General features: G+C 37.9%; 2 pseudogenes; one reads left to right on the plus strand and one right to left on the minus strand.

Moving 5' to 3' along the window:
* The first annotated feature begins 12,257 nt into the window (after positions 1-12,257).
* LOC136150205 (RNA-binding protein with serine-rich domain 1-like) lies at positions 12,258-87,344 on the plus strand (annotated as a pseudogene).
* A 44,566-nt stretch (positions 87,345-131,910) lies between these two features.
* Positions 131,911-133,509, minus strand: LOC136149147 (hsp90 co-chaperone Cdc37 pseudogene; annotated as a pseudogene).
* Positions 133,510-144,179: the final 10,670 nt, after the last annotated feature.

The raw sequence follows: 144,179 nt of genomic DNA on the forward strand, positions 1-144,179 counted from the left end.
ACTGTCAAATTCAGATTTAAGTTGAAGAAAGTGGGAAAAACCAGTAGACCATTCAGGTATGACCTAAATCAAATCCCTTATACAGTGAAAGTGAGAAATAGATTTAAGGGACTTGATCTGATAGACAGAGTCCCTGATGAGTTATGGATGGAGGTTCATGACATTGCACAGGAGAGAGGGATCAAGACCATCCCCATGGAAAAGAAGTAGATAAAAGCAGTTATCATTCCAATCCCAAAGAAAGGCAATGCCAAAGAATGTTCAAACTAACACAAATTGCACTCATCTCACACAATAGCAAAGAAATGCTCAAAATCCTCCAAGTCAGGCTTCAACAATATGTGATCCATGAACTTCCAGATTTTCAAGCTGGATTTAGAAAAGGCAGAGGAACTAGAGATCAAATTGCCAACATCCACTGGATCATTGAAAAAACAAGAGAGTTACAGAAAAACATCTGCTTCGGCTTATTGACTATACCAAAGTCTTGACTGTATGGATCACAACAAACTGTGGAAAATTCTTCAAGAGATGGTAATACCAGACCACTTGACCTGCCTCTTGAGAAACCTATATGAAGGTTTGGAAAGAACAGTTAGAACTGGACATGGAACAGCAGACTGGTTCTAACTAGGAAAAGGAGTATGTCAAGACTATATATTGTTACTCTGCTTGTTTAACTTATATGCAGAGTACATCATGAGAAATGCTGGGCTGGATGAAGCACAAACTGGAATCAAGATTGCTGGGAGAAATATCAATAACCTCAGATATGCTGATGACACCACCCTTATGGCAGAGAGTGAAGAGGAACTAAAAAGCCTCTTAATGAAAGTGAAGGAGGAGAGTGAAAAAGTTAGTTTAAAGCTCAACATTCAGAAAACTAAGATCATGGCATCTGGTCCCATCACTTCATGGGAAATCGATGGGGAAACTGTGGAAACAGTGGCTGACTTTATTTTGGGGTGCTCCATAATCACTGCAGATGATGACTGTAACCATGAAATTAAAGGACACTTACTCCTTGGAAGGAAAGTTATGACCAACCTAGATAGCATATTAAAAAGCAGAGGCATTACTTTGCCCACAAAGGTCCATCTAGTCAAGGCTCTGGTTTTTCCAGTGATCATGTATGGATGTGAGAGTTGGACTGTGAAGAAATTTGAGCACCGAAAAATTGATGCTTTTGAACTGTGGTGTTGGAGAAGATTCTTGAGAGTCCCTTGGACTGCAAGGAGATCCAACCAGTACATCATAAAGGGCAGGGAGGCCTGGCGTGCTGTGATTCATGGGGTCGCAAAGAGTTGGACACAACTGACTGAGCAACTGAACTGAACTGAACATAAGAGCACAATCGTCAAATAACAGTTTAACCCAAGAATATTTTGGTGTCCAGGTGCATCTTTCTAAAGCATATATTATGCTAAGATCTCACCTTCAAGGATTTTTATTCAAAGTTACATGTAACAAGTATTATTTTAGCATCAATGAGCCATTAATGACTAATATAATTCCTTATAATTTCTCTCTCAGAAAGAGAGGGATAGCCATTTTCTAGAAGGAAGATTTCTTTTATCATAACTCTCTTAAGACTTCAAATTGCATCAAGGTACTCAACTGGGATATAGTTTTGTATGAATCATTTCAGTACATTTAGGTTTGGATCTACCTCTCCTGTCTCATTTCATGCAAAGATGGGCACAATAAAGGGCAGAAAGGGATAGACCTAACAGCTGCTGCTCCTAAGTCACTTCAGTGGTGTCTAACTCTGTGTGACACCCATAGATGGCAGCCCACCAGGCTCTCCAGTCCCTAGGATCTCCAGGCAAGAACACTGGAATGGGTTGTCATTTCCTTTTCCAATATGTGAAATGAAAAGTGAAAGTGAAGTCACTCAGTCGTGTCCGACTCAGCCTACCATTCTCCTCTGTCTATGGAACCTTCCAGGCAAGAGTATTTGAGTGGGGTGCCATTGCCTTCTCTGAGACCTAACAGAAGCAGAAGATATTAAGAAGAGGTGACAAGAATACACAGAAGAACTATACAAAAAAGATCTTCATGACCCAGAAGACGGTAATGATGTGATCACTCACCTAGATACAGACATCCTGGAATGCAAAGTCAAGTGGACTTTAGAAAGCAGCATTATGAGCAAAGCTAGTGGATGTGATGGAATTCCAGTTGAGTTATTTCAAATCCTAAAAGATGATGCTGTGAAAATGCTGCAGTCAATATGCCAGCAAATTTGGAAAACTCATCAGTGGCCATGGAACTGGAAAAGGTGTTTTCATTCCAGTCCCAAGGAAGGGCAGTGCCAAGGAATGTTCAAGCTACTGCAAAACTGCACTCATTTCAGAAGCTAGAAAAGTAATGCTCAAGTAATTCTCCAAGCCAGGCATCAACAATATGTGGACCATGAACTTCGAGATGTTTAAGGCAGATTTAGAGAAGGCAGAGGAACCAGAGATCAAATTGCCAACATCTGTTGGATCATCGAAAAAGCAAGAGAATTCCAGGGGAAAAAAAAAAATCTACTTATGCTGTATTGATTACACCAAAGCCTTTGACTGTGTAGATCACAATAAACTAAGGAAAATTCTTCAAGAGATAGGAATACCAGAGTACCTTACCTGCCTCCTGAGAAACCTGTATGCATGTCAAAAAGCAGCAGTTAGAACTGGACATGGAACAGACTGGCTCCAAATAGGGAAAGTAGTATGTCAAGGTTGTATATTGTCACTCTGATTGTTTAACTTATATGCAGAGTACATCATGAGAAATGCTGAGCTGCATGAAGCACAAGCTGGAATCAAGATTGTCGGGGAAATATCAATAACCTCAGATACACAGATGACACCACCCTTATGGCAGAAAATGAAGAAAAACTAAAGAGCCTCTTGATGAAACTGAAAGAGGAGAGTGAAAAAGTTGACTTAAAGCTCAACATTCAAAAAACAATGATCATGGCATCTAGACCCATCAGTTCATGGCAAGTCAATGGGGAAACAATGGAAACAGTGTTAGACTTTATTTTGGGGGGGCTCCAAAATCACTGAAGATGGTGACTGCAGTCATGAAATTAAAAGGCGCTTATTCTTGGATGAAAAGCTATGACCAACCTAGACAACATATTCAAAAGCAGAAATATTACTTTGATGACAAAAGGCCATCTCATTTTTTCCAGTCATCATTTTTTTTTCCTGTAGTCATGTATGAATGTGAGAGTTGGACTATAAAGAAAGCTTAGCATCAAAGAATTGATGCTTTTGAACTATGGTGTTGGAGTAAACTCTTGAGCATCCCTTGTACTGCAAGGAGATCAAACCAGTCTATCCTAAAGGAATTCAGTCCTGAATATTTATTGGAAGGCCTGGTGCTGAAGCTGAAACTCCCATGCTTTGGCCACCTGATGTGAAGAACTGACTAATTGGAAAAGACCCTGATGCTTGGAAAGCTTGAAGGCAGGAGGAGAAGGGGACAACTGTGGATGAGATGTTTGGATGGCATCACTGACTCAATGGACATGTGTGGGCAGGCTCTGGGAGTTGGTGGTGGACAGGGAGGCCTGGAATGCTGCAGTCCATGGGTTTGCAAAGAGTCAAACATGACTGAATGACTGAACTGAATTGAACTCCTATCTCAAGTTTAAACATACTATTCACAGAACATTCAGGAGTTTAAATATCATTTCATAAACCATAATCTCTTCATCTTTCTACTGATCATAACATATTTCTGCCCTGGTCACCTTCTCGTGTAAGTGAGCATCACCATCAATGCCACCTATGGCTCTCAGAAGTTGATGGCATATATTGACTCTATAGTTTATATATTAAAATTATAAAACTCTATGGAAAGTATATACCAGGCTCAGTTTTCAAAGAATATTCTAATGCATGGTATTAATTCTCACATCTAGTTTCAAAGTCAAATTTTCCTGAATTCTTTTGTTTTTTAATTTTATTTATTTTTATTTTAAATTAATTTATTTATTTTAATCAGAGTCTAATTACTTTGCAATATTGTTGTGGTTTTTGCCATACATTGACGTGAATCAGCCAACTTTCTGGAGGTTTTTTGTTGTTTTTTGTTTGTTTGTTTGTTTTCCCAAGTATTTTCAGTCCATAGTTAGTAGAACCCACAGATATATGGAACTGACAGCATTTAATTACTATGAGATTTTGGTCTGTTCATCTATACTCATACTTGTGCTTTTTTTTTTTCTTTTTTTGTCTTGGCTAAAAGCATGCCTAGGAGCTAGAAGCGAACCAGAATGAACCTCTGTTGTCCCTGCCTTCAGAAGTTCATACCTAAATTGCAAGCTTCTTTGGCACAAAATTCTTATGAAAGAAAAGAGCCATTCAAGACAAACATATAGCTTGAAAAATAAAGAATCACAGAAATATAAGATATTGTACAAGTGCTTTGAGCAGAGATGATGTAGGATTCATGCCACAAGATTCTGTAATATAAAGGGCAGTTTTCTAAACATCAGAGAGCCAAGCTTTGCATGAGAAATCCAGAGGAAGAAAAATAAGAACCCATGAGATAGAGAGAGAGATGTCAAGGTATTTATGTGAGTATTTCTGCCAGAGAAAGTAGGAACATAGAGAAACAAAGATCTAAATATTGATTTTCTTTTGAAGGCTGTTTGAGTACGAGAGATAAAGACTTATTCATATTCTTCCTGAGAAAACTGTTTCTTTTAAAAAGTATTGCCCAATGATTCTCCTGGAATTGATAACTGAAAGGATCTTTCTTCCCCCAAAAAGAATGGCAAACTTCTGGTAGTTAGTGACAAGTGGATGTTAACTTTTTTTTTTTTAATGTAATGGTAAAATAAATAAGTTTAGATGAGACTGTTGATAAACGTTGAAGCCATTATTACAGTTCTTAGAATAAACTTGGAAATATGTCTTCACTCTACTGAGTTGCTTACAATAAAAGTATTTTTGTTGTTTTTGTTGAGTCACTAAGTCATGTCCAACTCTTTGTGACCCCGTGGACTGCAACACACTAGGCTCCCCTGGCCTTCACTACCTCCCAGAGAGTATCAAATTCATGTTCACTGAGTTGGTGATGCTATCTAAACAGCTCATCCTCTGCCTCACTTTTATATATTTGCCTTCAATCTTTGCCAGCATCAAGGCCTTTTCCACTGAGTCAACCCTTCATATCAGAGGGCCAAATTATTAGAACTTCAACTTCAGCACCAGTGCTTCCAATGAATATTCAAGGTTGATTTCCTTTGGAATTGAGTGGTCTGATCTCCTTGCTGTCCAAGGGAATCTCAAGAGTCTTCTCCAGCACCACAGTTTGAAAGAATCAGTTCTGTGGAGCCCAGCCTTCTTTATGATTGAACTCTCACATCCTACATGACAACTGGAAAAAACTAACTTTGACTATACAGACCTTTGTCAGCAGTGATGTCACCACTTTTTAATATTCTGTCTAGGTTTGTCTTAGCTTTCCTTCAATGGAGAAAGCATCTTTCAATTTCATGGCTGCAGCTACCATCTGCAATGATTTTGGAGTCCAAGAAGAGAAAATCTGTCACTGCTTCCACTTTTCCCACTTCTATTTGCCATGAAGTGATGGGACTAAATGCCATAATCTTCAGTTTTTGAATACTGAGTTTCAAGCCAGCTTTTTCACGCTCTTCTTTTGCCCTCATCAAGACATTCTTTAGTTTCTCCTCACTTTGTGCCACTAGAGTGGTATCATGTGGATCTGAGGTTGTTGATGTTTCTATTAGCAATGTTGATTCTAGTCTGTGATTCATCCAGCCTGACATTTTCCATGATGTACTCTGCATTTAAGTTAAATTAGCAGTGACAATATACAGACTTATCATACTCCTGTGTGATCCACACAGTCAAAGGCTTTAGTGTAGTCAATGAAACAGAAGTAGATGTTTTTCTGGATTTCCCTTGCTTTCTCTATGATCCGATGAATGTTGACACTTTGATCCCTTGTTCTTCTTCCTTTTCTAAATCCAGCTTGTACATGTTGGAAGTTCTCAATTCACGGATTTCTAAAGCGTAGCTTGAAGAATTTTAGACATAACATAACTAGCATGTGAAATGAGTAAGGTTGTACAGTAGTCTGAACGTTCTTTGGCATTGTCATTCTTTTGGTTTGGAGTGAAAACTGACCTTTCCTATTCCTGTGGCCACTGTTGAGTTTCCCAAATTTATTGATGTATTGAGTGCAGCACTTTAAATCCATCATCTTTTAGGACTTGAAATAGCTCAGCTGTAATTCAGACACATTCACTAGCTTTGTTTGTAATGACACTTCCTAAGGACCACTTGACTTCACACTCCAGGATGTCTGACTCTAAGTGAGTGCCCACACCATCCTGATTATCTGGGTCATTAAGGCTTTTTTTTTTTTTTTTTTTTTTTTTTTAGATTTCTGTGTTTTCTTGTCACCTCTTCTTAGTCTCTTTTGTTTTTCTAAGTTCTTTACCATTTCTTTCTTTTATTGTGCCCATAAATATACTAAATATTCTGTAAATATCTCCAGTTTTCTTGAAGAGGTCTCTAGTCTTTCCCATTGCATTATTTTCCTCTTTATTTGCATTGTTGATTCAAGAAGACCTTCTTGTCTCTTCTTGCTATTCTCTGGAACTTTGTAGTGAGTTGGGCATAATCTTTTCCTTTCTCCCTTGCCTTTTACTTCTCTTCTTTCCTCAGCTACTTATAAAACCTCCTGAGACAACCACTTCGCCTTCTTGTACTTCTTTTTCTTTGGGGTGGCTTTGTTCACTTCCTTTTGTACAGTGTTATGAACCTCTCTCCATAGTTCTTCAGGAACTCTGCCTACCAGATCTAAACCCTTGAATCAAAAAGAAAAAAAATAAACCCTTGAATCTATTGGTCACCTCCACTGTATAAGCATAAGGGAGTTGACTTAGATCATATCTGAATGGTCTAGTGACTTTCTCTACTTTCTTCAACTTAATCCTGAATTTTTCAGTAAGGAGTTCATGATTTGAGCCACAGTCAGCTGCAGGTCTTCTTTTACTGGCTGAATAAAGTTTCTCCATCTTCAACTGCAGAGAATACAATCAATGTGATTTCAGTGTTGACCATCTGGTTATGTTCACGGGTAGAGCCATCTCTTGTGTTGTTGGCACAGGGTGTTTGCTATGACCAGTGTAAGTGAAAGCCGCTCAGTTGTGTCTGACTCTTTGCGACCCCTTGGACTGTAGCTCACCAGGCTTGTCCAGTCATGGGATTCTCCAGGAAAGAATACTGGAGTGGTTTGCAATTTTCTTCTTCAGGGGATCTTTCCAACCAAGGGATCAAAATCCTGTCTCCTAAATTGCAGGCAGATTGTTTACCATCTGAACCACTAGGGACCTCAGTGTGGCTTATACAATGAAAGTATAACCAATGCATGACTCATAAAATAAAAGTATCAATGTTTCCAAATGATTTATTTATTTTTAGAGGCTTAAAGACATTAATTCTAATCACAAATAATTGAGTATGATGAACCAACACTAAAGCAATCTTCTGTAGAGCTTGCATTCCAACTGTGGACTGGCACCTGGTACCAAGGAAAGTTCTTCTAGAAAAGTGAGGGAGCAGGCCAAGTGCAAAAAGCAACAGTCTCTGAAATTCCAGGTCTAGAGAAAGGTAATATGTGGGGCCAGATCAACCCCTATAGCCAGTGATGGTCTTTGATGATCATCCTCATGTTTAGCTTGGTTTTGTGAACCCAGGAAATGAAGTTAGTTCCAAATTTAGCATCCCAAATCTGAATATATAACAGACTCCTGACAGGTTCTCATAACCCTCTCTTTTCCATTTGACAATCAGTCTTTATCTACACAGCATTTCTTAATGTAGAATTCATGGTTCTTGGTGTATGGCTTTCAAGTTATAAAGAGTTTGAAAATTTAGCAAGTTTTCTTTTGATGAATTCTGATGATGGCTCAAGAGGTTAACATTTTTCCTTTTAAGAGAGTTAAAGCTTAGTCAGTCCAGGACCCTTTAAGAAGGAGGTGAAGATTCTAATTCATGTTTTCCTTAAGTCTTGTGGAATGATGTATCTTGCCCCAGAACTGGCCTTTCTTTAGGAGATAATAATCAAACAGCATACTCACGGAACTGTTTTTCTTAGGCTCTATGTTAACAATTATCATTGTAACAAAACTTGCCTGGGACCCTGTTTCTCAGCAACAATATATCTCATCCAGAAACACAATGCCCATAGCACATTCCTTCTGGCTAATCTTGTACTGAAGTTATCTCAAGATGTATGCTTTGAAAAAGGATCTAATGGAACTTGTACAGCCTTGAAGTGTTGTGTTTTTCTTTTTTCTTTTTTTTTAATCTATTCTCAGCAGCCAGCTGAAAAGTACATAATGCCCTACTTCAACTAATGAGGTGGATACTCTCCTGTCCCTTCCAGTGCCTTTCTCGGGAGGCTTTCTCTATCCTTTCCACCCTAATAAAACGTTGTTACACAAAGCTCTGAGTGACTGAGACTGTCTGTTGGGTCCCAGAGTGAAATTTTCTCCTTCAGAGACAACGAATGCCTGCACTGTTCACGGTAAGCTATCACTTTCTGAGGTTTCATTTTAATGTTTTGGCTACTCCCGTCCTCTAACCCAATTCATCCAGTGTCAACTTAACCTATTTTTAACCATCTGGGGGAAATTTCGAGGTCCTTCAGACTTTATGAATTTTCTTTCACAAGATAATTTGTGAAGATTCCATGTATTTGAGGAAGTCACATTGTATCTGTGGTCCTCTGTCTTCTCATTGGACATCTATGTTCTTCTGCAATTTCACACTCAAATGATAGACTTTTAAAATAACTAGAACACCTTTAAATTGAGCCCTACAATAATATTTATCACACTCACTAACATTCTGATAGCTTTCTGGAGTGGAAAAGAAAATTGTAAAATTAATATGGTAGCTTTCTGCTCATGAAAGAGGTGTTCTTCTTATAAAGTCATTGTTGGGCTCTTAATCATCCAGGAGAGTGGTTTGTGCAGCATTATGATCTTCATTATTTATGTGTGTGTGTGTGTTCATACACGCATGTATGCTCAGTTGCTCAGTTGTATACGATTCTTTGTGACTCTGTGGACTGTAGCCTTCTGGACTCTTCTGTCCATAGGGCTTTCCAGGCAAGAATACTGGAGGGAGGTTGTCATTTCCTCCTCCAGGAGATCTTACTGGTTCAGGGATTGAACCCATGTCTCCTATGTCTCCTGCATTGGCAGGCAGATTCTTTACCACTGAGCCACTTGGGAAGCCCTTATTTGCATGTAGCTTGGTATAAAAAATATTACTGATATAAACTAACAATCAGAAATTTGCAAATGAGAATGAGAAAAATAAAGTGGGGTATCACATGTCAAAGACCAAATTAGGAGAAAAGGTATTAGATTACCATGAACTCCAGGTGAAGTCAACTCTACTACACAAAGGTGTCCTCCGAAGCTAATTAAGACCCAAAAAATGATGGAGACCAGCAAAGTGAAGGGCAAGAGTTGCTTTTGTAACTGTTTGCTAGAATAGAGTTAGAATTTCACATTTCTCTGTGTTTCCTTCACAAAGTGTTTAAAGAAACCTTGTCTCTGTAACATAAGTTGGCTAAGAATATTAGATAGTTGAATTTTAGACTCTCAGAATTAAAGAATATTTAATAAGTTTTCTATGTAGTGAGAAAGAGTGATATATATATATATATATATTATTTTGACCTGTCATTCATTTTAATTTGACAAAGTCACTCAATACACAACTCAGATAATGCTGAAATGTCGATATATAGCCCTATACCCCTATTCAGACAACTCCTTAATGTGCATTTCATCCATTCTCTACGTTTCCATAAGAAAAATCATTCAATTTACTAAAGTGATGACAACTCATAGAAGCTCCAGTCTTTCTACAAGTGAGAAAAGTATTGCCTTTTTTATTACCCAGTGATTATTGCAATACCTCTGGGGCGAGTAGTAAATTCCCCTTCACAAAGCTAATATTAGTGTATTTCAGAGGTAAGAGGCATAATGATTAAGAGATAAGGATGCTATATTTCAAAGTAAACTCTCAAAGCCCTTTTTGAAAGACTTTAAGTAAAATGAAACTCTGAAAAGGCCTAGTTTTTTATAACTCAATAAACAGTCACCTGTCATCCCCATTAAAGTTATCCTTTACAGAGGATATAATGAGTGGTAAAAGGAGCATTTTTCAGAATTCTCTACTTAAACTTTTAAGTTCCTCCAAAGCCAGTTCACTGCAAAATCGTCTCCAAAGCAAAGGGTACAAGAAAAGCCATATCACTGGTTAATGCTTACATAAAAGTAAGCAACATTAATACTAGCTTGTATTGCATTTTAAAATGCATGAAAAATTAGACAATTTTTCCCATTTGATATTGACAAAAACCCTGGGAACAAACCTAGTGTTCTTACTATCTTCTATAGTTAAATACTGAGTCAAAGAGATTGGATTGACAATAGGTTGTATACTAACTAAGCATTGAATTCTGTTTGCAACAGTTTCTGGTACTGATGGGTATCCCTTGACCTGGAACAATATTTCAGTATGACCTAAAACACAACTTCAAGCAACAAACATTTCTTCATTTACCTTACAAAATATTTTTGAAACTACACTGCCTTTCAAATGTTATATTTTTACCTAAAAGTTTCTATCATATGATCAAATAACTGCATAGTATACAGTATCTAGCATATTATAAATATTAGCATTTTAAAATAAGAGTTTTTTTTTTTTTTTTTTTTCTTTTTCCCCCCGTATTTTCAATATATTCAAAGGGACGTAAATACCATTTAGGATCTGACACATGGCTTTGTCCACTTGCATATAACACAAAATGGGTTTTCTTTAGTATTAAAATATTTTATATCATTTTGGAAGAGTGGACAAAATGACAGAGTAGGAAGACCCTGAGCTCACATCACGGACACACCAAAATTATATCTATTTACTGAGTAGCTGTTTTGCTGAAAGTTTTAACTTTAATCTCAGTTTCAAAGAATTTGTTAACAAAAAAACCACTTGTTATATAAAAATAGGTAATATAAATACTTATTAGAGAATCATCTAGCTTACTTTCAGTACACTAACATTAAAGGAAAAGAGAAATAGAATAAACAGAGGATACATCACCACATTGGGTTTTAGCCAACATCCAGACTTAATCAGCATTGGGAAGTCCATGTCACAGTACATTTGGAGTCCCAATTGGAAAAAGATCCCAGACACCATTTCCTCTCTGTGGGTGAGACCTTGAAGATTACATTCCGAGATTCCCACTTATAATCCCAGATGCATCTGGTTTCATCATCAATCTGTGACTAAATTGCAGCTCTGGTTTCATGTTAAAGCTGTTGGCTTTGTCATGTAAAACTTGGAATGTTGCTAAGCCTGGGGCTTGGCTGCCTAGGCTCCCTCCAGGAGCTCAACAATCTCAAGATTCCTCCTCCATTTTATCTATGGTGCTGCAAGTCTTACACTCACAGAAGACAATTACTCAGTCATTTCTAGGTCGAGTGAAGGTTTCATTGATAGACCACTCAGTGTGCTGTTATTGGACTATCCCCTGTGAATAGCAAGTCTCCAGACCATTCCTATCTTACTAGCCTCTTGGTCCTGGAAAATATACCCTCTTGTTGCTTCTTCCCATACCTAGAGTTGCATTATTACAATCAATGATCTCATATGGAATTATATATATATATATATATATATATATATATATCATCGTTTTATCGGTGGCTCAGTGACAAACTTGGTAATGTAAAAGACAACAACTTTCTAAAAAGGCAACATAGAAAATAATACAGCTAGCAGTTATTAGTAAGGTCACAAGCAAGAATTTAAGTCAAGGATTTTCATTAGGCATAGTCCAATATATCCCAGGTCATATGACTTAGTTAAATGAGTATAGACAGGTGTTAATCTCCTGGTGCGGTTAATCTTCTCCTGTGGGTGTAGGAGGGCTAAGAGGAGCTACTCCAAGTTCAAGGTCAAGAGGGGCGGCCATGCGGAGATAGCCCTCGTCCAAGGTAAGGAGCAGCGGCTGGCTTTGCTGGAACAGCCGTGAAGTGATATCCCACATCCAAGGTAAGAGAAACCTAAGTAAGACGGTAGGTGTTGTGAGAGGGCATCAGAGGGCAGACACGCTAAAACCATAATCACAGAAAACTAGCCAGTCTGATCACAGGATCACAGTCGTGTCTAACTCAATGAAAATAAGCCATGCCGTGGGGGGCCACCCAAGACGGTCAGGTCATGGTGGAGAGGTCTGACAGAATGTGATCCACTGGAGAAGGGAAAGGCAAACCACTTTAGTATTCTTGCCTTGAGAACCCCATGAACAGTATGAAAAGACAAAATGATAGGATACTGTAAGAAGAACTCCAGAGGTCGGTAGGTGCCCAGTGTGCTACTGGAGATCAGTGGAGAAATAACTCCAGAAAGAATGAAGGGATGGAGCCAAAGCAAAAACAATATCCGGTGGTGGATGTGACTGGTGATAGAAGCAAGGTCTGATGCTGTGAAGAGCAATATTGCATAGGAACCTGGAATGTTAGGTCCATGAATCAAGACAAATTGGAAGTGGTCAAACAGAAGATGGCTAGAGTGAATGTCGACATTCTAGGAATCAGCAAACTAAGATGGACTGGAATGGGTGAATTTAACTCAGATGACCATTATATCTACTACTGTGGGTAGGAATTCCTTAGAAGAAAAGGAGAAGCCATCATGGTCAACAGAAGAGTTCGAAATGCAGTACTTGGATGCAATCTCAAAAATGACAGAATGATCTCTGTTCATTTCCAAGGCAAACCATTCAATATCACAGTAATCCAAGCCTATGCCCCAACCAATAACGCTGAAGAAGTTGAAGTCAAACGGTTGTTTGAAGACCAACAAGACCTTTTAGAACTAACACACGAAAAAGATGTTCTTTTCATTATAGGGAACTGGAATGCAAAAGGAGGAAGTCAAGAAACACCTGGAGTAACAGGCAAATTTGGCCTTGAAGTACAGAATAAAGCAAGGCAAAGGTAATAGAGTTTTGCCAAGAGAACGCACTGGTCATAGCAAATACCCTCTTCGAACAACAGAAGACTTTACACATGGACATCACCAGATGGTCAGTACCAAAATCAGATTGATTATATTCGTTGCAGCTAAAGATGGAGAAGTTCTATACTGTCAGCGAAAGTAAGACCGGGAGCAGACTGTGGCTCAGATCATGAACTCCTTATTGCAAAATTCAGACTTAATTGAAGAAAGTAGGGAAAACTGCTAGACCTTTCAGGTATGACCTAAATCAAATCCCTTTTGACTGTATAGTGAAAGTGAGAAATAGATTTAAGGGACTAGATCTGATAGACAGAGTGCCTGATGAACTATGGACGGAGGTTTGTGAAATTGTATAGGAGACAGAGACCAAGATCCCCATGGAAAAGAAATGGAAAAAAGCAAAATTGCTGCCTGAGGAGGCCTTCTAAATAGCTGTGAAAAGAAGAGAAGAGAAAAGCAAAGGAGAAAGGGAAAGATATTCCCATTTGAATGCAGACTTCCAAAGAATAGCAAGGAGAGATAAGAAGCCTTCCTCAGAAATCAATGCAAAGAAATAGAGGAAAATAACAGAATGGGAAAGATTAGAGATCTCTTCAAGAAAATTAGAGATATCAAGGGAACATTTCATGCAAGGATGGACTTGATAAAGAACAGTACTGGTATGGACCTAATAGAAGCAGAAGAAATCAAGAAGAGGTGGCAGGAATACACAGAAGAACTGTACAAAAAAGATCTTCATGACCCAGATAACCACCATGGTGTGATCACTCACCTAGAGCCAGACATCCTGGAATGTGAAGTCAAGTGGGCCTTAGAAAGCGTCACTATGAACAAAGCTAGTGGATGTGATGAAAGTCAAGTTGAGCTATTTCAAATCCTGAAAGATGATGCTGTGAAAGTGTTTCACTTAGTATGCCAGCAAATTTGGAAAACTCAGCAGTGGCCACAGGACTGGAAAAGATCAGTTTTCATTCCAGTCCTAAAGAAAAGCAATCCCAAAGAATGCTCAAACTACCACACAATTAGAATCATCTCACACGCTAGTAAAGTAATGCTCAAAATTCTCCAAGCCAGGCTTCAGCAATACATGAATTGTGAACTTCCAGATGTTCAAGCAGGTTTTAGAAAATGCAGAGGAACCAGAGATCAAATTGCCAACATCCACTGGATCATTGAAAAAACAAGAGTGTTCCAGAAAAACATCTAGTTCTGTTATTTGACTACGCCAAAGCCTTTGACTGTGTGGATCACAATAAACTCTTGAAAATTCTGAAAGAGATGAGAATATGAGACCACCTTACCTGACTCTTGAGAAACCTATACGCAAGTCAGGAAACAACAACTAGAACTGGACATGGAAAAACAGACTTGTTCCAAATAGGAAAAGGAGTATGTCAAGGCTGTATATTGTCACCCTGCTTATTTAATTATATGCAGAGTATTTCATGAGAAATGCTGGGCTGGAAGAAGCACAAGCAGGAATCAAGATTGCCGGAGAAATATCAATAACCTCAGATATGCAGATGACACCACCCTTATGGCATAATGTGAAAAGGAATTAAAAAGCCTCTTGATGAAAGTAAAAGAGGAGAATGAAAAAGTTGGCTTAAAGCTCAACACTCAGAAAACTAAGATCATTGCATCTGGTCCCATCACTTCATGGAAAATAGATGGGGAAACAGTGGAAGCAATGTCAGACTTTATTTTTGGGGGATCCAAAATCACTGTAGGTGGTGATTGCAGCCATGAAATTAAAAGACACTTACTCCTTGGAAGGAAATTTATGACCAACCTAGATAGCATATTAAAAATAAGAGACACTACTTTGCCAACAAAGGTCCGTCTGGTCAAGGCTCTGGTTTTTCCAGTGATCATGTATGGATGTGAGAGTTGGACTGTGAAGAAAGCTGAGCACCGAATAAATGATGCTTTTGAACTGTAGTGTTGGAGAACTCTCTCTCTCTCTCTCTCTCTCTCTCTCTCTCTCTCTCTCTTTCTGCCCGTCCCCCCTCCTTCCATTTATTTTTTTTTAGTTGGAGGCTAATTACTTTACAAACTGTAGTGGTTTTTGCCATACATTGACATGAATCAGCCATGGATTTACATGTGTTCCCCATCCCGATCCCCCCTCCAGCCTCCCTCTCCATCCCATCCCTTTGGGTCTTCCCAGTGCACTAGCCCTGAGTACTTGTCTCATGCATCCAACCTGGAATGGTGATCTGTTTCACCCTTGATAGTATACTTGTTTCAATGCTGTTCTCTCAGAACATCCCACCCTCGCCTTCTTGTACAGAGTCTAAAAGTCTGTTCTGTACATCCGTGTCTCTTTTTCTGTTTTGCATATAGGGTTATCATTACCAGCTTTTTAAATTCCATATATATGCGTTAGTATACTGTATTGGTCTTTATCTTTCTGGCTTACTTCACTCTGTATAATGGGCTCCAGTTTTATCATCTCATTAGAACTGATTCAAATGAATTGTTTTTAATGGCTGAGTAATATCCCATGGTGTATATGTACCACAGCTTCATTATCCATTCGTCTCCTGATGGGCATCTAGGTTGCTTCCATGTCCTGGCTATTACAAACAGTGCTGCAATGAACATTGGGGTACACGTGTCTCTTCCAGATCTGGTTTCCTTGGTGTGTATGCCCAGGAGTGGGATTGCTGTGTCATATGGCAGTTCTACTTCCAGTTTTTTAAGGAATCTCCACACTGTTCTCCATAGTGACTGTACTAGTTTGCATTCTCACCAACAGTGTAAGAGGGTTCCCTTTTCTCCACACCCTCTCCAGCATTTATTGCTTCTAGACTTTTGGATAGTAGCCATCCTGACTGGCGTGTAATGGTACCTCATTGAGGTTTTCATTTGCATTTCTCTGATAAAGAGTGATGTTGAGCATCTTTTCATGTGTTTGTTAGCCATCTGTATGTCTTCTTTAGAGAAATGTCTGTTTAGATCTTTGGACTATTTTTTGATTAGGTCATTTATTTTTCTGGAATTGAGCTGCAGGAGTTACGTGTATATTTTTGAGATTAATCCTTTGTCTGTTTCTTCATTTGCTTTTTTTTTCTCCCATTCTGAAAGCTATCTTTTCACCTTGCTTATAGTTTCCTTTGTTATGCAAAACCTTTTAAGTTTCATTAGGTCCCATTTGTTTAGTTTTGCTTTTATTTCCAATATTCTGGGAGATGGGTCATAGAGGATCTTGCTGTGATTTATGTCAGAGAGTGTTTTGCCTATGTTCTCCTCTAGGAGTTTTATAGATTCTGGTCTTACATTTAGATCTTGAATCCATTTTGAGTTTATTTTTGTGTATGCTGTTAGAAAGTGTTCTAGTTTCATTCTTTTACAAGTGGTTGACCAGTTTTCCCAGCACCACTTGTTAAAGAGGTTCTTTTTTCCATTGTATGTTTTTTTCTCCTTTGTCAAAGATAAGGTGTCCATGAGAAAACTCTTGAGAGCCCCTTGGGCTACAAGGAGATCCAACCAGTTCTTCCTAAATGCTATCAGTCCTGTGTGTTCATTGGAAGGACTGATGCTGAAGCTTAAGCTCCAATACTTTGGGCACCTCATGGGAAAAGTTGACTCATTGGAAAAGACCCTGATGCTGGGAGGGATTGGGGGTAGGAGGAGAAGGGGACGACAGAGGACCAGATGGCTGGATGGCATCACTGACTCGACGGACATGAGTTTGAGTAAACTCCATGGGTTGGTGATGGATAGCAAGGCCTGGCGTGCTGCGATTCATGGAGTCGCAAATAATCGGACATGACCGAGCAACTGAACTGAACTGAATCTCCTGGTTGTACATCATGGAGCATTTGATGTTTATCTAAAGATTGACTACTGATAGAAGCTTTAGAAGGATAGTTAGACTGCCCTTTTAACAACTTAATTAAAATCTTAACAGTACAATGTAACAAAAGGAACTATCTCAGAAGTGAGTAAGAAAACTAGAATGTAATGTTCAGTGAAATATAAACATTTTCCGTTGAGAGGGCATTAACCTTGAAGCCAGGGAAGGCAGGACAAAATGAAACCTCAAATAAAAATAAGGTTTGTCAAGGATCCAGGAAAAGCCAAGGAGCCATCTTCAGTATCCCATAGCCCTGGCTGCTTGATTTACAACTGTTGCTTACCCATTTTAAATTCTCCAATTTAGGAGTATATGATTGACATGTTTTAAGTATATCAGGATAGCAATAGTTTGACAATGAGGGGTTAATTTTGTAGAAGCAAAAGGAGTTTTATATACATGTACCATAATCTTTATAGATCATTGTGAAATAATAGTTATTTACTTTACCAAATTAACAAAAGATTTAAAAACAAATATAGACAAGAAAGACAAATTCACAATCTGTTGTCAGAAACAGCATTCTAAGAAAACTATAAGACTTTCCTGATAGCTCAGTTGGTAAAGAATCTGCCTGCAATGCGGGAGACCTGGATTTGATCCTTGGGTTGGGAAGATGCCCTGGAGAAGGGAAAGGCTGCCCATTGCAGTATTCTGGCCTGGAGAATTACATTGACTATATAGTCCAAGGGGTCGCAGAGAGTCGGACATGACTGAGAGACTTTCATTTTCAAGAAAACTCTGTTCTCTTAACAGAGAGAGAAAACCAAATTCCAGTCTGGTACCAGCTTACTGTTCATAATCAAATTTGTTTATTTGATTAATCTTAGTCTTTTCAAAAAATCTTGAAGAACTAGCAGCATTTTAGCATCATCAGAGTGAAACCATAACAAGTCATGTTTAAAATCTGAATATATTGCAATTGACAAAGCAACCTGGTCATTGCTGTGATATATAACACTTATTAAAGCCCATATTAATGATGGGCTTCCCTGATCAGTCAGTTGGTAAAGAATCCGCCTGCAATGCAGGAGACTCCAGTTCCATTCCTGGGTTGGGGAGATACACTGGGGAAGGGACAGGCTACCCACTCCAGTATTCTTGGGTTTCCTTTGAGGCTCAGCTGGTAAAGAACTGCCTGCAATGTGGAAGAACTGGGTTCGATCCCTGGGTTGGGAAGATCTCTTGGAGAAGGGAATGGCTACCCAGGGTTTATAACAATCAGTCAGATAGGAATATATAGGTCATTGTGAAACAGCAATTATTCAATTAGCTAAAGTTAACAAAAGATTTCAAAGGTAAATATAGAAAATAGCACTTCAGAGATAAAGAAATTTAAAATACATTAGCAAATGCAGTTCAGCATCTCAAGAAAACTTGTGTTACACACAAAACTCTTTTCTTGGGATCCACTTTCTATAAAACCTCTCTCTCTTTTTAAGTTCACTTTTCACATTTAGAAACAGCCACCCGTAAGTCAGACCTACTTTCTTTTTTTTCCTAATAAAATGTGATTTCATTTCTCATACTTTTTTTTTTCTTTTTCACTGAAAACACACATCCTATTTTCACTAAGTAACCATAAATTGTCCTTTATATTAGTATTCTATAGATCTGGGAACATAAATACTAGTGATAGTTTCTAAAAATATTTGCTTTCTTATAGAGAACTTCTCAAGATGACACCAAACATATTCATTAGTAGCCCCAATTTTCTTTAGTTTCCCTGTAAGAGGAAGTTGGTGTTCAATAATTAACATTTCAAAATCTTATTTTATTTGAAAATGACCTAGCTATTCAACAAACTTTCATGACTTAGTTTAGCGCAACCCTAGAAATTCAAGTTACCCCAATCTGGAGAGACTATTTTAGACGGACAATTCTAAAGTATTGTTAATACTTTATTAATGTAAACTCTATTAAACTATTCTTAATAGAGTTTATCTAAAAGCCCTTGTCTCACATATTTTCCCTTTAAAAAAAAAGTTTCTTTACTCGATTTACTTTCCTTTTTGACAAATGTAGCTTACATTAAAGCTAGGCACAATGAAAGTGTTACACATTGTGGATGATTCAAGACATATCTTAATTAGATTAACAAGCATTAATATTGGATATTTAATATTGAATATGTACCAGTTCACGTGAACCTGAAATTCATTTAGGTTAATTTCTCTTGTAACAGATAAATCCAGACAGAGACTAACAGAGATCTCATTGTTTTCCACTTGAAATTTAAAATGTCTCTTTGACTCTTTTCTCTCTCTCTCTCTTTTTAAATTTTTCTTGGCTTGAAATTCTAATTTGCCTGAGGTCTCAGGCAAATTTCAAGGACATGGCAAAGGTTGTGTGCTGTGCTAAATCACTTCAATCATCTCCAACTCTTTGCAATCCCATGGAGCCCACCAGGCTCCTCTGTCCCTGATATCCTTCAGGGGATCTTCCCAATCCAGGGATCAACCAAGATCTCCCACATTGCAGGTGGATTCTTTACCATCTGAGCCACCAGGGATGTCCTGGCAAAGGTTAACTTCAAGCTTTTTCCTAGGCAGGACTTTTTAACAGTCTCTTCAGCCCATGGGATTCTCCAGGCAAGAATACTGGAGAATCCTAGGCAAGAATACTGGAGTGGGTAGCCTTTCCCTTCTCCAGGACATCTTGCCAACCCATGGATTGAACCTTGGTGTCCTGCAATGTAGGCAGATTCTTTACCAGCTGAGCCATAAGTGAAGCTTAAAAAGTGAAGATTTGATCAACTAAAATATAATTTTGGCATTATAACATGGATAATCATCCTCACAAATTGCTTAATTATTTTTCCAATTGTAACTTCTCTTCAGACAATTTTAAGTTAAATTCATGTACCTTATGGTAGACAGAGAGGAGGATCCAGCACAATTCTTAACCTTTCTCAACCAGTGCAAGTCACAAACATCTAATAACGTCTAAAGGTTTGGCCTGCTTTAATTTAAGGTTCCAATTCTCACACAATTCAGTGAATACATTCCATTAATTAGCTAACATGCAGTAAAGGTGAATCTTCCCACCTGGGAATAAAAACTTCATCAACTTTAATCTCTTTTTTCTTAAAGAGTGGTGTTTTAACTCACAACCCTGCTCGCACTGCCAATTAATATTTTGCCAAAAGGTTTCGCTTTCACCTGAGGTTCAAAGGATTTGTTAACAAAATAAGCAACTCATTATATACAAATAAATAATACAAATATTTATTAGAGAATTATCTAGCTTACTTTCAAAATGCTAACATTAAAAGAAAAGAGAAATAGAGCAGAGGATACATCACCAAATTGGATTTTAAACAACACCCAGACTTAATCAGCGCTGGGAATTCCCATATCACAGCACATATGAAGTCCCAACTGGGAAAAGGTCCCAGGCACCATATCCTCTCTGTAGGTGAGACTTTGAAGATTGCAGTTTGGGATTCCTGTTTACAATCTCAGGACACAAACTGATTTCATCATCAATCTGTGACCAAATTGCAGCTCCGGGTTTCATGTTAAATCTGTTGACTTTGTCATGTAAAACTTGGAATGTTGTTAAGCCTGGGGCTTGGCTGCCTAGGCCCCCTCCAGGGGCTCAACAATCTCAAGATCCCTCCCCCATCTTATCTATGGTGCTGCAAGTCTTACACTCACAGAAGACAATGTTTCAGTCAACTCACCATCAGTGTCCAGGCAGGTTAGAAGCAAGGTCAGAGGCCTACTCTGCTTTGTCTCTGAAGCCTGAACAAGACTATCTATTTAATTTCCCTGGCAGTAACTATTGGTGAGAATGACCTGAAGACTATCAGAAAAGATTTCCACAAGTAAAGATAAAAAGAAGGAATCACAACAGTATAGGTAGAAGTAGCAGAGGTGTGATACAGTCAAAACCCACACCTCCAAGCAGACAACTGACAATGTGGAGAATAATCAGTTGCAGAGGTACTTTCCAAGGATCTAGAGGCCAGTCTATGGGGTTTCCAATCTCAGAGGTCCCACATTGAGAATAAGAGCCCCATAACATATGACTTTGAAGCCACACTTGCTGTATACAAGAGGGCTGGGTGACTGTAAATAGAGACTCTGCTGTTAATGGGTGCACACAAAATGTCACATGATTTGTTTCCCAGTACTGAGACAGTAATTTAAAAGGAGTCTGGGTCAGACCCATTTACTAATCTTGGAAAGCCTCCTGGAGAGGCAGGAGGTAACTTGGACCTCTACTGGTAATGTAGAAACTTGGTGATAGCTCATTTTGGTGAATTCATTCTACTACAAGGACACCAGTGTCCTTCACAAAAACAATTTTGGAACTCTCTCTATAGCCTGCTAGTGTGAATTGAAGACTTCCCTGCCCACCACTGAACCAGCATATGCCCTGCAATGCCCTATGACCTGATGCCACCTGTCCTAGTTTCCTCCCTCCAAATAGACCAGACTCCTTGGACCATATGGCCAGCCATGTCAGAACCTCACCCTGTCCAACAGCAGGCCAGCAGCCTCTCTACAAAGCAGGATCTGGCAGTCAACTGTAACCAAGGATCAACCCCACCTATCACTATGCCCACAACAGGGCCACAACAGAAGGGTCCATGCAGACCACATGAGGGACACTCCTAGAGGATGTAGCTCTGGTGACAAGAGGGAAATTTACTACTGGGGTCAAATCCCAGAGGGGAATTTACTGATGGTCCCAAGGATATAGTTCTGTTCTACACCTTTTTCCATTCCTCTTGAACCAGCAGGCTATCCATGACATCATGAAGATGATAGCCAGGTATGACAGAGATAAAAGCCCCTTGACAATGATCAAGCATGAACAGGAAAAGGCTACATGTGAACATCAATGGGAAGAAAATGTATACTATATTTTGGGAAGAAATATATATATACTATGTAATATATATATGCTGCTCTTAAGTTTATTATTATATTCTCCAAAGTAGACATAGTGGTATGAAATAGCTTCAAGAAATGTAACTCATGTCAAGGAAAATTCAAGACTCAAGATGGTGTTTTTAGTCTGTTCTTGCTGCTATAACAGAATACCATAGACTAGATGGCTTATAACAGTTCTGGGGGCTTGGAAGTCCAAGGTCAAGGCATTAGTAATGTCTGGTAGAGACCCACTTCCTAATTCAGATATAGTTTTCACCTCACTATAACTTTGGGCTTCCCTTGTGGCTCAGCTGGTAAAGAATCTGCCTGCAATGTGGGAGACCTGTGTTCTATCCCTGGGTTGGGAAGATCCCCTGAAGAAGGGAAAGGCTACCCATTCCAGTATTCTGGCCTGGAGGATTCCATGGACTGTATAGTCCATGGTGTCACAGAGTCTGACAAAACTGAACGACTTTCACTTTCACTGTAATTTCACATGATGGACGGAACAAGTGATCTTTCTGGGGTCTTTTTTTAAAGGACAAAATTCCATTTATGAGGGATCCATGTTCATGACCTAGTCTCCTCTCAAATGCCCCAACTCCAGGTATAATCAAATTGAGGATTGTTTCAAAGTATGAATTTTGGGGGAACACTAACATTCAGTCCAGTAGATGGGACACAAGGGAGGGTATTTCATTTCTGAAAATGAGATATTAATGCCAGGGCATATTGGAACTTCAGTAGCAGAGGAAACTGACCAAGCAAAATAGTCAGACCCTAATTTTGTCATCAGTGCGAGGGATGTCATCAGTGCAAGGTCAGAGAACACAAATCAATTTTGACTCATATACCTACTCTGATTGACTTGAAATAGTGATATCATAAATTTCTGATTTTAGATAGATTCTGGGGTAATATTTGGGTGAAGTGCAAATATCATCATCATCATCACTTACTTGTTGAATGTCACATTCATAAGTGATTATCCCACCAATGCGAACTGGAGAGCCCTGAGGGAACTCAAGAAGGAGAAAACTACTCTCCAGCTAACATCTATTAGACTGTAGCCACTCCCTATAGTGAGCCCTGAGGAAAGGAAATTCAGGAAGTGAAAACACAGGATACTGGCCCTGGATGGCTGAGGTGCATATCCAAGGAATAATTTCAGTGAGCCCAGACACTTACATCTTCCCATACATAGAAAAACACTAGATTCCTTAACCCAAGTTACTAGTTTCCTCTAATTAACCATAACTTTTGATGTTCAGACTACCTGCCATTTACTGCAAAAATTCCATATAACCTGACTCTTCTCCCCACCTCCTCAGAGCCATTCTCTCAGGGTTACTTGAGATGCTATTTCCAGGGCCTGAAGTTCTAAAAATTTTTGCCAAATAGAATATAGATCTCAACTTTTAGGTGTATTTTTTTCAGTAGACAGTTATGATGTCTGGACAAAGGATCTAGATCACTTTCCTCTCCTCCACTTGAACTATACAAGGATTTGAAGCCTTGATATCAGCAGAGACTTCTTTTGCCCATCTGCCTCAGGGAGTCCAGACAAACTGAAATCAGTGAAGCAAAAGTAGATATTTTCTGGAATTCTCTTGCTTTTTCTATGATCCAGTGGATGTTGGCAATCTGATTTCTGGATTCAATGCCTTCTCTAAATCCAGTTGGTACATCTAGAAGTTCTTGATTCACATACTGTTGAAGCCTAGCATGGAGGATTTTGAGCATTACCTTGGTAGTATGTGAAATGAGTGTTATTGTGTGGTAGTTTGAAAATTCTTTGGCATTGCCCTTCTTTGGGACTGGAATGAAAACTAACCTGTTCCAGTCCTGTGGACAATGCTAATTTTCCAAATTTGCTGGCATAGTGAGTGCAGCACTTCAATAGCATCATCTTTTAGGATTTGAAATAGCTCAGCTGAAATTCCTTCACCGCCACTAGTTTTGTTTGTAGTGATGCTTCCTAAGGCCCACTTGACTTTGCAGTCCTGGATATGTTGCTTTAGCTGCTTAATCACACCATTGTGATTATTTGGGTCATGAAGATCATTTTTGTGTGGTTCTTCTGTGTGTTCTTGCCACCTCTTCTTAATATCTTCTGCTTCTGTTAGGTTCATACAATTTCTATTCTTTATTTTGCCCATTTTTGCATGAAATGTTCCTTTGGTATGTCTAATTTTCTTGAAGATAGCTCTAGTCTTTCCCATTCTATTATTTCCCTCTATTTCTTTGCATTTTTTATTTAGGAAGGCTTTCCTTACTATTCTTTGAAACTCTGCATTCAGAAGGGTATATCTCTCCTTGGTCTGAATTCACACAAAATGCGCTAGTTATAGTGGCTGACCAACTTTTCAAAACCATTAAAAAGAAAGAAGAGAAGGAAGAGCAAGAAGGTGGCAGAGGAGTATGATGGGGAGATTACCAGTCTCCCCACAAATATATTGAAAACTCATCAAGATATCGAATAATTTCTACAAGGCAACCTCTACAACATCAGACCTCAGGCCTCCAAGAGGTAAGCAAAGCTCCATGGAATGAGGTAGAACAAAAGATAAAGGCAATAAACAAACAAAAAAAGACACAGAACTTCTGGATGGGAGCTTTTGTCCTGAAGGAGGGAGGTAGTCGTGAAGAGGAAAAATTTCCACGCACTGGGAAACCCCCTCAAAGGCGGGACAAAGGGGAAGCTCCAGAACCTCAGAGAGCCATACAAAAGCAGGGGCCCAGAAGGCAAAATACAGAAAAGGCTGTGCTTTTCAGCTGATAAGCAGCTCACAAGCCTTAGCCCCAACCAGAGGATGGGGGTAGGAATCCAAGAGAAGCACACACAAGCCTCCACAGATCAGAGGGCAGACCTAAGGAACTGAGGGAAGCACACCCAAGACTCCACCTAGCAATGTTTAGCCTGCAGCACCAAGGGGCAGAAGCTCCAGCAAAGATCCCAGAGAGAGGTAAGGGGTTGGCTGAAGTGAGGATGTGCTGAGGAAATAGACTGGGTGGAACACAGCTGTGTTCCAACACGGCTGTGGAAATAGACGTGTTTATCACTACCAAAGCCAAAGGGGCTGTCCAAAGTCATACTGAATTTAGACACAAAAATCCTACTACTGGACACTGAACTGCCCTTCAGGGAGACAGGATTCAGCTCCAATGACCAAAACATAGGCCCAAGTCCCTCCCTCCAACGCCCCCACTCCACCCCCCGGCCAAACAGGAAACTGTCACAGGACACTAATCCAACCCACCCATGGGGGCAGACTTCACAACTAAGAAGAAATAGGACCTTGAGAACTGGATTCTTTTTTTTTTTTTCCTTTAAATCACACTTTTTATTCTCGCCATATATACTTTCTACGTTTATGTTGGCTTTTGCAATGCTGTGGATTTTTCCTATTTTTTCTTTTTAAAAAATTATTCCCTTTTTTTTTTTTTAAGACTTCCCCCTCACCTTTTTTTGTTGTTATTTTTTTTATTTTGTTTTTAATTTTTTTAAGACTTCCCCTTCGCCTTTTTTTGTTGTTGTTTTTTTTTTTTTTTTTTTTTTTTGCTTTTAATTTTTTTTGAGGACTTCCCCCTCGCCTTTTTTTTGTTGTTGTTGTTGTTTTTAATTTTGTTTTTAAATTTTGTTCTGTTTGACTGTTTTCCTTACTGTTATTATCCAACTCTCAGTTCAGTTCAGTTTAGTCACTCTGTCGTGTCCAACTCTGTGTGACCCCACAAACCACAGTACGCCAGTTCTCCGTGTCCATCACCAACTCTTGGAGTCCACCCAAACCCATGTTCATTGAGGTGGTGATGCCATCCAACCATCTCAACCCCTGTTGTTGCCTTCTCCTACTGCCCTCAATCTTTCCCAGCATCAGGGTCTTTTCAAATGAGTCAAATCTTATCCAGTGGCCAAAGTATTGGGGTTTCAGCTTCAGGATCAGTCCTTCTAATGAACACCCAGGACTGATCTCCTTTAGGATGGATTGGTTGGATTTCCTTGCTATCCAAGGGACTCTCAAGAGTCTTCTCCAAACTCACAGTTCAAAAGCATCAATTCTTTGGCACTTAGCCTTCTTTATAGTCCAAATCTCACATCCATACATGACCACTGGCAAAACCACAGCCTTCACTAGATGAATATTTGTTAGCAAAGCAATGTCTCTGTTTTTTAATATGTTATCTAGGTTAGTCATAACTTTCCTTCCACGGAGTAAGTGTCTTTTAATTTCATGGCTGCAATCACCATCTGCAGTGATTTTGGAGCCCAGAAAAGTAAAGTCAGCCATTGTGTCCACTGTTTCCCCATCTATTTGCCATGAAGTGATGGGACTGGATGCCATGATCTTAATTTTTTGAATGTTGAGCTTTAAGTCAACTTTTTCACTCTCCTCTTTCACTTTCATCCAGAGGCTCTTTAGTTCATCTTCACTTTCTGCCATAAGGGTGGTGTCATCTGTATATCTGAGGTTATTGATATTTCTCCCAGCAATCTTGATTCCAGCTTGTACTTCTTCCAGCCCAGCGTTTCTCATGATGTACTCTGCATATAATTTAAATAAGCAGGGTGACAATATACAGCCTTGACATACTCCTTTTCCTATTTGGAACCAGTCTCTTGTTCCATGTCCAGTTCTAACTGTTGCTTCCTGACCTGCATACAGGTTTCTCAAGAGGCAAGTGAGGTGGTCTGGTATTCCCATCTCTTTCAGAATCTTCCACAGTTTATTGTGATCCATACAGGCAAAGGCTTTGACATAGTCAAAGGAGAAAAGGAAAGATATTCCCATTTGAACACAGACTTCCAAAGAATAGCAAGGAGAGATAAAAAAGCTGTCCTCAGTGATCAATGCAAAGAAATAGAAGAAAAGAAGAATGGGAAAGGCTAGAGACCACTTCAAGAAAATTAGAGATACCAAGAGAACATTAGACACACAGATGGGCTCAATAAAGGACATAAATGGTATGGATCTAACAGAAGCAGAAGATATTGAGAAGAGGTGGCAAGAATACACAGAACTGTACAAAAAAGATCTTCATGACCCAGATAATCACCATGGTATGATCACTCACCTAGAGCCAGACATCCTGGAATGTGAAGTCAAGTGGGCCTTAGGAAACATCACTGTGAACAAAGCTAGTGGAGGTGATGGAAATTCCAGTTGAGCTATTTCAAATCCTGGAAGATGATGCTGTGAAAGTGCTGTACTCAATATGACAGCAAATTTGGAAAACTCAGCAGTGGCCATGGGACTGCAATTTTCATTGCAATCCCAAAGAAAGGCAACCCCAAAGAATGCTCAAACTACCACACAGTTGCACTCATCCCACACACTAGTAATGCTCAAAATTCTCCAAGCCAGGTTTCAGCAATATGTGAACCGTGAACTTCCAGATTTTCAAGCTGGTTTTAGAAAAGGGAGAAGGACCAGAGATCAAATTACCAATATCCACTGGATCATCAAAAAAGCAAGAGAGTTCCAGTAAAACATCTATTTCCAGCTCTAACTATTCCTTAATACATATAATTTTTTTCACATATGTCTATTTCCCTTTGCTTTTTTTTTAATTTTTTTTTTGTTTTAAACTTTTCTTCCACCCCTTTTTTTCTTTTTTCTTTCTCTTTTCTCTCTCTCTCTCTCTTTTCCCTTTGCTCTTTCTTTTTTCACTATTTATGTTAATTTATTATGTTTTCTTTGCTATATTCCCCAGTTGACACTCTGCTCTGGCTCAATTTTCCAGTATGAGTTTTAGTTAGCTCTGTTTTTAATTGGCCAATTAATTTTGGTTTCCTTTCCTCACAAAGTCAATCTAATACTTCCTTTCTTTTTTTCTTTTTTTAAAGAATATTTTGCTTACATTTCTGTGTCTGTCTGTGTGTCCTATTATTTTTGTAATTATCTGCCTTATCTTGTATTTACAGTTCCTCCAATTTCATCTTTTACTTCTTGTTATGTTTTGCTTTTTGTCTTGGTGTGTTTATTTTAATCCCCTTAATCCCATAAGAAACAGATTATGAATTCTCAGTCCCCTTTCCAGGGACTAGACCTGATCCAATGAAATGGGATAACTGAGTCCAGGATACAAGACTGCCAGAGAACTCCTAACCTCAGGGGGTATCAATGACTGGTAACTTCCAGGAAGACCTACACCTAGTCACAAAGCCTGGTATCACCCAGCTGTTGACAGCATCTAGTGCAGAACACCTCACCCAAACAACAATCAAGACAAAAGCACAAAAATAATCATCAACTGACAGGATTTCCACAGACACTCCAAAATATACCTCTTCACGCAACTCTGTCCATTAGAGGAAAAACAAACAAAAACAAAAACTCACCTCCTCCCTCTACAATGCAGGCCCAAGTCACAGCTAACAAGAAGTCAACACAAACCACTAAACCTACCCTTCCCACCAAGGGCAAAAATCAAAAGGAAGAAGGAATATGATGCTAAAGCCTTGGAAAAGCAGACCTCAAGTGGAATAAGTCAAAGGAAAAAAAAAAAAAAAAAGACAGAGAAATATAGCACAAATGAAGGATCAAGGTAGAACCTCACAATACCAAATAAACAAAGAGGAAATAGGCAAGCTACCTGAAAAAGAATTCAGAATAGATAAAGTAAAGATGTGCCAAAGCCTTGAGAGTAGAATGGAGAAATGCAGGAATAAATTACCATAATTAGTACAATTAACAAGGGCATAGAATAAATAAAGAACAAACAAACAGAGATGAATAACACAATTACTGAAATTAAAAATACTCTAGAAGGAACCATTAGTATAATAACTGAGGCAGAAGATGGATAAGTGAGCTGTAAGATGGAATAGTGGAAGTAACTGCTGAAGAGTAGAATAAAGGAGAAAGAATTAAAAGAATTGAGGATAGCCTCAGAGATCTTGGGCTTCCCTCCTAGCTCAGTGGATAAGCAAACCACCTGCAGTGCAGAAGACCCAGGTTTGATTTCTGGGTTTGGAAGGTCCCCTGGAGAAGGTAATGATAACTCACTCCAATATTCTTACCTGGAGAATCCCATGGACAGAGGAGCCTGGTTGGCTACCGTCCTTGGGGGTCACAAGAGTCAGACACAACTTAGTGACTAAATTATTCTGAGACCTCTGAGACTATATTAAATGAACCAGTATTTGAGTAATAGAAGTCCCTAAGAAAGAAAAAGAAAGGAACTGAGAAAATTTTTGAAGTGATTACAATCGAAAACTTTCCCAACATGGAAAAGGAAATAATCAGTCAAGTCGAAGAAACACAGAGAGTCCCATACAGGATAAACCCAAAGAGAAACACATCAAGACATATTCTAAACAAGCTAACAGATTTTAAACACAAAGAGAGAATATTAAAAGCAGCAAGGGAAAAACAAAATAGAATGGGTAATAAAAAGATTCCTAGAAACCAATGACAACAAAAACATGACTACCCAAAACCTATGAGATGCAGCAAAAACAGTTCGAACAGGGAGGTTTTCATAATAAAATCCTACCTCAAGAAACAAGCAAACAAACAACAACAACAACAACAAAACTTGAAATAGGCAACCTAACTCCACACCTAAAGCAGCTGGAAAAAGATGAAGAACAAGAACAAAAATCATAGTTAGTAGAAGGAAAGAAATCATAAAGATCAGAGCAGAAATAATTGAAAAAGAAATGAAAGGAATAGTAGTAAAAATTAATAAAACTAAAAGCTGATTCTTTGAGAAGATAAACAAAATTGACAAGCAAATAGCCAGACTCATCAAGAAAGAAAGGTAGGAAAATCAAATCAATGAAATTAGGAATGAAAAAGGAGATGTTACAACAGAGAGTGAAGAAATACAAAGAGATTTTTGTATACAAAAAATAAGAGATTATTATCAGCAACTATAAGCTAATAAAATGTTCAACCTAGAGGAAATGGACATGTTCTTAGAAAAGTTCAGCCTTCCAAGACTGAATCAGGAAGAAACAGAAATTATGAGCAAGCCAATGATAAACACTGAAACAAAAACTCTGATTAAAAGAAAAACTCCCCAAAACAAAAGCCCAGGGCCAGATGGATCACAAGTGAATTCTAGCAAGCATTTAGAGAAGAGCTAATGACCATTCTTCTGAAACTCTTCCAAAAAATTGCAGAGGAAAGAACACTTCCAAGCTCATTCTGTGAGACCTCAATTACCCTGACACCCAAACCAGACAAAGACAACACAAAAAATGAAAATTACTGGCCAATATCACTGATGAATATACATGCAAAAATTTGCACCAAAATTCTAGCAAACAGAATTCAGCAACACATTAAAAAGATCAAACATCATGACCAAGGTGATAACGTCTAGGTTATTACAGAGCACTAATATGAGTTCCCTGAGTCATATAGCAAATTTCCATTGACTATCTATTTACATATGTTAGTGTATATGTTTCTATGATACTGTCTCCATTCATCTCACCCTCTCTCTCCTCTCCCCACCAGCTTTGTACATAAATCTGTTCTTGTCTACTTCTCCATTGTTGCTCAGTGAATAGGTACATCAATACAATCTTTCTAGATTCCACATATAGGTTTTAATATATGATATTTGTTTTTCTCTTTCTAACTTACTTCACTCTATATAAGAGGCTCTAGGTTCATCTGCCTCATTAGAACTGATTCAAATACATTCCTTCTTATGGCTGAGTCGTATTCCCTTGTATATAAGTACCATAACTCCTTTATCCATTCAACTGTGGATGCACATCTAGGTTGTTTCCATGTCCTAGCTTTTGTAAATCATTCTCGAATAAACATTGGGGTACATGTGTCTCTCAGTTTTGGTTTCTTCATGGTATATGCCTTGAAGTGGTATTGCTGGATCATATGGTGGTTTTATTCCTAGTTTTAAGAAATCTCCATATTATCTTCCATAATGAATGCATCAGTTTACATTCCCACCAGCTCTGTAAGAAGGTCCCCTTTTCTCCACACCCTCTCCAGCACTTGTCTGTAGATTTTTGATGATGGTCATTTTGACTGATGTGAGATGTTATCACATTGTACTTTTGGCTTGCATTTCTCTAATAATGGGTGGTGTTGAGTATCTCTTAGTGTTTACTAGCCATCCATATGTCTTCTTTGGAGAAATGTCTGTTTAGGTCATTTGCCCACATTTCATTTATTTATTTATTTATTTATTTTATGGTATTGAGATATATGAGTTGCTTTTATATTTTGCAGATTTAACCTTTGTCAGTTGTTTGATTGTTATTATTTTCTCTCATTCTGAGGGTTGTCTTTTCACCTTGTTTATAGTTTCCTTTGCTATGCAAAAGCTTTTGAGTTTAATTAGAGCCCACTTAATTTACTTTTGTTTTTATTTCCATTAGTCTAGAAGATGAGCCATAAAGAATCTTGCTATGATTTTTGTCACACAGTATTCTGCCTATTTTCTTCTAAGAGTTTTATAGTTTCTGGTCTTACATTTAGGTCTTTAATCAATTTTGAGTTTGTCTTCATGTATCATGTAGGGAAAAGTTTGAATTTCATTCTTTTACTTGTAGTTTTCCAGTTCTTCTAGTACCACTTCTTAAAGAGAATAATTTTCCCCATTGTATATTCTTTTCAGCTCTGTCAAAGATAAGGTGCTCATAGGTATGTCAGTTTATCTCTGGACTTTCTATCTTATTCCATTGTTCTATACCTCTGTTTTTGTGCCAGTACCATACTGTCTTGATGAGTATAGCTTTGTAGTATATATAGTCTGAAATCAGGCAACATGATTCCCCCAGTCCCATTCTTCTTACTCAACGTTGCATCAGCTACTCAGGGACTTTTGTTTTTCTATACAAATTCTGAAATTTTTTGTTCTAATTTTGTGGAAAGTGCTGTTGGTAATTTGATCGGGACAGCACAGAGTCGGACACAACTCAAGCGACTTAGCAGCAGCAGCAGCAGCAGCACTGAATCTATAGATTATGTTTGGTAGTATGGTCATTTTCAGAATATTGATTCTCCCAATCCAAGAGCATGGAATATCCCTCCATTTGTTTATGTTGTCTTTGATTTCTTTCATCAGGGTCTTATTGTTATCTGTATACAGCTCTAATGTCTTATTAGATAGGTTTATTCCTTGGGTGTTTTATTCTTTTTTATTGCAATGGTAAATGGAATTGATTCCTTAATTTCTCTTTCTCATTGTTAGTATATAGGAATGCAAGTGATTCCTGTGTATTGATTTTGTATCCTTCTGTGACTTTGCTAAATTCACTAATTAGCTCCACTAATTTTCTGGTACTATCTTTAAGATTTTCTATGTATGCATCAACTCATCTGCAAATATTGAAAGTTTTACTTCTTCCTTTCTGTTCTGGATTTCTTTTCTTTTTCTTCTCTGATTGCTCTAGCTAAGAATTTCAAAACGATGCTGTATAATAATGACAAAAGTATTTTTCTTGTTCCTGATCTTAAAGGGAATGCTTTCAATTTTTCATCCCTGAGAATGTTTGCTGTAGGTTTCTTGTACATGGCCTTTATTGTGTTAATGTAAGTTCTTTCTATGCCCATTTCTTGAGTTTTTGTTTTTGTTTTTTTTTTTTTAATCATAAAGGGGTGCTAAATTTTGTTGAAAACTTTTTCTACATGTATTAAAATCATCATATGGTTTTTATCTTTCAATTTGTTAGTATGGTTTTATTCTGATGTTTTTGCAAAAATGCTTCCTCTTTAAGATTTATAGAAAGGATTTTGGATAAAATCTAATTTCTGACTTTTTGACCATAAACCTGAACTGGGTGAGAAATTAAAGGATTATAAAGGGAAAATCTGATGGTGATAGCTTAAGGTGAATGATATAGGATTTGTGATCTCTGAAGAAGATTTAGTTTTGGGACCAGGGACCTGCCTTGATCACTCAAGAGCTTTTGTGTAGCAGTTTTATTAAAGTATAAAAATGTGTTATATAACGCATATATATGGAATTTTAAAAGATGGTAATGATAACCCTATATGCAAAACAGAAAAAGAGAGACAGATGTACAGAACAGACTTTTGGACTCTGTGGGAGAAGACGAGGGTGGGATGTTCTGAAAGAATAGCATTGAAACAAGTATACTATCAAGGGTGAAACAGATCACCATCCTAGGTTGGATGCATGAGACAAATGCTCAAGGCTGGTGCACTGGGAAGACCCAGAGGGATGGGATGGAGAGGGAGGTGGAAGGGGGGAACAGGATAGAGAAGAAATGTAAATCCATGTCTAGTTCATGTCAATGTATGGCAAAACCCACTACAAAATTGTAAATTAATTAGCCTCCAACTAATAAAAATAAATGAAAAAAAAAAAGTATAAAAATGGTCAGAGAAAGCTTCTGACAAAGACATCAGAAGGGGGACAGAGAGTACCACTCTTGCTAGTCTTAGCAAGGAAGCTATATAGTTTTTCAATTGGTTGTGACAGTTAATCAGAAGAAGGTCTCAAAGTTGTAAATATCTTACCAGGCACACTCCCACAATGTACATTTTAAGATAACAGGAATAAAACTAACAATAGAAAGACCTTACCAGACACACTCTCACAGTTTGCATTTTAAAATGAGATGAGTAGTCAGAAGGTTCTCAAGGAGAAACCTGTCTTCAAACAGGATACATTTTTTTTATATAATCCTTAGTACAGAATTTAAGGAAAAACATATCCTTAAGCAACATGAGTTGTTTTGTTGTGCAATCAACCACTCTGGGCTTACAGGAAAAAAAAAAAAAAATCATCCTTGTCTCCTCCTTGAGAACCCCAGACCCCTATCTCCTCCTTGGGGACCCTGGACTTCTTATTAACCTACTTAAGAATTGCCTAATTTCAATGGCTTCACAGAGATTAACAAAAGGACTGAATCAACTTGTGAATATGCTCATAAATTTTATGGTTTTTGTCTGAAAAAATTATTGGTTTGAATCTGTGTTTTATAGGTGTAAGGAAAACTTATCCTGAAATTAATTACATTTGTGTTACTCACGTAGTAATGACTCTTTATGATCCCATGAGCTGTAGCCAACCCAACTCCTCTGTCCATGGGATTTCCCAGGCAAGAATACTGAGATGAGTTGCCATAACCTCCTCCAGGGGATCTTCTCAACCCAGGAATTGAACCCAGGTCTCCTGCATTGCAGGTGGATTCTTTACTATCTGAGGCACCAGGGAAGCAGTAATTTAGTGAATTATATTTTTGTAAGCAGAATTGAAGCACTTATCTTTTTTCTCTGCCTGCTCCCTCCAGAAGTTGCAAATTTCTGGTTGAGTTAAACTGAAAGGAAATTGATGCTTGGATTGCTCCCCACATCTAAAGGCCCCTACAATGGACTTGTCTAGAGAGAGGGCCGCAGACCTCAAAATCACGTTAAAATGATGCTCAAACAAAGGAAACTACACCTACACTAGTACGAGAAAAGAAGATGACATCAGAAGTAGAAAGCTTACCAAAAATGCTGGTCCTGATTTGTATGATCAGTTATAATATTTTATTGACTTTTTAGACCTTTGCATATAAATAAAATGTTTTTCTATCACAGACGTGATCCTATGCTGGTTTTAAAAATCAATCCAATTGTTGGGTTGTGGCCAATTACCTATGTCTAGTATTTCTAGATTCTGCACTCCCAGGCTCTAATTGAATGGCATTTAAAAAAAAAAAAAAAAAAAAACTTGGAAGAAAGTTCGGTCTATTTCAGGCTACTCTTAAAATTATTAAATGGGATCCTCTCACCTGGCCAATTAATAATGCTTCTTCTGACCATGACCATAATGTAAATTTTCAACTAAATTACTCAAGCTCAATCAGAGCAACAAGTAAAAATTCAGCCAAGGAATAAAACCTCCCAGAATAATGAGATGGATTTATGTGATTAACATCAGGCTGTGGTCATTTAAGATTTTAGGCCCCCTTTATCTTGGGAGCAGATATATGTACTAAGGGTAGCCAGCCTAGTAACACTATAAAATTGGACTGGGAGTCATATGAACAGTGCCAATACATAATTTCCTGAAAAATAAAGATTGGTACAGAATAAGAGTAAATCAGAAGACCTGAGAAGGTAGTGGGCAGCACCAAATGGAAATTCTTGGCTTAATTATTTCTTATGATTTTAATAATATTGCTAACTATGTTAATTTGTATTTTGCCTGTTCTATTGGATTACTGCTTCTTGTTTGTAACAAATGTGTGACTGAAACTCCAATGAAGATAATAATGACTAGGCAACTTGAAGTAGGTGATCAAATATATAGTACTGTATGTGATCAAAGATTACAATAATATAACTCTAGATATAGGAATATGCAACAAAAGGGAATTTTTCTTGAACCATAACAATTTAAGTAAAACAGGTTAGTTCAGAGCCTTTTGATTACTGTCAATAAGACCTATTCCGGTAACAGCACATTGAGTGGTTAGCCTGTGAAATCTTCGAGAGAGCTGGAAATGAGCCTTCCAAGCCATTTGGGATGAAGTGAGCATGAAATGTCTCCAAAAATATTGCAGAATTTATGACCATGAGCGGGCTTCCCTGTCAATCACAAGTTGGCACTTGCCAAGAGTGTGTGCTTGCCATCTAATTCTACAAGGATTTAATCATGTGCTGCTGCAGCTATTGACTTCTAACACTCCTCTAAAGGTGTGCTGGGGAAATGAGAGGGGAAATTAGGCATACTGTGTTCCTGGGAACCTGGCAGGACAGGTTTTCAGATAGTTAGATGTATGTACTCAGGAGATGATTTTATGAACCCAATTCTTGTATCTCTTCATATCTAGTAAAATACTAAAATCCTTCAAGGTGATGATTGTTTCTCATGACTAGCAGAAACTTCATGAGACCAGAAGAAACTTTCTACAATAAAATATGTGCTTGATTGCATGTAATCCCCCTTCACCAAAATCACATATATACTGTCTTTTCCCTCCACACCCCACCCCACCCGCCCCGCCATGTATTTGAAGGTGTTTCTGAGACCTATCTAACTTGCTGTCTTCAGGGTTGCAGTCCTCATATTGCCCGAAATTAAATTTAACGCACAATGTTCACATTCGGCATTTTTCTTATTTGACAGAAATAACATTCAAGGGCTAATAAAAAATAATAATGATTTTTCTTTGGGCTTATTTTGTGAACAGAGAAACAAGGGCTTTGCTGAATAACTTATACAAACCTTCAATGGCATGATACAATAAACTCTAAAATTCTAGAATATGAAACTCATATAGCAAATCTCAGTTTAGTTAAAACCATGAAACTGAAAAAATCTTTTGGTATCTTTTAGGTGACAGATATGTCTTCTGGGGAACTAAAAGCAACTGTCTTTCTCTCTCAAACCTCTACAACCCAGAATGTAAATACAGACCACAAGAATCTGAGATGGATCATAATTAGCTCAATCAGGTAAGACCTGAAAACAAGGGAAAAAATGTCAAAGTGGCAGTTTTAAAATTCAAACCTCTGAGAATGTTCACTTAACCAAACTGTACAGGTAATAAGCTTTAGTAATCTGGAAAAAAAAAAAAAAAAAACAACTTTAATGTAGTCCAACAGACCACCTAACCTGGCTCCTGAGAAACTTGTATGCAGGTCAAGAAGCAACACTTAGAAATGTACATGGAACAACGGACTGGTTCCAAACCAAGAAAGGAGTTCGTTAAGGCTGTATATTGTCACCCTGCTTATTTAAATTATATGCAGAGTACATCATGAGAAATACTGGACAAGGTGAAGCAGAAGCTGGAATCAAGATTGCCAGAAGAAATATCAATAACCTCAGATATACAGATGACGCCACCCTTACTGCAGAAAGCGAAGAAGAACTAAAGAGCCTCTTGATGAAAGTGAAAGAGGAGAGTGAAAAACTTGGTTTAAAACTCAACATTCAGAAAACTAAGATCATGGCATCCGGTCCCATCACTTCTTGGGAAATAGATGGGGAAACAGTGACAGACTATTTTGGGGGGCTCCAAAATCACTGAAGCTGGTGACTGCAGCCATGAAATTAAAAGAGGCTTACTCCTTGGAAGAAAAATTATGACCAACCTAGACAGCATATTAAAAAGCAGAGACATTACTTTGTCAACAAATGCCCATCTAGTCAAGGTTATGGTTTTTCCAGTAGTCATGTATGGATGTGAGAGTTGGACTACAAAGAAAGCTGAGTGCTGAAGTATTGATGTTTTTGAACTGTGGCATTGGAGAAGGCTCTTGAGAGTCCCTTGGACTACAAGGAGATCCAACCAGTCCATCCTAAAGGAAATCAGTCCTGAATATTCATTGGAAGGATTAATGTTGAAGCTGAAACTCCAATACTTTGGCCACTTGCTGTGAAGAGCTGACTCATTTGGGAAGACCCTGATGCTGGGAAAGGTTGAAGGTGGGAGGAGAAAAGTATGACAGAGGATGAGATGGTTGGAAGGCATCACCAACTCAATGGACATGAGTTTCAGTAAACTCCGGGAGTCGATGATGGACAGGGAGGCCTGGTGTGCTGCAGTCCACAGGACCCCAAAGAGTTGGACACAACTGAATGACTGAACTGAACTGAACTGAAGTTTATATTGTAGTATCTGATGCATAACTAAGTTTCTTTTTCAGTGAAGACATGAAATCTCTAATTTTGCCTATTTATGTCTGTATGCACTTTATACATTTAAGTTATATCTACCTATAGAAAGCATAATCAAAACTGAATCTATAAAGAGCTTTTTTTTTCAGCACTGACATTTAAAGAAATGAAGCTCAGAATAACTTTCAGTTTCTTATGGACTAAGAAATGTTCTCTGTTAAGTTGATACCTGGTATTAATGTTAGTTTGTTGATCTAGTTAATATTAACATCTTTAAAGTCATCCAAATTAAGTAAAATATTTTATTGTACCTAGGTTTAATAAATTGTTGTCATTTAGTAGTTAAGTCCTGTCCAAGATTTTGCAATCCCAGAAATTGCAGAATGCCAGGCTTCCATGCCCTTCACTATCTCCAGGACTTTGAACAAACTCATGTCCATTGAACTAGGAATGCTATTCAATCATCTCATCCTCTGTTGCATGCTTCTCTTGCCCTCAACCTTTCCCAGGATCAGGTTCTCTTCCAGTGAGTCAGCTCTTTCATCAGGTGGCCAAATTTGGAACTTCAGCTTCAGCAGTAGTACTTCCAATGAATAGTAGGCATTGATTTCTTCTAGGATTGAGTGATTTAATCTCCTTGCTATCCAAGGGACTCTGAAGCACTTTCTCCAGCACCACAGCTAGAAAGCCTCAGTTCTTTGGTTCTCTGCCTTCTTTATAGTCCAAATCTCACATCTGTACATCACTACTGGAAAAACCAGAGCTTTGACTATACAGAGCTTTGTCGGCAAAGTGATGTCAGCTTTTAATAAGCTGTCTAGGTTTGTCAGTTTTTCTTCCATGAAGCAACTGTCTTTTAATTTTGTGGCTGCAGACACCATATGCAGTGATTTTGAAAGCTTAGAAAATAAAATTTGTCACTGCTTCCTTCTTCCTCTTCTATTTGCCAGGAAGTGGTGAGATCAGATGCCAAGATTTTAGTTTTTTGAATGCTGCATTTTAAGCCAGCTTTTTCACTTTCCTCTTTCACCCTTATCAAAAAAGTTTTTTAGCTGTTCTTGATCTTCTACCATTAGAGTGGTATCATCTGCCTATATGATGTTGTTGATATTTCTCCCATCAAACTTGATTCCAGCTTGTGATTGATCCAGCCTGACACTTTCCATGATGTACTCTGGATATACATTAAATAAGCAAGATGACAATATGCAGGCTTGACTTCCTCCAAAGTTTGAAGCAGTCCATTTTTCCATGTTCGGTTCTAGCTGTTGCTTCTTGTCCTGTGCACAGGTATCTCAAGAGATAGGTTATGTGGCCTAGTACTTGCATTTCTTTTTAAGAATTTTCCACATTTTCTTGAGATTCACATAGTCAAAGACTTTAATGTAGTCAATGAATCAGAAGTAGATTTTTTCGAAATTCTTTGTTTTTAACATGATCCAACAGATGATGACAATTTGATTTATTGTTCCTGTGCCTTTTCTAAATCCAGTTTCTAAATCCATTTGGAAGTTCTTGGTTCATGTGTTATTTAAACCTTGCTTGAATGATTTTGGGTGTTACTTCGCTAGCATGTGAAATGAGAGAAATTGTGCAGTAGTTTGAACAATTTTAGCATTGCCTTTCTTTGGGACTGGCATGAAAACTGACCTTTTTAGACATTATTATATCCTTTGCAAGCAAAACAAAACAAAACAAACAAAAATACTTAATAAGATGAAACTTTAAAGTAAATGTAATAGAGATAAGAATTCTAAGATAAGCCCTTTAAAATAACTATATTTTAGAAATTTTCACTTAAAATAATCTTTAGAGATAGTTGACAGCTTATTAAAGTTCTAGTGTTGTGATAATTCAAGTGATGAAATTTTATTGAATAAACAGATAATTTCCAAAAAGAATAAGATACTAAGACTTCAATTACTAAACAGAGAAAGTAAAAGTAGATCTCTTCAAGAAAATAGACCTGCTTCAAGAAATAGAAGATATTAAGAAGAGTTGGCAAGAATATACAGAACTATGACAAAAAGATCTTAATGACCTGGGAAACCACAATGATGTGATCACCCACCTAGAGCCAAACATCTTGGAGTACAAAGTCAAGTGGGCTTTAGGAAGCATTGCTATTAACAAAGTTGGTGGAAGTGATGGAAGTCTAGCTGAGGTATTTCAAATCCTAAAAGATGATGCTTTTAAAGTGTTGCCCTCAATATGCCAGCAAACTTGAAAACTCAGAAGTGTCCACAGAGCTAGAAAAGGTCAGTTTTCAATCCAGTCCCAAAAAAGGGCATTGCCAAAGAGTGATCAAACTACCACACAATTGCACTAATTTCACATGCTACCAAAGTAATGCTCAAAATCCTCCAAGCTAGGTTTTACCAATACATGATCTGAGAACTCCCAGATGTACAGATGGATTTAGAAAAGGCAGAGGAACAAGATATCAAGTTACCAACATACGTTGGATCATAGAAAAAGCAAGAGAATTCCAGAAAAATATTTTCTTCTACTTTACTGATTACACTAAAGCCTTTTGTTGTGTAGATAACAACAAACTGGGAATTTTTTTTTTTTTTTTTTTTAAGAGATGGGAATACCAGACCACTTACCTGCCCCCTGGAAAAACTGTATCCACTTCAAGAAGCAACAGTTAGATTCAGACATGGAAAAGTGGACTGATTCCAAACTGGGAAAGGTATATTGTCACCCTATTTATTTAACTTATATGCAGAGTACATCATGAGAAATGCTGGACTGTATGAAGCACACGCTGAAGTCAAGATTGCTGGGAGAAATATGTATAACTTCAGGTATGCAGATGACACAACTCTTATCGCAGAAAGTGAAGAGGAACTAAAGATCCACTTGATGAAGGTGAAAGAGGAGAGTGAAAGAGCTTGCTTAAAATTCAACAATGAAAAAATGAAGATCATGGCAGTAGGATGGGGAAAGAAGGGAAACAGTGACAGGATTTATTTTCTTGGTCTCCAAAATAACTGCTGATGTTGACTGTTGCCACAAAATTAAAGGACGCTTGTTCCTTGAAGGAAAACAGAGATATTGCTTTGCCAACAAAGGTCCCTATAGTAAAAAAAAATATGGCTTTTCTACTAGTCTTCATCAATGTGAGAGTTGTACCATAAAGAAGGCTGAGAGCTGAAGAATTGATGCTTTTGAACTGGAGTGTTGGAGATAACTCTTGAGAGTCCCTTAGACTGCAAGGACATCAAACCAGTCAATCTGAAAGGAAATCAATCCTGAATATTCATTGGAGGGAATGACATTGAAGCTGAAGCTCCAATAATTTGGCCACCTGATGTGAAGAACTGAGTCAGAAAAGACCTTGATGCCTGAAAAGACTGAAGACAGGATAGGGGACGACAGTGGGTGACATGGTTGGATGGCATCACTGACTCGATGGGCGTGAGTTTGAGTAAGCTCCAGGAGTTGGTGATGGACAGGGAAATCAAGTGTGCTGCAGTCCACGGGGTTGCAAAGTTTTGGACATGACTGAGTGACTGAACTGAACTGAATGGAAAAGACACTTGATACTTGCTTCTCAGCTTTCACTATAAGTTTAGGCTCTTAAGACTCAAGATTCTAATATAAATGCATAATTAAAACTAATTGAATAACAAACATTTCAGTGTACATTAAAAATAGAATACATGTTTTCAAAACAGAATTTATTAGGAATGAAATTACATTTTCTTGAGGAAAAACAAAAACTACCTATGAGTTGGTTGGTTTTATTTAGATGGGAAATGAGAGACAGGCTGATCTGGATACAGATGAGAGCTTGTGGAAAAGAATAAAAAGTAAATACAATTTTCTGCTTAGTCAAAGTTAACTAAATATAGATTGATGTTAATTAGCTCAATGGATTTTGTTAAGTAAGCTAATGCAAACCAAAATTTAATTTGTATTTCTGGTAAATTTCTCCTTTTTGATCACAGATTTTGTGAGTTTTTGTGCCCTTAAGTAGTGATTTCTTTCTTCCTTTTTCTTCTTTTTTTTTAGTGTTTTATGACATGTTTAAGTGAATCTGTAATTTTTCAGTGAACTATGATCATGTTGTGCTTGATATTTGGGAAGTTTCCTTAAAAAAATATCAAAAATTTTTTAAAACGCATCTCAGAGAACAATATTAAACTGCTTATTTGGTATTTTAAAATCAGAAACCTTATTAAGTGATTGGAGATGAACTTTGGGTTATAATGTATTGATAAATGTCATTAATATAGATATTCAAAAATTTGTTTGAATCTCTAACTCTGATATGCTATCAATCATAATTGTAGTTATGATCCTAAAATGTTATATGTCACAAAAATATCAAAGTTTTCTGCTAATTCCTTTGTTACTAAAATATTTTACCATGCTATGCTAAGGTTTTTCCTTTAGAGATAACCAAAATTTTACATTGCTTTGACAAAATGAACATTTTTAAGAAGACTCATAAAAAGTACTCTTAAAAAAATGTAAATTTCTGATAGACTTTAAGTAATACCTCTGAAGTGTGTAACAAATGGAAGTTTGTTCCAAATTCTAATGGAAAATCTGATTACTTCATGCAGATCAGCAGAAATCAATTATATGGAACTGAATTAACTGATAAATATGATTTGTAACTTTATGACTTTGGAAAATATACTAGCTTGAATCTTTGTTTTCCAGTAATCCTTTTCTCTAATGCTGTGACCTACAACAAAGTGGTAAAATATACCTTTGTAGACAAAGATAAAACAATTTATCTTTTTCTCTCTACTTGAATCTGCCAAAATTTGGCTTCTCCAGCTGGCTCTCATGTAGGTTTGATGTTTTATTACAACTGAATTATGACGAGTTATACTAATCAATGTTTTTTTTTTCTGTTTCCTAATTGCTTATGTTTTGTATTGCTGCTACTGTATAATTTTGTCAATGCTACTATTAATAGCTGCATAACTTATAAACTTATTTTCTCTTGCAGTACCCAGTGTGTAACCAGGCCTCTAACAAAAGTAATGGTGACTAGGTAGCTTGTAGCAGTTGATCAGATAGATAGTTCTGTATGTGATCAATGATTACATTAGTGCAACTCTAAATACAGGAAGTTACAACAAGTGAAAACCCTTTATGGATCATAATAGATTAGTAAGTTAGGAACCAGAGAATCTTTTAACTTACCAACAAGTCCTGATCTGGAAATTAGCACCTGTAGTGTCATACCAACAGGAATTTTAGCCTCATCTGGGATGATCCTTTCAGTGCTGTGGGACAAAAATTGGTCATAAACTGTCTCCTAGATATTGGTCGAATTTCCCACCAAGAGGAGAAACCAAGAAATGGAATATTTCCTGTCATATCAGTAAAGGAGGGTGTAACACTCATCAATGATTGCAGCCCTCCAATGTGAGCCAGTGAACCTTGAGTGGACTCAGAAAAAGAATACCTGCCATCCACCAGCCATCAGACTGTAGCCATTCCCTATGGTGATCCCTGAGGAAGGGAAACGCAGGATGTGAAGATACTGTAAAATGGCCCTAGATAGCCAAGATGCATATCAAAAGAATGATTTCAGGGGTCCTAGACTCTTGCATCTTCCCATACAAAGAAAAGCACTAAATTCCTTAGCTTAGGATATCTGGTTTTCTTTAATTAACTGTACTCTTTTGGACATCGCTGGTGGTCTGGTGATTAAGAATCTGCCTTCCAATGCAGGGGACATGGGTTTGATCCCTGGTTGGGGAACTAAGATCCCATATGCTGTAGAACAATTAAGACCAATTCAGTCAAACAATTAAAAGTAAAACTAAAATAAAAATTTTTAAATATGTTAAAAATAATCATTTGATGTTCAAAACACCTGCTTTTTGTTGCAAAATTTCTATTAAATGTGGCTCCTACCACCACCGCCTCAAAGTGACTCTCTCAAGGTTACTTGTGATGCTGTCTCCCTGGCTTGAAGTCCTAAAAATTTCCACCAAATGAACAAAACTCTCAACTGTTAGGTTGTGTGTGTTTTTCAGTTGACACAGAGGAAGGTAATCAAAATGAGAACACAGGAGATTTTTTTTTTTTTTTTTTGAGTGAAGCAATAATAAGAAAAATGCAAGAGAAAAAAAGTGAATAAAACACAGAAAAATAATTTACAAGTTAAAGATTTCAAAAGACTAAAAGTAACAAGTACTCAAAAATAATAAGAATGCTAACAGGTCTTGGAGGAAAATTGATGAGAACCATGATAATTTGAATAAGGTAATAAGAACTACAAAATGTACCAAAGAACAACTTAGAGCTGAAGAATATGATAAGTGAAAAAAAAACAAAAACAAACAAACAAACAAAACTAGAGTTAGCTGCAGGCTAAGTGGTATAGAAGAGTGCATAAATATTTTGAAAGAGATAATAATGGAAATTACCAAATCAGAACAGCAAGGGGAAAAAAAAGTTTTTCAAAATAAGAGAAGTTTAAGTACCCTTTGGGAAAGCATTAAGTATATTAACATTCTCATTTTAGAGTTTGGAGGAGAAGAGGGATGAGTCAAAAATAAATTTAATAAAATTATTTTTGAAACATCCTGAAGCTGAGGAGAAATACAGTATTTTTAGATACAGGAGGTACTCTCAAGCAAGATGATCTCAAAGAGACACACACCAAGACATAACATAATTAAAATTGCAAAAACTAAAGATAAAGAGAAAAACAAAGACTGCCATGCAAATGAACCACATAAAGTTATTAGTTAACTTTGACAGAAGTTTTGAAGTCCAAAAAGGAGTGGCATAATATATTTCAAGTACTGAAAGGGATAAATTTACAATCTACCCAACAAGGTTATCATTCGGAATTGAAAGAAAGTTTTAAAAAAGCAATAATAACAACTCAGACAAAGATTAAGTGAATTAATCTCTTCTAAATCAAATTTACAAAACATGTAAGACTCTTGTTAAAGTGGAAATGAAAAGATTAAAATAAGAAATAAGAATTTAAAGGAAAGGGGAAAATCCCACTAGTAAAGGCAAATATATAGTAAAAGCTGTGGATCAATGACTTAAGTTAGTACAAAGATGAAAAGACTAAAATAAACAGTAAGAGATAAACATCAAAATAAAAAAATGCAACAACAAAATTGCAAAATGTATCTCTATCAGATTACCAATGACATTTTCACAGAACTAGGGGAAAAATTGCAATTTGTGTTAGAACACAAAGAACACAATCTTAAGAAAGAAAAACAGAGCTGGAGAAATCAATCTTCCTGACTTGTGACTAAACTATGAAGTTACAGCCATCAATAAGTTATGGTACTGACACAGAAAGAGAAACATAAATCAATATAACAAGACAGCCCAGAGATTAACCCATGCACCTATAGGCACCTTATCTTTGACAAAGGAGGCAAGAATATACAATGAAGAAAAGACAGCCTTTTCAGTAAGTGGTGATAAGAAAACTGGACAGCTACATGTAAAAGAATGAAATTAGAACACTTTCTGACACCACACTTAAAAACTAAACTCAAAATGGATTTAGGACCTACATATAAAGTCAGGAACTATAAAACTCATAGAGGGAAACATGGGCAGGATACTTTTTGACATAAATCCCTACATGTTTCTCTTTGATTCACCTCCCAGGGTAATAGAAATAGTAACAACAATGACAACAAAAATGGAACCTAATATGGGAGAAGACATAAACAAAGTGAAGAGACATCTCTCACAATGAAAGAAAATAATTTCAAATTAAGCAACTGACAAATGATTAATCTCCAAAATGTACAAGCAACACATGCAGCCCAATATCTGAAAAACAAACAGCCTAATCAAAAAAAAGAAAAGAAAAGACCTAAATGAACATTTCTCAAAAGATGAAATATAAATAGCCAACAAATACCTGAAAAGATGATAAACATTGATAATTATTACAGAAATGCAAATTATAACTACAATGAGATATCACCTCACACTGTTCAGAACAGCAGCCACCAAAAGAACGTACTAACAATAAATGCTGGAAAGGATGTGGAGAAAAGGGAACTCTATTGCACCATTGGTGGGAATATAAAGTAGTATGGCCATTATAAAAAAACAGTGTAGAGGTTTATTTTAGGTATAGGAATAAATGTAACATATGATCTACCAATTCTACTACTGGGCCTACATCCAGAGGAAATCATAGTTCAAAAAACACATGTGACCCAATGTTCATTACAACACAGTTTACAATAGTCTGGACATGGAAGCAACATTGATGTCCATTATCTGATGAATGGATAAAGAAGTTGCGTTGTGATACATATATTCAATGGAATATTATTCAGCCCTAAAAAAGAACAAAACTGAGTCAGGTTCAGTTAGGTGGGTAAATCTAGTGTCTATTTTAGAGAGTGAAGTAAGTCACAAAGAGAAAAACAAGTATCAAGTATTAATGGGTATATATGGAATCTAGAAAAATGGTACTGATGAACATATTTGTAGGGTAGAAATATAGACACAGGCATAGAGAGCAAACTTGTGGTCAGCGGGGAAAAGTGAGGATGGGATGAACTGAGAGGGTAGCATTGAGTTTTCCACAGCTTGTTATGATCCACACTGTCAAAGGCATTAGTGTAGTCAATGAAACAGAGGTAGATGTTTTTACTGGAAATCCATTGCTTCCTTTATGATCCAGCAAATGTTGGCAATTTGATCTCTCATTCTGCTGTCTTTTCTAAAACAAAATTGTACATCTTGGTGTTTTTGGTTCACATAATGCTGAAGCCTAGCTAGGATGATTTTGAGCATATCCTTACTAGCATGGGAGATGAGTGAAATTGTATGGTGGTTTGAATAATCTTTGGCACTGCCCTTCTTGGAAATTGAGATGAGGATTGACATTCCCTGTCCTGTGGCCACTGATGGGTTTTCCAAATTTGCTGACACATTGAGTGCAGCTCTTTAATAGCATCATCTTTAAGGATTTTACATAGATCTGCTGGAATTCCATCAGTTCTACTGGTTTTATTGGCAGCACTGCTTCCTAAGGCCCACTTGATTTCACATTCCAGAATGCTTAGCTCTGAGTGAAAGATGACACCATCTTGGTTATCTGGGTCATTAAGACCATTTTCATACAGTTCTGTGTATTCTTTCCATCTCTACTTCATGTATTCTGCTTCTATTATATGTGTACAATTTCTGTCCTTTATTGTGCCCTTCTTTGAATGAAATATTCCTTTGACATTTCCAATTTTCTTGAAGAGATCTATCAGTTCAGTTCAGTCACTCAATAGTGTCCAACTCTTTGCAACCCCATGAACCACAGCACACCAGGCCTCCCTGTCCATCAACAACACCCAGACTCCACCCAAACCCATGCCTATTGAGTCGGTGATGCCATCCACCCACCTCATCATCTGTCATCCCCTTCTCCTCCTGCCCTCAATCTTTCCCAGCATCACAGTCTTTTTAAATGAGTCAGCTCTTCGCATCAGGTGTCCAAAGTATTAGAGTTTCAGCTTCAGCACCAGTCCTTCCAATGAACACCCAGGACTGATCTTTAAGATGGACTGGTTGGATCTCCTTGCAGTCCAAGGGACTCTCAAGAGTCTTCTCTTACACCACAGATCAACGGTATCAACTCTTTGGTGCTGTTTTCTTAAAAACCATAGATTTAACTAGATGGACCTTTGTTGGCAAAGTAATATCTCTGCTTTTTAATATGCTGTCTAAGTTGGTCATAGATTTTCTTCTAAGGAACAAGCATCTTTTAATTTCAAGGCTGCAGTCACCCTCTGAAGTGACTTTGGAGCTCCCAAAAATAAAGTCTGCCACGGTTTCCATAGTTTCCCCAACTATTTGCCATGAAGTGATGGGACCGGATGCCATGACCTTAGGTTTCTGAATGTTGAGTTTTAAGCCAATGTTCACACTCTCCTCTTTCACTTCCATCAGGAAGCCCTTTAGCACTTCTTCGCTTTCTGTCATAAGGGTGTGGTCATCTGTGTATCTGAGGTTATTGATATTTCTCCCAGCAATCTTGATTCCAGTTTGTGTTTCATCCAGTCAAGCATTTCTCATGATGTACCCTGCATGTAAGTTAAAGAAGCAGGGATGTACTCCTCTCCTGATTTGGAACCAGCCTGTTGTTCATGTCCAATTCTAACTGTTGCTTCTTGACATGCATACAGATGTTTCAAGAGGCAGGTCAGGTAGTTTGGTAATCCCATCTCTATAAGCATTTTCCACATGTTGTGATCAACTCAGTCAAAGGATTTTGCAGTCAATAACAAAAATATAGATTTTTGTCTGGAACTCTCTTCTTTTGTGATTATCCAATGGATGGTAGCAATTTTATCTCTGGTTCCTCTACCTTTTCTAAATCCAATTTGAACATCCAGAATTTCACAGTTCACATTCTGTTGAAACCTGACTTGGAGAATTTTGAATATTATTTTGCTAGTGTATGAGATGAGTGCAATTGTGCAGTAACTTGTACATTCTTTGGCATTGTGTTTCTTTGGAATTGGAATGAAAACTGACTTTTTCTGTCCTGTGGCCACTGCGGAGTTTTCCAGATTTGCTGACATATTAAGTGCAGCACTTTCAAGTCATCATCTTTTAGGATTTGAGATAGCTCAACTGGAATTCCATGACCTCCACTAACGTTTTCTGTAGTGATGCTTCCAAAGAACCATTTCACTTTGTATTTCAGAATGTCTGGCTCTAGGTGGGCAATCACACCATTGTGATTAGCTGGGTCATGAAGATCTTTTTTGTATAGTTCTTCTGTGTGTTCTTGCCACCTCTTCTTTGTATCCCATACTTCTGTTAGGTCTAAACCATTTGAGCCCTTTATTGCGCCCATCTTTGCATGAAATGTTCCTTTGGTATCTCTTATTTTCTTGAAAGGATCTCTAGTCTTTCCTTTTCTATCATTTTGCTCTATTTCTTTGCACTGATCACTGAGGAAGGCTTTCTTATCTCTCCTTGTTATCTTTTCGAACTCTGCATTTGAAGGATTCTATCTTTCCTTTTCTCTTTTGCCTTTAGCTTACCTTCTTGTTTTCCTGTATATCTTTGCATTTCTCATTGAAGGAGACCTTTTCTTTCTCAGTATTCTCTGGAACTCTGCCTTTAGTTTGCTATGTCTTTCCCTTGCTCCCTTGCTTTTCACTTCTTTTCTTTCCTCAGCTGTTTTTAAAGCCTCCTCAAACAACTACTTTCCCTTCTTGCATTTTTCCCCTCTTTGGGATGGTTTTGTTTGCTGCCTCCTGTACAAAATTATGGACCTCTGTCCATAGTTCTCCACGCACTGTTTATTAGATCTAATCCCTTAAAGGTATTCATCACCACTGCTGTGTATTCTTAAGAGATTTAAGTCATACCTCACTCGCCTAATTGTTGTCCCTGCTTTCTTTAGTTTAACCTGAATTTTGCTATGATGAGATGATGATCTGAGCCACCGTTAGCTTCAGGTCTTGTTTCATCCATTTGTATACAGCTTCCCCATTTTTGGCTACAAAGATACAATCAGTTTTTGTGTATATTGAATACTGATTTCAGTATTGACCATTTGGTAATGTCCATGTGTAGAGTCATCTCTTGTATTATTGAAAAAGTGCATTTGCTATGAACAGCGCATTCTCTTGGCAGAATTCTGTTAGCCTTTGCTGTGCTTCATTTTGTACTCCAACGCCAAACTTGACAGTTACAATAGGCATTTCTTAACTTCCTACTTTTGTACCCCAACCCCCTATGATGAATAGGACACCTTTATTTTTGGTGTTACTTCTAGTCTCCTAGGTCTTAATACAGTTGATCAACTTCAGTTTCTTTGACATTGGTGGTTGTGACATAGACTTGGTTTACTATAATGTTGAATTCTTGCCTTGGAAACAAACTGAGATTATTTTGTTGTTTAATGTGGCACCCAAATACTGCATTTCAGACACCTTGTTGATTATGAGGACTATTCCATTTCTTCTATGGTGTTCTTGTCCACAGTAATAGACATAATCTTCATCTGAATTAAATTCACCCATTCTCTTCCACTTTAGCTCACTGATTTCTAGGATGTCAGTTTTACTCTTGCCATCTCCTGCTTGACCACATCCAAGTTACCTTGATTCATGGACCTAACATTCCATGTTCCTATCAATACTGCTCTTTACTTCGTTGAATTTTATTTTCATCACTGGACACATTCAGAACAGAGCTTCATTGCTGCTTTTATCCAGACACTTTATTTTTTCTGGCACTATTAGTAGTTGTCCTCTGCTCTTCCCCAGTAGCATATTGGACACCTTCTGACTTGGGGGTTCATTTTTCAGTGTCATATATTTTTGCATTTTTACACAGTCCATGGGGTTCTCATCACTAGTATACTGGCATGGCTTGCCAATCCCTCCTCAGGTGGATGACATTTTGTCAGAACTTTCTGCTATAAACCGTCCATTTTGGTGTTCCTATAAGGCATGGCTAATAGCTTCATTGAATTCTGCAAGCCCCTTTTCAATGACAACACAGTGATCCATGAAGGGGATATACACATTACCAGACCACCTGACCTGCCTCTTGAGAAACCTGAATGCAGGTCAGGAAGCAACAGTTAGAACTGGACATGGAACAAGCGACTTATTCCAAATAGGAAAAGGTGTACGTCAAGGTTGTATATTGTCACCCTGCTTATTTAACTTATATGCAGAGTATATCAGAGAAATGCTGGGCTGGAGGAAGTACCAACTTGAATCAAGATTGCTGGGAAAAATATAAATAACCTCAGATATGAAGATGACACCACCCTTATGGCAGAAAGTGAAGACGAACTAAAGAGCCTCTGGATGAAAGTGAAAGAGAAGAGTGAAAAAGTTGGCTTACAGCTTAAGATTCAGAGAACTAAGATCATGGCATCCGATCCCATCACATCATGGCAAATAGACTGGGAAACAGTGGAAACAGTGACTTTATTTTTCTGGGCTCCAAAATCACTGCAGATGGTGACTGCAGCCATGAAATTAAAAGATGCTTACTCCTTGGAAGGAAAGTTATGACCAACCTAGACAGTATATTTAAAAAGCAGAGACATTACTTTGTCAACAAAGGTCCATCTAGTCAAGTTTTTCCAGAGGTCATGTATGGATGTGAGAGTTGGACTATAAAGAAAGCTGAGCACCGAAGAATTGATGCTCTTGAACTGTGGTGTTGGAGAAGACTCTTGTGAGTCCCTTGGACTGCAAGGAGATCCAACCAGTCCATACTAAAGGAGATCAGTCCTGGGTGTTCATTGGAAGGACTGATGCTGAAGCTGAAACTCCAATACTTTGGCCACCTAATGCAAAGAGTTGACTCATTTGAAAAGACCGTGATGTTGGGAAAGATTGAGGGCAAGAGGAGAAGGGGACGACAGAGGATGAGATGGTTAAATGTCATCACCAACTCAATGGACATGGGTTTGGGTGGACTCTGGAAGTTGGTGATGGACAGGGAGGCCTGGCATGCTGCGGTTCACGGGGTCGCAAAGAGTCAGACACGACTGAGTGACTGAACTGAGCTGAGTTGAATATGTAAAATAGAAGCTGTTGTATAAGAAAAAGCTCACCTCAGTGCTCTGTGAAAACCTAGAGAAGTGGGATGGGACAATGGGAGGCAGGCTCAAGAAGGAGGGCATATATGTATACTTATAACTGATTCACCTTGTTGTACAACAGAAACCAATGCAACATTGTAAAGCAATTACCTTCCAATTATGTGTAAATTTTAAAAAAGCAGGAGTTTAATTTCCATTTGGAATTAAGATATTTTTGTAGTGAGTGGACTCTAGAAAGAGGTGAGTTTGTTATTAAAGGTCTTGGGAAGAAAAACATGTGAGGGAATGAAGTAAAAATGTTGGTCTTTTACAATATCTTTGAACTTAAGTGACTACCGGTTTAAATTAGGTAGAAATAGTTGCAGATGAACATATATAAACTGCATGGTAATCACAAATCAAAAACCTATGATGGATACACAAATACTAGAGAAGAAGAATCACAAACATAGGACTAAAGAGATTATCAAACTACAAGGTAAGAGAGTGAAAGGAAAAGAATAAATAAGAATAATAAGAACTACCACAAAACAATATCAATAAGTACATAACTATCAGTAATCACCTTAAATATTAGTAGACTAAATGCACCTCCAGAAAACATAGGTTGAGTGAAAAGATTAAAAAAAGAAAATCAGTCCCATCTATATACTACCTACAAGAGATTCACTTCAGAGCTAAATAAATATGCAGACTGAAAGTGAGAAGATGGAAAAAGTTATTTCATGCAAATGAGAATGAAAAGAAATCAGGGGTCAGTCAGTTGTCACTTCAGTCGCTCAGTCGTGTCCGACTCTTTGTGACCCCATGAATCACAGTATGCCAGGCCTCCCTGTCCATCACCAACTCCTGGAATTTACTCAAACTCATGCCAATCAAGTCAGTGATGTCAGGGGTACAATATTCAAATAAGAAATAGTAGATTTTAAAATAAATTATTTAACAAAAAACAAAACAGGGTATTATTTAATGATAATTAAATAATTAAATTATTAATTTAAATAATTAAATTATTATTATAAATATTATATTTATATTATATTTATATTTATATTATATTTATATTTATATTATAAATATTATAAATATTATAAATATTATAAAAATTAAATAATTAAATAATGATAATTAAATAATTATACCCACTTGCAGTGGGTGCCATTTCCTTCTCCAATAACCACCTTACATAAAGCCCATTTAAATATGCCAATTTGCATACATTTACCTAAATTCCACCAACTTCTATACCTTTGAATTTAGATTTCATAAGAATACAATCAACAAGCTTCAGTCTTAAGGGAGAATTTAGAAGGTTTTTTGTTGTTGCTGTTGTTCTCTATTTTTACCTACTTTTATATAAAAGGCTCTGGGATCCCTAAAATTGGGTAGAGTCAAGGAATTCATACCCTTTGGCCTAACTTTTCCAAAATAATTGGTCAGATATCTCAGTGCAAATTTTTCTAGCCCTATAAGTATATAATTTAAAACTGAAATTAACAGGACATTAAGGGGTTCCTCTTCACTCATTAACTTTATGTAGTGTAGCAATGTCAAATCTTGTTTAATCATTTAAATATCTATTTTATTTATCCCATTCTAAATAATCATCCACAGAATTTTTTTTTTTATTCATTTAAAGCAATGCCTTAAAAAAGAAAATTGCCACTTTGAAATAATAGCTAGATATTTTTTTCCCCCAAGTTTTTTGTTGATATTCTTAATTGCTGTTAACATCTGTAAGGTCTATTGAACGGAAGGCCTCAATTAAGCCTCCTAAATCAGTTTTTCTTGTACAAAATATTTTCTTAGGTTAATTTGACTTTTGCTTTATAGGTACCAACAAAACTGCTGTTTACAAAGAGAGCATTATAGATTTAATAATTTGTTAATTTTTCTAATTGTCAAAGGACCCATCATTTGACCACCGATAAACTATCTCCACAGAGATGCAAAGGATTAAGAATTCAAAAAGACCCCTTATAGACTCAACAGGAACAAATATACCAAAGTACAACCAAGGAGGATCAAATAGGACATTTACATCTCAAAGACACAGAGAAATCTAAGCTTCCCCAGAAGGTCTTGATTATTGTTTTGCCAAGCCAGCTTTTAATTTTGTATTGCATATGCATTAAACAGTCCCCCTCAATTTTTAGAGTGAGATTTAATTTCTCCAGTTAGCTACTCTGTTCCTTATATTTTTCTACAATGGAGACACCTCAGTATCTTTCAACTGAGCAACTGGTATTTCTTGGTAAATCCAAGCCTGCCCCCACCTGTGCCTTTCCATGAGTGGACATTTTTTCAGTATATTTCAACTGAGCCCCATCCAGTATCTAGACCCATGGTGGGTATGTCCTGGTTGAATTTCAAACAGGTCCCTTCCAGTTCTTCAGCTGAGAGGGGGTCAGGTACCTGCTATATCCCACCAAATAAAAATTGAGGATCTCAACCAAAATAGGAGATCTCAGGACCAGGAGAAACTTATTCAAATCTGTCCCAAACTCCCAAGTAAGTGGATGGGCAAAAGGGGCCTCTGCTGGTACAATGGATCCAGTTTCTCATAGAGTGCAGGTCAAAGAGAGAAATCTGCTCTGGATCGCTTTCTGTTGGTCATCAAAACTGTCAACTAAAAAATATAGTCAAACCTAAAATTAGAGAGTTACTTTATTTGGTGTGGATGCTTAGGACTTGGAGCCCAGAAGACAGCATCCCAGTACCTCTGAGAAAACTGCTTCAAGGAGGCTGGATGGGAAGTCAGGTGTGTACAAGTTTGCAACAAAGGGAGCAGGCAGTCTGAACATCAAAGATCAGATATCAAGTTAAGGAATGTAACATTCTTTGTATGGGAAGATGCATGCCTCTGGGCTCACTGAATTCATTTCTTTCTTATGCATCTAAACTATTTGGAGTCAATCCTGTTTCCTTGTTCACCTTAAGGTGAGCAAGTGGCTCTTACTTGCAATCCCCCAGTTCCTCAACAATCATCTTGGAGGGGGGCTGAAATCATCCACTGGATCACAGTATTGAGAGACCTCATTCACCTTTGGAGGCCAGAAATCACTGCTGTCTTTGACATTTTCTGTTTATTAATATGAAGGAGAATATTTTCATTTCACAAATAACTTGTTTTAATGCACCATTCTTTAAGAGATCCCTTTGGAAGACAAACAAATTTGCTTACCATAAGCAGCCAATCAGTCAAATGTATTATAATTATAGTTCATTTACAATGTTATATTAGTTTCAGGTGTACAATATTGTTATTGTTCAGTTGCTCAGGCATGTCCGAACCTTGTGAACCCATGGACTGAAGAACAACAGGCTTTCCTTCCCTCACGATCTCCCAGAGTTTTCTCAAACTCAAGTCCATTGAGTCAATGATCCCATCCAACCATCTTATCGTCTTTCATTCCCTTCTCCTCCTGCCTTCAATCTCTTCCAGCATCAGGGTCCTTTCCAATGAGCTGGCTCTTCATATCAGGTGGCCAAAATATTGGATCTTCACCTTCAGCATCCGTCCTTCCAATGAGTATTCATGGTTGATTTCCTTTAGGATTGAAAGGTTTGAACTCCTTGCAGTCCAAGGGATTCTTAAGAGTCTTCTCCAACACCACAGTTCAAAAGCACCAACTCTTCAGCACTCAGCGTCCTTAATAATCCAGCTCTTACATCTGTACATGACTACTGGAAAAACCATAATTTTGACTATATGGAATTTTGTTGGCAAAGTGATGTTCCTGCTTTTTAATACACTGTCTAGGTTTGTCAGACAAGTGTCTTAATTTCATGTCTGCAGTCACCATCAGCAGTGATTTTGGAGACCAAGAAAATAAAGTCTGTCACTGGTTCCATTGTTCCCCTTCTATATGCCATGAAATGATGGGACCAGATGCTATTATACCAGTTTTCTGAATATTGAATTTTAAGCCACATTTCTCACTCTCCTCTATCACTTTCATCAAGAGGTTATCCAGTTCTTCTCTTTCTGCCTTGCATAGCATCACGTGCATATCTGAGGCTATTGATAAATCTCCTGGCAATGTTGATTCCACCTTGTGCTTCAGCCAGCACAGTATTCCTCAAGATGTACTCTGCATATTAGATAAGTAAACAAGGTGACAATATACATCCTTGCCATAATCTTTCCCAAATTTGTACCCAGTCCATTGCTCCACGTTTGGTTCTAACTGTTGCTTCTTGACCTGTATTCAGGTCTCTCAGGAGGCAAGTAAAATGAAGCTGGTAAGGTAATCCCATTTCTTAATGAATGTCCAGTTTGTTGTCATCCACACAGTCAACAGTTTTAGCATAGTCAGTGAAGCAGAAGTAGATATTTTTCTGAAATTCTCTTGATTTTTCTATGACCCAGTGGATATTGGCAATATGATCTCTGGTTCCTCTGCCTTTTCTAAATCCAGCTTGAATATCTGGAAATCATTAGTCCACATCTTGTTGAAGTCTAGCTTGGAGAATTTTGAGAATACTTTGCTAACATGTGAGGTGAGTGCAATTGTCCAGTAATTTGAACATTGTTTGGGATTGGAATGAAAACTGACCTTTTCTGTCCTGTGGCCACTACTAATTTTTCCAAGTTTGATGACATATTGAGTGCAGTACTTTAAGAACATCATCTTTTAGGATTTGAAATATCTCAGCTGGAATTCTATCACATCCACTAGTGCTTTCATAGTGACACTTTTTAAGGCTCACTTGACTTTGCAATCCATGATGTCTGGCTCTAAGCGAGTGATCACATCATTGGGATTATGTGGGTCATTAATATCATTTTTGTGTAGTTCTTTTATGTATTCTTGCCTTTTTCCATTTTATTTTTTATTTTATTTTATTTTATTTTTAATTTTTTTATTATTTTTTTTTTAAATATTATTTTATTAGTTGGAGGCCAATCACTTCACAACATTTCAGTGGGTTTTGTCATACATTGACATGAATCAGCCATATAGTTACACGTATTCCCCATCCCGATCCCCCCTCCCACCTCCCTCTCCACCCGACTCCTCAGGGTCCTCCCAGTGCACCAGGCCCGAGCACTTGACTCATGCATCCCACCTGGGCTGGTGGTCTGTTTCACCATAGATAATATACATGCTGTTCTTTCAGAACATCCCACCCTCACGTTCTTCTTAATATCTTCTGCTTCTCTTAAGTCCATAGCATTTCCATCTTTATTGAGCCCATCTTTGCATGAAATATTCCTTTGGTATCTCCAACTTTCTTGAAGAGATCTCTAGTCTTTCCCATTCTATTGTTTTGTTTTATTTCTTTGTATTGATCACTTAGGAAGGCTTTTTTTTTTTTTTTTTTTAATCTCTCCTTGCTATTCTTTGGAACTCTGCATTCAGATGGATATCTCTTTCCTTTGCTCCTCTATTTTTTAGTTCTCTTCTTTTCTCAGCTATTTGTAAGACCTCCTCAGATAACCATTTTGCATTTCTTTTTCTTGGGGATGATTTTGACTATGGCCTCCTATACAATGTTACACACCTCCATTCATAATTCATATGTAAAGTAAATACTTGTATCTTTTTTATTCTGTACTTGGAAATTTGTATCTCAATCTGCTCCCCTTATCTTTCCCCAGCTCCCACCACTTTGCACACCTGGTAACCTGCAATTTGTTCTCTGTATCTATGAGTCCACTTCTGTTTTGTTATATTCATCAATTTGTTTTATTACTTTTTTTTTCATTTATTTTTATTAGATGGAAGCCAATTACTCTACAACACTGTAGTGGGTTTTGTCATACATTGACATGAATCAGCCATGGAGTTACATGTATTCCCCATCCAGAATTTGAAAATTGCAATTAAAATTGAAACCATATAATATCTCTGTTTCACTGCCTGACTTAATTTACTAATACCCTTCATATCCATCCATGTTGTTACAAACTGCAGAATTATATTCCTTTTTGGCTGAGTAATATTCCATTGTAGTGTGTGTGTATGTATCTTATCTTCCCTATACATTCATCTGCTGATGAACACATGGTTTGCTTCCATACTGTGGTTAATGTAAATAATGCTGTGTTGAATTTTGGATACATTAAACTTTTCAGATTTTCAGAAATCCAATCAGCAATGGGATTGCTGAATTTTATGGTAGCTCTTGGGGCTTCACTGGTAGCTCAGATGGTAAAGAATCTGCCTGCAATGGAGGAGACGCAGGTTTGATCCATGATCAGGAAGCTCCCCTGGAGAAGGGAATGGCTATCTATTCCAATATTCTCACCTGGAGAATCCCATTGGCAGAGGAGCCTGGCGAGTTACAGCCCATGGGGTCACAGAGAGTCAGACATAACTGGGTGACTGACACTTTCATGGTAGTATTATTTTTAGATTTTATGAGGAATCTGCATAGAATATTTTAATAGGAGCTGCACAAATATTACAATATCTCCTACCAACAATTTACTGGTTTCACTTTTTACTACTTTGTAATCTTTCTGGTGATAGCCATTTTGACAGATATGAGGTGACACCTGATTGTGATTTTGTTTTGCATTTCTCTGATAATTAGCAACGTTAACTTTTTTTAATGTGTTTTTGGCCATCTGTATATCTTTCTTTGAAAAGAAATTCAAGCTAGGCTTCAGCAGTTCATGAAATGAGAACTTCCAGATGTACAACCTTAGTTTCAAAGAGCCAGAGAGACAGGAAATCAAAATGCCAATATTCATGGAGAAAGTGAGAGAATTTCAGCAAAACATCTACTCTGCTTCACTGACTACAATAAAGCCTTTGGAGGTACGGACCACAACAAACCATGGAAAATTCTTAAAGAGATGGGAGTACTAGAACACCCACCTTATTTGTCTTCTGAGAAACCTGTATGTAGGTCAAGAAGCAAGAGCTAAACAGACATGGAAAATGTGACTGGTTCCACACTGGGAACGGTGTATGACAAGGCTGTACATTGTCACCTTGCTTATTTTACTTAGTACATCATGAAACATACTAGGCTGGATGAGTCATAAGCTGGAGTCAAGATTGCAGGAGAAATATCCACAACCTCAGATATGCAAATGATACCACGCTAATGGCATAAAGTGATGAGGAACTAAAGAGCTTTTTGATGAGTGTAAAAGAGAGAGTGAAAAGTATGGCTTGAAGCTCAACATTAAAAAAAAAATATGATTGGAGCATTCTATTCCATCCCTTCATTGCAAATAGATGGGAAACAGTGGTAGCAGTGACTTTCTTTTCTTGGGCTCCAAAATCACTGTGGACAGTAACTGCAGCCATGAAATTAAAAGACACTTTTTCCTAGAAGGCAAGCTGTAACACACTTAGATAGAATATTGTGAAACAGAACTTTCACTCTACCAAGATCTATATAGTCAAATATATGGTTTTTGCAGTAGTCATGCATGGATGTTCTGCTGCTGCTGTGTATTCTCAGTCGTGTCTGATTCTTTGAGACCCCATAGACTGTAAACTTCAAGGTTTCTTTTTCCAGGCAAGGATACAAAGGTGAGTTTGCCATTCCTTTCTCTAGCAAGAATGCAAAGGTGAGTTTGCCATTCCTTTCTCCAGGGAATGAATGTAATAGTTGGACCATAAAGAATGCTGAGAACCAAAGAATTGATGCTTTCAAATTGTGGGGCTGGAGAAGACACTTGAGAGTCCCTCAAACTGCAAGGAGATCAAACCAGTCAGTCCTGAAGAAAATCAACTTTGTATATTCATTGAAAGTTCTGTTGCTGAAGCTGAAGCTCTAATACTTTGGCATCTGAAGAGAAGAGCCAACTCATTGGCAAAGCCCTTGATGCTGGAAGGGATTGAAGGCAAAAGTAGAAGATATGTTTAGATATCATCACTGACTCAATGGACATAAATTTGAGCAAATTCCAGGACATAGTGGAGGACAGAGGAGGCTGGTATGCTGTAGTCCATGAGGTTGCAAATTGTCAGGCATGACTTAGGGACTGAACAACAATAATATCTTTCTTTGGAGAAAAATGTCTGTTCAAGTAATTTGCCTGTTTTTAAACTACATTATTTGGTTTTATGATATTGAGTTGTATGAGCTGTTTACTTTGGATATTAACCCCTTACCACTTACATCGTTTGCAAATATTTTATCCCATAAAGTAGATTGTATTTTTTTGTCAATAGTTTCCTTTGCCATGCAAAAGCTTTCTAAATTTTAAATTTGCATATTTTTGCTTTTATTTCTTTTTGCCTTAGGAGACAAAGCCAAAAAATATTGCTATAATATATCTTAATAAGCGTTATGCCTTTATTTTCCTCTAGAAGTTTAATGGTTTCAACTATTATTTTTAGGTTTTTAATCTGTTTTGAGTTCACCTTTGTATATGGTGTATTTAAAACTCTAATCTTGTTCTTTTATATGTGACTTTCCAGTTTTCCCATAACCACTTATTTTTGAGGCTGCCTTTCTTCCTTGTATGTCCTTGCTTATTTTGTTTTAGATTAATTGAGCTAATCAAGTAATAACTCGATTAATTGAGATATCAATTGCTACCCACCAGTCCCTGCATTTAAAACACTTTAATGGCTTCTCATTGCATTTAAGTTAAAATGAAACCTTTTCATGTGGTCTAAAAGGTCTTACATAACTTAGTTCTTGTCTACCATTTCAGGTTCACACTAACTAATCTGCCTCTCATTCACTAGCCTCATGGCTTTCTCAGTCCTTTGAATGTATCAATCATTTCAGAGAACCCTGGAGCTGGCACAGGCTCCTCTTGTGGTCTGAGATGTCCTTTCCTCCACTTTTTATCTGACTCACTTTAACATCTATCTTAGAATTACCCTATTGATCTGTTTCTTTTTGCCTCCATACCTTCATTTTAAAGGTATTTTCAACTGAAGTATAGTTGCTTTACAATGTTGTGTTAATTTCCTCTATACAATGAAGTGGATCAGCTATATGTGTGCATGTATCCACTCCTGCCAGGAGCCATTATGGGAGGTCCCGCCCGTGATGAGGTCATAAAGAATATACTGGGCAGGCAAGGCCGTCCGGGACCCCATCCATGATGAGGTCACGAGGAAAAAACCTGACAGGCAAGGCCGTCTAGGATAAGGGACCCTCCAGGTTGGCCTCAGCCTCTACCCTACCCTATATCCTCCCCCCTTTTCTGCTGCTGTTCTTGTTTGCCCTGCTGCGGATTCTTGTGTTGCCTGCTGAAAGCTCTCCTGCTCCTCTTTCACTGAATGAGGACCAACTTAAAACCCTAATTAATATATCTCCTGGACGCTGACCCCCTATGAAGGGGCCAGGGATGAAGGAAATGCTTAAATTCAAACCCTTTTGCTGGCATTCTGACTTGTTTGATAAATCTGTGCTCTCATTGCACAAAATGCTCATGATTGTTCTAAACATCCTAAGTACAGTACACTAACAACAACAACAACAAAAAAAAAAACTATTAAGCATAGGGTGAGAAAAGCTCCACAAATATAGCCACAAATGTGCCTAATAGAATATAGTTTAGATAGAGATTAGCTGGCGGCTTCTTGCAGGTAATTAACTTTTAGACTAAGAGCCTGTTTTGTGCCATATCTGCTGTTTTTGCAATCCTTTGCATTTCTGTTTGGTAACAATGTAATCCTATCTAGCTCCCATGGAGATGACACCTAATAGAAAGAAAATAGATTAACCACAAATAAGACAGGGTGGGCTACTGAAGTTGCTTGAAGTTGCTTAAAATTGCACCAGGTGCAAGCCATAAATTGTCAACAGGCCTGAAGGGCAAAAGATATTATACATAGAGATTAACCATAAAAAAGGTCCTAATAGGCCCAGAGCCCTTTGGGGGGTGAGGAAGCCCTATTAGAGAATACAAAAAAAATATTGTTTTAAAAGTGGTTATCAGATCAACGTTTGATTGGTGTTAATGTGCTGAGGTTATGCAGTGGAAACTATTGTTAATATAGTTGGAGATCTAGTAAAATGAGAGTTTAGCCCTAATGTAAAAGCAATAAGATAATCGTTAATTTTAACCAGGAGTGCTAAACAGGGGCTGCCTCACCAGAGCCACAGAGTCTTTGTGTGTTAAACTTTTTAGATAAATTTAGCTGAAAACTTCTGCAAAAAGACTGACTTTTATGTTAACAGGATTGTATTTCTATTATGTTACAACTTGCTGTACCATGAGATTGCCACTTTTCTGTTTTCTGCTAAGCTCAAGGCCAGAAGATAATGTACAAAAAATCTATGGGAAAAGACTCTCAGAAACAAAAATATACAGAGCACACCTGGTTTTGTGAAGGACAAACTGATGTAATGTTAAACTAAGTCTATATGCTTATCTGCCCCTTAGAAATGTACCAAGTTAGGGTATAAAGGCTACGGTGAAAAATAAAGCAACTGCCAGACTCTGCTGCATATTCCTGGTCTGGTCTGTTTCTCTCTCTCTCTCTCTCTCTCTCTCTCTCTCTCCTCTCTCTCTCTCTCTCTCTCTCTGTCTCTCTCCCTAGCAGACTTGGTCCTATCAAGGCCGGTCCTATGTGTCTCTCTCTCGCCGACGCCGTTCATCCTGAGGGTCCCCTGGATCCTGCTGGAGATGGACCCCGGCACACTCCCTCTTGGAACTCCCTTCTGTTCCACCGATCTCGTCCATCTGGGTCATCACAGAGCACTGAGCTGAGCTCCCTGTGGTAAGCAGGAAATTCAAGCAAGCTATCTGTTTTTTACACATGGCAGTGCACATACCTCAACCCCAAACTCTTAGTTCACTCCACCCACTTTTCCCCAGTGTCTACAAGTCCATTCCCTACATATGCAACTCTGTTCTTGCCCTGCAGATAGGTTCATCTGTGCCATTTTTCTTTTTTTAGATTCCATATACACTCATTAATGTACAATATTAGTTTTTCTCTTTTGATTTACTTCACTCGTTGTGACAAACTCTAGGTCCATCCATGTCCCTGAAAGTGAAAGCAAAAGTAGTGCAGTCATGTCCAACTTTTTGTGACCCCATGGACTATATAGCCCATGAAATTCTCTAGGCCAGAATACTGGAGTGGGTATCCTTTCCTTTCTCCAGGGGATCTTCCCAACCCTGGGACTGAACCCAGGTCTCCTGCATTGCAGGTGGATTCTTTACCAGCTGAGTCACAAGGGAATCCCATCCACTAAAATGACCCAATTTTGTTTCTTTCTATGGCTTAGTAACATTCCATTGTATGTATGTACCACATCTTCTTTATCCATTCATCTGTCAATGGTCATTTATGTTGCTTTCATGTCTTGTCTATAGTAAACAGTGCTGCAATAAACATTGGGATGCTGTGTCTTTTTAATTTATGGTTTTCTCAAGATACATGCCCAGCAGTGGATTGCTGGGCCATATGGTAGTTCTCTTTATAGTTTTTTAAGGAACCTCTATACTGTTCTCCATAGTGACTATATCAACTTACATTCCTGCCAACAGTGCAAGAGGGTTCCCATTTCTCCATCCCCTCTCCAGCATTTATTGCTTGTAGATTTTTTGATGACGGTCGTTCTGACTGGTGTCAGGGTGACACCTCTTTGTAATTTTGATATGAATTTCTCTAAAGTTAGTGACATTTGAGCATCTTTTCATGTTTCTCTTGTCCATCTGTATGTATTCTGTGGAGAGATGTCAACTGAGGTTTTGCATACATTTATATATATATATATGTATATATATATATATATATATTTTTTTTTTTTAATTGCACTTCATGAGCTATTTGTATTTTGGAGATTAATTCCTTATCAGTTGCTTCATTTTAAAATGTTTTCTCCCCTTATGAGGGTTGTCTTTTCATTCGACTTATGGTTTCTTGTTCTGGGCAAAAGTATTTATGTTTAATTAGGTCAATTTTCTTATTTTTGCTTTTATTTTCATTACTCTAGGAAGTGGGTCAATAAAGATCTTACAGTGATTTATATCAAAGAGTGTTCTTACTGACTTTTATTCTAAGAGTTTCATAGTAGCTCTTTAATTCATTTTGAGTTTTCTTTGGTGTATGGTGTTATGGAGTGTACTGATTCATCCTTTTATATGTAGCTGTCCAGATTTCCCTAGCACCAATTATTGACGTAGGTGCATATATTTACCTCTGGATTTTCTATCCTGTCCCATTAGTATATATTTCTGTTTTTGTACCATTAACAAACTGTATCAATTATTGTAGCTTTGTAGTATACTTTGAAATCAGACAGACTGATTTCTCAAGGAGGTGGGGGGGTTCAGGATGGCTGATTCATGTCAATGTATGGCAAAAAACCACTACAATATTGTAAAATAATTAGCCTCCAACTAGTAAAAATAAACGGAAAAAAAAAAAAAAGATTGCTTTGACTATTTGAGGTCTTGGGTTTCCATACAAATTGCAAAAATTTTGCTCTAATTCTGTAATAAATGCCATTGGTAATTTGATAGAGATTACATTGAGTCTGTAGGTTGCTTTGTGTAATACAGTCATTTTCACAATATTGATTCTTCAAATCCAAGAACATGGTAAATCTCTACATCTGTTCTGTGTCATTTTGATTAGTCTCATGAATGTCTTACAGTTTCCTGAGTACAGATCTTTTGCCTCCATAGGTAGGTTTATTCTTAGGTATTTTATTCTTTTGAGCAATAATAAATGAGATTATTTCCTTAATTTATATTTCTGGTCTTTTGCTGTTAGTGCAAATGGGAGCAAGACATTTCTGTGCATTAATTTTGTATCCTGAAGCTTTATCAAATTCATTGATTAGCTCTAGTAATTTTCTTGTGGCATCTGTAGGATTTTCTAGGTATGGTATCATGTCATTTGCAAACAATGACAGTTTTGCTTTTTTTTTCTCACCAATTTGGATTTTTTTTTTTTTTTTTTCTTCTCTGATTGCTGTAGCTAGGACTTCCAAAACTGTGTTGAATAATAGTGTGACGGTGGACATCCCTGTCTTCATCCTGACCTTAGAGAAAATGTTTTCAGTTTTTCATCCATGAGAATGATGCTTGCTGTGGGTTTGTCATATATGGCTTTTATTATGTTCAGGTATGCTTCCTTTATGTTCACTTCTGTAGAGCTTTTATCATGAATAGTTGTTGAATTTTGTCAAAAGACTTTTAAGCATCTAGTGAGATGACCATTTTGTTTTCATTTTTAAATTTGTTTATGGAATGTATCACGTTGATTGAATTTCCGTATATTTCTTCCTGGTTCAGTCTTTGAAGGTTGTACCTTTCTCAGAATTTGTTCATTTCTTCCAAACTGACATATAGTTGCTTATAGTAATTTCATGATCTTCAATATTTCTGTGGTGTCAGTTGTAATTTCTCATTTTTACAGTTCTAACTTTACTGATTTGAAATCTCTCCTTATTTTTTTGATAAGTATGGCTAAAGATTTATTAATTTTGTCTACTTCCTCAAAGAAACATCTTTTAGTTTCATTGATTTTTGTTATTGTTTCCTCCATTTCTATTTCATTTATCTCTGCTCTGATTTTTGTTATTTCTTTGCTTCTGCTAATTTGGGGTTTTGTTTGTTCTTTGTCCAGTTGCTTTATGTGAAAGGTTAATTACTTTCTTGACGTTTTTCTTGTTTTCTTGAGGTAGGATAGAATTGTATAAACTTCCCTCTTAAAACTGCTTCTGCTGTGTCCCATGGGCATTGACTCTTCACTTATTTTTCTCATTTTTTTCTACATATATATTTTTTTTTACTTCCTCTTGGATTACTTCAGTGATATCTAGGTTATTTAGCCATCACTTCTTTGTGTTTTTTACACTTTTTTTTCCTTTTCCTGTAATTGATTTCTAATCTCATAGTATTTTGGTTGGAAAAGATACCTGACACAATTTCAATTTTGCTAACTTTACTGAAGTTTGATTTATGACCCAAGATGTGATCTATCCTGGAGAATGTTCAATGTGCACTTGAGAAGAAAGTGCATTCTGCTGCTTTCAGACAGAATACCCTGTAAATATCAGTTAAGTCTATCTGATCTATTGTATCATTCAAAGTTTGTGGTTCCTAATTAATTTCACACCTGGACGATCTATCCATTTGTGTAACTTGGGTATTAAAGTCCTCCACTATTATGATGGTGCTGTCAACTTCTCCTCTTATGGTTATTAGTGTATACTTTATGTATTGAGGTGCCCCTTTGTTGGGTGTATAAATATTTATAATTGTTTTATCTTCTTCTTGGATTAATCCCTTTATCATTATGCAGGATCCTTTCTTGTCTTTTGTTACAGTCTTCATTTTAAAGTCTAGTTTTGTCTTATATGAGCATTGCTATTACAGCTTTCCTTTGATTTATATTTGCTTGGAATATCTATACCCATCCCCTCAATGCCAATCTGTGTGTGTCTCTAAATCTGAAATAGGTCTTTATAGACAACCTGTATATGGGTCGTGCTTTCATATCCACTCAAGCAAACTTTTTCTTTTGGTTTGAGAATTTAGTCCATTTACATTTAAGGTAACTATCAATATGTATATTTATATTACCATTTACCTTTATTGGGTTTGTTTTTTTGTAGGTCTTTCTCTTCTCCCCTTGTGTTTTCCACTTAGAGAAGTTCTTTAGCATTTCTTGTAAAACTGGTTTGGTAATGTTGAATTCTCTTAGCTTTTGCTTGTCAGTAAAGCTTTTAATTTAGCCATCCAATCTGAATGAAATCCTTGCTGGGTAGAGTAATCCTAGTTTTAGGTTTTTCCCCTTTATTACTCCCTTCTGACCTGCAGAGTTTCTGTTGTTAGCTGAAAACCTTATTCGTATTTTGTTGTATGTTATTATTTTTTAAAAATTTTCTTGCTCCTTTGAATATTTTTCTTTGAATTTAATATTTATTAGATTGATTTATAGGTGTCCTGTTGTGCTTCTCCTTGTATTTATTCTGTATAGGATCCTCTGTGTTTCCTGTAGTGGGTTGCTATTTTCTTTCCCATGTTATGAAAATATTTGGCTATAATAACTTCAAGTATTTTCCCAGACCGTTTCTCCTTCTCTTCTTCTTCTGGGACCCCTTAATTCAAATTTGGTGTGCTTGATTTTGTACCAGAGGAATCTGGGACTGTCCACATGTCTTCTGATCATTCTTCTCTTCATAGGCAATTATTTTCCCCATTCTATCTTCCAGCTCACTTATTTATTGTTCTGTGTCAGTTATTCTGTTATTGATTCCTTCTAGTGTATTTTTCAGTTCTGTTATGCTATTCATCACTGTTTTTGTGTCCTTTAGCTCTTCTAAATCCTTGTTAAACATTTCTTGCATTTTCTTAAAATCTATGCCTACATTTCATTTCTGATATTCTGAATTATCTTCAGTATTATTATTCTGAATACTTTTTCAGGTAGGTTATCCATTTCCTCTTCATTTGTTAGGTCTTGCAGATTTTTATCTTGCTGCTTCAACTGTAGCATAATTTCTGTCATCTCATTTTTCCTATGTGATCCTGTCTTGCTGGTTGATTGGCCTGAGTCATCCAGCACTGAAGTTTGCAGGCAGTTGGATGGAGCTGGGTCTTCATGCCAAGATAAGAACCTCCAGGAGGCTCAACACCAAACATGGGACCTGAAGCTCTTAGTCCTGCAGCTTGGACTTGGCATTCCTACCAGAGGAGCTTAAGCACAACATTTGGCCTGGGTTGTCACATAGCATGTGGGGAGAAAAAAAGGTGAAAGAAAGAAAGAGCAGATAAACAGAGCAGAATAATAATTTAAAAAAGCATAAAAATAATATAAAATTTAAAATAAAAGAAAATATGTAAGAAAAAGTAACAATAAAAATGAAACAACAACAAAAGAAAACAGAACCACACAGCAATAAATGAATTAAAAGTTTTTTAAAAAGAATAAAGGCAATAAAAATTATAAAATCAAAGCATTAAAAAGTAAAAAATCCCTGATACCTCTTCTGTCAGTATCTTCCCCCCACGGTGAGCTACAGCCTACTTGCATCTCCCTAGTAGACCTCTAAGACCTCTAGGTAGATCTATGGACCTGCTGTTGTGTCCCCACTTCTGCTTGTGCTCCTCTCAACAGTATATGTTTCTGGAGCTGGCCTGGAGCCATGTGTCTGCACAGGCCAACTGGGGTACAGGCCCAGATACACCCTCAGAGGCCAGCATAGCCAGAGCAAGGTTTGAAGTGGGATAATACTTAGCCTTCTTGGACTTGCATTGTCAGAGGAGGTTTTGGCTGAGACAGGGTTTGTGCCCATGACCTGTGTGGCTGGAATAGGCCTTGGTTGTGGGGGGAGGGAAGTCAAGTTCAAGGGTCCTGTGCAGATTTTCTTAACTATAGCCTTAACCCTAAGCCCAGTCCTTGGGACCAATGTAGTCAGAAAAGACCTTGGGGAATGTGTGGCTCAGTCCCATGGACCCACATGTCCAAAAGACGCTTTTTGGGTTTGGCCAAGCCTTTGGAATCCATGCAGCCAGAAGAGGCTCTGACAAGGGGACAGTGCAGCTCAGGCCCAGGGATCCACTTAATTAGAAGAGGTCTTGACAGAGGGAGGGGGTTGTTCAGGCCCAGAGTCCTTGTGGCAGAGGGGTCCCTGTGGTGTGAGGTTTCTGGTTCAGGACCCCAACAGGCTTACTGAGGCCTGAGCAGGTTGGGGAAACCCTGGCCATGTTCTCTTTACATTTTTCAATCTCCCAAAAGTCCCTCTCTGTCACCACTGGTTCCCTTACTGTGAGGGGGTTCAGGCAGGTGGGAGTTCAGGCCCAGGACTCAAACAGGCTTGCCAGACCCCAAGCAGGATGGGGAGACATTAGCCACATTCCCTTTTGATTCCTTGATTCCCTGAAGGTCCCTCTCCATTCCTCCTGATATTCCCACAGTGAGTGGGCTCTTCCAAGTGCAGGAAACTCTCCCCTTCCCCATCCCCCCCTTTAGGGTGCAAGTCCTACCCAGCCTCCACTTTTCCTTCCCCTCTCCTTTCCTCCCATGTCCTACTTGCTCATGTGGGGGTTCCTTGCATTCCCTTAAATGTCCAAGAACCCCCGCCAAGACATAGTACGTGCCTAAGTTGTGAGGAAACATAAACTCCATGTCCTCCTACTCTACCATCTTGACTCTACTCCTCCCTTTATTCTTAATAATAGCCTTTTTTTCTTGTATTCATCCCAGTTATTATGAGTTGCAACTATATATATTTTTAAATGATTGCATTTTCCCCTTCATGGATCACAGATTAAATCAATCATACTAGGCAGTTCAAGAATACAATTAATTATCTATGGTTCATGTGGAATGATTCTTTTGTTTTACTTTTACCCTTCATTATTTTATCACTCCTTTCCCTTCCTTGACCAAAGCCCATAACTCTAGTCCATTTAAAGGATGTTGCTCCAATTTTCAACTTTCATATTATTTCACACACACAGAGCACATTAGATGTATTCTGATTCTTGCTTCCCTCATTCCATGTTAAATGTCTGAGCTTTATCTATGGGCGATGTGACCATCAAACTTATTATTTTTGGATAACCCTCTGTAATGTCATTACCCCTTTACAGATGAAAAAATCAAAGCAAGGCTGAATTTTTAGTCTCAGTGGGCAGAACTTTGTAGATTTCTGAATGGAATCTAGGCTTATTTCACTCCATTGTCAGTGTTTTGCACATCCCTTTCTATCAAGTCATCATTTCTGTCACTGTATCCTTATTATAGATGCAGAAATCATAACAGAATTTGATATTGCAGAGATCAGATGACTTGCCTAAATGGAAGAGTTAGACAATGTAACAAAAGAAGTACCATGACTCGCTATTGGATCTATTCTTCAGCTCCAGCCTGTGTGTTCTATTGCCTGTGCTTGGTCCTTTGACTCTGCACCTTTGTAAAAGAATGCTCCCTATGGACGGAAATATATAAAATGGTCATTCTCAAGACTTTCTCTCCCAGGTTTGTCCTTTAAATTTATGATAGTTTCCATTCATATAGAGATAAAAATTTTCAGGACAGGAAATAATATTCATCTTGTTGAAGGTCTACAGGAAGAGTATGACTAGACTTTCCTGGACCTTCTTTCCAAGAACGGAGAATCCACATCCCCTCCAGGGTCTGGCTGGCAACAAATGTTTGCAGCAACCAGCCACACTCCCTCCTTTTTTAGTATTAAAAGAAACCTGACTTCTTACTTGGGTAAGATTTTTCTTTAAGACACTTATCCATCATCCTCTTGATCTGGTGAGTTTCCAAAGTCACTATTCCTTACTCCAACACCTCATCTCTCAATTTATTGACCTGTTATGTGGCAAGTGTGAGAGCTTGGATTCAGTAGCATTAACATCCACTTCCCTCTCATTTCTACACAGTGCTAGCTAATTAGTTGCATATGGTGAGTGTTCCCCAAACACACCGATAGAATTCAAGGTCTAATTTCCTGTTCTGATTTTAGAATGCAGATTTCTTTTCCACTCCTGAACTAAACTGCAGAAATTTACTCAAAACTCCAAGCCCTGTGACAACTCTTAGCTTTGTGCAAAGCTTTCTTGTTTTCCCAGCCTCCAAACCAGCTATTTGGAGTTGGCAAGCTGTTTATTTTCAAGCCTCCATTGTCAATAGATCAAGTAAAAGCATTGATAACTCAATGAAGTTCTAGGCAGCCTGCCCATCAGAAACATCAATATGATACATTTCTATGTACCAGAAGATTTACTCTTGGATCCTAAGCAAACAGGAATTCTTGATTTTAATTCAGAATGAATATTAGGGTTGTTAACCTTTATACTTGCCCAGGAAGTAGAGGAGGCTGTGCAAATATCTATCTTGGTTAAAATAGCCTTTTATAGCAAGTAGAGTACTAATGAGCTTGAGATTTAATTGGCATAACAAAACAGCTTACTGGGAACTGGAGTTGAAATTCTCAAATGACAGGTGAGAGAAGTCATGACTTTCACTCCCTCAACAGTCATTTACTGAGTGTCTACTATGGGGCAAGCACTGTGTTAGAGATGAATGATGCTCAGGATAGAATACAGAATCCTTGTGCTCAATGTAGTCATATTCTAGTAGGAGACATTAAGTAAAGCAAATGAGGCAAAAAAAAAAAACAAAAACCTAACAATGCTGTAAAATTCCCTCCAATGTCTAAGGTATGAGTGTTACCTGACAAGGTAAACCTCATAGTAGGATAGAGAACAAAGTTGCTCTTCCTTGGGCTACTTAAATATGTTTTTGAACACCTCAACAAGTCAAATGGAGGCAAGGGTTTTGAGGATGATGCTGCCTAGATTAGACATTCTGTAAATAAATCCCAAAGGTATCAGGAAACAATAAAAATTTCTTTTCAATTTTATCAACTATAAAACTAAAATACTTGTATTACTCTGTTTGCAACTTAGCAAGCCACATGAGATAACTCACCAAGGAGTATTATATAACCTGAGATTTTACATTTGCGTTATATATAATTGTTCCGAAATCTGGTTTCCATTACATGTTCTCTGAGTAGTTATTTCCTTTACCTCTATTCTCTTTCTAAATACTTCAATGTCACTTCTTCACTTCTATTCCACCCTCTTTTACTACTAGTTTTTTAGTCATTTAATAAATGGAGATGGAGTTTTAAAATTAGGGACATAATGCAAGTTTTCACTAGATAACTGTAAAATGTTCATCTTAGCAATTTATCTTATAATCATTTTGTTTTAGACACAATATAATATTTAAGCTCAATGACTTACAGTCTTTTGATTATTCCATTTTAATCACTGTTCTCTGCCTCTTAGAATACATAGCTAAAGAAGATAAACATTGTTACATCTAATCAGGGCCATTATCTATAGCATAGATTACTTTATGGTGTTATTCATGTTCACATCACAGTGTAGTGAAAGACACTTTACACTCCTGCAGTACACAACTTGGGAAGCATAATAGATATGTGTAGGCCTAATTTATTTTACTAAAACTCTGTTATAAAATTAAGATTTAGCCTGATGATATCTAAGGGAGAAGTTGAATGTGGTGAGAGCTAAGATTTATTCCTTTTCTGTTGTCTCTGACTTTATGAATTCTATGCACTTGAAATAAATATTTCACGACTTTGTCACGTGAACAAATCTAGGTGACAAGATTGAGATCATGAGCACTAAGACAGAGTTGATTGTTAGTAAAATGTGAGGCCAATGTAAAGCTGAACATGCCAAGAGTCTCAATATTTAGCCAATCCTTGATGTCTCAAGACAGACAAGAAGTAGCAGTAAGATAAAGTCAGTGATTTGGTTTTGGCTTTGAGAAAATGAAGTGGCATAAGTGATGTGACTAAGTGGTAAACAGAATATTCCACTCAGCAGAAGTATTTGCAAACTATTTCTCTGACTAGATTACTCTTCCATATTTCTCACTAGACTGGCTACATTGACAGAAGAACTCTTTTCCTTATCCTGGCATCTTATCCTCTACTTCGATCTACCTGCAGGGAGATTAATGATAAACATTGGCATAGTAAGTATTTGAGAAGTCTTACAGTGATTAACTTGATCTGATTCTGCATAAGTCACTGTTTTCAGACTAATATGACCATAGAACCACTTCTTCGTAGATCATGTATTAGTATCTCACAAAATCTCAAGGAGTAGCCTGGAAAACCCTACTCCAAGTGCTAATCTGTTTGCTGCAAGTGAGCTATCAACTCCAGAAGCTAGATCCTATTTGTGTGCAATGGGACTCATAGATGTAGAGATCTAGTTGCTAGCAGTAATGGCTTTTGCTTATTTCATACTCTAAAACACAAACTAACCTTTAGAACTTCCACCATAGACAAAGGAATCAAACCAAATTTATAGAAAAAGACTAGAAAGCTCCCTACCTACTCTCCCATTCTTCCCATCTCATTCTGAATCAGGCTTCAGGCCCAAATCCCCCACCCAGGGTTGCATTTATCCTAAATGACAGTATGAGAATTTAGAGTCTTCTTAAAAGAATTACAGGTGGTCAGGGGCAGTGAGATAGTCACATATTTCATTTTCAATGAGTTTTCCTTCTTGGTTAGCTGTTATTTGTCACTTAGCCCTGTTTATTTTTTTCTCTTTTTGTTGTTGTTGTTTGTTTGATTTTTTTGTCTTGTTGCTCTTGTTTTTGTTTGTTTGCTTTCTTTTTCATTTTCTCTAGTTCCTTTTGCCTGTTCTATACCCAGTTAAACCTGCTATTTAATACTAACCTTGCTAACTGTCATTTTAGGGGTATTACATCAATCCCAGTGATAAACTCTCTATGTTCTTTCTCCAAGGCTAAAACAGTCTCTTTGAGCAATGGTACATGTCTTTATCCAGTCCCAGACCTTGACTGCTACTCTGCTATGCCCTATACCTCTTTGAAATCACTAATGATTTTCGTAGAGTTGTGAAGTATTCTTCCACTCAAAAGAGGCCAGAATAAAAAATCAGAAAGATGACTTTTTTATGGGTCCTGGTATACCAATAAACCTGTAATATGTTAAACAAAACCTGCTTGTTTCACTTTCTCCTTTAACATTTTTCAATTGCCTTAATAACTTTCAGGGTATAAAGAACTAATAATAATGCTGCATTAAATTTTATTGAAAACTCACACGCATGAATCTCTGTGCCAAATGCTTTAATTCTAATCCTCACAGCAACTCTACAAAGTATTAAGCCCGTTTCATAGGTGAGCAAGCTAAGATTTAGCCTTTCCTACAGCTGCAAGCTGGTACATAATGGATCTAACATTTAAATCATGCAGTCTACCTAGCAATTGGGATTAATCACTGGGAAATATTGCCTTAAGTCTAGATGAAGTACTAGCTCCTTACCTTAACATATTAAGACCCTTTCAAATTAAGTACCAAATTACCTTATACACGGTTGCAAACACTCTTACTCATGCAACCTATGCTTATTTATTAGCAAATATATACTAAGCGCATACTATATGCCAAAAACTAGGCTACAGTTGCTCTCCAATTCCAGAGGTGGACACAATGGCATTGTGATGGCAATCACAGGTGCCACCAGGCTGTAAGCAGGCACAGGTCACTACCCACACTTTCCTGGGAGCCTGTACAGTCTAGCATTCCTGAGGGACTTGCGACCTGAGGAAAATTCCCCTGAAATAGTGCACAACACATCTTAGACTGCAGGAACTTCCTGCATGTCTCTGCCACTGCAGGCATATCCCAACTGCATCTACAGCATCTCCCTCTCTCCTGGCCCAAATGAACAAGACTAGGCCCAAATAAGCAGGCTAGGTTTTCACCTGCTTTTTTCTGGGTGGGGAACTGACGTGGGAGGGGGCATACAAACAGAGGTGGAGACAAAAGCAAAGTGATGCATAAAGGCTGTGTATTCAAAGAAGAAGAACATTGTCTCCTGCAACCACAGAAGCAGCAGATTAAATCCCTGCAATTGACTTGAGGCTCTGGACTTTGGAAGAAAATACAAACTGGAATAAGGCCAGATCTGAGTCTGAGTTGATAGCACAGTGCCCATACCAGGTCTAGAGACCCTCCTAGAAATATTGGAGGTCTTCCTGAGTAAGCAGATTGGAAGAAGCTCAGTGTATAGGAGAAAACCCAACTGAAGACACAGGAAAATATTCTTACTACCACTTTCTCAATGTAGCTTTATCTTTTTCACATTGTTCTATTTTTACTCTTTTTTTTCTATTTTTCTTATTTTTTCCTTTCTTTATGTTTATATTTTAAAATAAATTTCTTTTATTTTATTTTCCCTATTTCCACAGTACTTTTTCATTTCCCCATGTTTTTGGTTTTGTATTTTTACTAATTTAGCTGTCAGTGGACTTGTTTATTGGCTTGATTGCTCTCTTCTTTCATGGTTCCTCTTTTATTCTTCCTTTTTTAAAATTATTTTCCTTTTCTTGTTGTGAGTGTGAGTTTCTTAGTGTGTTTTTTTCTGTTTAGTTTAATGTTTGCCATATGTCTTGGGATTTTTTGTCTATGTATTCTTTTCTGGCTTGTGTGTGTGTGTGTGTGTGTGTGTGTGTGTGTGTTTCTATTTATTCCTTTCTCTTTCTCCTCTGTAAAATATGGCTTTCACTGTATTGGGGTCCATTCAGGGGGTGGACCTGAATCTCCAAGTTGGGGACCCAAGTCCAGGAGGTTGGACTACCAGATATCTTCTGACTCTATGAAATATTAATCTGTGGAAGCATTCTGAAAGGCTTCCATCTCAGCACTGCGATCTGGCCCCACCCAAAGGCCAGCAAGCTCTATGGACATGCCTCACACCAAACAACTAGCAAAACACAAAAACAATACAATGAATTAGCAGACAAATTGTGCAAAGTCATACCAAGCTTACAGATACTTCCAAACACATCACTATATATGGCACTGTCTCTGAGAGACAGTATCCAGCTCCAATCACCAGAACATAGGCACCAGACTCCCAACTAAGAAACTTTCAAAAGACACTGGTCCGACCCCAGCCACTTGGGGCAGCCCCTACAAGTAAGAAAAACTGTGACCTTGCAAGCTGTTGGAAAAAGAACATAAACACAGTAAATTTAGCAAAATGAAAAGACAGAGAAACATGAAGCAGTTGAAGGAGCATAGTATAAACCTACAAGACAAAACACATGAAGAGGAAGTCAGCAGTCTACCTTAAAAAGAATTCAGAGTGATGATGGAAAAGATGATCCAAAATCTTGAAAATAAAATGGAGGAAATGATAAACAGAATGGTGTCACATATCAGGAAGTACAAGAAATCTTTAACAAGATGTTTTGAGAAAAGTTTTCACTTTCATCTAAGATTCAAAGGATTTGTTAACAAAATAAGCCACTTATAGACAAATACATAATACCAACATTTATTGAGAATTATCTAGCTTACTTTCAATATACTAACAATAAAAGAAAAGATAAATAGAAACAGCAGAGGATGCAACACCCAATTAGGTTTTGACCAACATCCAGGCTTAAACAGCACTAGATTGAAACAACTCAAGAATTGAATATCAGAGTTCTTGCTTATAATCCTAGGACACAAGCAGATATGTAATTAATCTGTGAGCAAATTGAGCAAATTGCAGCTCTGACTTCAAGTTAATGCTTTTTGTTTTGTCATGTAAAACTGGGACTGTTGTTAATTCTGGGGACTGTTTGGTCAGACTCCCTCCAGGGGCTCAACAATATCAAGACTCTTCTGGTATCTATGGTGTTGCAAGGTTTGCGCTCAAAGCAGGCACTCAGGGCAGTCACAGTCAGGGCAGTGTCCAGGCAGGTTAAAAGCAAGGTCAGAGGCCTGCTCTGCTTTGTCTCTGAAGCTTAAACAAGACTATTTACTTTCCCTAATAGTCAGCCCCCAGATTGTTTAGGTTGAAGAGCATAAGAATAAGGAAGATAATACAAGTAGATTTATTAATTCTATAAATAACAGTGCAGAATATACTATAGGTTTTAGGGAAAACAGTTCATTCACAGTTATTGATGGAGTTATCCAATAACAAGGTTCTCAAACTCACAAACTTGGTCCATGTAGCAGTCCTTCCATAGCCTTGTCACAGTATGTCAGTAAGTGGGTACAGTTTCAATGTCTAGATACTTCGTAGTAAAAATGAACCAATCAATATTTTTCTCTAAAAGCAACAGGTAACACATGAAATTGGCACATATTGTCAATCTGACTCTACATCTGGGACAGGCAGGAAGGGTAACATTAAAATCACCTTTGCATGATTTTATGCTTCTGTTGGCCAACAATAAGGCAGGTGAAGCTGTCTTGGATGTTGGTGGACGATTTTCTTACATAAAGATTTGGAGATCCACTTGCTGCATTCTCAAAGAAACAAACTTAACAAGAGAGTTAAAGATGCATAAAAGTAGAAGAGTTCATGTTAGCATTTCTCTAGGTATGAGAAGATATAAGAATTTCAGCTCATTAAAAACAAAACGAAACAGACTTCATCTGAGAACATCTGACAATCTGAACACCTGTTTTGTCCTTTTATTTATTTATTTATTTATTTGAGAGCATGGAGTGCCTAGTCTCTGATATCCACCCTCAATTCCTTTCAAGAGGAGTTGAAGGTCAGCAATTGTAGTGGCCATGATTTAATCTTGCATTGGCAGTCAGCAAGTTCCAGTTAGCAGGGACCCTTCATAACCATAAACCATCATTTGGGGGCATTTCATGGCTTTTGCATCCCATGGTGTTGGGAAGGCTTATTCCCAGATCTGACAAAGATTCCATTGATGGACCACTTAGTGTATTGTTATTGGACCAGGCCCCATGAATAGTATAAGTCTCTGGATGATATCTGTCTTAGCTTCTTGGTCCAGGAAATTATTCCCTTTTCTTGCTTCTTCTCATATCTAGGTTTACATTAATAAAATCATTGATCTCATATGGAACTGTATATATCATCATTTTATCAGTGATGTTTGTAAAGATCAGTCACATCTTTGTAAATGTAAGAAGCAACAATTTTCAGAAACAAGCTACATAGAAAATAATATGTGAAAGTGAAAATGTTAACTGCTCAGTCATGTCTGACTCTTTGCAATTCCATGGACTGTGGCCCACCAGGCTTCTATGTCGACGGAATTCTCCAGGCAAGAATACTGGAGTGGGTTGCCATTCCCTTCTCCAGGGAAACGTCCCAACCCAGGGACTGAACCCAGGTCTTCCACATTGCAAGCAGATTCTTTACCATCTGAGCCACCCATAGAAAACGATATAGCTATCAGTTATTAGTAAGGTCACAAGTAAAAATTTAAGTTAAGAACCTTCATTAGGTATAGCCCAGTATATCCTCAGGTCATCTGACTTAGTTAAATGATTATAGCCAAGTGTTAACCTTCTGGTTGTAGATCATGGAGCATCAGCTCTTTACCCAAAGACTTACTACTGATATAAGATTTAGAAAGAAACTTAGTGGTCCTTTTAATGACCTAATTAAAATTTTAACAGTATAACATAACAACAAGGGATTATCCTAGAAGTAAGTAATAAAACTAGAAGCTAATATTCAGTGAAATATAAACATTTTTCATTATGAGGGCATTAATCCTGCAACCAGGGAAGGCGTTATCCCATCAAATAAAAATGAGGTTTGCCAGGGAGCTGGGAAAAACCAAGGGGCCATCTTGAATTTCCTATAGCCCTGACTCTGATTTATAGTTATTACTTACCTACTTTAATTCCCAAATTTAAGAGTAGATTATTGCCATGTTTTAAGTAAATCAGGATAGCAATTGTCTGACAATGAGGGGTTAATTTTGTAGAAGCAGAATGAGCTTTATCTACATGTACCATAATCTTCATAGATCATTGTGAAATAATACTTATACTTTACCAAAGTAACAAAAGATTGTAAAAACACAGATAAATCACTTAAAAGCAGAGAAATTCACAATCTGTTATCAAAAGCCACATTCTAAGGAAACAGTGTTCTCTTAACAGAGAGAGAGAGAAAATAAAATTCCAGTCTGGTACTTTTGTTTTTGCTCAGTTTCTCAGTCATATCTAACTATTTGTGACCTCATGGACTGCAGAACACCAGCTTTCCCTGTCCACTGTCTCTCTGAGTTTGCTCAAACTCATGTCCATTGAGTCCATGATGTCATCCTGCCATCCCATCTTCTGTCATCCCCTTCTTCTCCTGCCTTCAATCTTTCCCCATATCAGGGCCTTTTCTAATGAGTCACCTCTTTGCATCAGGTGGCCAAAGTATTGGAGCTTCAGTTTCAACATCAGTTCTTCTGATGAATATTCAGAGTTGATTTTCCTTAGAATTGACTGGTTTGATCTCCTTCTTGTCCAAGGGACTCTCAAGAGTCTTCTCCAGCATCACAATTTGAAAACATCAATTCTTCAGCCTTGTTTATAGTCTAACTCCCACATCCCTACAAGACTACTGGGAAAACCATAGCTTTGACTATATGGGCAGTTAATAAAATTTGTTTATCTGGTTAATCTTAGAAAGTCTTTACTATACATCTTGAAGAAGTAGCAGTATTCTTACAAAGGCATCAGAGTGAAACCATAGAAGGCATGTTAAAATCTGATTACATTGCAACTTAGAAAGCAACCTGGTCATTGCTGTAATATGTAACACTTTAAAAAGATAAGTAAAATTATAACTGGATGTATCAGGATGTATCAGCTCTTCATGAATTCCACATAAATTTTAGGATATCTATATTAGTAACATCAACCACATAACCTGACAAGATTGATCACTCCTCCAAAAACACTTCCCATGTAGTGTAACATGTCAAATGAACCCAGGTAATTTAATCTCTCTTTGGACTATCTCAGGTGCCCTCTGAAGCACCCCAAAGTCAACTGGAGGTTAAAAAAAAAAAATCAAAGTCACTCAGTCATGTCTGACTCTTTGCAACCCCATGAACTATACAGCCCGTGGAATTCTCCAAGCCAGAATACTGAAGTGGGTAGACTTTTCTTTCTTCAGGGGATCTCCCCAACCCAGAGATTGAAAACAGGTCTCCTGCACTGCAGGTGGATTCTTTACCAGCTGAGCCACAAGGGAAGCCATAAAGGAAGAGGTCAAAAGAAATTTATTAGTTTAATTTAGAAAGTTTTGCAAAAAAAATATCAAAATGGTTTATAAACATTTTGGATAGGATCATATAGACCAATGTGAAACAACAGGTTTTCACTTAGCCAAAGAAAGAAAAGATTTCAAATGTAAACAGAACAGATCACTTTAGAAGGAAACTTAAAATCCATTATCAAAGGCAGTTCAACATCTCAATAAAACTTATATCATCACAAAACCTTTTTCTTCATATCCACTTTCCATAAACTTTTTTTTTTTAATCATTTTGTTCATTTAGAAACAGCCACCTGTAAGTCAGACCTACTTTTTTTTCTCTCAATAAAATGTCATTTTATTTCCCATACTACTTTTCTAAAAACACACATCCTAATTTCTTTAAACAGCCATGAATTGTCTTTTACATTATCATTCTGTAGATTGGTAAGCATAAATACCAGTGATAAGTTCTAAAAACATTTGTTTTCTTATGGAGAATAGCTCAGCATGACACCAAACATATTCATTAATAGTCTGAAATCTCTTTAGTTTCCTTGTAAAAGCAAGCTGGTGTTTAAAATTAATGTTTCAAAATCTTATTTTACTTGGAAATGACCTAGCTATTCAATAAACTTTCATCAGTTTAGCACAACCCCAGAAATTCAAGTTACCCCAATCTGGAGAGACAATTTCAGACAGACATTCTGAAAGCATTTTTTTTTTAATAGAGTTTATCTTAAAATTCCTATCTCATTCACATTTTCTTTCTTTAAAATTTTCTTCACTCAAATTACTTTTCTTGTTGACAAATAGAGCCTACATTAAACCTAGACACAATAAAGTATTCCACAATGCTGATGACTCAAAATATGTCTTAAGTAGATTAGGAAATAAACATTGATACTAGATATTTAATATAAAGCATTTCCCAGTTTATGTGAACCTGAAATTCATTTAGATTACTTTCTTTTGTAATTGATTTGTAAGTAGTTATTTTCTTTAAGCCAACTGAATAGAGCTCATTTGCAAATTAACCTCAGCGATATCATCTAAAAACAAAGACACACACTAAGATATACATGCATCTAAATGGATAGATCTTATAGTTTCTCCCTGGAATTTAAAAGGTCTATTGCCCACTCCTGCCTCCCTTTTATTCCTCCTAGGATTAAAGTTTAATTAATTAGCCCCAAACTGAAGGCTCAGGCAAGGTGGGCTATGTATCTCAAGGACATGGCAGGGGTTAACTTCAAGCTTCTTCCTAGGCAGGCCTTCTTAACAAGCTAACTGTTTTTAATTGCATATGCAAAAAGAACTGGTTTTGCAGTTTCAACGGAAAAAAAAAAAACCAGAAAGCTTTTCATTTTAATCAGTTTTCTTCAGAGTCTAAAGACTATCATGGCCATCTTGTGTCAAGAAAGGCATCTTTCCTTTCTGTAATCATAGTTACAGATATTGACCAAATAGTGCTAAAATTGACTCTGATAACAGAAACAGATCAGCTGATATAAATCTTGGATTTTCCCTTTGGGGAGGTGGGGTCTTTGTTTGATCAGAAGAATCTGAAGGGGTAAAGAAATTTATAAGAGTGGAGGAAGGAGTCAGGAAAGCTGGGATCCCCATCCTCCTTGAGAGATAGGGGAGTTAGACACGGATTAGTTGATGGGGATGGAGACAGATGGGGATGTGGCAGGTGTAAGGCAGCAATTGGACAAAGAAAAGAGAGAGAAAGGGGAGTGGCAGATTCAGTTATTAATGTTTTGCAGAAAGCTTTCACTTTCATCTCAGGTTCAAAGGATTTGCTAACAAAATAAGCCACTTGTTATGTAGAAATAAATAATACCAATATTTATTAGAGAATTATCTAGCATATTTTCAATATACTAACATTAAAAAAAAAAGAGAGAGAAATAGGAACAGCAGAGGATAACATTGCCAAATTAGGCTTTGACCAACATACAAACTTAAACAAATAACACGGGGAAATCCCATGACAGTACATCTGGAGTCTCAATTGGAAAAAGGTACCAGGCAGTATGTCTGCTCCATGGGTGATATTTCAAAACTTGAAATTCAGGGTTCTCCCTTGTAATCCCAGGACACGAAGGGATATATCATCAATCTGTGAGCAAACAGCAGCTCTGGTTTAATGTTAATGCTTTTTGTTTTGTCATGTAAAACTGAGAATGTTGTTAAGCCTGGAGCTTGGTTGACCAGACTCCCTCTAGGGGCTCAACAATATCAAGACTTGTCTGGTAACTATGATGCTGCAAGGCTTGCACTCAAAGCAGACACTCACGACAGTCACTCACAGTCAGAGCAGGGTCCAGGCAGGCTAAAGGCAAGGTTAGAGGCCTACTCTGCTTTGTCTCTGAAGTCTAAACAAGACTATCTACTTAATTTTCCTAACACAAGGACTTAGAAAAAATAAAGGACAGACAATAAGGAATGAACAACACAATAACCGAAATAAAAAATACCCTAGAGGGAAACAATAGCAGAATAACTGATGTAAAGAACTGATATGTGAACTGGAATATAAAGTGGTAGAAATAAGTGGAACAGAGCAGAATAGGAAAAAAATTTTTAATAAATGAAGACAGTTTCAGAGACCTCTGGGATAACATTAAATGTTAAAAAAAAGTTCAAATTACAAGGTTTCCAGAAGAAGAAGAGTAAAAGAAAGTGCATGAGAAAATAGTTGAGGATATTATAGCCTCAAGCATCCCTGACATGGGAATGTAAATAGTTACCCAAAGTCCAGGAAATCCAGAGAGTCTCATACAGGATAAAAGCCAAGGGGAAACATGCCAAGATCCATATGAACCAAACAAACAAAAGTTAAACACAAATATTAAAAGGAGCAAGAGAAAAGCACAAAATAGCATACAGGAGAATCTGCATAAGGTTAAAATTTGATCTTTCAGCAGAAACTCTGCATACCAGAAGGGAGTGGCAGGATATGCTTAAAGTGAAGAAAGGGAAAAATCTACAACCAAGATTATTGTACCTAGCAAGGATCACATTCACATTCAACAGAGATAGCAAAAGCTTTACAAGCAAGGAAAAGTTAAGAGAATTCAGAACAACCAAACAGCTTTACAACAAATTCTAAAGAAACTTTTCTAGACAGGAAACACAGAGAAAGAAAAGATCTACAAAAATAAACCCAAAACAATAAAGTAAATGGTAATAGGATCAAACATCAATAAGTACTTTGAATGCAAATGGATTAAATGCTTGAATCGAAAGACACACTTGCTAAGTGGATACAAAAAAAAAAAAAAAAACCTGTATGAATACTCTCTACCAGAGACGCACTTCAGACCTAGTGACACATACAGACTGAAAGTGAGAAGCTGTAAAAAGATATTACGTGCAAATGGAAAAAAAAAAAAAAAAAATGGAGTTGCAATATTAGTATTAGATAATATAGATTTTAAAATAGAAACTGCTACAAGAGACAAAGAAGGACACTATATAACGATTAAGGGATCAATTCAAAAAGCTATAACAATTATAAGTATATGTGCACCCAACATAGCAGTACCACAATACATAAGGCAAATGCTAACAAATCTAAAGGGGAAATCGACAGTAAAACAATATTAGTGGGGGACTTTAATACCTCATTCACACCAATGGACAGATTATTAAGACAGAAAATTAATAAGGAAACACAAGCTTTAAATGCTACATTGGACCCATTGTAAATAATTAATATCTATAGGACATTTCGTCTAAAAACAGTAGAATGCACTATTTTCTCAAGTACACATGAGCTTTCTCCAGTGCACATCACATCTTGGGTCACAAATCAGGCTTTGGGTAATTTAAGAAAATTTAAATTGTATCAAGTAGTTTTTTTCTGACCACAACACAGTAAGATTACATACAAATCACATGAAAAACAAAAACAAAAAAACACCTATGAAAAACACAAACACTTGGAGGGTAAACAACATACTTCTGAATAACCAACTGGTAAGGGAGGAAATAAAAAGAAATTAAAAAAAAAAAAAACAAAAAAAAACCTAGAAACAAATGACAATGAAAACATGGCAACCCCAAATCTTTGCAATACAGCAAAACAGTGGCAATGGGAGATTTATAGCAATAAAAGTATATATCAAGAAAGGAGGAAAACATTAAATAAGCAACCTAATCTTACACCTAAAGGAACTAAGGAGCCTATTGATGAAGGTGAAAGAAGAGAGTTTAAAGTCTGGCTTAAAACTCAACATACAAAAATTAAGATCATGGCATCCAACCCCATAACTTCATGGCAAATAGAAGGGGAATCTATGTGACAGAGTTTATTTTCTTGGACTCCAAAATCACTGCAGATGATGACTGCAGCCATGAAATTAAAAGATGCTTGCTAATTGGAAGAAAAACTATGACAAACCTAGACAGTCTATTAAAAAGCAGAAACATCACTATGCCAACAAAGGTCCGTCTAGTAAACTGGTTTTTACAGTAGCCACATATAAATGTGAGTTGGTGCATTAACAAGGCTGAGCACCCAAGAATTGATATGTTTGAACTGTCATGCTTGAGAAGACTTTTGAGAGTTCCTAGGATTAGAAGGAGATCAAACCAGTAAATTCTAAAGGAAATCAGTCCTGACTATTCATTGGAAGGACTGATGCTGAAGCTGAATCTCCAATACTTTGGCCACCTGATGCAAAGAGCCAACTCATTAGAAAATACCCTGATGCTGGGAAAGATTGAAGGCATGAGGAGAAGAGGACGACAAAGGACAAGATGGTTGGATGGCATCACTGACTCAATGGACATGAGGTTGAGCAAACTCCAGGAGTTGGTGATGAACAGGAAAGCCTGGCATGCTGCAGTCCTTGGGGTTGAAAAGAGTCAGACACAACTTACACCCAAAACAACTAGAAACAAAGAACAAAAATCCTGAAAGTTGGTGGTAGCAAAGAAATCATAAAGATCAAAAGAGAAATAAATGAAAAATAAATGAAAGAAACCACAAAAATATTAATAAAACTAAAAGCTGGTTCTTTGAGAAGATAAACAAGTCATAAATCAGCGGCCAGGCACACCAAGGAAAAAGGTAAGAAAACTTGAATCAATAAAATTAGGAATTAAAATAGAAAAATTGCAACAGACAGCACAGAAATACAAAGAGACTACTATGGACAACTATATGCCAATAAAATGGACTAAGAATAAATGAAAAAAGCTCTTAGAAAAGTACAGTTTTCCAAGAAAGAACCAGGAAGTTCTAGAAAATATGAACAAACCTATCATAAGCAGTGAAATCAATACTGTGATTAAGAATTTTCAACAAGCAAAAGTTCAGGGCCAGATGGCTTCACAGACAAATTCTAATAAACAGAGAGGAGCTAATATCTATATTGCTCAAACTCTTTCAAAAAAATTGCAGAGGGAGGGAAATCATCAAGCTCCTTCTATGAGCCCACCATCACCTGACAACTCAATCTGACAAAGACATCATGCAAAGAAAGAACATTATAGGCCAATACCAGTGATGAACATAGATTAAAAAATCCTCAATAAATTCTAGCAAACAATACATTAAAAGGATCATACAAGATGATTAGGTTGGGTTTATCCCAGGAATGCAAGGATTCCTCAATATATGCAAATTAACCAATGTGATACACCATATTAACAAATTGAAAAAGAAAAACCATATGATCATCTCAATAGAAGCAGAGAGAGCTTTGAACAAAATTCAACACACATTTATGATAGACACTCTCCAGAAAATGCACATAGAAGGAACTCACTTCAACATAATAAAGACCATATACAATAGACACACAGCAAACAATTCTCAATGGTGAAAAACTGAAAATATTTCCCTGTAAAATTAGGAGCAAGAAAAAGGTGCCCTCTTTCACCACTATTGTTCAGTATATAATTTTGGAAGTCCTAGTCACAGCCACTAGAGAAGGAAAAGAAATAAAGGGAATCTAGATTGGAAAAGAAGTCTTACTGTCTGCAGATGACACGATCATATAGATAGAAAACTCTAAAGATGCCACAGAAAATTACTAGAGCTAATCAATGAATTTAGGGTTTTCTGGGAGCTCAGCTGGTAAAGAATCTGCCTGCAATGCAGAAGGCCCCAGTTCGATTCCTGGGTCAGAAAGATCCCTTGAAGAATGGATAGGCTACCCAGTCCAGTATTCATGGGCTTTCCTTTCCTTGTGTCTCAGACGACAAAGAATCTGCCTGTAATGTGAGGGATTTGGGTTTGATCCCTGGGTTGGGAAGATCCCTTGGAGGAGGGCATGGCAACCTACTCTAGTATTCTTGCCTGGAGAATCCCCATGGACAGAGAAGCCCAGTGGGCTACAGTGCAAGGGTCACAAAAATTCAGACATGACTGAGTGACTAAGCACATTAATCAATGAATTTAGTGAAGTGTCAGGATACAAAAATAATACACAGCAATCTCTTACATGCCTATACACTAACAACAAAATATCAGAAAGAGAAATTAAGGAAAAAATCTCACCATTGCAACAAAAAGAATAAAATACCTAGGAATAAATCTGCCTAAGGAGGTAAAAGATCTATCCTCAGGAAACTACAAGACACCAATGAGAAAAATCAAAGATGACATAAACAGATGGGGAGATTTTCCATGTTACTAGATTAGAAAAATCAGCTTTGTGAAAATGAGTATACTACCCAAAGAAATCTAGAGATTCAATGCAATCCCTTTCAAATGACCAATGGCATTTTTCATAGAACTAGAACAAAATATGTTACAATTTGCATGGGAAAAAAAAGACTGAATTGTCAAAGGAAGCTTATGGAAGAAAAACAGAGGTGGAGGAATCAATCTTCCTGACTTTGGACTATATTACAAGGCTACAGTAATCAAAGCAGTATTGTTCTGGCATCAAAACAGCAATATAGACCAATGATACAAGACAAAGTCCAGACATAAACTCATGTGCCTATGGGCATCTTATCTTTGACAAACGAGGGAAGAATACACAGTGGATAAAAGACAACCTCTTCAATAAATAATGCTGGGGAAACTGGACAGTTACATGTAAAAGAACAAAATTAGAATACTTTCTAACACCGTACACAAACCATAAACTCAAAATGGATTAAAGATGTAAATGTAAGGCCAGAAACTATAAAACTCTTAGAGGAAAGCATAGGCAGAACACTCTTTGACATAAATTACAAAAAGATCCTCCTGGATCCACCTCCCGGAGTAACAGAATTAAAAACTAAAAAAAAAAAAAAAAATTATAAGTGGATCTAATTAAATTTAAAAGTTTTCACCCAGGAAAGAAAATTATTAACAAGACAAAAATACAACCCTCAGAAAAAGTAAAATAAGTGCAAACGAACCAACTGACAATGGATTGATGATCTCCAAAATATAAAGTGGCTCAGGCAGCTCAATATTAGAAAAACAACCAAATTAAAAAAAAAAAAAAAAAATGAGCAGAAGACCTAAACAGACATTTCTCTAAAGTAGATATACAGATGGCTGATAAACACATGAAAAAATGCTCAACAGTGCTCATTATCAGCGATATACAAATCCAAAGTACAATGAGATACCGAAGAGCCACCATCAAAAAATCTGTAAACAATAAATGCTGGAAGGATGTGTACAAAAGAGAGCCCTCCTGGACTGTTGCGGGGAATGTAAATTGATACAGCCATTATGGAGAACACTATGGAGATTCCTCAGAAAACTAGAAATAAATCTGCCATAGGATCCCACAGTCTCACTACTGGGTGTATACCCTGTGAAAATCATAATTCAAAAAGACACATGTGGAGGCTGAGGAGAGCAGGAGAAGGTCCTGGTGGTGGGAAGATGCTGCACTTTTGTATAAATTGCAATCAATTAGGGATCGTTTTTCAGACTCAAGCTAGAAATGAGAGTTCAGATAAGTGAGGCCTCCATTGCTGCTTTGAACACCTCAGAAGGGAGAATGGATTTGTAGGAGTGAAAGAGAAGAGCTTGGTAAGAGTCAAAGAAAATAATTTTGAAAAGTCCAGCACTAGAGCACCACCTCCCATCAAACTCGAAGAACGCTCTGATGAGATGTCCAAGGACTGCTCTAAAGATAGAGTGTCCACCAAGGAGTAGAGGGAGAAAGCAGGGGTGAGAGTCAGGAGAGGCGCAGTGGTTCCAGTGGGAGCGGTAGCACCAGATCTCAGCCCACTTCCTTCAGTTCGGTCTCCAGCCCAGCCCAGGTTCCAGTTCATCTTCAGCCTGGAGCCGCTTAGGGAGTTTCGGCACACCCCGCAGCTCCAGCTTCAGCAGCACCGCTGGCTCTCATATTCTTTACTGCACAGACATAAGAACAGGCGGCATCGCAGCTCCAAGTCCAAATCACTCAAAAGAGATGAAAAGGAAAGGAAAAAGCGGACCCTTTCTTGAAACCCATCAATGTACACATTAGGAGGCTCACCATGAATGTGATGAGGATCACATCATGGAGATAGTCTCCACCTATGGGGAAACTAAAATGATTGACAGTCCTGTAGAAAGGATGCACCCTCATCTCTCTGAAGGTTGCACCCATGTGGAATTTGAGAATCCAGATGAGGCTGAGAAGGCTCTGAAGCACATGGACAGAGCACAAAAGGATGGTCAAGAGATCACTACCACCACTGTGCTGGCCCTCTGGCCTTGGCCACCCCCAGGCGATTCAGCCCTCCCGAGAGCATACTGCCACCGCCTCCCATGCACTGAAGGTCACTCCCACAGATGTGGAGAAGGTCGCTTTCCCCTTGCTGCATGTCCTGCGTGAGGCAGCAATCCTGCTTTCTTGGCCGCAGCTACCAACCGAGCTTTCCAGCTCCAAATCCTCTGGATAAACTGGGCCGCCGAAGATTAGCCCTTCTGAGCCATGTCCCATCCAGGTCACTCTTGTCACCTTTCTAGCTAAAAGTGGATTATAGGAAGAAAACCCCTCCCTCAGGGATAGGCTTTGAAGGTGGAGGCAGTGATTGAGACTGTCTCCCTGGGTAGCAGAGTTCCCACAGTAGGAGTGATGTTGGTTTGGGGTCGTGCTTACAAAGATGCCCTCCAATTTTCTAGCTAAAGGGCTTCCACATTTCCAGGTCCTGAGAGTCAGCTTAGTGGCAAAGCCAGCAGGGTTGAGCAGGGTACCCCAGGTGGTGGTAAAGCCCCAGCATGGGAGCACATCTTTCCATTCTACACGTGACTGGCGGCCCATATGGTAACCTGTGGAATCACACAGGAAAGACACGCTTTTAGGCAACTATAAGTATTGTTAATTTGGCCCTGTTCCCATGCATGGGTTCTTTTCTGACCTTTAAAGTCAACTCCCCCCCCCACCCCCCCATTTTCTGCCTCAAATGGTTATTTTCAGATGTATATATGTGTGTGCACTCTCACACATTCACATATCTCCCTGTCTCTCTGAAACTGCTGAGTTTATCTCATTTATTGCATTATTCATTTTAAATTGATTCTCTTTTTATTTCTTCTAGGTCCTTATTAAACATTCCTTGCATCTTCTCAATCTTTGTCTCCAGGCTATTTATCTGTAACTCCCTTTTGTTTTCAAGATTTTGGATCATTTTTATTATCATTCTAAATTCTTTTTTAGGTAGATTCCCTATCTCCTCCTCTTTTGTTTGACTTGGTGGGCATTTTCATGTTCCTTTACCTGTTGGGTATTTCTCTGCCTTTTCATCTTGTTTAGATTGCTGTGTCTGGAGTGGGCTTTCTGTATTCTGGTGTTCTGTGGTTCCTTTTTATTGTGGAGATTTCACCTAGTGGGTGGGGATGGACGATTGGCTTGTCAAGGTTTTCTGGTTAGGGAAGCTTGTGTCGGTGTTCTGGTACGTGGAACTGGATTTCTTCTCTCTGGAGTGTAATGGGTTGCCCAGCAATGAGTTTTGAGATGGGTCTATGTGTTAGGTGTGGCTTTGGGCAGCCTGTAAGTTGATGTTCAGGGCTATGTTCCTGCGTTGCTGGAGAATTTGTGTGGTATGTCTTGCTCTGAAACTTACTGGCTCTTGGGTGGTGGTTGGTTTCAGTGTAGGTATGGAGGCTTTTGGATGGTCTCTTATTACTTAATGTTCCATGTAGTCAGGAGTTTTCTGGTGTTCTCAGGTTTTGGGGCTTAAGTCTCCTGTCTATGGATTTCAGTTTTATTCTTCCAGTAGTCTCAAGACTTCTCCAACTATACGGCACTGATAATAAAACTTCTAGGTTAATGGTGAAAAGATTCTCCCCCGTGAGGGACACACAGGGAGGTTCACAGAGTTGCATGAAAAAGAGGAGAGGGAGGAGGGAGATAGAGATGAGTAGGAGGATAAAAAGGGGGACTCAAGAGGAGAGAGACAGATCTACACAGTTGTCTGTTCCCAAAGTGTTCTCACAGCTATTTCTAAGCCTTCCTCAGACAACCATTCTGTCTTTTTGTTTTTCTTTCTCTTGGGGATGGTTTCAATCACCACCTCCTGTACAATATTACCAACATAGACCATCAGGCACACTGTCTATCTGATCTCCTGGAATCTATTTTTCACTTCCACTGTTTAATCATAAGGGATTTTATTTACCTGAATGGCCTAATGGTTTTCTGTACATTCTTCAACTTAAATCTGAATGTCTCCTTTTTCTAACTGAATTAATTATAGTATTTAGTAATGTGTCTCTTTTACTCTAACTTTGGGGTGTTCTTCTTGCTTGATGAATAGTGATTCCAAAAAAATAATTTTTAGTTTTTATATGATTTCTACTTATGTAGGGTCATGTAAAACTTGTAATATTTTAACATGAATCTTGAAATATTGGATTCTGATAATTATTAGAAATAGCTGTGAAAAGAAGAGAAGTGAAAGGCAAAGGAGAAAAGGAAAAGTATACTCATCTGAAAGCAGAGCTCCAAAGAATAGCAAGGAGAAATAAGAAAGCCTGTATATTGTCATCCTGCTTATTTAACTTCTATGCAGAGTACATCATACAAAATGCTGGGCTGGAAGAAGCACAAGCTGGAATCAAGACTATGGAGAGAAATATAAAAAACCTCACATATGTAGATGACACCTGCCTTATGGCAGAAAGTGAGGAGGAATTAAAGACCCTCTTGATGAAGTTGGAAAAGAAGAGTGAAAGAGATGGCTTAAAACTGAACATTCAGAAAACTATGATCATGACATCCAGACCCATCTCTTTAAGTCAAATAGATGGAGAAACAATGGAAGCAGTGACAGACTTTATTTTCTTGGACTCCAAAATCACTGTGGACAGTGACTGCATCCATGAAATTAGCAGAAGTTTGCACCTTGGGGAGGGGGTGCGGAGTTGACATACCTAGACAACACATTAAAAAGCAGAGACATTACTTTGCCTACAAATTTCTGTGAAGTCAAAGCTATGGTTTTTCCAGTAGTCATGTATAGATGTGAGAGCTGGACAATATAAAAGTCTGAGCACCGAAGAATTGATGTCTTTGAACTGTGATGAGAGTCCTTGTGAATCTCAAGGGACTCTTGAGAGTCCCTTGGGCAGCAAGGAAATCAAACCAGTTAATCCTAAAGGAAATCAACCCTGAATATTCATTGGAAGGATTGAGGCTGAAGCTGAAACTCCAATAATTTTGGCCACCTGATGAGAAGATGTGACTCACTGGAAAAGACCCTGATGCTCAGAAAGATTGTAGGTGGGAGAAGAAGGGTTAAGAGAGGATGAGATGGTTGTATGGCATCCCTGGCTCAATGGATATGAGTTTGATTAAACTCTGGGTGGTGGTGAAGGACAGGGAAGCCTGGTGTGCTTCAGTCTATCGAGTTTGAAAGAATGGGACATGACTGTGACTCAAGAACAATAACAACAATGGAGACATATTGAATTGCTAATTGTGATGTTCAGGTCAATAGGGCAATAGACATATGTAGTTAAGTGAGAAAATATATCTTTTTCCATAAGAAAAATATGACCAAAGTAATTCCAGCTGTGCCTGCACTTCTTGGGAAGCCTGGCTCAAGAACTACATCTCCCCAATTTGATCACAGTCAGTCTCACTTACTAAATTCAAATTAAATGCTTGCTAAACTTCTAATATGATCAAAGCATCATACAGAGCACAAAAATGTAACAGTCTTTACCCTCAGGAGGCAAATAATTGAAAAGAAAATATGAATACTTTTATAGGTTCATTTTAGTAAATATGTTTTAAGCACCTATTGTTTCTAAGTCACTGTACTAGGTTTTGTAGCATAGAGGTAAAAATGGCCTGATTACTAGAAATATTACTCTAATCAGAAGGATACCTAATTCTTATTAATGGTACAAGAGTTTATCTTAAACTGTATAAATAAAGTCATAGAAGCCAGTACTCATCAAAGACGAGGAGCAACGCAGATAAACAAAAAGGAGAAAGTTTTGAAAACAATGCTACATCTACATGGACTTGTAAAAGGCCTAATATGATCCTAAATGATTACAAGTCTTAGTCACTTCTAATACCTTGTAGAAAAGTTATGCCACATACTAATGAGGTCAAAGTCAAATAATCAATAAAAATGGGGAAAAACTCATTTTTATCACAAAGTCACTAGAACCATGAAGCTCATTGTGATAAACCAAATAAATTAACATGTACAACAACTATGTTACTGAGTGTAGGTTAGACTGAATTGTAATAACCTTAATCTTGTAATCTCTCTTCCTTAACACAATAAAGTTTTACTGCTTGCTATACAAATTCTGATGTAAGTTAGAGGATTAGCTCTCTAGTGATGTTATCCTACTTGAAGTTTTTTTTTTTTTTTTTTTTTTTTTTAATTCAGGCTGTGTATATTTCCTTCATATTTATTAGCCAAAGAAGTCCTATGGCCAAAACTAACTGCAAGGGGGCTGAAAAATATAGAGTATATAGCTATTCAACAATCAGCAAATTACTGTGCCATACTGACAACTAATGCCATCTGTGATAAAGAAATGGCAATGTCATCAATAGTTACTAAGATGAAATGGCAGAGACCCATTAAAGAAGAGCATATATTGTGTGAGACAAACACAATGGAGGACCATATGGGGCCTTCTTGGGACACATCTTTCTCCTATATCCTCTGCTTTAACTCCTCTCTGAAAGGTAATAATATCTGATGAACATTTCCTGAACTGCTTTACAGGTGTCAAAACTGCCACAAAATGGAAGAAATTAGCTACCTGATGACCATGAGTGCATAGCCCCCAGATCTGTTGGTGCCTAAGAGTTAAAAATGTTAATCCTTTTGATGTCACCCTGTTACCTCACCATCAACCAATCAAAGAACTGTGCATAAGCTGATCACATACTCTGGGACACTTCCTTCCTCACCTTGCTTTTAGCTGAAACTCATTGGGGAGTTCAGACTCTTGAGCATTAATTGTCCTGGACACCTTGTATGGTGCCTTACAAGAGATGCTGCACTCTCCTTCATCAGAACCCAAGGTCATTGGATTTGCGTTACTATGCATGGGTGAGCAGACCCAAGTTTTTGTTCAGTAACAATTTTGGTGGCCAATGTAGAGCCCAGTTCCAAATGGGCATCATTCCCACAGTTCATTGGCCCCTCTCAAGGAGCTCCATGAGCATATTTGTTTCAAGAGCAGCTGTATATGCTTGCTGCTGATGAAGTGTTATTGGTCCATGATGCTTTTGATTTTATTGGTCAAGGAAATGAGAGGGTAACAGGCAGGAAGACCAGAGGTCCCCAAGTGGCAAGAGGAAGTAAACTGGAAGTGGCAGATGTATTTTTTTTCCTTTTCTACACAAAATTAGAAGAGATTTCCTTTAATTCTGTGTTGAGAACACCTGATTCTGCCTTAAGCTAACCAATGCATCTTTCTTATGTTAATGAAACTATGTATTTCCTTTGGAATTTGCCTTTCTTTAAAATGGTTCCACCTAAGGGTAACTTTTTTGTTTTCTGTGACCTTGGGATGATAATTGTTCAACAAACCAGTATTCATATCAGTTGTTTTATGGGGGAGAGGAGATGACACACCTCAGGCCATCCTATCTCAAAAGTGCATATTGTGGGAGAGCGGCCTGGTGAAACTCCCTCAGCCTTGAGGTGTGTTATCTGATTAATAGCTTTCTGACAGACATAAAACACCTTGCTATAAACTAGCAAGGGGGCACTCTTTCTGTCTTTCCCTATCTCTATTATATTTTGATAAAACTTTGCTACACAAAAATCTCCAAGTAGTCAAGCCTTGTCTCTGACCTCAGATCGAAATCCTCTCCTCTGGGGGTCACGAATCCCAGCATAACACATGGCTCACAGAAGAAAACATTCAGGAACAAGGCACTAGAATTGGATGGTTAAGACTTCTTTGGTAAGTAACACACAGTTCACATGTGACAACACAAAGGTATCCTTCCCTATTGCATTGGCTTTGGCTATAAAGGAATATTGGTTAGGATTTCCCTTTTTGAACAAAAGCTTAGTCATTAGCCAAAGATCTGATGGGGCACTGATTGGGGTTCTCCACTTTGGACTCAAGCTTGATTTTTTGCTTTGTCCCTGACTGATGGGGCACCAGTTGGGAATCTCCCTTTCTGGGGATAAGAAACTGTGATCCTGAGAGACAACTTTTCATTGCATTTGGTATGTTTGCTTGCTTGATATTTAACAATACCAAACCTGAATAACAGGTTATCAGAGCTTTGTTCCATCTTCTAATCCTCATAGGGTATATTTTGCAAAACTGGGAGATCTTCAACTCCCATAAATTAAAGAAAATTGTATTTTTTATTGAAATACTGTTTGACCTCTTGACTCTCTGAGATCAATAGCTCTACTACTATATCAAAATGAGGATTTTGGTGTGTGTCTGTGTGAATGTCTTTGTACCTGAGTCCAAGTCCTGTTTTCTCTTCCTAGTTTTGACATTCATTAATGTGCTTTCCAGGTGGTGCTAGTGGTAAATAACCCATCTGCTAGTGCAGGAAACATAAGAGATGCGGGTTCGATCCCTGGGCCAGGAAGAGCCCCTGGAGGAGGGCGTGGAAACACATGTCCTCTGGTATTCTTGTCTGGAGAATTCCATGGACAAAGGAGCCTGGTGGGCTAAAGTCCATGCGATAGCAAAGAGGCAGATTGATGACCAACACACACATATAAATGCTCTTAGTAATTTGAATGCTGATTCATGTTTCTCTGAAAGTGAGGCATGTGAATAATGAATGCAAGTGTTTATTACTGTTCTTTTCTGTTGTTGTTTTTAAATCACTGAAAATGGCTATATTCCTGGTTTTAACATAATCAGTTAGAGGAAGTATGTTTTCTATGAAGAACTTTCATTTCCCTACACATGCCTTTAAAATTTTAATTTTCTCTCAGGAACTTGCCTCATCTTGTAAAGTCTATGAGACTGAGAAAAACAGAGGTGTTTTAAACTTACAAAAACAAATATATATATATATATATATATATGTGTGTGTGTGTGTGTGTGTGTGTGTGTGTGTGTGTGTGTGTGTGTATGTATGTATGTGTGTATATATGTATGTATGTATGTGTGTGTATATATACATATATACTGGTCAGAAGAAATTTCACATTCTTGTGACCTAGGAAATTCTTAACATTAAGTAAATATCTAATATTAAGCATAGCTTAAACTTTATGATTAACTTAACAAAGACATACATTTTTACTGTACATAGGTTTTTTTGTTGTTCAGTTGCTAAGTTATGTCTGACATTTTGTGACCCATGGACTGCAGCATGTCCAGTTCCCCTGTCCTTCACTAGGTTTAATGAAGGCCAGTGTGTGTGAGCTAGTCACTCAGTCATTTTTGACTCTTCAGTTAGTTCAGTTTAGTTCGGTCACTCAGCCGTGTCCAACTCTTTGTGACCCTATGGACTGTAGCACACCAGGCCTCCCTGTCCATCACCAACTCCCAGAGTTTACTGAAAATCATGTCCATTGAGACAGTGATGCTCATCCCCTGTCAACCCCTTCTCCTTCTGCCTTCAATCTTCCCCAGCATCAGCGCCTTTTCAAATGAGTCAGTTCTTCACATCAGGTGGCCAAAGTATTGGAGTTTCAGCTTTAGCATCAGTCCTTCCAATGAATATTGAGGACTGATCTTTAGGATGGACTGGTTGAATCATCTTGCAGTCCAAGGGACTCTCAAGAGTCTTCTCCAACAGCAGAGTCCTAAAGCATCAATTCTCTGGTGCTGAGCTTTCTTTACAGTCCAGCTCTCACATCCATATATGACTACTGGAGAAACTGTAGCTTTGACTAGATGGACATTTGCTGACAACATAATGTCTCTTCTTTTTAATATGCTGTCTAGGTTGGTCATAGCTTTTGTTGCAAAGAACAAGTGTCTTTTAATTTCAGGGCTGCAGGCACCATCTGCAGTGATTTTAGAGCCCCCCAAAATTAATTTCATCACTGTTTCCACTGTTTCTCCATCTATTTGCCATGAACTGGTAGGACCAGATGCCATGATCTTAGTTTTCTGAATGTTGGGTTTTAAGCCAACTTTTTCACTCTCCTCTTTCACTTTCCTAAACAGGTTCTTTAGTTCTTCACTTTTTGCCATAAGGGTGGTATCATCTTCATATCTGAGGTTATTGATATTTCTCCCAGCAAACTTGATTCCAGCTTGTGTTTCATCCAGCCCAGCATTTCTCATGATGTACTCTGCAGTTAAATAAACAGGGTGACAATATACATCCTTGATGTAATCCTTTCCTTATTTGGAACCAGTCTGTTTTTCCATGTCCACTTCTAATTGTTGCTTCCTGACCTGCATATAGATTTATTAAGAGGCAGGTCAGGTGGCCTGGTATTCCCAACTCTTGAAGAATTTTTCAGTTTGTTGTGATCCACACAGTCAAAGGCTTTTGTGTAGTCAATAAAGCAGAAATATATGCTTTTTTCTGGAACTCTCTTGCTTTTTCAATAATCCAATGGATGCTGGCAATTTGATCTCTGGGTTCCTCTGCCTTTTCTAAATCCAGCTTGAACATATGGAAGTTTATGATTCATATACTGTTGAAACCTGGCTTGGAGAATTTTGAGCATTACTTTACTAGTGTGTGAGATAAGTGCAATTGTGCAGCAGTTTGAACATTCTTTGGCATTGTCTTTCTTTGAGATTGGAATGAAAACTGACCTTTTCCAGTCCTGTGGCCATTGCTGAGTTTTCCAAATTTGCTGGCATTTGACTCTTAGTTACAGCATTTATTAGCAAAAAACAAAACAAACAAAACTGTATACAAGTTAACATGGTCTGATTTTCAAAAATTATAAAATAAAGGTAAATGAGATATGAGTTTTCAGGTGAACTCTTTTAAGAATAATAGCTTTTTGGATATGTCTATTTAAAATGCTTTCTGGGATTTTTGGTAATAAATTTTGCTATATGGAACTAAATGATGATAATTCATTGAACATCTGCGTGTGCTGAGTTGTGTCTGACTTTTTGCAGCCCTATGAACTGTATGTGACCCACCAGGCTCCTCTGTCCATGGGATTCTCCAGGCAAGAACGCTGGAGAGGGTTGCCATGCCCTCCTCCAGGGGATTGTCCCATGCAAGAGAGTGAACCTGAATCTGTTACATCTACCTGCATTGGCAGGCAGGTTCTTTACCACTAGCATCTGAACAACTAGGTCATTTCAAATAGAAGTTATAGAATATGTTCATAAATCCAATCAGGATGTGGTGGCATAACAGAGTTTACAATTGCTTACTTCATGGTGTTTGCTAGAGATTAAGATTTTTAGGGGTTAAAATTATAATTAAAGCTACTAAAAAAAAATAAGAGAAGTATTTTGGTATAATGAAGGCATAAGGAATGAAAATGCATTTTTGATAAAGAAAAACAATGGTAGATTTATCCTGAAGTTGGTTGTTTTGGGGTGGAAGAATAGGGGCAAACTAATATAGATGTAGAAATTTGTGGAAGTTTGTGGAAATTGAGCCCTGTAAAAGGAATTTCATGTTTGGTTGGGCTAAAGTTAGATTAAATTTAATTAAGGAAATGGATTTTGTTATTGAAAGTAGGCTGATGCAGGACTAGATATTTTTTGTTTTTGTTTTTGCTGTTCAGAATACTGAATCTTTATTCGGATTCAAAATACACACATGAACATATGTAATTGTTGGCTGTCATTATTTTCCTTCATTTTATATAGGATTCTAAATGTTTGATTTTTCTGAGTTTTCAGCCATGCTCAATTCAAGCTCATCAAATAATATGTTAAGTGGTTAAAAATACAAGAAGAATGGGGTTTAATGCTGAGACAGAAAACCATAAAAAAATTCACAGATGCTCAAATATGAGTCTGAAACCAGTTGACAAAAGTATAAATCCCCTTTTCTATTGTTTTTTTCTTAATTGATTAGATATATTGGTCCTTTATGTCATGATTTATAACCAACATATTGCATATGTTATACCCAATCACTGTATTTGTGGTGTTACTCATTTAAAAACTCTAAACACAAGGTATAGAATTTCAATAGAGAAACTTAATCTGCCTTGAAATATATCTCAATGTTTATTTCAGATTGGGAGCTCAAGTGGTATTGAACATAGATATCTAGGCAGAATTATCTTACAGTATTCAGGGAGCAATGTGCAAGGGAAGACACATTTCAGTAGATACTTTGAGGTTAAGACTGAATTTGACTCCTAGCTACAGTATATTTTCTTTTTTAATATTATTAATTTATTTATTTTAATTGAAAATGAACTACTTTACAATATTGTGGTGGTTTTTGCCATTCATTGACATGAATCAGTCATGGGTGTACATGTGTCTCCCCTTCCCATAACCCCCTGCCACCTCCCTCCCCATCCCAACCCTCTGGGTTATCTCAGTGTACCAGCTTTGAGTGCCCTATTTCATGCATTGAACTTGGACTGGTCATCTATTTTATATATGGTAATATACACTTTCAATGCTATTTTCTCAAATCATCCCACCCTTGCCTTTTTCCACAGAGTCCAAAGTTCTGTTTTTATATCTGTCTCTTGTCGTCTTGCATAAAGGGTCATCATTACCATCTTAATAAATTCCATATATATATATATATATATATATATATATATATATATATATATATGCTAATGTACTGTATTGGTGTTTTTCTTTCTGATTTACTTCACTCTGTATAATAGGTTACAGCTTTATCCACCTCAATACAACTGATTCAAATGCATTCTTTTTAATAACTGAGTAACATTCCATTGTGTATTTGTACAACAATTTTCTTATCCATTCATCTGCTTATGGACATCTAGGTTGCTTTCATCTCCTACCTATTGTAAACAGTGCTGCAATGAATATTGAGGCACATGTGTCTCTTTCAATTCTGGTTTCCTTGGTGTGTATGCCCAGCAGTGGGATTGCTGGGTCATATGGCAGTTATATTTCCAGTTTTTCAAGGAATCTCCACACTGTTCTCCATAGTGGCTGTACTAGTTTGCATTCCCACAAACAGTTCAAGAGTGTTCCTTTTTCTCTACGCCCTCTCCAGCTTTTATTGTTTTGTAGACCTTTTGATGGCAGCCATTTTGACCAGTGTGAAATGGTACCTCACTGTGGTTTGGTTTGCATTTCTCTGATAATGAGTGATGTTGAGCATCTTTTCATGTGTTTGTTAGCCATCTGTATGTCTACTTTGCAGAAATGTCTGTTTAGTCCTTTGGCCCCTTTTTTTGATTGAGCCATTTATTTTTCTGATATTGAGCTGCAGGAGCTGCTTGCATATTTTGGAGATTAATTCTTTGTCAGATGTTTCATTTACTATTGTTTTCTCCCATTCTGAAGGCTGTATTTTCACCTTGCTTATAGTTTCCTTCGTTTTGCAAAAGTTTTTTAAGTTTAATTAGGTACCATTTGTTTACTTTTGCTTTTATTTCCAATATTCTGGGAAATGGGTAATAGAGGATCTTGCTGTGATTTATGTCAGAGAGTGTTCTGCCTATGTTTTCCTCTAAGAGTTTTGTAGTTTCTGGTCTTACATTTAGATCTTTAATCCATTTTGAGTTTATTATTGTGTACAGTGTCAGAAAGTGTTCTCGTTTCATTCTTTTACAGTTGGTTGGCTAGTTTTCCCAGAACCACCTGTTAAAGAGATTGTCTTTTCTCCGTTGTATGTTTTTGCCTCCTTTGTCAAAGATAAGGTGCCCACAGGGGTGTGGATTAATCTCTGGGCTTTCTAATTTGTTCCACTGATCTATGTTTCTGTCTTTATGCCAGTACCATACTGTCTTGATGACTGTACCTTTGTGGTATAGTCTGAAGTCAGGCAGGTTGATTCCTCCACTTCCATTCTTCTTTCTCAAGATTGCTTTGTCTATTCGAGGATTTTTGTGCTTCCATGCAAATTATGAAATTATTTGTTATAGTTCTGTGAAAAATACCATTGATATCTTGATAGGGATCGCATTGAATCTATATATCACTTTGGGCAGTATACTCATTTTCACTATATTGATTATTTCAACACATGAACATGGCATATTTCTCCATCTTTTTGCATCATCTTTGGTGTCTTTAATCAGTCTTATTTTTTTCTATAGTCTATGGGTCTTTTGTTTCTTAAGGTAAATTTATTCCTAACTGTTTTATTCTTTTTGTTGCAGTGGTGAATATGATTTAATTTCCCTTTCTGTTTTCTCATTGTTAGTGTACAGGGCTGCAAGGAATTTCTGTGTATTAATTTTATATCCTGCAGCTTTACTATATCCATTGATTAGCTCTAGTAATTTTCTGGTGGTGTCTTTAGGGTTTTCCATGTACAGAATCATGTCATCTGCAAACAGTGAGAGTTTTCATTCTTCTTTTAATATCTGGAATCTTTTTAGTTGTTTCTCTTTTTGATTACTGTGGTTACAACTGCCAAAAGTATGGTGAGTAGTAGTGGTGAGAGTGGGTGCCCTTGTCTTGTTCCTGACTTTAGAGGAAATGCTTTCAATTTTTTGCCATTGAGGAGAATGTTTGCTGTGGGTTTATCATATATGACTTTTATTATGTTGAGGTATGTTCCTTCTGTGCCTGATTTCTGGAGGGTTTTTATCATAAATGAGTACTGAATTTTGTCAAAGGCTTTCTCTGCATTTATTAAGATAAACATATGTTTTTTGTATGTTTTTTGTTTGTTTGTTTGTTTACCTTTCAATTTGTTAATGTGGTGTATCACATTGATTGATTTGTGTATATTGAAGAATCCTTGCATCTCTGGGATAAAGCCCACTTAGTCATGATGTATGATCTTTTAAATATGTTGTTGGATTCTGTTTCCTAGATTTTTTTTGAGGATTTTTGTACCTATCTTCATCAGTGATATTGGCCTGTAGTTGCCTTTTTACTGTAGCATCTTTGTCTGGTTTGGTATTAGGGTGATGGTGGCCTCATAGAATGAGTTTGGGAGTTTACCTTCCTCTGTAATTTTCTGTAAGAATTTCACTAAAATAGCTGTTAGCTCTTCTCTAAATTTTTGGTAAAATTCAACTGTTAAATCATCTGGTCCAGGACTTTTGTTTGCTGGAAGATTTTTTATTACATCTTTGACTTTCATGCTTGTGATGGATCTGTTAAAGTTTTTTTTTTTCCTGCTTCAGTTTGGAAGGTTACACTTTTCTAAGAATTTTTCCATTTCTTCCAAGTTGTCCATTTTATTGGTATATAGTTGCTGAGATAGTAGTCTTTTATGATCCTTTGTATTTCTGTGTTGTATGTTGTGATTTCTCCATTTTCACTTATTTTGTTTTTTTTAAATTTATCTCTTCTCCCATTTTTTCTTGCTTATTGTGGCTAGTGGTATGCCTATTTTATTTATCTTATCAAAGAACCAGCTTTTATTTTTGTTGATTTTTGCTATAGTCTCCCTTGTTTCTTTTTTTTATTTATTTCTGCACTGATTTTTATTTCTTTCCTTCTACTAACTTTGGGGTTCTTCATTTCATATTTTTCTATTTGTTTTAGGTTTATTTGATGTTTCTCTTGTTTCTTGAGATAAGCATGTATTGCTATGAACCTTCCTCTTAGTACTGTTTTTACTGAACCCCATAGGTTTGGGGTTGTCGTGTTTTCATTTTCATTTGTTTCTATGCATATTTTGATTTCCTTTTTTATTTCTTCCACAATCTATTGGTTATTCAGAAGCATGTTGTTCAGCCTCTATATGTGTCTCTTTTTAATAGTTTTTTTTTTTTTTTTCCCTGTAATTGACATCTAGTCTTACTGCACTGTGATCAGAAAAGATGCTTGAAATGATTTCTTTTTTTTAATTTTCCCAAGGCCCAGGGTGTTTTGTATCCTGGAGAAAGTTTTGTATGTACTTGAGAAAACTCATTGTTTTGGGGTGAAATGCCTTATAGATATCAATTAGGTCTAACTGGTCCATTGTATCATTGATAGATTCTATTTCCTTGCTACTTTTCTGTTTGATTGATCTATCCATAGGTGTGAGTGGGGTATTAAAGTCTCCCACTATTATTGTGTTACTGTTGATTTCCCCTTTCATACTTCTTAGCATTTGCCTTAAGTATTGAGGTGTTCCTATAATTTATATAACATATATAAATTATAATTTATATAATATAGTTTATAATTTGTAAATTATATATATGGATTATATAAATATATATATATATTATACTTTATAATTGTTGCATCTTTCTTGGATTGATCTTTTGATCATCAAATATTGTCCTTCTTCATCTCTTTTCATGGTCTTTATTTCAAACTCTGATATGAGTATGGCTACTCCTGCTTTCTTTTGGTCTCCATTTGCATGAAATATCTTTTTACACCTCTTCACTTTCAGTCTATATGTGTCCTTCTGTTTGAGGTGGGTCCCTTGTAGACAGAAAATATAGGGGTCTTGTTTTTGGATCCCTTCAACCAGTCTTTGTCTGGGCATTGAACCAATTTACACTTAAGGTAATTATTGATAAGTAAGATCCCTTTTAGAATCAAATCACATTCTGCCTGAGAGAGCTCAAATAAACCTTGTGCACACGAGGACCCAGGGAGCTCACACAGACTGACACAGAACTGTCTTTGAGCATCTCCTGTGGAGGTACGGATCAGCAGTGGACTGCCACAGGGACAGGGGCTCTGCGTGCAGCAGACTGGGTATGGCATAAGCCCTCTTGGAGGAGGTCACCATCAACCCCACCCTAGAGCTAGCAGACCTACAAGATCTTTTGGAACTAGCATCAAAAAAAAAAAAAAAAAAAAAAAAAAAAAAAAAAAAGATGTCCTTTTCATTATAGGGAACTGGAAAGCAAAAATAGAAAGTCAAGAGATACCTGGAGTAACAGGCAAATTTGGCCCTGGGGTACAGAATGAAGCAGGGTAAAGGCTAATACAGTTCTGCCAAGAGAATGCACTGGTCAGAACAAACACCCTCTTCCAACAACACAAGAGAAGACTCTACACATGGACATCACAAGATGGTCAACACTAAAATCAGATGGATTGTATTCTTTGCAGCCAAAGATGGAGAAGATCTAAGCAGTCAGCAAAAACAAGACTGGGAGCTGACTGTGACTCAGGTCATGAAATTCTTATTGCCAAATTCAGACTGAAATTGAAGAAAGTAGGGAAAACCACCAGATCATTCAGGTATGACCTAAATAAAATCCCTTACATTTATACAGTGGAAATGAAAAATAGATTTAAGGGACTAGATCTGATAGACAGAGTGCCTGATGAACTATGGACGGAAGTACCTGAAATGGTACAGGAGACAGGAATCAAGACAATTCCCCAAAAAAAGAAATGCAGAAAACCAAAACGGCTGTCTGAAGAGTCTTACAAATAGCTGTGAAAAGAAGAGAAGTGAAAAGCAAAGGAGAAAATGAACGATATACCCATTTGAATGCAGAGTTCCAAAGAATAGCAAGGAGAGATAAGAAAGCCTTACTCAGTGATCAATGCAAAGAAATAGAGGAAAACAATAGAATGGGAAAGACTAGAGGTGTCCTCAAGAATAGTAGAGATACTAAGGGAAAATTTCTAGCACAGATGGGTTCAATAAAGCACAGAAAAGTTATGGAACTAACAGAAGCAGAAGATATTAAGAAGAGGTGCAAAGAATACACAAAATAACTATACAAAAAAAAAATGATCTTCACAACCCAGATAATCACAATGGTGTGATCGCGCATCTACAGTCAGACATCCTGGAATGTGAAGTCAAGTGGGCTTTAGGAAGTATCACTATGAACAAAGCTGGTGGAGGTGATGGAATTTCAGTTGAGCTAATTCAAATCTTAAAAGATACTGTGAAGGTACTGCACTCAATATGCAAGCAAGTTTGGGAAACTCAACAGTGGCCACAGGACTGGAAAAGGTCAGTTTTCATTCCAGTCCCAAAGAAAGGTAATCCCAAAGGATGTTTAAGCGACTGCATAATTGCACTCATGTCACACACTAGTAAAGTAATGTTCAAAATTCTCCAAGCCAGGCTCCAACTATATGTGAACTGTGAATTTCCAGTTGCTCAAGCTGGTTTTAGAAAAGTCAGAGGAACCAGAGAGCAAATTGCCAACATCTGTTGGATTATCAAAAAAGCAAGAGAGTTCCAGAAGCACATCTATTTCTGTTTATTGACTATGCCAAAGCCTTTGACTGTATGGATCACCACAAACTGGAAATTTCTGAAAGAGATGGGAATACTGACCACCTGACCTGCCTCTTGAGAAATCTGTATGCAGGTTAGGAAGCAACAGTTTGAACTGGACATGGAGCAACAGACTGGTTCTGAATAGAAAAAGGAGTACGTCAAGGCTATATATTGTCACCTTGCTTATTTAACTTATATGCTGAGTACATCATGAGAAATGCTGGGCTGGATGAAGCACAAGCTGGAATCAAGATTGCTGGGTGAAATATCAATAATTTCAGATATGCAGATGACACCAACCTTATGGCAGAAAGCAAAGAAGAACTAAAGAGCCTGCTGATGAAAGTGAAAGAGGAGAGTGAAAAAATTGTCTTAAAACCCAACATTCAGAAAACTAAGATCATAGCACCTGGTCCCATCACTTCATGGCAAATAGATGGGGAAACTGGAAATCATGACAGACTTTATTTTTTTGGGTTCCAAAATCACTGCAGATGGTGTCTCAGCCATAAAATCAAAAGACAGTTACTCCTTGGATAAAAGGTATGACCACCCCACAGAGCATAATAAAAAGCAGAGATATGTTTCCTTTGACAACAAAGGTCCATCCAGTCAAATCTATGGTTTCTCCAATAGTCATAAATAGATGTGAGAGTTGGACTCTAAAGAAAATTGAGCACTGAAGAATTGATGCTTTTGAACTATGGTATTGGAGAAGACTCGTGAGAGTCCCTTGGACTGCAAGGCAATCCAACCAGTCCATCCTAAAGGGAATCAATCCTGAATGTTCATTGGAAAGTTTGATGCTAAAGCTGAAACTCCAATACTTTGGCCACCTGATGTGAAGAATTGACTCATTGGAAAAGATCCTGATGCTTGGAAAGATTGAAGATAGGAAGAGACAGGGATGACAAAGGATGATATGGTTGGATAGCATCACCGACTTGGTGGACACGGGTTTGAGCAAACTCTGGGGACTGGTGATGGACAGGGAAGCCTGGCATCCTGCAGTCCATGGGGCTACAAAGAGTCAGAAATGACTCAGTTATTCAAGTGATTGAGAATCCTTTTGATATTTTTGGCAAACTTCCTATCAAACTCTAATTAAATTTCTTTTGACCTCCAGCCAATGTTGGAATAGTTCTGAGAGCCCCTAAGTCATCTCGGAGAATAGCAGTAAACTAAAATTTTTTTTCTATGTTAAATTATATAGGAAACTTTTTCAAATGAATGATAAGCCTCTTCAGGTTATACTGTATGGGTAAATGTCATTAATATAGACATTCTAGAAATTATATTAAGTTTATGAAAATTGGGAATGTCCTGGCACATAATATTATTAGTCATTAATTTCAGTTATCTAAAAATATTGTATGTCATAGCAACTTGGTTAAATTTCTTTGTCAAAAGCATTGTAATTCAAGTTTTAACCTTGTCTTTTTAAGTCTTTTGTCATTCATAGACAGGTTAGCTGATGCCTTGCAAAAGTGCTTCATCTTAAAGAAGATTTATAGAAAGAATTTTTGATAAGTACTGGTTTTTGATAACTTTAAGATTATACCTCTGAACTGGCTAAGAACTAAAAAGTCTAATAGAAATTGTGATTTCACAAAACTGTTAGAAAAAATTAGTTACATGGGATTGGATAATGATAAATATTATAATTTGTGTCTTTATCTGAAATAGTTTTGGATTTTTTTTTTTTTTTTGGTTTTTCTTTTTTTTTTTTTTTAATATTATTTTATTAGTTGGAGGCCAATCACTTCACAACATTTCAGTGGGTTTTGTCATACATTGACATGAATCAGCCATAGAGTTACACGTATTCCCCATCCCGATCCCCCCTCCCACCTCCCTCTCCACCCGACTCCTCAGGGTCCTCCCAGTGCACCAGGCCCGAGCACTTGACTCATGCATCCCACCTGGGCTGGTGGTCTGTTTCACCATAGATGATATACATGCTGTTCTTTCAAAACATCCCACCCTCACGTTCTCCCCCAGAGTTCAAAAGTCTGTTCTGTACTTCTGTGTCTCTTTTTCTGTTTTGCATATAGGGTTATCACTACCATCTATCTAAATTCCGTATATATGTGTTAGTATACTGTAATGTTCTTTATCTTTCTGGCTTACTTCACTCTGTATAATGGGCTCCAGTTTCATCCATCTCATTAGAACTGATTCAAATGAATTCTTTTTAACGGCTGAGTAATATTCCATGGTGTATATGTACCACAGCTTCCTTATCCATTCATCTGCTGATGGGCATCTAGGTTGCTTCCATGTCCTGGCTATTATAAACAGTGCTGCGATGAACATTGGGGTGCACGTGTCTCTTTCAAATCTGGATTCCTCAGTGTGTATGCCCAGAAGTGGTATTGCTGGGTCATATGGCAGTTCTATTTCCAGTTTTTTAAGAAATCTCCACACTGTTTTCCATAGTGGCTGTACTAGTTTGCATTCCCACCAACAGTGTAAGAGGGTTCCCTTTTCTCCACACCCTCTCCAGCATTTATTGCTTAGTTTTGGATTTTAATTTATTTTCCAGATACAGGGAATCCTTTCCCCTTAAGCTAACTATCATTTGCAGCAACTTTTCAAATCTTATCTTTTTAAGTAGAATTTAAAGTGCTTCCCCAGTGGCTCAGTGATAAAGAATCTGCCTGCAGTGCAGAAGATGCAGAAGACATGAGTTTGATCACTGGATGGGAATGATTCTCTGGAGGAGAGAGCATGGTAACCCATTCCAGTATTCTTGGCTAGAGAATCCCATGGGCAGAGGAGCCTGGCAGGATACAGTCCATAGGGTTGCAGAGTCGAACATGACTGGAGTGACTTATCATGCACACACAGAATCCTTTTTAGATTCCCAGCAGCTTAACCAGGTAGATAAGTAATGCTGTCTCCTAACAGGCACAAGAATTTCAAAGTATTTTGGGACTCCAGAAAAATAGAGTTTTACCCAAATCTACAAGGCAAAATCTTGACCAGCCCTGATTTTGGTTTTCCTGACCTTGAAAGACCTTTTGAAAGTTCAGTCTGAGATTCCTTATGAAAAGTTCTACTCCAGTGAATTTAAAGAAGCCTATGTGCAGGCAAATTAGCCTTAATGTGGTCACATGGGTAAAAATGAGGGCAATATTAAAGGGAACATAATTGCATTTCAATGGATATTACACTCTAGATTTGTTAATTGAGGTCAGTATTTACTACCTAACACTCACTTCCCAGATGGCCCTTTGCTGTTTTGTTATATTATTGTAAAGTTTGGTTGAACTCCTAAGAGAATACTCTGTTTCTGAAGCTAATCACAGCAGTTAATCTTTGGATGAGGATTTGATGACCCATGACCTGCAACCAGAAGATTATGTAGCTGAAATGGGCCTCAGATAAAGAACTGTCTTCAACCTAGATAAAATGACCCTTATCAAGTACACTTAACTAGCTTATGTGCAGTAAAACTGAATGAAACTGACTTTTGAACTTTTATTTCCACTTGAGAACCGCCCCCCACCCCCACCATTGTACTCATGTGCAGAGGGTATAGGTGACCCAAAATAACACCCACACAATGATGAGAAGACAGCAGTGGTGGGCAGCTGAACCAGAAGTCTGGCACAAGCCTGTAAGATGTAGCATACTACCATTTGCCAAATGTTTTCTCCCAATCAACATGGAAAGTTATAGTTTTACTTTAAACCACACTGATGTGGTAAATGTTTAGACTGTGAAGAGAATTCCTTACTGGATTTGTCACAGACTATAACTATTCGTAAGTCAATTGCTGAAAGCATATATAAAATGCTAGTGTAAAATAGGTTGTAATTGATAAAATGCATAGTCTGTATAATATTTCCTGGCTAACACACCTCTGAGATAATAACTGTGTATGATTAGTTTTCCCCCAAAATGGATAGCTACACAGATATATACAAAAAGCAAATTTAGCATAAAGGTAAAAAAAAAAGTAACATGTAAGAACAGGTAAGTTTCAGGACTGGTTTTTCCACCACTTTATACCAGAGACAGAGAAAATATTGCTTGGACAAAGCATCCCATTCAATATTTTTTTGTTGCAAGGGAAAACTCCAGGCCAGCCCCCATTCATGGATGGTTTTCATCCCAGTGTCAAAGTGGTGCATCTGCCACTGAATACTATATTGCTCACCCAACCTATGGACTAGGGAGTTATAGTGGCTTTCAAGAAATATTATTTATATCACACTTTTTCAGGCAGGGGATGCAAGTGATGAATCAGGAGCAATTTTGCAGCAATTTTGGAAGAACTATAACATATACAAGGCCATATACATATAACATATACAAGGGCATAAAAAACATTGACTTTTCTCAGCATGAGATTATGACCATTATCATTAACGGGCTTTAGAAGAAACTGTGCCCACAGTTGTTCATGATTTTTTGTAGATCTTTGCAGTTTGCCCTCCATTTCCAATTGCTGAGGATACTTTGTTTCTACCATCTCCCACCTCCTCTCACTCTTCTGGTCAGTAAATCTTTTTTCTTGTTCACTCAATGCCATTCTCTGTATGTCTGCTGTTGTATTGTACTACTGTACTTTCCAAGGTATTCTACTGTAAGGTTAAAATATTTTATTTATTTTTGTATTTGTTTGTCATGTATTATCTGTCTGAAAAGTATTATAAATCTATTACAGTATAGTAATAGTTGAGAGCCGTGAAAGGCAAAGGAGAAAAGGAAAGATACATATCCATCTGAATGCAGAGTTCCAGAGAGTATCAAGTTTTCTTTGAAATGAATATCAATAAATTTCTCTCTCCTAATCCTGAAAAATTGACTTTGTCCTCATGTAGCAAATAATCAGAATAGTCATCACTCCGGTTCCCCTCAGGATTGTAGAGTATCAAAGAAAAGATGGAGAATTATAACTGAGCAGAACCCTGTGAGGCCTTCCCAGAACAGAACCCTCCAGTGTATCTTCTGCTTAGCTTCTCTCTGGAGTAGCTAGAAAATAGTATGCAATGCAAATTTCCTGAGTTGTTATGCAGATGCTAAAACCCCACCAAATGGAAGAAATTAATGATGAGCATGATGTGCATGACCATGGGACAGGCCCCATACTGGGAGGAGCATAAAGACTGATCGTGTTAACCTCTGTGACCTTGCCTTATTACTTTGTCATCAGACAATCAAAGAATTTTGCACAAGCTGATCACATATTCTGGAACTCCTCCTCCTTCACCTTGTCTTTAAATTATATTTTTGTGGAAACCCAGTGGGGAGTACAGGCTTTTCAAACACTGGCTATCCTGGACTCCTCGTCTGATGCTTTACAATAATAAATACTGCACTTTCCTTCACCACAGAAATGAAAGCAAAATCACAGAATTAAATATCAGTTGTGTTAAATTTTTAATAACTGGTAAATATCAATATTGAATGAGAGTTCAATTTGAGTGTAAAGTAAAATTAGCAAAGGTCTAAAATGGTGGCATGATGTAAGTTTGTGAAACAATTATATTATATTTTTATAATTTATCTTTATATGATGCAAAGTGAATGGCAGTGTTTTTTTTTTCTTTTTTCCATTTTTTTTCAAAATTGTCTGCTTTTTCTAAATATTTCTAACAATAATAATATTGTCTCTAACTTATTTTGAATGGTTATGTTCAACGTTATTTCAAGGAATATATGCTGCCATGTTTTGGGAGTTGAAGATTTAAGAAAATTAAAAAGAAGATTCTAGTTAAGAGCTGTCCATACTAACAGTAATGAGGCAGAAGGAAGGCATTAAGTTTCAGAACACTGGCTAAAGAAGTCATCTACAGTTACAAATCCATATGAAAGGGGAGAGGCAAATGTTAAATTTTGATAGCAAAACAAAAACATTCAGACTCAAACCAGGAGAATAACAAGCTAAGAAGCATGCAACTCTATGTACTGGGTAGCTCCAGCTGGATGGGAATCCATAGATGAGAGAAATAGAGTTCAATTCACTGCTCTTCAAGTTCTGTTTATATCCTTGTAAAAACAGCCCAGTGGAAATAAGAAAGATGTCTACATTTTACATAGGAAAGCGAGCAAGCATAAAGATGTGCAATATATTTCTTAAGATCAGACACCAGGTAAGCAATGAAATTGGAAATCTGAACTGAAATTAGCTGAATCTTCAAGACTCTTTGTTTTTCCAGTGTAACAGTTTGATTCAAAGCAGCAGTGATTTTTATCCCAATGTTATGAAATGTCTTAGAGATCTATGACTTTTAAAACCTTTAAAACTTTCAGAAAACTCTGGAAGATAATTTGTGAAGTTTTAAAACTTCTTGGGACAGACCAGATAATCACTGGTCAAGAGACTATGCAAGGTGAATTTACAACCCAAATAGCTCTGAGATGCAGTTCAGAGTATCTATAGGGGTATAGTAAGCTCCCTTAGATTATTTTTCCTGAAATAATAGTTCTTTTATCTTATATATACACATGAGATGCAAAGCAAGCATTCAAAGAAGAAAATGAAGAAATTAATATCTATAGCATTTTCTCTGTGCCAAGCATTGTATAGATTCCTTCACACCTACTTCATAAACTTTATGATATGCTTTCTGGTGAGCACTTGAAACCCTAATCTTAGTGAAATTTACACCATCTTTAGATACTTATGATTATCTTTTGTAAATGCTAAGAGGGCTGGTCAATGGTATCTCTGAGGTGGAAGGCTACTCAACCATCAGATAAAGGGCAACTAGAAGGATGCTTGGAGATATGAAAAGCTGCTTTGAATCTGATTTGGAGCTACAGTATGCACCTGGGCATACTAGTGTGCTGAATTAATGAAGATTTCACCATTGTCCCCTGAACCAGTCAAGCAACAAATCATACTGTAATAAATATTCTAAAATAAATATAAATGCACTCTAAAAATACTATAGAAATTCCTTTCACCCTAAAAATAAAAAGGAAGAGAGTATAAAAGGAAAACTCATTGATTAAAATTGATGTGGAAATCATTTTTCCAAATAAACACATGAAATACATTGTAAGAAGTAAGCAATCCCTCCCGCAGACTGGTTATGCATTATGAGTATATGTTTATTCTGACAAAGCCAGCTGAAGTTATGTTTTAGAAAACCACTTTTAGAATTCCCCATAGTGTATTCTCTGGCAATATTTGGTCAGTCAAAGATGGATTGAAACTTGGAGAGGTAATCACTTTGCCCTAATGAAAATTTTATTAACTTTGGAATTAAAAAATTCTGAGTGTGACTTTACACAGAGGCTTATTGAATTGACAAGTAGAAGCTGGGAATTATATCCAGAATGACTACTCCCACCTTGAAAATTGTTGGAAAACACATAGCTCAGTGATTTAACATATTTATTAAGTTCTATCTATTGTTGTTTTCATGAAAAGATAAATCACATGATGATAAAGTTGAGCAATACAATTTGTTAATCAAATGTAAGATGAGTCATTTTCTGTTTGTAATTTATAAACTCCTCTGGGACCATACCAAATGAAAATTTCTCATATTTTTCATGCTGAAAATTAACACAGTGTGTATATCAACTACAAGGGAATAAGTATTAGCCTCCAATAGTATCCATGTTGAAGGGTACCATTATTTTTTATGTCTGTGGGATGGAATATTTGTCTAAAGAGCAATTTCTCTGCTTTATGTGCAACTCTACCTCCCAGATACTTACTTAGGGACATTAATTCTATGCAGTCTCATCTCTACAGAAAATGATCTGAGGTCTTTTGCAAACAAGCATGACTTGGTTGACAGGATGTTGTTGTTCAGTCGTTCGATCATGTCTGACTCTTTTCAACCCCATGGACTGCAGCATTCCAGGTTTCCCGGTCCTTCACCATTTCCCAGAGTTTATTCAAACTCATGTCCATTGCGTCGGTGAAGCCATCCAAACCATCTCATCCTCTGTCATCCCCTTCTCCTCCTGCCTTCAATCTTTCCCAGCAATAGGGTCTTTTCCAATGAGTCAGTTCTTCACATCAGGTGGCCAAAGTATTAGAGCTTCAGCTTCAACATCAGTCCTTTCAATGAATATTCAGTACTGATTTCCTTTAGGATTGACTGGCTTGATCTCCTTGCAGTCCAAGGGACTCTCAAGAGTCTTCTCCAGCACCACAGTTTGAAAGCACCAGTTCTTTGGCATGAAGCCTTTTTTATTGCCCAGTTCTCACATCCATACATGACTACTAGAACAACCATAACTTTGACAACACGGATCTTTTATAGACAAAGAATATTGCCTGAGCACAAAATTCAACCGGCAAACTTGATTCTTCCCTCAGGTTAAAAGGATTTCTCTGTTTTCTAGGTTATAGGTTATTATCTTTCATTATTGTAAAGCAATTAGCCTCCAACTCATAAAAATAAATGGAAACAAACAAACCAAAAAAAAAAAAAAAAAAGATTTATCTGCTTTTACTTTTCTTCCCACGGTCTCAGAAAAATGTCTTTCTGTTAGAGGAAATTATATAAATTACTCAAGGAGAACTGAGGCCACTCTTCTACAGTCACACCATAGGATGGCTTTCTTAAAAAAAAAAAAATCTTTATTGAGGTATGATTGACATGTAAGACCTAGACATAGTTAATATTTACAACTCAATGAGTTTGAACCTAGGTATTCACCTTTGAAATCATCACCATAATCACATTACCAAGCCAAAACTTGTGTCTATTCACCTATATGCATTAAAGCCAATCTACCAACAAGTAGTTGTGGTAAAGTGCAGTGTGTGTTGCAAAGCATCATACAAAGAGTTAAAGACTGTTAATGCTCAAAAAGAGAAAACTCCTGGATGAATTTCAGCAAATTATTTTTAAAGTCAAGGTGAGGGAGTGGAGTCCTAGGATATGTGATCATCTTGTGTGCAATTCTCTGATTGGTTGATGGTGGGGTAACAGGATTGTATCACAGGGGTTATCATTATCAATTCTTAGGTGTCAGGGGGCCTGGGGAATATGTGCTCATGATCCTTAAGTGGTCAACTCCTTCCGTTTGATGGGGGTTTTAGCATCTGTAAAACAACTCACTACAAGTGCTGTGTGCTAAGTCACTTCAGTGGCGGCTGACTCTGTGCAGTCCTATGAACTGCAGCTTGCCAGGCTTTCTCTGTCTATGAGATTCACCAGGCAAGAACATAGGAATGGGTTGCCATGGCCTCCTCCAGGAAATCTTCCTGATGCAGGGATCAAACCTGCATCTTTTACGTCTCTCTTATGACTTCTGCATTGGCAGGCAGGTTCTTTACCAGTAGTGCCACCTGGGAAGTCCAGATGTGCCTCAGATACTATTATCTAGGTGCTTTAGAGAGGAAATAAAGCAGAGAGTATGGTGGGAAAGTCTATTCTTAAAAGGCCCATAGGGTCCTGCTAAGTCACAATCAAAACCATATGTGTATGTATATATGTAACTTACAAAGAGTCCTCCTGTCCCAAGATCTACCCTCTTAGTAAAACTTTAAGTATATCATACTGTATTGTTAGTGAAAGTAAGATAAATAAGATTCTGGAGATCTATAGAGCATAGTGTATATAGCTATCAATACTGTATTTGTTGGCATTCTTGAAGGGCATCACTTGTTCCTGCTCTGAATGACTGAAACTTCTCTCATGTGACATGTGTCCCTTTGCTATTCAGATGCTATAGGTGGAAAGAGAAAGGTACAGACATAAGGATAATAAATTACCTACATCTCCTCTTGAGAATGTATGATATGACAATACACTGGAACAAAATCTTAGTTCATGTCACTACAACAGGCAAAGAGGAAAGCATAATCAACTTTCACCTTGAAAATTATGACCACCCTGAGTAGCAACTCTTAGATTAGCTTCAAATGTTAAAAAAATAAATAAATAAATAAAGCAGAGAGCTAAATATGCAAGAGAAAATGCTGAACAGACATGCTACAGATTATAAAAATATTGTTCATTTGTATAACAGTTGTCAAAAAAAAAAAAAAAATCACAACCTAAAAGTAGAGAGCTATGTTTTATTTGGTGGGAATTTTTAGGACTTCAAACCTAGAGGACAGCATCTCAAGTAACCATGAGAGAACTGCTTCAAGGAGGCAAGATTTTTGCAAGAAAAGGGCAAGCAGTCAGAAATATCTAAAGATTACTGTTGATTAAAGAAAGCTAGATATATCAAGCTACAGAATTTAGCACTTTTCTATGTATGGATACTCAGAGGCAAGTCTGGCTCAGTATCTTGTGGGGTCACTGCTCCTTCCTCCTGGGTCCTGGTGCACACAAGGTTTTGTTGTGCTCTCCAAGAGTCTGTTTCCCCAGTCCCATGGAAGTTCTCTAATCAAAGTCAAACTCTCTGGGAATTCTCAGTCTTTTTGCTGGATACCCATGTGGGGAAATCTGTTGTGGGCCTTAGAACTTTTGTAGCAGTTCAAGAACTTCTTTGGTATAATTGTTCTCCAGTTCGTGGGTCATTTGCTTGACAGCTCTACATTGGAGCTAATGGCAACCTCTTCTAAGAGGACTTTTGCTACATACATACCTTCCAGGTCTGCTGCAACCAGACAACTTGTCCCTGTGGCAGGCCACTGCTGACCTGGGACTCTACAGGAGACACTACTCAAAGTTATGTCCAGCTCAGTCTCTTGTGGAGAAGGGGGGGGGGGGAGGTCAGTGTTCATTTCCCTTCCCCTGGTGTGCACAAGGGTTTCTTTGTACCCTCAGAGCATCTCTGAAGGGTCTGAGATTTGATTTTAAAATACAATTGTGCCCCTCCTACTGTTTTTTGGGGGCTTTTTCTTTTTCTGTGGACACAGAGAATATATGTGTATAGATACATAGATATGTATTTATATAGATATATATTTGGTATAACCCAACATTCTCCTGTATATGATTGGTCAGCAGCTAGGTGCAATTTTGGTGTTCTCACAGGAGAAGATGAGTGTGCATCTATCTAATCCACCATAGTTTATCCAAGAAGACCGGGTCATGGGTGAGAGTTTTGACAAAACATGGTCCCCTGGAGAAAGTAATGGCAAAGCCACTTCACTATTCTTGCCTTGCAAACCCCATGAACACTATGAAAAGGCAAAAAATGTGGCACTGAAAGATGAACTCCCCAGGTCAGTAGGTGTCCAGTATGCTACTGGAGAAGAGCAGAAAAATAGCTCCAGAGGAATGAAGAGCCCGAGCCAAAGTGAAAACAATGCCCATTTGTGGATGTGTCTGGTGGTGAAAGTAGAGTATAATGCTGTAAAGAAAAATATTTCATAGAAATCTGGAATGTAAGGTCCATAAATCAAGGTAAATTGGAAGGAGTTAAACAGGAGATGGCAAGAATGAACACAGAATTTTAGGAATCAGTGAACTCAAATTGACCAGAATGGGTGAATTAATTCAGATGACCATTATATCTACTACTGTGGGCAAGAACCCCTAGGAAGAAATGGACAGCCCTCATAGTCAACAAGAGTCCAAAATGCAGTACTTGCATACAATCTCAAAAACAACAGAATAATCTCAGTTCATTTCCAAGGCAAACCACTCAATATCACAGCAATCCAAGACTTGGCCCCAACCCCTAATGCCAAAGAAACTGAAGTTGAACGGTACTATGAAGTCCTACAAGGACTTCTAGAACTAACACCAAAAAAAGATGGTCTTTTCATCTTAGGGGACTGGAATGCAAAAGTAGGAAGTCAAGAGATACCTGGAGTAACAGGCAAGTTTGGTCTTGGAGTGCAAAATGAAACAGGGCAAAGGCTAACAGATTTTTGTCAAGAAAACACACTGATCATAGCAAACACCCACTTCCAACAACACAAGAGAAGACTATACATGAACATCACCAAATGTTCAATAGCAAAATCAGATGATTGATTATATTCTTTGCAGATTACGATGGAGACGCTCTATACACTCAGAAAAACAAGAATGGCAGCTGACTGTGGCTCAGATCATGTACTTCTACTGAGAAATTCAGACTTAATGAAGAAAGTAGAGAAAACAACTAGGCCATTTGGGTATGACTTAAGTCAAATCCCTTTCAATTATACACTGCAAGTGACAAACAGATTCAAGGGATTAATTCTCATAGACAAAGTTCCTAAAGATCTATGGACAGAGGTTCAAAACACTGTACAGGAATCAATGATGAAAACCATCCCCAAGAAAAAGGAATGCAAAAAAGCAAAATGAGTGTCAGAGGAGGCATTATACATAGCTGAGAAAAGAAACAAAGCAAAAAAACAGAGGAGAAAAGGAAAGATATACCCATCTGAATGCAGAGTTCCAAAGAATAGCAAGGAGAGAAAAGAGAGCCTTCCTAAGTGAACAATGCAAATAAACAGAATAGAAAAGATGAGAGATATCTTCAAGAAAACTATACAATGCCAAGGGAATATTTCACGCAAAGATGGGCACAATAAAAGACAGAAAAGGGATGGACCTGAAAGAAGTGGAAAACATTAAGAAGAGGTGGCAAGGATAAAGAATACACAGAAGAACTGTACAAAAGTGATTTTAATGACCTAGGGTAACCACGATAGTATGCTCACACACCTAGAGCCAACATCATAGAATGCAAAGTCATGTGGGCTGTAGGAAGCATCACTACGAACAAAGCTAGTGGAGGTGATGGAATTCAAGCTGAGATGTTTCAAATCCTAAAATTGATGCTCTTAAAGTTCTACACACAATATGCCAGCAAATTTTGAAACTTCAGCAGTGGCCACAGGACTGGAAAAACTGCTTTCATTACAATCCTAAAGAAAGGCAACAGTAAGCAGCGTTGAAACTAGCACACATTTGCACTCATTTTACATTATAGCAAAATAGTGCTCAAAATTCTCCAAGCTAGTCTTTAACAGTTCATGAACCAAGAACTCCAGATGTTCAAACTGGATTTAGAAAAGGCAGAGGAACCAGAGAACAAATTGCCAACATCCATTGGATCATAGTAAAAGGACTAGCTATCCAGAAAAAAATCTACTTATACTTCATTGACTACATTAATGCTTTTGACCGTGTGGATCACAACTGTGAAAAATTCTTAATGAGATGGGAAAACCTTACCTTACCTGCCCCCTGAGAAACCTGTATAAAGGCCAAGAAGCAACAGTTAGAACAGGACATAGCACAATGGACTGGTTCCAAATTGAGGAAGCAGTGCATCAAGGCTGCATATTGTCACCTTGCTTGTTTAATTCTATTCAGAGTACATCATGCAAAATGCTGGACTGGATAAAGCACAAGCTGGAATCAAGATTACTGAGAGAAATGCCAATAATGTCAGATATGCAGATTACACCACTCTTATGGCATGAGGAGGAACTAAAGAGCCTGTCGATGAAAGTGAAAGAGGTGAGTGAAAAAGCTGGTTTAAAACTCAACATTTAAAAAACAAAGATTATGGCATCCAGTCTCTTCACTTCAGGTCAAGTAACTGGGGAAATAATGGAAACAATGACAGACTTTATTTTCTTGGGCTCCAAATCACTGCTTATGGTGAATGCAGTCATGAAATTAAAAGACATTTGCTCCTTGGAAGAAAAGCTATGACCAACTTAGACAGCATATTAAAAAGAAGAAACATTACTGTGCCAACAAAGGTCATTATCGGCAAATCTATGTTTTTTTTAGTAGTCATGCTTGGATGTGAGAGTGGGCCATCAAGAAGGCTGAGCACCCCCAGAATTGATGCTTTTGAAATGTGATGTTGGAGAAGATTCATGATAGACCCTTGGGCTATCAAACAAGTCAATCTTAAAGGAAATCAATCCTGCATATTCATTTGAAGGACTGTCTAAATCTCCAATACTTTGGCCGCCTCATCCAAAGAGCTGATTCATTGGAATGACCTTGATGCTGGGAAAGATTGAAGGCAGGAGCAAAAAGGAACTACAGACGATGAGATGGTTGGATGGCATCAACGACTCAATGGACATGAGTTTGAGCAAACTTCAAGAGATGGTGAAGGACAAGGAAGCTTCACATACTGCAGTCCTTGGGGTTGCAAAGAGTTATACCTGACTGAGCAACTGAACAGCAACAATGAGTTACATTAGAAGTGATAAAGAAATTCAAGGGATTAGATCTGATGGAAACTGAAGAAGTATGGACAGAGGTTCCTAACATTGTACAGGAAGCAGTGATGAAAACCATCCCCAAGAAAGACGGATGCAAAAAGGCAAAATGGTTGCCTAAGGAAGCCTTAGAAATAGCTGAGAAAGAAGAGAAGTGAAAGGTGAAGGAGAAAATAAAAGATACACCCGTGTGAATGCAGAGTTCCAAAGAATAGCAAGGAGAGATAAGAAGGCGTTCTTCAGCTAACAATGCAAAGAAATAGAGGAAAATAATAGAATGGGAAAGACTAGATATCTCTTCAAGAAAATTAGAGATACCAAAAAAACATTTCATGCAAATATGGGCACAATAAAGGACAGAACATGTATAGACCTAAAAGAAACAGAAGATATTAAGAAGAGGTGTCAAGAATGAAGAATACACAGAAGAACTATACAAAAAAGATTTTAATGATGCAGATAACCACAATGGTGTGATCACTCACTTAGAGCCAGACATCTTGGAGTGTGAAGACATATGGGTCTTAGGAAGCCTCACTATGAACAAAGATAGTGGAGGTGATAGATTTCCAGCTGAGCTATTTCAAATCCTAAAAGATGATGCTCTTAAAGTGCTGCACTCAATATGCCAGCAAATTTGGGAAACTCAGCAGTTGCCACAGGACTGGAAATGGTCAGTATTCATTCCAATCCCAAAGAAGGGCAATCCCAAAGAATGTTCCAACTACTGGACAATTGCACTCATTTCAAATGCTACCAAACTAATGCCCAAAATTCTCCATGCAAGGTTTTAAAGGTACATGAGCCAAGAACTTCCAGATGTCCAAGCTGGATTTAGAAAAGGCAGAGGAATGAGAGCACAAATTGCCAACATCCATTGGATCATAGAAAAAGCAAGAGAGTTCCGGACAAAATGTCTATCTATGCTTCATTGACTATGCTTAAGCATTGGACTGTGTGGATCACAACAAACTGTGGGAAATTGCTAATGAGATGCGATACCAGACCACCTTACCTGCCTCCTGAGAAACCTGAATGCAGGCCAAGAGCAACAGTTAGAACAGGACATGAAACAAGGGACTGGTTCCAAATTGGGAAAGGAATACTTCAAAACTGTGTATTGTCACCCTCCTTATTTTAGTTCCATGCAGAGTACATCATGCAAAATGCCAGACTGGATAAATCACAAGCTGAAATCAAGATTGCTGGGAGAAATATCAATAACCTCAGATATCAATTAGCACCACCATTATGGCAGATAGAAAGAGGAACTCAAGCTCCTCTTGATGAAAGTGAAAGAGGAGAATGACAAAGCTGGCTTAAAACTCAACATTCAAAAAACTATGATCATGATATCTGGTCCTTTCACTTTCCAGCAAGTAGATGAAAAAAAAAAAAATGAAAACAGTGACAAATTCTATATTCTTGGGCTCCAAAATCACCTCAGATGTGGACTGCAGCCATGAAACTAACAGATGCTCTCTCCTTGGGAAAAAAAAAAAAAAAAAAACTATGACAAACTTAGACAGCATGTTAAAAATCAAAGACATTAATTTGCAAAGTTCCAGAAGTCATGATAGCTTACAGTGAATGATATCAGATTCATGATCTCTGAAGAAGAAGATTTAGCTTTGGGACCAGGGACCAGACTTGATAACTCAAGAGCTTTTGTGTAGCAGAGTTTTATTAAAGTATGAAAAGGAAAGAGAAAGCTTCTGATATGGATATCAGAAGAGGGAAGGAGAGTGCCCCACTTGCTAGTGTTAGCAAGGGAGTTGTATACTAGTTTAATTGGTTATTACAGTAAGTCAAAGAATGTCTCAAGGTTGAAAAGATTTTACTAGGCCCACTCCCACAATTTAATTTTAAGATGACAGAATTAGAACTAACAATAGAAAGATCTTACCAGACCCACTCCCATAATACACACTTTAAGATAACAGGACTAGTCAGAAGGTTTTCAAAAAGGAGAAACTGTCCTCAAGCAGGATACATTGTTGTTATATAATCCTTAGTAGTTTAAACTGAGTCGTTTGTTGTGTAATCATCAGTTCAGGGCTTAAGAGAAAAAAAAAAAAAAAATGAGACTAAGGAATATACAGAAAAAAAAGTTTGTCCTTTCCTCCTTCTTGAGAAATTCCAGGTCCCTATCTCCTCCTCAAGAGCCCCAGACCCCTTTCTCCTCCTCAGGTACCCTGGATTTCTTATCAACCTGCCTGGAAGAAGCACAAGCTGGAATCAAGATTGCTGGGAGGAATATCAATTACCTCAGATATGCAGATGACACCACCCTTATGGCAGAAAGTGAAGAGGAACTAAAAAGCCTCTTGATAAAAGTGAAAGAGGAGAGTGAAAAAGTTAGCTTAAAGCTCAACATTCGAGAAACTAAGATCATGGCATCTGATCCCATCATTTCATGGGAAATAGACGGAGAAACAGTGGAAACAGTGTCAGACTTTATTTTCTTGGGCTCCAAAATCACTGCAGATGGTGATTGCAGTCATGAAATTAAAAGATGCTTACTCCTTGGAAGGAAAGTTATGACCAACCTAGATAGCATATTGAAAAGCAGAGACATTACTTTGCCAACAAAGTCTGTTTAGTCAAGGCTATGGTTTTTCCAGTGGCCATGTATGGATGTGAGAGTTGGACTGTGAAGAAAGTGGAGCACCAAAAAATTGATGCTTTTGAACTGTGGTGTTGGAGAAGGCTCTTGAGAGTCCCTTGGACTGCAAGGAGATCCAACCAATCCATCCTAAAGGAGATCAGTCCTGGGTGTTCACTGGAAGGACTGATGCTGAAGCTGAAACTCCAATACTTTGTCCACCTCATGCGAAGAGTTGACTCATTGGAAAAGACCCTGATTCTGGGAGGGATTGAGGGTAGGAGGAGAAGGGGACGACAGAGGATGATATGGCTAGATGGTATCATCGACTGGATGGGCATGAGTTTGAGAAAACTCCGGGAGCTGGTGATGGACAGGGAGGCCTGACGTGCTGCGATTCATGGGATCGCAAAGAGTCGGACACGACTGAGCAACTGAACTGAACTGAACTGAGGGATTGACTCTTTCAGTCAAAGCTATGGTTTTTCCAGTAATCATATACAGACGTGAGAGCTGGACTATAAAGAAGGCTGAGTGCCTAAGAATTGATGTTTTTGAACTGCGACTTTGGAGAAGACTCTTGAGAATTCCCTGGACTGCAAGGAAATCAAACCCATCAATCCCAAAGGAAATTAACCAGTATATTCATTTGAAGTTCTAGTGCTAAAGCTTAAGCTCCAATACTTTGGGCACAGATGTAAAGAACTGGCTCTTTGGAAGAGAGACTGATGCTTGGAAAGATTGAGGGGCCGGAGGAGAAGGGGTGACAGAGAACGAAATCATTGACTCAATGAACATGAGTTTGAGTAAACTGAGTGGAGGGCAGTGAAGCTTGGCATGCTGCAGTTCATGGAGTCACAGAGAGTGGGACGCACTTAGCAACTGAACAACAGCAGGGCAAGTGATTGCAAAGTTTATATGGATGTGTAAAATACAGAATTGCCAAAGCAATTCTAAGGAAAAAGTACAAAGCAGCAGGCCTAACCCTCCCACACTTCAGACGATACCACAAATTTCAGTAATTGAAACAGCACGATGATGGCACAGAAACATACATACAATGGAACAAAATAGAGAGCCATAACTCAACCCATATGCCTATGGGCAATTAATTTTAGGTGAAATAGACAATGGAGAAAAGAGTTCAGCATGTGGTGTTGGGAACGTTGGACAGTCACATGTAAAAATGAAGTTAGAAAATACCCTCACATCATACACAAAAACAGACTCAAAGGAGTTAAAGATTTAAATATAAGCCAAGACATCATTAAACTCTTGGAAGAGAACACAGGCAAAACATTCTTTGATATAAGTTTCAACAGTGTTTGGATGACCTTTGGAGGTCATTCTCCAAAGTCAGTAGAAATAAAAGCAAAGCTAAACAAATGGGACCCAGTCAAGCTTATATGCTTTTGTACAGCAACAGAGACCATAAACTAAACAAAAATAGCTTATGGACTGTGAGAAAATAATTGCAGATGATGTGACTGACTAGGACTTAATTTCCAAAATATACAAACAGCTCATACAATTCAATAACAACAAGAACCCATTGAAAAATGTGCAGAACACTTAAATAGACATTTCTTCAAAGAAAACATACTGCTGGCCAATAGTATATGAAAAAATGCCTATCATCATTATTATTAGAGAAATGAAAATCAGAACTACAATACTAGAGACCTATAAACTATGATAAGATGCCACCTCACACAGGTAAGAAAAACTGTCATTAAAATTCTACAAATAATAAATGCTGTAGAGGGTGTGGAGTAAAGGGAATCCTTTTGACCTGTTGCTGGTAATATAAATTGGTACAGCCACTATGGAAAACAGTATGGAGGTCTCTGAAAAAAAGTTGCCATATGATCCAGTAATCCCACTCCTGGGCATTTGTCTGGGTTCAGTTCAGTTCACTTCAGTGACTCAGTCGTGTCCAACTCTTTGTGACCCCATGGACTACAGCACTCCAGGCCTCCCTGTCTATCACCAGTTCCCGGAGCCCACCCAAACCCATGTCCATTGAGTCAGTGATGCCATCCAACCATCTCATCTTCTGTCATCCCCTTCACCTCTTGCCCTCAATCTTCCCAGAATCAGGGTCTTCTCAAATGAGTCAGCTCTTCCCATCAGGTGCCCAAAGTATTGGAGTTTCAGCTTCAGCATCAGTCCTTCCAATGAACACCCCGGACCGATCTCCTTTAGGATGGTTGGATCTCCTTGCAGTCCAAGGGACTCTCTAGAGTCTTCTCCAACACCACAGTTCAAAAGCATCAATTCTTCGGTGCTCAGCTTTCTTTAGAGTCCAACTCTCACATCCATACCTGACCACTGGAAAAACCATAGCCTTGACTAGGCCCAGACAAAACTGTAGTTTGAAAAGTTACATTCATCCCTGTGTTCATGGCATCACTATTTACTATAACCAATGTATGGAAACAAGCTAAATGTCCATCCACAGATGAATGTATAAAGAAGATATGATTACATATGTAATGGAATATTACTCAGCTATTAAAAAAGAATAAAATAATGCCACTTGCAGCAACATGGATGGACCTAGAGCTTGTCATACTAAGCAAAGTAAGTCAGAAAAAGAAAGGCAGACCCTATATGACATCACTTACATGTAGAATCTAAAATATAACAAAAAGGAACAAATCTACAAAACAAAAAACACTCACAGATAATAGACTTTTGATTGCCAAGGGTGAGGCAAGTGCGGGAAGGAATTATTGAGAGTTTGAGGTTGGCAGGTACAAACTATCATATATAGGATGGATTAAACAACAGGGTTCTACTATATAGCACAGGGAACAATATTTACTATCTTGTGATTGCCGGGCCAGCCGGAAGATTTCAGCGAGTAACACGACGCGTTCCTTTAGGCTAAGAAATAAAGACACAGAACAGATGGGGTCGAGAGGATCGTTGAAGTCAGCGATGATTCTTTATTTCTCAGGGTTACATTTATACTAAACCAAGAAGAGAATCTTAAGAAGAGAAAATATTTTTCCATAAACATCACTTTGAGATAACAATCACCAGAACTCTCTGATAACGCCAAGGGATAAGAAAGGCATCCCTTTATCTTAACGGTGGTCGTGAAAGCCTTATCCATCTGCGTCATATGTGCAATTCAAAGCTTACAAATGTTCTTTAAGATTAACTTAGATAATAAATTCCATAGAGGGCTGGCGGGACAGTGAGCTATGTCTGCGAACAGACCCTTGAGGATCAAGGCAGCTCCCAGAGCCAGCCTTTTGGTTCAGGCCGCTCCCCGCAGTGATAAACCATAATGGTAAAGAATACAAATATATATATACACACATACACATACATACATACATACATACATACATACATACATACATACATATTTTCCCTAAAGCAGATCACTGTCCTAAGTGAAAGAGTTTTATACAGGCTTCCCATGTGGCACTACTGGTAAAGAAACTGCCTGCCAATGCAGGAAATGTAAGAGATGAGGGTTTAATCCCTGGATTGGGAAGATACTCTGGAAAAGGGCATGGCAACCCACTCCAGTATTCTTACCTGGAGAATCCCATAGAGAGAACCTGGTGGGCTACAAGTACAAAAGGTCCCAAAGAGTCAGACATGACTAAGGATATATATATACGTGTCACTTTGTTGTATAGAAGAAAATGTTAAAACATATTATAAATTAATCATACTTCAAAAAGAATGATGACAAATCTGACCTCCAACAGATCCTCATTTTATACTGATTTTACTACTTTGGTATACTAAATGACACCAGATTGTGGCCATGGCCACAAGTCATTGACAAAAAATGACAGAGAAAGGGTGATACCCCATTTCCAGGAAAACCCTGCCTCTTTCCCAGAAAACTAATACTTATGCCTCTTCACCATTAATCTCCAGGCTATCTGCATTGTACTGCCATTGTGCTTACTCTTTAAAAGCAAATTCCTCTCTCCATTAAGGTAAGAATTCTTTTGTGATCTATGACCTCACTTCTCCTTTCTTTGGCCATTGAATAAAGCTTGAGTTGCTTCAATCTCAGCTTCTGTTTTGCTTTTGGCTGTATGAACTGGAATCAAAAATAACCTTTCCACCAAGGCAGAGGGCTTCAGCCAGGCTAAGGCCCAAGAGAGATCCATAAAACTAAATTCAGTAACAACATTGAAAAACACAATTTCTTACAAAATTAAACATACTCTGATTATATAATCCAATAGTCGCAGTCCTAGGCATTTACACAGGTGAGTTTAAAATTTATGTCTATGACAAAAAAAAAAAAAAAAAAAAATCATGTCCATATAGCAGCTTTATGCATAACTCATAATTGCCAAAATTTAGAAGCAACCAAGACATTCTTCAGTAGGTGAATGGATAAATAATCTGTGGTTCACCCAAGCTATAGAATATTAGTCAACATTAAAAAAGAAATGAGTTTATTAAGCCATTAAAAGACATGGAAGAAATGTCTTTTATAAGCACACTGCTAATTGAAAACAAGTAGTCTGAAAAGACGGTATAGTGTATTATTTCAACTGTATGATATTCTGTAAAAGGAAAAACTATGGAGATAGTAAAAAGATCAGTAGTTGCCAAGGGTTTGGGGGCAGAGAGTTCAGGATGAATAAATGTATTACAGGATATAAACATGGTGGTAAAACTTATATATGATTCTGTAATAATCAATACATGACATTATGCATTTTTCCAAACCCAAAGAATTGTACAACACAAAGAGTAAACTCTAATGGAAAACTATAGACTCTCATTTATAATTATTTGTCAATCTTGGCTTATTAGTTTGTTTTGCCAACAATTTTATTTTCGTCTTAGTCTCAAAGGATTTGTTAACAAAAGAAATCACTCTTTACTCGCAAATTGTTTTATCTTTATAAGAACGTTTTTATAGATCATTTGACTTAATTTCAATAGTTATTAAAATAAAAGAAATAGAAACAACAGAAGTGGTAGTGTATATACATCACCAAATTGGGCTGTCAACCTACATGCAGTCTTGAACAGCTTTGGGAAGTCCCTCACTTACAGCAATCTGGAGTCCCAGTTAGGTAAGTCCTGGAAGATGTGTCCACTCCATGGGTGAGACTTCAAATTGCAGTTTTGGAAGCACCTGCTTATAACCCCAGGCCACAGACTGATACAACCATCTGTTTGAATGCAAAAATGCAGCTCTGATTTAATTTTTAAAAGGCTGCTTGTTTCATCTTGTGAGTCATAACACTTCTTAAACCCCGAGGGGGAGGGGTGGAGATGCTGACCAGGCCCTCAGGTGCTGCAGAGATTCCAAGATCCACTGCCTTTCTTATCTAAAATGCCACTTGAATTGCCATGCTTTCACACAGGTATGCAATCCTGGCAGTGTCCAGAAAGGTCAGAAGCAGTTGAAAGACCTTCTCTCCTGCTTCTGAAGCCTGAATAAGACTTCCTCCATTTTAATTTTCCTAACACATTTCTACCAAATGAACCACAATAAAGCAAGTTGATGAAAATAGGAGGAATTGTGTAGGAGGCAGAAAAAGAAGGAACTCCTTTTACTTTCCATGCAATTTCTCTGTAAACCTAAAAATTTCTCTAAAAAGTAAATCTATTGAAAGATCAGAAGCAAAGCTAGAATTTGAACCCAAGTCTGTCTGATATGAAAAACTATACTCGAGAAAGACACAAAAAGGACACTTCGGGCTATAGCAAAAATGGCAGTAAGTTTTTCCCAGATGGGAAATGGTGAAGAATATGAGTAAGTTTTATCTTATATTAGAGATTCTACCTCATTGAAAGCAACTTTCCTCTGCAATAACAGTGATGTGAAGAGTGAATAAACACCTATTAAATAGATTTCAAAGATAAATGGGGAAAAAAATCCACATACATCCTTCTAGAATATAAAAGACGGAACACTCTTCAAACCATTTCATGAAGACAGCATTACTCTGATTCTAAGAGCAGACAAAATCATTTCAAGACCAAAAAATCTCCAAAAGAGAAGTTTTGTATTTTAAGTGAGCATAAAATTTCCTATTTTTTCCTACAAATGTTTAGACATAACTCATAAAGCCCTTCTGACTTGGATCCATGTGTGAATTCACAACAAAATTAATTGAATTACCAACAAAGAAGCCAGGAGAAATAGCAGCTGTGGACTAAGAATGCTGCCTACCATATCAGTAAATAAAAGATGTCACAACCATCAGTGACTGTGGCCATTCCTGAGAGAGGGAACTCAAGATGCAAACGAGAAATGTCTGCCATCTAGCAGTCATCAGACTATAGCCACCCACAATGGTGCAGCTTGAGGAAACTCAGGATGTAAAAACACAGGATGCTGGCCCTGGACAGCTGAGGTGAATATCAAAGGAATGTTTTCAGTGAGTCCAGATTCTTGCATAGCCCCACCTAGAAAATGGGCTTTCCTTATGGCTCAGTGGTAAAGAATCTGCCTGCCAATGAAGGAGATGCAGGAAACACAGGTTAGATCCTTGTGTCAGAAAAATCCCCTGGAAAAGTGAATGGCAGTCCACTCAGTATTCTTGCCTGGAAATTCCATGGACAGAGGAGCCTGGCTAGTGGCAGCCCATGGAGTCATAAAGAGTCAGGCAGAGCTGAGCACACATGCACGCATACCTGGAAAAGCATTAAATTTTTTAGACATGCTTTTCTTTAATTAACAGTAATCTTTTGAAGTTTCAACTATCTGTCCTTTGTTGCAAAAAATACTGTATATCCTGGCTCCACCCTTGCCTCCTCCTTGGCTAAGGGTTATTTGAGATGTTGCCTCCTGGACTTGCCCACCAAATAAAACATAAGTCTCAAATTTAGGTTTCACATTTTTTTTCTTTTTTTTCAATTGATGCAACAATGATAGCTCCAATAAGACCTGTTAGTTCTCAAGTTGCAAGAGCAATATAATGTGAAATAACATAAACCTGTTGTACCCCAGATCAAAAGACAACAGCACTGAAAAAAGGACTCCCTGCTAGTAAGTCATAAAGGACACTCCTGTAACATTGTCTTCAAGTGAAGAAGTTTATTGATGATAAAGACACATCTGGGTTTAACACTGTGAGCCAATCAACCTTGCTACCAATGGTTTAATCTTGGAGTTGGTAGCGTAGTTCCTAGGAATTTATTCTGAATCCCATTTTTTTCTGAAGAAATTGAAGGAAGTTAATAGCAATTACTCTTTTCTGATATAAACTTGGAAATCTCAGAGAAACTCTACAACACACAAAATACAAGTGTGTATGACACTATAAGATATTTATTACTGAATCATAGTAGTGAATAAAAAATCCTCTTAACAGTTTTCTGAGTTATATGAAAAAAAAATATGAATTGTCAGCATTTATTTTTCCTCTGCTACATTCAAAGAGAATATTACTGCTAAGTTATAACATGAGTTAATGCTTAGTTGGTAGCCTATCCAGACTCCAAGACTAAAAAACTACCAAGCAAAAGTTTAAGATCTGGGGCAAATATTCCATAATTCTGACTTTTGTTCAGTTGCCCAGTTGTGTCTGACTCTTTGCAACCCCATCGACTGCAGCATGTCAGGTTTCCCTGTCCTTCAATATCTTGCAGTTTGTTTAAACTCAAGTCCACTGAGTCGATGATGGCATCCAGCCATCTCATCATCTGTGCCCCCCTCTCCTCTTGCCCTCAATCTTTCCCAGCATCTGGGCCTTTTCCAGTGACTTGGCTCTTCACATCAGGTGTTCAAGGTTGATTTCCTGTAAAATTGATCTCCTTGCTGTCTAAAGGACTCTTACGAGTCTTCTCCAACACCACAGTTCAAAGCATCAATTCTTTGGCACTCGACTTTCTTTATAGTCCAGGTCTCACATTCATAAGTGATTATTGGAAAATCCTTAGCTTTGGCTAATGGACCTTTGTTGGTAATGTGATGTCTCTGCTTTTTAGGACTCTGTCTAGGTTTGTCATAGCTTTTCTTCCAAGAGACAAATGTCTTTTAATTTCATGGCTACAGTCACCATCTGCAGTGATTTTGGAACCCAAGAAAATAAATTCTGTCATTTTTGTCCCCATCTATTTGCCATGAAGGGATGGGAGCAGGTGCCATGATTTTATTTTTCGAATGTTAAGTTTTAAGTTATCTTTTTCACTCTCCTCTTTCACCTTCATCAAGAGGCTGTTTAGTTTCTCTTCACTTTATGCCATTAGTGTTCTGTCACCTGCATATCTGAGGTTATTGATGCTTTTCCTGACAATCTTGATTTCAGCTTGTGCTTCATCCAGACTGCCATTTCACATGATGTACTCTGCATATAAGTTAAATAAGTAGTGTGACAATATACAACCTTGAAGTGCTCTTTTCCTAATTTGGAACCAATCCATTGCTCCAGGTCCTGTTCTAATTGTTGTTTGTTGAGCTGTATTCTATGATTTAGCTTGGCCTGCAATTCTGACTTAGCTAAGGTAATTTTTGTGCTTCTCCCCCAAATACAAACTTCTGATCTTTCTGATAGTCCTGAACCTCTTGACTTTAAATTCATTATTATTATGTGTGTTTTTTTTTTTTTTAATCTAGCACTTTGTCAACCAAATGAAGATAATATGTTTAGCCCTGTCCATTGCTCTCACTATTCCTTTTAGTCCCAAACCCTACAGTTTCAGAACCTGAAATTCTCCATTCAAGTAATTACATTAGAATCAACTTTGCTCTGTGTCTGCTGACACTGTGAACTGAGGCAGGATGTAGATGTCCCCCTCATCTTCAGCAAAGGATTGGAGATTCATTCCCTATGGACCGAAACTCCAAGACGAGAATAGAAGAACAATTAAGGGAGGAGGCTGAACCCTGACCAGACCACATATTTCTCATTGTCTAAGTCAGAAGACCTGGTCAACCACACATGGGCAAAAAGGTTCCTTGGAAGAGTGATGCCAAGGAATGCCCTACCCGTGTGCTTTTTTGGTAGAATCCATCTTGGCTAGAACCCATCTGGGGCTTCCCTGGTGGTTCAGATGGTAAAGAATCCATCTGAAATGTAGGAAAACTGTGTTTGATCCCTGTGTTGGGAAGATTCCCTAGAGAAGAGAATGACAACCCACTCCAGTATTTTTGCCTGGAAAATCCCAGGGACACAGGAGCCTCGTTGGCTACAGTCCAGGTCACAGAGTCAGACACAACTGAGCAACAAACACTTTCACATCTTGGCCAAGCAATATGTGTACACACAAAGGAGGATGTTGAGATATACAAAATATGGACTGTTAGCCAGGCAAATAAAAATGACTGGCCAAAGGAAACCTGGAAGAAATGCCCTATAAAAGTAATTCAAACTGCCATGATGGTGTAACTCAGAGACTCTCCCTCTGAGTCTGCCTGTGTGTCTATCCCATGTACTATACTCTTTCCTTTTTAATATACACTTTACTTTGTTCACTACTTTCTATCTTTCTGGAAATGATTTTCTACAAAGCTGAAAAGCCAGGGCCTTTGTCACTGACCACTAGTTTAGTGGCTTTGATTTAGTGTTTTCACCACCACAACCTGGCCTCAATCTGTGGCTGGTAACCCAAGCCCTGCTTCAAGTCATTGCAGGCTGAGTTCACCAGAGATCAGTACTGCTCTCACAAAGCCCCTACTTCTGAGGCCCACTGAAATCCAGTCTAGATCATCAGTGACTGTTTGCAATCTGTCTTCCAAAGCCTGGAATTTCCTAGAGAATCTATTTATTTTGGTCCTAGAACTCATACTAACAATTCAGCTCTGGGTGAATATTCTGAGTTTGGTTTTCTCCTAGAATCTCTTCTAACTACGTGAGGTAGGAGATAAATTTGGTTAAGACTTTCAGAGACCCTCCTATCCTATCTTCCAGCACCCTTCAGCCCAACCTAGATGGCCAATAACCAGTACAACAGGGCCCAAGTCTAGTGTTGGTCACCTACAGGGAATGTCATATGAATGTTCCCCCCTGAAGTCCTGGGCCTGCAACATACCTGCACACAATTGCAGAGAATAAATCCAAGGGTTTAGTCTAGTATTTCCTCTTATGGTAATGGCATAATAATGTTGGGGGAAGCACTCTGACTGAAACCACCCACCCTGCCCAGGCACCAGAGTAACCATTTGTGTGAGTTGTTTTACGACAGGAGGTCTTAGTAAGGAACAGAGAACTAACAAGTCACCATCAACCAGAACTGTTCAGAAAGGTCAAAGTGATACACCACATGTCTGAACACCTTCCAGAATCCTTCTTGCTGGCATCCATCTTAGTCCAGCAATGCATGAGCCACCAGGAGGGACCCTAAGTCAGAATGATATGCCAAAGACAATCTGGAAACTAATCCTTTCACCATAAAACTCGAGACGGTGACACATGTGGCAGAGCAGTTCTCCTGGGTCCCCTTACCCTACTGCCTTCCACTCAGGTGCCCCTTCCCAATAAAATTTCTTCCTTTGTTAGCATGCATGTCTCCTCAGACAATTCATTTCTGAGTGTTAGAAGAGAACCTACTCTTGGACCCTGGAAAGTGTTCCCCTTCCTGCAACAATAGTATCCTCCAAGTGACAATTGACCCGACTGTGTTCCAGAGGCTGTGATGTGAACTCAGAGCTTGGTGAGGTTTTCTCTTTTGATCCACTAAAACTTAGATGGTGATCTGACACCTGAGGCCTGCATTCCTAGTAAAAGAGGAAAAGGGCTATCTTAATGAGCCAGTTGTTGATGTCTTTCAGAGTTCATTAGGTCTATTCTTTCTCCACAAAGATTATTTCTGTTCTTTTTTAATAGCTTTACTGAGATAAAGTTTACGTGCCATAAAAATCCATCCATTTCAAATTAACAAGCTAGTGTTTTGTTTTGTTTTTCCCAGTATATATATAATGTTCTACAATAACCACCACACTATAATTTTCACCAAACCAAAGAAATGTGCTCATCTGCAGTCCTTCCCTCTTTTCATCCTAGGCTATATCATAAACAGTGACTAATCTACCTTCTGTCTTTATAGAGTTTCCTATCCTAGGCATTTTGTATAAATACAATCCCAGGATGTGGTCTTTTTTGTCTAGCTTCTTTAAATTAGCTTTTTTTTTTAAGGCTTCATATATATTTTAGCGTGCACAGTATTTGTTTCTTTTTATATCCAAATAGTGTTCTAGTGTCTGGATACATTATATTTTATTTATCCCTTTAACTCCTCATGCTTTCTTTTATAAGAACAAAACTACGAGCTGAGATTTCAATGCAGTCGATATTCATAACTCTTTAGTAGATCTGTTCCAAAATTGTAATTTCAAGACATATGGAAAGGTAATAAGGGTATTCTGGACTTTTGCCAAAGGGTTGTGATTCCTTTTAATTTCTGCAATATTCTTGTTAGTTTATAATATTTGATAGTCAGCACCTGCCATGGCCTCTGAGGTTCAGAAATTATTACTATGAAAAAAATCTGATGCTGTTTCTAGACGTGGTATTTTACATGTCATTTCTTGACTGTCTTATGAGCATCACTCCCATGTCAATACTTAACAAATGAACACCTGAGATCTCTGATGTGCAATTTCTGGGCCATATCCTGTATTACTAAGTAGTCCCCTAATGACCACCAAATCTGTCTATGATTTCCCACATTTTCTAGCACATACCACAACTTTGCTTATTCATTTTTTATATTCTACCCTCCCAACAGAAAACCTTACATAACTGACCCTCAAGAAATGGAGAGTGTTAAACATTCCTCAGAAGGTCCTATAGCATTAAAATGGTTAAGGATTTAATTTTATCTCAGTCTTTTATTAGTATATTCTGATAAGGCCCTACCTTGCATATTTGAGGCAGGCCTCTAATTCAGTCTTTTAAGCTATTTTCCCAAAGAAAGGCTCCAACATTCTTGAGACAGATCATCCACGCTTGGTCTTATCATTTTAGTTCCCTAACAATACTGACTACTTTGTTAGTAATCCTGAATCTGTGTATAATGAAAAATTGCATGATTACACCAGTAATATCCATCCTAAAGTTTTGGCACCTTATATAAGTGAACAAAATAACTATAATTTGTAAAAGAAATATTGGTCAAAATTTCAAGAGCTGTATAATAGTTCTTCCCAAGTATTGATACAGCTTCAGTTTGGTTCTAAAGCCAAATTATTTAAAAACTGTACTTGCTTCAGTGAGATTTTTTTGTGACAAATGAGTAAAGTATACTCTATAAAGCAATATTTGTTTTTTTTTTTTTTTAGAAGATAACTGCTGTTTACTATATAGAAGACTTGACGCGGGCGAACAGCAAGAACAGAGCCCACAGTGACTGGAGCAGGCCCCTTGGCTGGGGACCCACCCCCACCCCATGGACCAACCTGGCAACCTCTGCCCCTCCCTGGATCCCCGGGCCTTTGGCTTAATGCTGATGGGGGGCTGCAGGCAGTGAAGCCCCTTTGACTCAAAGCAAAGACTTGGATGAGGGCTGGGGGGGAGGGGGGCGGTGGAAGGGGGGTGGCAGGGCCCCTCCGGGCTAGGTTGGGGAGCAGCAAAAGCGGAGGAAGCCAGGACCTGGGGAGATGGCATCTATTTTTGTTTCCTGAAAAGGGGTGCACAGGGGCCTGCGGCAGCCGGGACAGATCACGCGCTGACATCCTTCTCGTCGCCTGACTTGGGGGTGGCTTCCAGCAAGGGGTCCCCGGGACCCGCCTCCTCCCCCTCCTTGGCCTCGCTGGACTTGGAGTTGGGGACCCAGAGGCCTGAGTCGATGCAGCGCTGCATGTGGTACTTCGCGTCGGTGGGGTCCATCTTGCTGATGGCGTCCTGGAGCATCTGCACGTCCTTCGCGTCGAAGCACTTCTGAAGTTCCTCAGGGAGGGACTCGTAGACCTCGACGGGGTCCAGGCCGCCAGGGCCAAGCCGCTTCTTGCGCTCCTCTTCCTCGTATTCCTTCATGGCCTTCTCAATGCGCAGCTTGGCGCGGCCCCGCACGCGGTCTTTGAAAGCCTCTAGCTCATCACTGAAGCCCTCCATGTACTGGCGGTCAGCAGTCTTGATCTTGGTGAAAAACTGCCGGAAGCAGGCACGGGGGTCCACCTTGAGGCTCTTGGCCAGCTCCAGGATGAACTGCATGACGATGGTCTGGTGAGCCACCTGCTCCATGAGGGCGCATTTCTCCTCCACCTCTAGGTCAATGCACCAGATTGTAGTTGGCTGTCTCCTCGCACACTAGGTGGACGTTGTCCGACAGGTACTTCTGGCTGTCATCCCAGCGGCGCAGCATGCCAAAGTGTTTGATCTGTTTCTCATACTTTTCCACGAAGGTTTTGTGTTTCTGCTCCCTCACCTCCTCGGACTCCTCCTCCGCCTGCTCAGGCTTGGTGTTGACCATGCTCTTGCTGAAGCCATCCTTGCTGAGCGTGTCCACGTTCCAGGGCATGCTCTTCTCCTTCTTGCGCATCTCCTCCAGTTTTTGCTCCCAGCTCCGCTCCTCCTTGCGCAGCTGCTGCGCCTCAGCCTGCAGCCGCTCCAGCTCGGCCTTGCCGCCTTCGCCCTCGGCCACCTCCAGCTCCTTCAGCTTCCGCTGGCACTCGGCCACCTTGCGCTTGCACTCGCGGCAGCCCCTGTCCAGCTCCTCCTTCTCTTTCTGGAACTGCTCCATGCGCTCCACCCGGGCCTGGTGCCGCCAGCGGAAGAGGCTAGCGGTGTCGATGTTGGGGTGCGTCTCGTCTTCATCGTCAGACACCTCGATGTGGTCCCACACGCTGTAGTCCACCATCTTGCCTCGGGGCCCAGCCCTCCCGGGCTCTGGTGGCAGCAGCGGCGGCGAAGGCGGCGGCAGCACTTATAAAGCAATATTTGAATGAATCATGTCTCAGCTTATTTTCTAAACACTGTGTTAAAAGAGTAAAACTGTCCTTACAAAACAAAGTCATAGGCAACATATATCATGGAACAAGCTAATCATGGAACAATCTATTCTACCTGTATAATGTGCTATATATATCCCAAGAAAATATATGTATATATAGTAACTTTAGTTGCCTTAAGAGAGAGGAGGCAAATATCTCTCTCTTTCATTTTTGATAGGACTGTTGAGAAGAAAGATTGATGAATATAGTTTTAGAGTGAAAAGAGACAAAAACTTCAGACACTGGATTTTACTCTCAAGTGAAGAAAGACTGAGATAGATGATATTGTTCAGACTCTCACTGTATCTCAATGAACAGCTTGGGCACAATGCTGGAAAACTGCAGGATCACCAAAGTGAAGACTCTTCTTCTGAGGGCACCTTGCTGTTCAGAACATTTGTCATCCCATGTATTTCAGCATGCCAGGCTCCACAGTCCCTCACTGTCTCCCACAGTTTGCTCAAATTCATGTCAAGTAAGCGATGCTATCTAACCATCTTATTCTCTACTGCTCCCTTCTCTTTTCCCTTCAGTCTTTCCCAGCATCAGGGGGCTTCTACAGTGAATCAGATTTTTGCATAAAATAGCACACACACACAAAAAATCAATTCTTCAGTGCTCAGCCTTAACTGTGGTCCATCTATCAAATCTGTACATGTTGCGTTGTTCAGTAATTCTGTCATGTCTGACTCTTTGAGATCCATGGACTATAGCACACCAGGCTTCCCTGACCTTCACCGTTTCTCAGAGTTTGATCAAACTTATGTGCACTGAGTCTGTGATACTATCCAACCATCTCACCCTCTGTCATTCCTATCTGCTACTGCCTTCAATCATTACCAGCATCAGTGTCTCTTCCAATGAGTCAGTTCTTCGCAACAGACAGACAAAGCACTGGACCTTCGGCTTCAGCATCAGTCCTTCCAACGAATATTTAATACTGATTTCCTTTAGGATTGACTGGTTTGCTCTTTCTGCAGTCTAAGAGACCCTCAAGAGTCTTCTCCAACACCACAGTTCTAAAGTATCAATTCTACAGCTCTCAACCTTCTTTATGGTCCAACACTCACATCCATACATGACTACTGGAAAAACCATAGCTTTGACTAGGCAGACCTTTGTCAGCAAAGTAATGTCTGTGCTTTTTATTGTACTATTTATATCTGTCACAGCTTTTCTTCCAAGGAGCAAGTGCCTTTTAATTTCATGGTTGCAGTCATCATCTGCAGTGATTTTGGAGCCCAAGAAAATTAAGTCTCTAACTGTTTCCATTGTTTCCCCATCAATTTGCCTTGAAGTAATGGGACCAGATTCCATGATATTAGTTTTTTGAATGTTAAATAACCCAGGTTTTTCACTCTCCTCTTTCACTTTAACCAAGAAGCTCTTGGAGAGAACAAGATGTCAGAGGGGTAGGTGGATGTGGAGTACTTTTCTCTCCGCAGATATATCAGAAATACACCTTGAGACACAGAAGTACATGCAGAAAAGAATATATAGAACCATACACACACACACACAAAAAAAAAACTCAGTAGGACAAAAGAACTAGGGGGAAAAACAAGAATGTTAGTAGGACTGGACCTGCCCTTGGCCAGTGGGGGAACTGAAACAGTGCTCTGATCCACATTGGGACAATTGTCTGAGTCAGAGTAGAAACACTTAAGCTTGAGAGTGAAATAGCTGATCTGCAGCACCCTAAATGGAATGAGAATCAGATAGTCCTTGCCACAACCATACATAGCCCAGACAAGGAAGCAGGTACCCCTGGAAGGCGCAGCAGTTAAGAGCTTGAGTTTAGGGATTGTGGATCTATCCCAGGGTGAGGGCTGCTGTTGACTCTGGAAAGACAGGTTGAGGAGATATGAGGGAGGAGACTGTGATGGGAAATGCCTGTGAGGAAAGCTAGGCAGCCGTGGAAGCAAAGTGATACTTAGTCATGCGTGGGGGATGGAGCCATCACCATAGTCTCTCTCTCCCCACATGCCAAGATCAGCAGCTGATGCACTGAGCTACTGAGTAAGACCCCAGCTGGGTGGAGCCCCTCTACGTGTCCATGCGCTGAGTAACAGGCAAGGGAGCCCTCTAAGTGTCTGAATGGGCAGAGCTACAGACAAAGAGTGGCCAAAGAGGCCTTCTGATTGCCATCTACAGAAAGCTCAATAAAAGGACTGATAGGGCTATACCTCCTGCGGTGGAGACAGTCCGTGTCCCTACACACTTGGTGCCAACAAGGTTCCTGAAAGCCAAGCAGCTGTGCCACCGTCACACTCAACTCTCACTGGAACAGAGCTGCCACAGGCAAAAAAAAAATCTTGTTGTCTATGCATGTAGGTTTGCTTCGGTAGTGCCTGACTCTTTGTGACCCTGTAGACTGTGGCCTGCCAGCCTTCTCTGTCAGGGAGAGGGGTTCTCCAGGCAAGAATACTGGAGCATATTGGCCAATATTGGTTGCCATCCCCTTCTAGAGCACTATATTTCCTGCTGCCCTAGCTCCCATGAGTGCTGCCAGAACCCCTGTAACCCAAGCAGCTGCACCACCTCCAACCCTGGTCCTCAAAGGGGCAAACCCAAGCCCACCAGGGTAGCCTCAGGAGCAAACCCAGGGAAAACCCACATGCAGAGGTGGGAATAAAATCACACTTGAAACCCAGGGACAGTGTGGTTAAGGAAGAAGACCCCAAACCTTCCCACCAGTTGAAGAAGGTGCAGATTAAATCCACACAATCAACTAGGCAGACTCTGTGTCTATGGAATATATAAAAGGACGCTGAGAATTCCCACAAAAGAAAATGCACTAGTTCTGACAGCTGTGGACATTGGAGGCAAGAACACATAGGAGTAGGACCAGATTTGAATATGAGCTGCCCCCACAACAGGTCCAGAGATCAGCACAGTGTTGGAGGGCTTCCTAGTGAGGTGAGGTGGACTGTGTCTCCCAAAGAAGGAGAGGACTCTGAGAGCAGTGACTCAAGAAATAAGCAGTGACTCATTCTTATATTTTGACTTTGTTCTGTAGATTCTTCTTGATTTTTTCTTCTTTTTTTTTTTTCTCTCCTCTTCTCCCCCCTCTGTTGTACTTGTCAAATTTATTGGCACTATGAAATCTAATTAAGCTTTTGAGTTTTTCTTTTTTAATGTCACATTCTTTTATTGTTGTTATAAACCTCTCCCTCTGTGTTGGTCTTTTGCAGTTCTGATGAGTTTTTATTTTCCTTTATTCTCTTTTTTATAACTTTAATTTTTAATTTTTTAAAGCCTAATGTATTTTTTCCACATTTATTCCTTTGTTTGCCTTTCCTATGTTGTTTTCCCCTTGCACTTAATCTTTAATGTATATAAATCTTCTTTATCTGCCTCTATTTAAATTTACACATCTATTCTTTCTTTTTGTTCTTTCCTTTCTTCTCAACATATTAGTTAGTTTCATTTTCATGACTTTATTCCCAGGTTGGCACCTTGCTTTAGTTTAGTATTCCAGTTTGTGCTTTAGTTAGTTTTGTTCTTAATTGGTAAATATAATTTTTGATTTCCTTTGTTCAACAGATCAATCTACTGTACTTTATTTTGTTGGACTGTTTTGACTTTGTTTATGGGTGTATATGTATATGTGTATATTCCATTATTTTAAATATTATTTGCCTGATTTTGTAATGGCCATTTGTCTGGGATTCCTCTTTGGTTTCTCATTTTTGGATATTTGTTTTAATCTTACTTAATGTCATAACAAACCACTTGTGGAATCTTAGTTCCTAACCAGAAATCAAATCTTGAGCCTTTGGAGTGGGATCACTGACTCCAAAATCCTAGACTACCAGAGAACTAACTCTAAGGAGCATCAGATAGTGAGAACTCACACAAAGGAAACCACCTGAATATAAGACCCGGCATCACCCAACCACCAGTAGCACCCTGTGCAGGTCGCCTCATCTTAACAACAAACAAAACAAAAGTACAAATCAAATAATCAGCAGACATGATTACCACCTCACTTTGCCTTGCCTTTCAGAGGAAAAAGAAACAAACAAAAACTCAGTATAAATCGCACCCGATCTTAAGCTTACACAAACCACTGGACCAACCTTAGAAGGGCAGAAACTAAAAGGAAAAAAGAATTCAACCTTGAAGCCTGAGAAATGGAGACCTCAAACACAATAAGTAAAAAAAAAATAATAATAATAATAATGAAAAGGCAGAGAAATACTACACAAATGAAGGAACAAGCTAGAAATACAGAAGTCCAAATAAATGAAGAGGAATTAGGCAAACTACCTGAAAAACACGTCAGAATAATAACAGTAAAGGTGATCAAAAGTCTTGAAAACAAAATGAAGAAAATGCAAGAATCAATTAACAAAGACATAGAAGAATTAAAGAATCAACATACAGAGACAAACAACACAATTACTGAAATCAAAAATACTCTAGGAAGAAATAGTAGCAGAATATCTGAACCAGAAGAACAAATCAGTGAACTGGTAGATAAAAATGGTGGAAATAACTTCTGAAGTGTAGAATAAAGTAAAAAGAATGAAAAGGCCTAAGGATAGTCTCAGAGACCTCTGGGACAATATCAAATGCACCAACATTGAATTATAGGGGTCTAAGAAGAAGAGAAAAAGAAAGTATATGAGAAAATTTTTGAAGAAATTATAGTGGAAAATTTCCCCAACGTGAAAAAGGGTATAGTCAATCAAGTCCAAGAGGCTCAAAGAGATCCATACAGGATAAAACCAAGGAGAAACATGCCAAGACATACTAAGACACACAAATTAACAAAGACTAAACACAAAGAAAGAAAATTGAAAGAAGCAAGGGAAAAGCAGCAAGTAATATACAAAGGAAACCCCATACGCTTAACAGCTGATGTTTCAGTAGACATTCGGTAAGCCCGAAGACAATGGCAGGATATATTAAAGTACTGAAAGAGATAATTTTACAACCAAGATTACTGTACCCATCAAGGATCTCATTCAAAGTTGATGAGGAAAACAAAAGCTTTTCAGATAAGCAAAAGTTAAGAGAATTCAGTACCACCAAACCAGTTTTACAACAAATGTTAAAAGGACTTACATAGTCAAGAAATACAAGAGAAAAAAAATCTATAAAATTAATCCCAATCAGTAAAGACAACGGCAATAGGAACATACATATCAATAGCTATTTTAAATGTAAATGGATTTAATGTCCCAACCAAAAGACACAGACTGACTTCAGTTCAGTTCAGTTGCTCAGTTGTGTCTGACTCTTTGTGACCCCATGAATCGCAACACGTCAGGCCTCCCTGTCCATCACCAACTCCAGGAATTTACTCAAACTCATGCCCATCGTATTGGTGATGCTGTCCAGCCATCTCATCCTCTGTCATCCCCTTCTCCTCCTGCCCTCAATTCCTCCCAGCATCAGGGTCTATTCCAATGAGTCAACTCGTCCCATGAGGTGGCCAAATATTGGAGTTTCAGCTTCAGCGTTAGTCCTTCTAATGAACACCCAGGACTGATCTCCTTTAGGATGGACTGGTTGAATCTCCTTGCAGTTCAAGGGACTCTCAAGAGTCTTCTCCAACAACACAGTTCAAAACCATCAATTTTTCGGTGCTCAGCTTTCTTCACAGTCCAACTCTCACATCCATACATGACCACTGGAAAAACCATAGCCTTGACTAGACGCACCATTTTTGGCAATGCGATGTCTCTGTTTTTTATTTATTTATTTATTTTTGTCTCTGCTTTTTAATATGCTATCTAGGTTGGTCATAACTTTCCTTCCAAGGAGTAAGCAACTTCTAATTTCATGGCTGCAATCACTATCCACAGTGATTTTGGAGCCTGAAAAAATAAAGTCTGACACTGTTTCTCCATCTATTTCTCATGAAGTGATGGGACCAGTTGCCATGATCTTAGTTTTCTGAATGTTGAGCTTTAAACCAACTTTTTCACTCTCCTCCTTCACTTTCATCAAGAGACTTTTCAGTTCCTCTTCACTTTCTGCCGTAAGGGTGGTGTCATCTGCATATCTGAGGTAATTTATATTTCTCCCAGCAATCTTGATTTAAGTTTGTGCTTCCTCCAGCCCAGCATTTCTCATGATGTACTCAGCATATAAGTTAAATAAGCAGGGTGACAATATACAGCCTGATGTACTCCTTTTCCTATTTAGAACCAGTCTGTTGGTCCATGTTCCATTGTAACCATTGCTTCCTGACCTGCATATAGATTTCTCAAGAAGCAGGTCAGGTGGTCTGGTATTCCTATCTCTTTCAGAATTTTCCACAGTTTATTGTCATCCACACAGTCAAACTGTGCACAGAGACTGGTTGAATGGTTACAAAAACAGGACCCATATATATGCTGTCTATAAGAAACCCACTTCAGACCTAAAGACATTTATAGACTGAAAATGAGAGGATCAAAAATTATATTCCATGTAAATAGGAATCAAAAGAAAGCTGAAGTAGCAGTCCTCACATCAAATAAAATAGACCTTAAAATAAAGACTATTGCAAAAGACAAGGAAGGCACTACATAATGATCAAAGTGTCTTCCACGAGGAAGACATAACAATTGTAAATAACTGTGCAGCCAACATAGGAGTACCTAAATACATGAGACAGACACTATCAGACATAAAAGGAGAAATTGACAGTAACACAATAATAGTAGGATTCTTTAACATCCCACTAACACCAGTGGACAGATCATTAAACCAGAAAATTAATAAAGAAATTCAAGCCTTAACTGATATTTTAATGAGATGGATCCCATCGATATCTTCAGGATTTTGAATACAAATGCAAAAGAATACTCCTCCTTTTCAAGCACACTTGGAACATTCTCCAGGACAGACCACATCTTGGGTCACAAATCAAATCTCAGTAAATTAAAAAAAATCGAATTTGTATCAAGCATCTTCTCCATCTAAAATGCTTTGGGATTATATGTTAATTGCAAAAAGAAAAAAAGAAAAACCAAAAAACTGCAGGAAACTCAAGTATATGGAGATTAAACAAGATGTTTCTAAATAACCAACAGGTTACTGAAGAAATCAAAAAGAAAAACAAAACAAAACTTTAGAAACAAACAATGAAAACATGACAACTCAAAACCTATGGGATGCAACAAACACAGTTCTAAGAGAGTTTATAGCAATAAAACCTAACCTCAGAAAATAAGAAAAACGTTGAACAGACAACCTAACTTTACACCTAAAAGAACTGGAAATTGAAGAACAACAACAACAACCAAAAAATCACCCAAAATTAGTAGACAGAAAAACATCACAAAAATCTCAGCAGAAAGAAATGAAAAAGAAATGAAAGAAGCAATAGTAAAGACTAATACAGCTAAAAGCTGATGTTTTGAGAAGATAAATAAAATTGACAAACCTTTAGCCAGACTCATCAAGAAAAAAAGAATCAAATCAACAAAATTGCAAATGAAAAAAGAGAGGTTATAACAGACAATGCAGAAATACAAAGGATTATAAGAGACTATTATTAACGATTATATGGCAATAAAACAGGTAACCTGGAAGAAATGGACAGACTCTTAAAAATGTTCAATCTTCCAAGACTGAACCAGGAAGAAATAGAAATTATGAACAACCCAATTATAAGCACTGAAATTGAAGCTGTGATCAAAAGCCGTCCCCCCCCCCCCAAAAAAAAAAAAAAAAAAAAACAGAAACCCAGGACCAGATAGCTTCACAGGAGAATTCTGTCAGCCATTTGCAGAAGAGCTAATGTCTATCCTTCTAAAACTCCTTCAAATACTTGCAGAGGAAGGAATACTTCCAAACTCATTCTACGAGGCCACCATCACCCTGATACTAAAACCAGAAAAAGACAATACACAATAAAAGAAAATTACAAGCCAATACCACTGATGAACATAGATGTGAAAATCTCAACAAAATTTTAGCAAACAGAATTCAGCAACATGTCAAAAAGCTCATACACCATGATCAAGTTGGGTTTATTCCAAGGATACTAGGATTCTTAAATATACACAAATCAATCAATGTGGTACACCATATTAACAAATTGAAAGATAAAACCATATAGTAACCTCAATAGATGCAGAAAAAGTCTTTGACAAAATTCAGCACCCATTTATGATTAAAACCCTTCAAAAACTGGGCATAGAAGGAACCTACCTCAACATAGTAAAGGCCATATATGATGAGACTACAGCAAACATTATTCTCAATGGTGAAAAAATGAAAGCATTCCCCCAAGATCAGGAACAAGATGAATGTGTCCACTTTCACCACTATTATTCAACATAGTTCTGGAAGTCCTAGCTACAACAATCAGAGAAGAAATAAATAAATAAGCAAATAAGTAAAAGGAATCAAAATAGGAAAAGAAAGAGTAAAGCTCTCACTGTTTGCAGATTATATGACACTGTACATAGAAAACCCTAAAGATAGTATCAGAAAATTACTAGAGCTAATCAGTGGATTTAGCAAAGTCACAGGATACAAAAGTGATTCACAGAAATCACATTTCTATACACTAATAATGAAAATTCAGAAATAGAAATTAAGGAATTAATCCCATTCATCATTACAACAACAACAACAAAAAAAAATATCTAGGAATAAACTTACCTAAGAAGACAAAAGAATTGTACACAGAAAATTATAAGACACTAATGAAAGAAGTCAAAGATGACATAAACAGATGGAGAGATATTCCATGTTCCTGGGTAGGAAGGATCAATATTGTGAGCATGAATATACCACCAAACATAATTTACTGATTCAATATGATCCCTCTCAAATGACCAATGACATTTTTCAGAGAACTAGAGCAAAAAATTTCATAATTCATATGGAAACGTAAAAGATCTTGAGTAGCCAAAGCAGTATTGAGAAAGATGAACAGAGCTGTAAAAATCAACTTTCCTGGCTCCGCATTATACTACAGCTACAGTCATGAGGACAGTATGGTGCTGGCACAAAAACAGAAATAGAGACCAATGGAACAAGATAGAAAGCCCACAAACAAACCCATGCACCCACGGGTACCTTATTTTTGACAAAGGAGGCAAGAATACACAATGGGGCAAAAACAGCATCTTCAATAAATCTTGCTGGGAATACTGAACAGCTACTTTTTAAAGAATGAAATTAGAGCACTTCCTAACACCATACACAAAGATAAACTCAAAATGGATTAAAAACCTAAATATAAAGCCAGAAACTATAAAACTCTTAGAGGAAAACATAGGCAGACTACTCAATTACATAAATCAAAGCAAGATTCTCTGTGACCTACCTCCTGGAGTAACAGAAATAAAAACAAAAGTAAACAAATGGGACATGATTAAATGTAAAAGCTTTTGCACAGCAAAGGAAACTATCAGCAAGGTGAAAAGAGAACCCTCAGAATGGGAGAAAATGATAGCAAATGAAACAACTGCCAAGGATTAATTTCCAAAATATATAAGCAGCTGATACAACTCAATACCAGGAAAACAAACAACCCAATCAAGAAATGGGAAAAAGACCTAAATAGGCATTTTTATAGAAGACATACATATGGCTAACAAACACATGAAAAGATGCTCAACATCGCTTATTATTAGAGAAATGCAAATCAAAACTGCAGTGCAATATCACCTCACACCAGTCCGAATGATCATCATCAAAGAGTCTACAAACAATAAATGCTGGAGAGGGTGTGGAGGAAATGGAATGCTCTTGCACTGTTAGTGGAAATATAAATTGATACAGCCACTATGAAAGACAGTATGAAGATTCCTTATAAACTATGAATAAAACCACCACATGGTGACCCAGAGGAATGGGGAACACATGTAAATCTAGTCAAAATAAATGAAATAAATAAATAAATAAATAAAAGCCTTAAAGAGAGAGAGAGAGAGAAAAACCAAAAACAAAAACACCACATGGCATTGCAATCCCACTCCTCAACATATACCTTGAGGAAACCAAAACTGAAAAAGACACATGTATCCCATTGTTCATTGCAGCGTTATTTACAATAGCTAGAACATGGAAGCAGTCTAGATATCCACAGACAGATGAATGGATAAGGAAGTTGTTGTACATATACACAATGGAATATTACTCAGCCATGAAAAGGAACACATTTGAAACAAATGTGTTCTGATTTGGTAGATTTGGTAGATCTGATGAGGTAGATGAATCTAGAACCTATTATACAGAGTGAAGTGAGTCTGGAAAAGAAAGATAAATATCATATTCTAATACATGTATATAGCATCTAGAAGAATGGCACTGAAGAATTTATTTACAGGGCAGCACTAGAGAAACAGACCAAGAAAATAAGCTTATAGACACGGGGAGAAGGGAGGAGATGGAGAGATGTACGGAAAGAGTAACATGGAAACTTACATTACCATATGTAAAATAGATAGCCAATAAGAATTTGATGTATGGCTCAGGAAAACCAAACAGGGACCCTGTGTCAACCTAGAGGGGTGGGATGGGGAGTGAGATGGGAGGGAGGTTCAAAGGGGAAGGGAGATATGTAGACCTATGCCTGATTCATGTTGCAGTTTGACAGATAGCAGCAAAATTCTGTAAAGCAATTACTCTTCTATAGAAAA

The sequence above is a fragment of the Muntiacus reevesi genome, chromosome 18 (genome assembly GCF_963930625.1).
Source record: "Muntiacus reevesi chromosome 18, mMunRee1.1, whole genome shotgun sequence".
NCBI classification, from domain to species: domain Eukaryota; kingdom Metazoa; phylum Chordata; class Mammalia; order Artiodactyla; family Cervidae; genus Muntiacus; species Muntiacus reevesi.